This window comes from Oncorhynchus nerka, linkage group LG6, assembly GCF_034236695.1.
Source record: "Oncorhynchus nerka isolate Pitt River linkage group LG6, Oner_Uvic_2.0, whole genome shotgun sequence".
Classification (NCBI taxonomy): Eukaryota; Metazoa; Chordata; class Actinopteri; order Salmoniformes; family Salmonidae; genus Oncorhynchus; species Oncorhynchus nerka.
In genome coordinates, this window is record NC_088401.1 from 84,599,735 (window position 1) to 84,743,913 (window position 144,179).

General features: G+C 43.8%; 1 protein-coding gene across 1 annotated transcript; it reads left to right on the forward strand.

The window, feature by feature from the left end:
- The first annotated feature begins 47,885 nt into the window (after positions 1-47,885).
- Positions 47,886-118,772, forward strand: LOC115122603 (uncharacterized). The gene is made up of 3 exons (XM_029651821.2): positions 47,886-48,627; positions 115,743-115,794; positions 116,877-118,772. Exons 1-3 carry the CDS (start codon positions 48,290-48,292, stop codon positions 117,171-117,173), a joined length of 687 nt encoding a protein of 228 aa, XP_029507681.1. The 5' UTR covers positions 47,886-48,289; the 3' UTR covers positions 117,174-118,772.
- Positions 118,773-144,179: the final 25,407 nt, after the last annotated feature.

The window sequence follows — 144,179 nt, forward strand, 5'->3', positions numbered from 1 at the left end:
TAAATTATGACAGACCAGCTAGATCTACTGTCTCTATTATATTATGACAGACTAGCTAGATCTACTACCTCGTTTCTATTATGACAGACCAGCTAGAACTACTGTCTCAATTATTTTATGACAGACCTACTAGATCTACTGTCTCTATTAAATTATGACAGACCAGCTAGATCTACTGTATCAGTTATATTATGACAGACCAGCTAGAACTACTGTCTCTATTATATTATGACAGACCAGCTAGTTCTACTGTCTCGATTATATTATTGCCGACCAGCTAGATCTACATTCTCAATTATATTACGAAAGACCAGCTAGATTTACTGTCTCTAGTATATTTTGACAGACCAGCTAGATTTAATGTCTGTACTATATTATGACAGACCATCTACATCTACAGTCTCTAATATGTTATGATAGACCTGCTAGGTCTACTTTCTCTGTAATATTATGACAAACCATTTAGAACTACTGTCTCAAATATATTATGACAGACCAGCTAGAATTACTGTCTCAATAATATCATGGCAGACCAGCTAGATCTACTGTCTCTATTAAATTATGACAGACCAGCTAGATCTACTCTCTCAATTATATTATGACAGACCAGCTAGATCTACTGTCTCTATTAAATTATGACAGACCAGCTAGATCTACTCTCTCAATTATATTATGACAGACCAGCTAGATCTACTGTCTCTATTAAATTATGACAGACCAGCTAGATCTACTGTCTCTGTTATATTGTGACAGACCAGCTAGATCTATTGTCTCAATTATATTATGAAAGACCAGATAGATCTACTGTCTCAATTACATTATGGCAGACCAGATATATCTACTCTCTCAATTATATTACGAAAGACCAGCTAAATTTACATTCTCTTGTATATTGTGACAGACCAGCTACATCTACAGTCTCTAAAATGTTATGATAGACCTGCTAGGTCTACTTTCTCATTAATATTATGACAGACCAGCTAGATCTACTGCCTCTTATATTATGACAGACCAGCTAGTTCTACTGTCTCTATTATATAATGACAGACCAGCTAGATCTACTGCCTCTTCTATATTAGGACAGACCAGCTTGAACAACTGTCTCAATTATATTATGGCAGACCAGCTAGATCTACTGACTATATTATATTATGACAGACCAGCTAGATCTACTGTCTCTATTATATTATTACAGAACAGCTAGATCTACTGCCTCTTATATTATGACAAACCAGCTATAACTACTGTCTCAATTATATTATGGCAGATTAGCTAGATCTACTGTCTCTATTATAATATGACAGACCAGCTAGATCTACTGTATCAGTTATATTATGACAGACCAGCTAGAACTACTGTCTCTATTATATTATGACAGACCAGCTAGTGCTACTGCCCCTTTAATATTATGACAGACCAGATAGATCTACTGTCTCGATTATATTATGGCAGACCAGCTAGATCTACTTTCTCAATTATATTATGAAAGACCAGCTAGATTTACTGTCTCTAGTATATTTTGACAGACCAGCTATATTTACTGTCTATACTATATTATGACAGACCAGCTAGATCTACTGTCTCTATTATATTATGACAGACCAGCTAGATCTACTGTCTCTATTAGATTATGACAGACCAGCTAGATCTGCTGCCTCAATTATATTATGACAGACCGGCTAGATCTACTGCCTGTTTTATATTATGACAGACCGGCTAGATCTACTGCCTGTTTTATATTATGACAGACCAGATCGATCTACAGTCTCAATTATATTATGGCAGACCAGCTAGATCTATTGTCTCAATTATATTATGAAAGACCAGATAGATCTACTGTCTCTATTATATTATGACAGACTAGCTAGATCTACTACCTCGTTTCTATTATGACAGACCAGCTAGAACTACTGTCTCAATTATTTTATGACAGACCTACTAGATCTACTGTCTCTATTAAATTATGACAGACCAGCTAGATCTACTGTATCAGTTATATTATGACAGACCAGCTAGAACTACTGTCTCTATTATATTATGACAGACCAGCTAGTTCTACTGTCTCGATTATATTATTGCCGACCAGCTAGATCTACATTCTCAATTATATTACGAAAGACCAGCTAGATTTACTGTCTCTAGTATATTTTGACAGACCAGCTAGATTTAATGTCTGTACTATATCATGACAGACCATCTACATCTACAGTCTCTAATATGTTATGATAGACCTGCTAGGTCTACTTTCTCTGTAATATTATGACAGACCAGCTAGATCTACTGCCTCTTATATTATGACAAACCATTTAGAACTACTGTCTCAATTATATTATGGCAGACCAGCTAGATCTACTGTATCAGTTATATTATCACAGATCAGCAAGAACTACTCTATCTATTAAATTAAGACAGACCAGCTAGATCTACTGTCTCTATTAAATTATGACAGACCAGCTAGATCTACTGTCTCTATTAAATTATGACAGACCAGCTAGATCTACTGTCTCTATTATATTATGACAGACTAGCTAGATCTACTACCTCGTTTCTATTATGACAGACCAGCTAGAACTACTGTCTCAATTATTTTATGACAGACCTACTAGATCTACTGTCTCTTCTATATTGTGACAGACCAGCTAGATCTACTCTCTCAATTATATTATGGCAGACCAGCTAGATCTACTGTTTCAATTATATTATGACAGACCAGCTAGATCTACTGCCTCTTTTATATTATGGCAGACCAGCTAGATCTATTGTCTCAATTATATTATGAAAGACCAGATAGATCTACTGTCTCAATTATATTATCACAGACCAGCTAGATCTATTGTCTCTATTAAATTATGACAGACCAGCTAGATCTACTGTCTCTTCTATATTGTGACAGACCAGCTAGATCTACTCTCTCAATTATATTATGGCAGACCAGCTAGATCTACTGTTTCAATTATATTATGACAGACCAGCTAGATCTACTGCCTCTTTTATATTATGGCAGACCAGCTAGATCTATTGTCTCAATTATATTATGAAAGACCAGATAGATCTACTGTCTCAATTATATTACGAAAGACCAGCTAAATTGACATTTTCTTGTATATTGTGACAGACCAGCTACATCTACAGTCTCTAAAATGTTATGATAGACCTGCTAGGTCTACTTTCTCATTAATATCATGACAGACCAGCTAGATCTACTGCCTCTTATATTATGACAGACCAGCTAGTTCTACTGTCTCTATTAAATGATGACAGACCAGCTAGGTCTACTGTCTCAATTATATTATGGCAGACCAGCTAGATCTACTATCTCTATTATATAATGACAGACCAGCTAGATCTACTGCCTCTTTTATATTAGGACAGACCAGCTTGAACAACTGTCTCAATTAAATTATGGCAGACCAGGTAGATCTACTGACTATATTATATTATGACAGACCAGCTAGATCTACTGTCTCTATTATATTATTACAGAACAGCTAGATCTACTGCCTCTTATATTATGACAAACCAGCTATAACTACTGTCTCAATTATATTATGTCAGATTAGCTAGATCTACTGTCTCTATTAAAATATGACAGACCAGCTAGATCTACTGTATCAGTTATATTATGACAGACCAGCTAGAACTACTGTCTCTATTATATTATGAAAGACCAGATAGATCTACTGTCTCGATTATATTATGGCAGACCAGCTAGATCTACTTTCTCAATTATATTATGAAAGACCAGCTAGATTTACTGTCTCTAGTATATTTTTACAGACCAGCTATATTTACTGTCTATACTATATTATGACAGACCAGCTAGATCTACTGTCTCTATTATATTATGACAGACCAGCTAGATCTACTGTCTGTACTATATTATGACAGACCATCTACATCTACAGTCTCTAATATGTTATGATAGACCTGCTAGGTCTACTTTCTCGGTAATATTATGATAGACCAGCTAGATCTACTGCCTCGTATATTATGACAAACCAGCTAGAACTACTGTCTCTATTATATTATGACAGACCAGCTAGAACTACTGTCTCTATTATATTATGACAGACCAGCTAGAACTACTGTCTCTATTATATTATGACAGACCAGCTAGAACTACTGTCTCTATTATATTATGACAGACCAGCTAGATCTACTGTCTGTATTATATTATGGCAGATTAGCTAGATCTACTGCCCCTTTTATATTATGAAAGACCAGATAGATCTACTGTCTCGAATATATTATGGCAGACTAGCTAGATCTACTTTCTCAATTATATTATGAAAGACCAGCTAGATTTACTGTCTCTAGTATATTTTGACAGACCAGCTATATTTACTGTCTCTATTGTATTATGACAGACCAGCTATATCTACTGTCTCTATTGTATTATGACAGACCAGCTATATCTACTGCCTCAATTATATTATGACAGACCGGCTAGATCTACTGCCTCTTTTATATTATGACAGACCAGATCGATCTACTGTCTCTATTATATTATGACAGACTAGCTAGATCTACTACCTCGTTTCTATTATGACAGACCAGCTAGAACTACTGTCTCAATTATTTTATGACAGACCTACTAGATCTACTGTCTCTATTAAATTATGACAGACCAGCTAGATCTACTGTATCAGTTATATTATGACAGACCAGCTAGAACTACTGTCTCTATTATATTATGACAGACCAGCTAGTTCTACTGTCTCGATTATATTATTGCCGACCAGCTAGATCTACGTTCTCAATTATATTACGAAAGACCAGCTAGATTTACTGTCTCTAGTATATTTTGACAGACCAGCTAGATTTAATGTCTCTAAAATGTTATGATAGACCTGCTAGGTCTACTTTCTCATTAATATTATGACAGACCAGCTAGATCTACTATCTCTATTATATAATGACAGACCAGCTAGATCTACTGCCTCTTATATTAGGACAGACCAGCTAGTTCTACTGTCTCTATTAAATGATGACAGACCAGCTAGGTCTACTGTCTCAATTATATTATGGCAGACCAGCTAGATCTACTATCTCTATTATATAATGACAGACCAGCTAGATCTACTGCCTCTTTTATATTAGGACAGACCAGCTTGAACAACTGTCTCAATTAAATTATGGCAGACCAGCTAGATCTACTGACTATATTATATTATGACAGACAAGCTAGATCTACTGTCTCTATTATATTATTACAGAACAGCTAGATCTACTGCCTCTTATATTATGACAAACCAGCTATAACTACTGTCTCAATTATATTATGGCAGATTAGCTAGATCTACTGTCTCTATTAAAATATGACAGACCAGCTAGATCTACTGTATCAGTTATATTATGACAGACCAGCTAGAACTACTGTCTCTATTATATTATGACAGACCAGCTAGATTTACTGTCTCTAGTATATTTTTACAGACCAGCTATATTTACTGTCTATACTATATTATGACAGACCAGGTAGATCTACTGTCTCGATTATATTATGGCAGACCAGCTAGTTCTACTGTCTCGATTATATTATGGCCGACCAGCTAGATCTACGTTCTCAATTATATTACGAAAGACCAGCTAGATTTACTGTCTCTAGTATATTTTGACAGACCAGCTAGATTTACTGTCTGTACTATATTATGACAGACCATCTACATCTACAGTCTCTAATATGTTATGATAGACCTGCTAGGTCTACTTTCTCGGTAATATTATGATAGACCAGCTAGATCTACTGCCTCTTATATTATGACAAACCATTTAGAACTACTGTCTCAATTATATTATGACAGACCAGCTAGAGCTAATGTCTCAATTATATCATGGCAGACCAGCTAGATCTACTGTATCAGTTATATTATCACAGACCAGCTAGAACTACTGTCTCTATTATATTATGACAGACCAGCTAGAACTACTGTCTCTATTATATTATGACAGACCAGCTAGAACTACTGTCTCAATTATATTATGGCAGATTAGCTAGATCTACTGTCTCTATTAAAATATGACAGACCAGCTAGATCTACTGTATCAGTTATATTATGACAGACCAGCTAGAACTACTGTCTCTATTATATTATGACAGACCAGCTAGATTTACTGTCTCTAGTATATTTTTACAGACCAGCTATATTTACTGTCTATACTATATTATGACAGACCAGGTAGATCTACTGTCTCGATTATATTATGGCAGACCAGCTAGATCTACTTTCTCTATTATATTATGAAAGACCAGCTAGATTTACTGTCTCTAGTATATTTTTACAGACCAGCTATATTTACTGTCTATACTATATTATGACAGACCAGCTAGATCTACTGTCTCTATTATATTATGACAGACCAGGTAGATCTACTGTCTCTATTATATTATGACAGACCAGCTAGTTCTACTGTCTCTATTAAATTATGACAGACCAGCTAGATCTACTGCCCCTTTTATATTATGAAAGACCAGATAGATCTACTGTCTCGATTATATTATGGCCGACCAGCTAGATCTACGTTCTCAATTATATTACGAAAGACCAGCTAGATTTACTGTCTCTAGTATATTTTGACAGACCAGCTAGATTTACTGGCTGTACTATATTATGACAGACCATCTACATCTACAGTCTCTAATATGTTATGATAGACCTGCTAGGTCTACTTTCTCGGTAATATTATGATAGACCAGCTAGATCTACTGCCTCTTATATTATGACAAACCATTTAGAACTACTGTCTCAATTATATTATGACAGACCAGCTAGAGCTAATGTCTCAATTATATCATGGCAGACCAGCTAGATCTACTGTATCAGTTATATTATCACAGACCAGCTAGAACTACTGTCTCTATTATATTATGACAGACCAGCTAGAACTACTGTCTCTATTATATTATGACAGACCAGCTAGAACTACTGTCTCTATTATATTATGACAGACCAGCTAGAACTACTGTCTCTATTATATTATGACAGACCAGCTAGTTCTACTGCCCCTTTTATATTATGAAAGACCAGATAGATCTACTGTCTCGAATATATTATGGCAGACCAGCTAGATCTACTTTCTCAATTATATTATGAAAGACCAGCTAGATTTACTGTCTCTAGTATATTTTGACAGACCAGCTATATTTACTGTCTCTATTGTATTATGACAGACCAGCTATATCTACTGTCTCTATTGTATTATGACAGACCAGCTATATCTACTGCCTCAATTATATTATGACAGACCGGCTAGATCTACTGCCTCTTTTATATTATGACAGACCAGATCGATCTACTGTCTCTATTATATTATGACAGACTAGCTAGATCTACTACCTCGTTTCTATTATGACAGACCAGCTAGAACTACTGTCTCATTATTTTATGACAGACCTAGCTAGATCTACTGTCTCCATTATATTATGACAGACCAGCTAGAAAAACTGTTTCAATTATATTATGACAGACCAGCTACATCTACTGTCTCATTTATATTATGACAGACAACCTATATCCACTGCCTCAATTATATTATGATAGAAAATCTAGAACTACTGTCTCTATTATATTATGGCAGAACAGCTACATCTACAGTCTCTAATATGTTATGATACACCAGCTAGATCTACTGTATCAGTTATATTATGACAGACCAGCTAGAACTACTGTCTCTATAAATAATATGACAGACCAGCTAGTTCTACTGTCTCTATTAAATTATGACAGACCAGCTAGATCTACTTTCTCAATTATATTATGACAGACCAGCTAGATCTACTGCCTCTTATATTATGACAGACCAGCTATAACTACTGTCTCAATTATATTATGGCAGACCAGCTAGATTTACTGTCTCTACTATATTATGACAGACCAGCTACATCTACTGTCTCTATTATATTATGGCAGAACAGCTACATCTACAGTCTCAAATATGTTATGATACACCAGCTAGATCTACTATATCAGTTATATTATGACAGACCAGCTAGTCCTACTGTCTCTATTAAATTATGACAGACCAGCTAGATCTACTGTCTCAATTATATTATGGCAGACCAGCTAGGTCTACTGTCTCAATTATATTATGACAGACCAGATCGATCTACTGTCTCTATTATATAATGACAGACCAGCTAGATCTACTGCCTCTTTTATATTATGGCAGATTAGCTAGTTCTACTGTCTCTATTAAATTATGACAGACCAGCTAGATCTACTGTCTCTATTATATTATTACAGACCAGCTAGAACTACTGTCTCAATTATATCATGGCAGACCAGCTAGAACTACTGTCTCTATTATATTATGACAGACCAGCTAGTTCTACTGTCTCTATTAAATTATGACAGACCAGCTAGATCTACTGTCTCTATTATATTATGACAGACCAGCTAGATCTACTGTCTCAATTATATTATGAGAGACCAGCTAGATCTACTGCCTCTTTTATATTATGACAGACCAGCTAGATCTATTGTCTCAATTATATTATGAAAGACCAGATAGATCTACTGTCTCAATTACATTATGGCAGACCAGCTAGATCTACTCTCTCAATTATATTACGAAAGACCAGCTAAATTTACATTCTCTTGTATATTGTGACAGACCAGCTATATTTACTGTCTCTACTATATTATGGCAGACCAGCTACATCTACAGTCTCTAATATGTAATGATAGACCTGCTAGGTCTACTTTCTCATTAATATTATGACAGACCAGCTAGATCTACTGCCTCTTATATTATGACAGACCAGCTAGTTCTACTGTCTCGATTATATTATTGCCGACCAGCTAGATCTACGTTCTCAATTATATTACGAAAGACCAGCTAGATTTACTGTCTCTAGTTTATTTTGACAGACCAGCTAGATTTAATGTCTCTAAAATGTTATGATAGACCAGCTAGGTCTACTTCTCTATTAATATTATGACAGACCAGCTAGATCTACTATCTCTATTATATAATGACAGACCAGCTAGATCTACTGCCTCTTATATTAGGACAGACCAGCTAGTTCTACTGTCTCTATTAAATGATGACAGACCAGCTAGGTCTACTGTCTCAATTATATTATGGCAGACCAGCTAGATCTACTATCTCTATTATATAATGACAGACCAGCTAGATCTACTGCCTCTTTTATATTAGGACAGACCAGCTTGAACAACTGTCTCAATTAAATTATGGCAGACCAGCTAGATCTACTGACTATATTATATTATGACAGACAAGCTAGATCTACTGTCTCTATTATATTATTACAGAACAGCTAGATCTACTGTCTCTTATATTATGACAAACCAGCTATATTTACTGTCTCTATTATATTATGGCAGATTAGCTAGATCTACTGTCTCTATTAAAATATGACAGACCAGCTAGATCTACTGTATCAGTTATATTATGACAGACCAGCTAGAACTACTGTCTCTATTATATTATGACAGACCAGCTAGATTTACTGTCTCTAGTATATTTTTACAGACCAGCTATATTTACTGTCTATACTATATTATGACAGACCAGGTAGATCTACTGTCTCGATTATATTATGGCAGACCAGCTAGATCTACTTTCTCTATTATATTATGAAAGACCAGCTAGATTTACTGTCTCTAGTATATTTTTACAGACCAGCTATATTTACTGTCTATACTATATTATGACAGACCAGCTAGATCTACTGTCTCTATTATATTATGACAGACCAGGTAGATCTACTGTCTCTATTATATTATGACAGACCAGCTAGTTCTACTGTCTCTATTATATTATGACAGACCAGGTAGATCTACTGTCTCTATTATATTATGACAGACCAGCTAGTTCTACTGTCTCTATTAAATTATGACAGACCAGCTAAATCTACTGCCCCTTTTATATTATGACAGACCAGATAGATCTACTGTCTCTATTATATTATGGCCGACCAGCTAGATCTACGTTCTCAATTATATTACGAAAGACCAGCTAGATTTACTGTCTCTAGTATATTTTGACAGACCAGCTAGATTTACTGTCTGTACTATATTATGACAGACCATCTACATCTACAGTCTCTAATATGTTATGATAGACCTGCTAGGTCTACTTTCTCGGTAATATTATGATAGACCAGCTAGATCTACTGCCTCTTATATTATGACAAACCATTTAGAACTACTGTCTCAATTATATCATGGCAGACCAGCTAGATCTACTGTATCAGTTATATTATCACAGACCAGCTAGAACTACTGTCTCTATTATATTATGACAGACCAGCTAGAACTACTGTCTCTATTATATTATGACAGACCAGCTAGAACTACTGTCTCTATTATATTATGACAGACCAGCTAGAACTACTGTCTCAATTATATTATGGCAGATTAGCTAGATCTACTGTCTCTATTAAAATATGACAGACCAGCTAGATCTACTGTATCAGTTATATTATGACAGACCAGCTAGAACTACTGTCTCTATTATATTATGACAGACCAGCTAGATTTACTGTCTCTAGTATATTTTTACAGACCAGCTATATTTACTGTCTATACTATATTATGACAGACCAGGTAGATCTACTGTCTCGATTATATTATGGCAGACCAGCTAGATCTACTTTCTCTATTATATTATGAAAGACCAGCTAGATTTACTGTCTCTAGTATATTTTTACAGACCAGCTATATTTACTGTCTATACTATATTATGACAGACCAGCTAGATCTACTGTCTCTATTATATTATGACAGACCAGGTAGATCTACTGTCTCTATTATATTATGACAGACCAGCAAGTTCTACTGTCTCTATTAAATTATGACAGACCAGCTAGATCTACTGCCCCTTTTATATTATGAAAGACCAGATAGATCTACTGTCTCGATTATATTATGGCCGACCAGCTAGATCTACGTTCTCAATTATATTACGAAAGACCAGCTAGATTTACTGTCTCTAGTATATTTTGACAGACCAGCTAGATTTACTGTCTGTACTATATTATGACAGACCATCTACATCTACAGTCTCTAATATGTTATGATAGACCTGCTAGGTCTACTTTCTCGGTAATATTATGATAGACCAGCTAGATCTACTGCCTCTTATATTATGACAAACCATTTAGAACTACTGTCTCAATTATATTATGACAGACCAGCTAGAGCTAATGTCTCAATTATATCATGGCAGACCAGCTAGATCTACTGTATCAGTTATATTATCACAGACCAGCTAGAACTACTGTCTCTATTATATTATGACAGACCAGCTAGAACTACTGTCTCTATTATATTATGACAGACCAGCTAGAACTACTGTCTCTATTATATTATGACAGACCAGCTAGAACTACTGTCTCTATTATATTATGACAGACCAGCTAGTTCTACTGCCCCTTTTATATTATGAAAGACCAGATAGATCTACTGTCTCGAATATATTATGGCAGACCAGCTAGATCTACTTTCTCAATTATATTATGAAAGACCAGCTAGATTTACTGTCTCTAGTATATTTTGACAGACCAGCTATATTTACTGTCTCTATTGTATTATGACAGACCAGCTATATCTACTGTCTCTATTGTATTATGACAGACCAGCTATATCTACTGCCTCAATTATATTATGACAGACCGGCTAGATCTACTGCCTCTTTTATATTATGACAGACCAGATCGATCTACTGTCTCTATTATATTATGACAGACTAGCTAGATCTACTACCTCGTTTCTATTATGACAGACCAGCTAGAACTACTGTCTCAATTATTTTATGACAGACCTACTAGATCTACTGTCTCCATTATATTATGACAGACCAGCTAGAAAAACTGTTTCAATTATATTATGACAGACCAGCTACATCTACTGTCTCATTTATATTATGACAGACAACCTATATCCACTGCCTCAATTATATTATGATAGAAAATCTAGAACTACTGTCTCTATTATATTATGGCAGAACAGCTACATCTACAGTCTCTAATATGTTATGATACACCAGCTAGATCTACTGTATCAGTTATATTATGACAGACCAGCTAGAACTACTGTCTCTATAAATAATATGACAGACCAGCTAGTTCTACTGTCTCTATTAAATTATGACAGACCAGCTAGATCTACTTTCTCAATTATATTATGACAGACCAGCTAGATCTACTGCCTCTTATATTATGACAGACCAGCTATAACTACTGTCTCAATTATATTATGGCAGACCAGCTAGATTTACTGTCTCTACTATATTATGACAGACCAGCTACATCTACTGTCTCTATTATATCATGGCAGACCAGCTAGATCTACTGTATCAGTTATATTATCACAGACCAGCTAGAACTACTGTCTCTATTATATTATGACAGACCAGCTAGAACTACTGTCTCTATTATATTATGACAGACCAGCTAGAACTACTGTCTCTATTATATTATGACAGACCAGCTAGAACTACTGTCTCTATTATATTATGACAGACCAGCTAGAACTACTGTCTCTATTATATTATGACAGACCAGCTACATCTACTGTCTCTATTATATTATGGCAGAACAGCTACATCTACAGTCTCTAATATGTTATGATACACCAGCTAGATCTACTATATCAGTTATATTATGACAGACCAGCTAGATCTACTGTCTCAATTATATTATGGCAGACCAGCTAGGTCTACTGTCTCTATTATATAATGACAGACCAGCTAGATCTACTGCCTCTTTTATATTATGGCAGATTAGCTAGTTCTACTGTCTCTATTAAATTATGACAGACCAGCTAGATCTACTGTCTCTATTATATTATTACAGACCAGCTAGAACTACTGTCTCAATTATATCATGGCAGACCAGCTAGAACTACTGTCTCTATTATATTATGACAGACCAGCTAGTTCTACTGTCTCTATTAAATTATGACAGACCAGCTAGATCTACTATCTCTATTATATTATGACAGACCAGCTAGATCTACTGTCTCAATTATATTATGAGAGACCAGCTAGATCTACTGCCTCTTTTATATTATGACAGACCAGCTAGATCTAGTGTCTCAATTATATTATGAAAGACCAGATAGATCTACTGTCTCAATTACATTATGGCAGACCAGCTAGATCTACTCTCTCAATTATATTACGAAAGACCAGCTAAATTTACATTCTCTTGTATATTGTGACAGACCAGCTATATTTACTGTCTCTACTATATTATGGCAGACCAGCTACATCTACAGTCTCTAATATGTAATGATAGACCTGCTAGGTCTACTTTCTCATTAATATTATGACAGACCAGCTAGATCTACTGCCTCTTATATTATGACAGACCAGCTATAACTACTGTCTCAATTATATTATGACAGACCAGTTATATTTACTGTCTCTACTATATTATGGCAGAACAGCTACATCTGCAGTCTCTAATATGTTATGATACACCAGCTAGATCTACTTTATCAGTTATATTATGACAGACCATCTAGATCTACTGTCTCTATTATATTATGACAGACCAGCTAGATCTACTGACTCTTTTAAATTATGACAGACCAGCTAGATCTACTGCCCCTTTTATATTATGAAAGACCAGATAGATCTACTGCCTCGATTATATTATGGCCGACCAGCTAGATCTACTTTCTCAATTATATTACGAAAGAACAGCTAGATTTACTGTCTCTAGTATATTTTGACAGACCAGCTAGATTTACTGTCTGTACTATATTATGACAGACCATCTACATCTACAGTCTCTAATATGTTATGATAGACGTGGTAGGTCTACTTTCTCGTTAATATTATGACAGACCAGCTAGATCTACTGCCTCTTATATTATGGCAAACCATTTAGAACTACTGTCTCAATTATATTATGACAGACCAGCTAGATCTACTGTATCAGTTATATTATCACAGACCAGCTAGAACTACTGTCTCTATAATATTATGACAGACCAGCTAGTTCTACTGTCTCTATTAAATTATGACAGACCAGCTAGATCTACTGTCTCTATTATATTATTACAGACCAGCTAGAACTACTGTCTCAATTATATCATGGCAGACCAGCTAGATCTACTGTATCAGTTATATTATCACAGACCAGCTAGAACTACTGTCTCAATTATATTTTGACAGACCAGCAAGATCTACTGTATCAGTTATATTATGACAGACCAGCTAGATCTACTGCCTCTTTTATATTAGGACAGACCAGCTAGAACAACTGTCTCAATTATATTATGGCAGACCGGCTGGATCTACTGACTATATTACATTATGACAGACCAGCTAGATCTACTCTCTCAATTATATTATGGCAGACCAGGAAGATCTACTGTCTCTATTATATTATGACAGACCAGCTAGATCTACTGTCTCTTTTATATTATGACAGACCAGCTAGTTCTACTGTCTCTATTAAATTATGACAGTCCAGCTAGAACTACTGTCTCTATTAAATTATGACAGTCCAGCTAGATCTACTGACTCTTTTATATTATGAAAGACCAGATAGATCTACTGTCTCAATTATATTTTGACAGACCAGCAAGATCTACTGTATCAGTTATATTATGACAGACCAGCTAGAACTACTGTCTCTGTTATATTATGACAGACCAGCTAATTCCACTGTCTCTACTAAATTATGACAGACCAGCTAGATCTGCTATTATATTATGACAGACCAGCTAGATCTACTATTATATTATGACAGACCAGCTAGATCTTCTGCCCCTTTAATATTATGGCAGACCAGCTACATCTACAGTCTCTAATATGTTATGATAAACCTGCTAGGTCTACTTTCTCATTAATATTATAGCAGACCAGCTAGATCTACTGTCTCAACTATATTATGGCAGACCAGCTAGATGTACTGTATCAATTATATTATGGCAGACCAGCTAGATCTACTGTCTCAATTATATTATGACAGACCAGCTAGATCTACTGCCTCTTTTATATTATGGCAGACCAGCTAGATCTACTTTCTCAATTATATTATGAAAGACCAGCTAGATTTACTGTCTCTAGTATATTTTGACAGACCAGCTATATTTACTGTCTATACTATATTATGGCAGACCAGCTACATCTACAGTCTCTAATATGTTATGATACACCAGCTAGATCTACTGTATCAGTTATATTATGACAGACCAGCTAGTTCTACTGTCTCTATTAAATTATGACAGACAAGCTAGATCTACTGTCTCAATTATATTATGGCAGACCAGCTAAATCTACTATCTCTATTATATAATGACAGACCAGCTAGATTTATTTTAATTTTTTTATTTCACCTTTATTTAACCAGGTAAGCAAGTTGAGAACAAGTTCTCATTTACAATTGCGACCTGGCCAAGATAAAGCAAAGCAGTTCGACACATACAACGACACAGAGTTACACATGGAGTAAAACAAACATACAGTCAATAATACAGTAAAAAAAAACAAGTCTATATACAATGTGAGCAAATTAGGTGAGAAGGGAGGTAAAGGTAAAAAAGGCCATGGTGGCAAAGTAAATACAATATAGCAAGTAAAACACTGGAATGGTAGTTTTGCAATGGAAGAATGTGCAAAGTAGAAATAAAAATAATGGGGTGCAAAGGAGCAAAATAAATAAATAAATTAAATACAGTTGGGAAAGAGGTAGTTGTTTGGGCTAAATTATAGGTGGGCTATGTACAGGTGCAGTAATCTGTAAGATGCTCTGACAGTTGGTGCTTAAAGCTAGTGAGGGAGATAAGTGTTTCCAATTTAAGAGATTTTTGTAGTTCGTTCCAGTCATTGGCAGCAGAGAACTGGAAGGAGAGGCGGCCAAAGAAAGAATTGGTTTTGGGGGTGACTAGAGAGATATACCTGCTGGAGCGTGTGCTACAGGTGGGAGATGCTATGGTGACCAGCGAGCTGAGATAAGGGGGACTTTACCTAGCAGGGTCTTGTAGATGACATGGAGCCAGTGGGTTTGGCGACGAGTATGAAGCGAGGGCCAGCCAACGAGAGCGTACAGGTCGCAATGGTGGGTAGTATATGGGGCTTTGGTGACAAAACGGATTGCACTGTGATAGACTGCATCCAATTTGTTGAGTAGGGTATTGGAGGCTATTTTGTAAATGACATCGCCAAAGTCGAGGATTGGTAGGATGGTCAATTTTACAAGGGTATGTTTGGCAGCATGAGTGAAGGATGCTTTGTTGCGAAATAGGAAGCCAATTCTAGATTTAACTTTGGATTGGAGATGTTTGATATGGGTCTGGAAGGAGAGTTTACAGTCTAACCAGACACCTAAGTATTTGTAGTTGTCCACGTATTCTAGGTCAGAGCCGTCCAGAGTAGTGATGTTGGACAGGCGGGTAGGTGCAGGTAGCGATCGGTTGAAGAGCATGCATTTAGTTTTACTTGTATTTAAGAGCAATTGGAGGCCACGGAAGGAGAGTTGTATGGCATTGAAGCTTGCCTGGAGGGTTGTTAACACAGTGTCCAAAGAAGGGCCGGAAGTATACAGAATGGTGTCGTCTGCGTAGAGGTGGATCAGAGACTCACCAGCAGCAAGAGCGACCTCATTGATGTATACAGAGAAGAGAGTCGGTCCAAGAATTGAACCCTGTGGCACCCCCATAGAGACTGCCAGAGGTCCGGACAGCAGACCCTCCGATTTGACACACTGAACTCTATCAGAGAAGTAGTTGGTGAACCAGGCGAGGCAATCATTTGAGAAACCAAGGCTGTCGAGTCTGCCGATGAGGATGCGGTGGTTGACAGAGTCGAAAGCCTTGGCCAGATCAATGAATACGGCTGCACAGTAATGTTTCTTATCGATGGCGGTTAAGATATCGTTTAGGACCTTGAGCGTGGCTGAGGTGCACCCATGACCAGCTCTGAAACCAGATTGCATAGCAGAGAAGGTATGGTGAGATTCGAAATGGTCGGTAATCTGTTTGTTGACTTGGCTTTCGAAGACCTTAGAAAGGCATGGTAGGATAGATATAGGTCTGTAACAGTTTGGGTCAAGAGTGTCCCCCCTTGAAGAGGGGGATGACCGCAGCTGCTTTCCAATCTTTGGGAATCTCAGATGACACGAAAGAGAGGTTGAACAGGCTAGTAATAGGGGTGGCAACAATTTCGCAGATAATTTTAGAAAGAAAGGGTCCAGATTGTCTAGCCCGGCTGATTTGTAGGGGTCCAGATTTTTCAGCTCTTTCAGAACTTCAGCTGAATGGATTTGGGAGAAGGAGAAATGGGGAAGGCTTGGGCGAGTTGCTGTTGGGGGTGCAGTGCTGTTGACCGGGGTAGGAGTTGCCAGGTGGAAAGCATGGCCAGCCGTAGAAAAATGCTTATTGAAATTCTCAATTATGGTGGATTTATCAGTGGTGACAGTGTTTCCTATCTTCAGTGCAGTGGGCAGCTGGGAGGAGGTGTTCTTATTCTCCATGGACTTTACAGTGTCCCAGAACTTTTTAGAGTTAGTGTTGCAGGAAGCAAATTTCTGCTTGAAAAAGCTAGCCTTGGCTTTTCTAACTGCCTGTGTATAACGGTTTCTAGCTTCCTGAACAGCTGCATATCACGGGGCTGTTCGATGCTAATGCAGAACGCCATAGGATGTTTTTGTGTTGGTTAAGGGCAGTCAGGTCTGGGGAGAACCAAGGGCTATATCTGTTCCTGGTTCTAATTTTCTTGAATGGGGCATGTTTATTTAAGATTGTTAGGAAGGCATTTTTAAAAATATCCAGGCATCCTCTACTGACGGGATGAGATCAATATCCTTCCAGGACACCCCGGCCAGGTCGATTAGAAAGGCCTGCTCGCTGAAGTGTTTCAGGGAGCGTTTTACAGTGATGAGTGGAGGTCGTTTGACCGCTGACCCATTACGGATGCAGGCAATGAGGCAGTGATCGCTGAGATCTTGGTTGAAGACAGCAGAGGTGTATTTAGAGGGGAAGTTGGTTAGGATGATATCTATGAGGGTGCCCGTGTTTAAGGCTTTGGGGGTACCTGGTAGGTTCATTGATAATTTGTGTGAGATTGAGGGCATCAAGTTTAGATTGTAGGATGGCTGGGGTGTTAAGCATGTTCCAGTTTAGGTCGCCTAGCAGCACGAGCTCTGAAGATAGATGGGGGCAATCAGTTCACATATGGTGTCCAGAGCACAGCTGGGGGCAGAGGGTGGTCTATAGCAGGCGGCAACGGTGAGAGACTTGTTTTTAGAGAGGTGGATTTTTAAAAGTAGAAGTTCAAATTGTTTGGGTACAGACCTGGATAGTAGGACAGAACTCTGCAGGCTATCTTTGCAGTAGATTGCAACACCGCCCCTTTGGCAGTTCTATCTTGTCTGAAAATGTTGTAGTTTGGAATTAAAATTTCTGAATTTTTGGTGGTCTTCCTAAGCCAGGATTCAGACACAGCTAGAACATCCGGGTTGGCAGAGTGTGCTAAAGCAGTGAAAAGAACAAACTTAGGGAGGAGGCTTCTAATGTTAACATGCATGAAACCAAGGCTATTACGGTTACAGAAGTCATCAAAAGAGAGCGCCTGGGGAATAGGAGTGGAGCTAGGCACTGCAGGGCCTGGATTCACCTCTACATCGCCAGAGGAACATAGGAGGAGAAGAATAAGGGTACGGCTAAAAGCAATAAGAATTGGTCGTCTAGAACGTCTGGAACAGAGAGTAAAAGGAGGTTTCTGGGGGCGATAAAATAGCATCAAGGTATAATGTACAGACAAAGGTATGGTAGGATGTGAATACAGTGGAGGTAAACCTAGGTATTGAGTGATGAAGAGAGAGATATTGTCTCTAGAAACATCATTGAAACCAGGAGATGTCATTGCATGTGTGGGTGGTGGAACTAATAAGTTGGATAAGGTATAGTGAGCAGGACTAGAGGCTCTACAGTGAAATAAGCCAATAAACACTAACCAGAACAGCAATGGACAAGACATATTGACATTAAGGAGAGGCATCCTTAGTCGAGTGATCAAAAGGGTCCAGGGAGTGGAGAGGTTGGTTTGAGGGTCACGGCGATTTAGACAGCTAGCCAGGACATCGGTAGCAAGCTAGCATAGGATGGAGGTCTGTTGTTAGCCACCTCTTGCGTTCCGTCAGTAGATTAGTGGAGTTCCGTGTTGTAGAGGGGATTAGTCCAAATCACACAACAACAAAAAAAAAAAACAATAGATATAGTTATAGAGGCCCAAGAAGAAACATAATAATAATAAAAATAAATAAATTGTCCGATTGTCTATTCTGAGAGCAGCCGGTAAGACAGCTAACGGTTAGCAGGCCGCAGATGGGCGTTCAGGTAACGTCGCGACGGAGGAGCCAGCCGGATCTCCTTCGGGTAGATAACGTCGGCAGTCCAGTTGTGAAGGCCCGGTGGGGCTCCGCGTAGGCAGTAAAACGGGTCCGGATAGGTGACTGCAGCCCAGGAGTGATTGACGGAGCTCAGGAGTGATTGACGGAGCTGGCTAGCTCCGGAGTAATTGATGTTTGCTCCGGAATCGACGAAAGCAGATAGACACACGGATAGCAGCCAGCTAGCTGTGAGATCCGGGAGTGAATGTCCAGAGAGCAGTTGAAATCCAAGGACATGGAGAGAAAAATCGGTCCGGTATGTTCCGTTCCGAGCCGCGCTGCGCCGTACAAAACTGGCGATAGATTTTCGAGTTAAAGGATAGCTGATGACCACAAACCGTGGTCTACTAGATCTACTGCCTCTTTTATATTCGGACAGACCAGCTAGAACAACTGTCTCAATTATATTATGGCAGACAAGCTAGATCTAATGTCTCTATTATATAATGACAGACCAGCTAGAACTACTGCCTCTTTTATATTAGGACAGACCAGCTAGAACAACTGTCTCAATTACATTATGACAGACCAGCTAGATCTATTGTCTCAATTATATTATGAAAGACCAGATAGATCTACTGCCTCTTTTATATTATGGCAGACCAGCTAGATCTATTGTCTCAATTATATTATGAAAGACCAGATAGATTGGTACTTTCTCAATTACATTAGTGGAACAGACCAGCTAGATCTACTCTCTTTTATAGGAGGGGGTACAAAGACCAGCTAGATTTACATGTCTCTTGTATATTGTGAGACCAGCTATATTTACTGTCTCTACTATATTATGGCAGACCAGCTACATCTACAGTCTCTAATATGTTATGATAGACCTGCTAGGTCTACTTTCTCATTAATATTATGACAGACCAGCTAGATCTACTGCCTCTTATATTATGACAGACCAGCTAGAACTACTGTCTCAATTATATTATGGCAGACCAGCTAGATTTACTGTCTATACTATATTATGGCAGACCAGCTACATCTACAGTCTCTAATATGTTATGATACACCAGCTAGATCTACTGTATCAGTTATATTATGACAGACCAGCTAGAACTACTGTCTCTATAAATAATTTGACAGACCAGCTAGTTCTACTGTCTCAATTATAGTATGGCAGACCAGCTAGGTCTACTGTCTCAATTATATTAGGACAGACCAGCTAGATCTACTGTCTCTATTGTATTATGACAGACCAGCTAGATCTACTGTCTCAATTATATTAGGACAGACCAGCTAGAACAACTGTCTCAATTATATTATGGCAGACCAGCTAGATCTACTGACTATATTATATTATGGCAGAACAGCTACATCTACTGTCTCAATTATATTAGGACAGACCAGATAGATCTACTGCCTCTTTTATATTATGGCAGACCAGCTAGATCTATTGTCTCAATTATATTATGAAAGACCAGATAGATCTACTGTCTCAATTACATTATGGCAGACCAGCTAGATCTACTCTCTCAATTATATTACGAAAGACCAGCTAGATTTACATTCTCTTGTATATTGTGGCAGACCAGCTACATCTACAGTCTCTAATATGTTATGATAGACATGCTAGATCTACTGTCTCAATTATATTATGACAGACCAGCTAGATGTACTGTATCAGTTATATTATGACAGACCAGCTAGATCTACTGTCTCTATAAATATTATGACAGAACAGCTAGTTCTACTGTCTCTATTCAATTATGACAGACCAGCTAGATCTACTGTCTCAATTATATTATGGCAGACCAGTTAGATCTACTATCTCTATTATATAATGACAGACCAGCTAGAACAACTGTCCCAATTATATTATGGCAGAACAGCTACATCTACTGTCTATATTATATTATGACAGACCAGCTAGATCTACTGTCTCTTTATATTTTGACAGACCAGCTAGATCTATTGTCTCTATTATATTATGAAAGACCAGATAGAACTACTGTCTCAAATATCTTATGGCAGACCAGCTAGATCTACTGTCCTATTATATTATGGCAGACCAGTTAGATCTATTGTCTCAATTATATTAGGACAGACCAGCTAGAACAACTGTCCCTATTATATTATGACAGACCAGCTAGATCTACTGTCTCTATTATATTATGACAGACCAGCTAGATCTACTGTCTCTTTATATTTTGACAGACCAGCTAGATCTAATGTCTCTATTATATTATGGCAGACCAGCTAGATCTACTGTCTCAATTATATTATGAAAGACCAGCTAGATTTGCTGTCTCTATTATATTATGACAGACCAGCTAGATCTACTATCTCTATTATATTATGATAGACCAGCTAGACTACTGCCTCATTATATTATGACAGACCAGCTAGATCTACTGCCTCTATTATATTATGACAGACCAGCTAGAACTACTGTCTCTATTATATTATGACAGACCAGCTAGATCTACTGCCTCTTTATATTATGACAGACCAGCTAGATCTATTATCTCTATTATATTATGACAGACCAGCTAGATCTACTGTCTCTATTATTATTATGACAGACCAGCTAGATCTACTGCCTCTATTATATTATGACAGACCAGCTAGAACAACTGTCTCAATTATATTATGATAGACCAGCTAGATCTACTGTCTCTATTATATTATGACAGACCAGCTAGATCTAATATCTACTTTATATTATGACAGACCAGCTAGATCTACTGTCTAAACTATATTATGACAGACCAGCTAGATCTACTGCTCTATTATATTATGACAGACCAGCTAGATCTACTGTCTCATGTTTTATATTATGACAGACCAGCTAGATCTACTGTCTCTTTATATTATGACAGACCAGCTAGATCTACTGTCTCAATTATATTATGACAGACCAGCTAGATCTACTGTCTCTATTATATTATGACAGACCAGCTAGATCTACTGTCTCCATTATATTATGACAGACCAGCTAGATCTACTTCTCTTGTATATTGTGACAGACCAGCTAGATCTACAGTCTCTATTATATTATGATAGACCAGCTAGATCTACTGTCTCTATTAATATTATGACAGACCAGCTAGATCTACTGTCCTCTTTATATTATGACAGACCAGCTAGAACAACTGTCTCTATTATATTATGACAGACCAGCTAGATCTACTGTCTCTATTATATTATGACAGACCAGCTAGATCTACTGTCTCTATTAAATTATGACAGACCAGCTAGATCTCACTGCCTCATTATATTATGACAGACCAGCTAGATCTACTGTCTCTATTTATATTATGACAGACCAGCTGACTCACTGTCTCTATTATATTATGACAGACCAGCTGGATCTACTGTCTCTATTATATTATGACAGACCAGCTAGATCTACTGTCTCATTTATATTAGACAGACCAGCTAGATCTACTGTCTCATTATATTATGACAGACCAGCTGGATCTACTGTCTCTATTATATTAGGACAGACCAGCTAGAACAACTGTCTCTATTATATTATGACAGACCAGCTAGATCTACTATCTCTATTATATAATGACAGACCTGCTAGATCTTTTGCCTCTTTAATATTATGACAGACCAGCTAGATCTACCGTCTCATTTATATTATGGCAGACCAGCTAGATCTTTTGCCTCTTTAATATTATGACAGACCAGCTAGATCTACCGTCTCATTTATATTATGACAGACCAGCTAGATCTTTTGCCTCTTTAATATTATGACAGACCAGCTAGATCTACTGTCTCAATTACATTATGACAGACCAGCTAGATTTAATATATCCTTTATATTATCACAGACCAGCCAGATCTCCTGTCTCAATTATTTTATGACAGGCCAGCTAGATCTACTGTCTAAACTATATTATTACAGACCAACTACATCTACTGCCTCTTTTATATTATGACAGACCGGCTAGATCAACTGTCTCAATTATATATTGGCAGACAAGCTGGATCTACTGCCTCTTTTATATTATGACAGACCAGCTAGAACTACTGTCTCTATTATATTATGGCAGAACAGCTAGATCTACTGTCTCTATTATATTATTACCGACAAGCTGGATCTACTACCTCTTTTATTTTAATTTTATTTTACCTTTATTTTACTAGGCAAGTCAGTTAAGAACAAATTCTTATTTTCAATGACAGCCTAGGAACAGTGGGTTAACTGCCTGTTCAGGGGCAGAACGACAGATTTTGTACCTTGTCAGCTCGGGGATTTGAACTTGCAACCTTTCGGTTACTAGTCCAATGCTCTAACCACATATTATGACAGACAAGCTAGAACAACTGTCTCAATTATATTTTGGCAGACCAGCTAGATCTACTGTCTCTATTATATTATGACAGAGCAGGTAGATCTGCTTTCTCAATTCTATTATGGCAGACCAGCTAGATCTACTGCCACAATTATATTATGGCAGACCAGCTATATCCACTGAATCGATTATATTATTACAGACCAGCTAGAACAACTGTCTCAATTATATTATGACAGACGAGCTACATCTACTGTCTCTATTATACTATGATAGACTAGCTAGATCTACTGTCTCTATTATATTATGACAGACCAGCTAGATCTACTGCCTCTTTAATATTATGACAGACCAGCTAGATCTACCGTCTCATTTATATTATGACAGACCAGCTAGATCTTTTGCCTCTTTAATATTATGACAGACCAGCTAGATCTACTGTCTCAATTACATTATGACAGACCAGCTAGATTTAATATATCCTTTATATTATCACAGACCAGCCAGATCTACTGTCTCAATTATTTTATGACAGGCCAGCTGGGATGACTGTCTCTATTATATTACGACAGACCAGCTAGATCTACTGCCTCTTTTATATTATGGCAGACCAACTAGAACAACTCTCTCATTTCAATTATGACAGACCAGCTAGATCTACTGTCTCAACTATATTATAACAGACCAGCTAGATCTACTGTCTCCATTATATTATGACAGACCAGCTAGATCTACTGTTTCTATTAAATTATGACAGACCAGCTAGATCTACTGTCTCTATTAAATTATGACAGACCAGATAGATCTAATGGCTCAATTATATTATGATAGACCAGCTAGATCTACTGCCTCTTTTATATTATGGCAGACAAGCTAGAACAACTGTGTCAATTATATTATGGCAGACCAGCTAGAACAACTGCCTCTTCTATATTATGACAGACCAGCTAGATCTATTGTCTCATTTATTTTATGAGAGACCAGCTAGATCTACTGCCTCTTCTATATTATGACAGACCAGCTAGATCTATGGTCTCATTTATATTATGATAGACCAGCTATATCTACTGCCTCAATTATATTATGACAGACCAGCTAGATCTACTGTCTCTATTATATTATGACAGACGAGCTAGATCTACTGCCTCTTTTATATCATGACAGACCAGCTATAACAACCTTCTCATTTATATTATGACAGACCAGTTAGATCTACTATCTCTATTATATAATGACAGACCAGCTAGAACAACTGCCTCTTCTATATTATGACAGACCAGCTAGATCTATTGTCTCATTTATTTTATGAGAGACCAGCTAGATCTACTGCCTCTTCTATATTATGACAGACCAGCTAGATCTACGGTCTCATTTATATTATGATAGACCAGCTATATCACTGTCTCAATTATATTATGGCAGACCAGCTAGATCTACTGTACCAGTTATATTATGGCAGACCAGTTAGATCTACTATTTCTATTATATAATGACAGACCAGCTAGATCTACTGCCTCTTTTATATTAGGACAGACCAGCTAGAACAACTGTCCCAATTATATTATGGCAGACCAGCTAGATCTACTGTCTATATTATATTATGACAGACCAGCTAGATCTACTGCTTCTTTCATATTTTGGCAGATCAGCTAGATCTATTGTCTCAATTATATTATGAAAGACCAGATAGACCTAATGTCTCAATTACATTATGGCAGACCAGCTAGATCTACTCTCTCAATTATATTACGAAAGACCAGCTAGATTTGCATTCTCTTGTATATTGTGACAGACCAGCTACATCTACAGTCTCTAATATGTTATGATAGACCTGCTAGGTCTACTTTCTCATTAATATTATGACAGACCAGCTAGATCTACTGCCTCTTATATTATGACAGACCAGCTAGAACTACTGTCTCTACTATATTATGGCAGACCAGCTAGATCTACTGCCTCTTTCATATTTTGGCAGACCAGCTAGATCTATTATCTCAATTATATTATGAAAGACCAGATAGACCTAATGTCTCAATTACATTATGGCAGACCAGCTAGATCTACTGCCTCTTATATTAGGACAGACCAGCTAGAACAACTGTCTCAAATGTATTATGGCAGACCACCTAGATCTACTGTCTATATTATATTGTGACAGACCAGCTAGATTTAATATCTACTTTATATTATGACAGACCAGCTAGATCTACTGTCTAAACTATATTATTACAGACCAGCTACATCTAATGCATCTTTTATATTATGAAAGACCGGCTAGATCAACTGTCTCAATTTTATATTGGCAGACCAGCTAGATCTACTGTCTCTTTTATATTATGACAGACCAGCTAGATCTACTGTCTCAATTATATTATGACATACCAGCTAGAACTACTGTCTCTATTATATTATGACAGACCAGCTAGATCTACTGTCTCTATTATATTATTACAGACCAGCTAGATTTAATATCTCCTTTATATTATGACAGACCAGCTAGATCTACTGTCTCCATTATATTATGACAGACCAGCTAGATTTACATTCTCTTGTATATTGTGACAGACCAGCTACATCTACAGTCTCTAATATGTTATGATAGACCTGCTAGGTCTACTTTCTCATTAATATTATGACAGACCAGCTAGATCTACTGCCTCTTATATTAGGACAGTCCAGCTAGAACAACTGTCTCTATTATATTATGACAGACCAGCTAGATCTACTGTCTCTATTATATTATGACAGACCAGCTAGATCTACTGTCTCTATAAAATTATGACAGACTAGCTAGATCTACCGTCTCATTTATATTATGACAGACCTGCTAGATCTACTGTCTCATTTATATTATGACAGACCAGCTGGATCTACTGTCTCTATTATATTATGACAGACCAGCTGGATCTACTGTCTCTATTATATTAGGACAGACCAGCTAGAACAACTGTCTCTATTATATTAGGACAGACCAGCTAGATCTACTGTCTCATTTATATTATGACAGACCAGCTGGATCTACTGTCTCTATTATATTATGACAGACCAGCTGGATCTACTGTCTCTATTATATTAGGACAGACCAGCTAGAACAACTGTCTCTATTATATTATGACAGACCAGCTAGATCTACTATCTCTATTATATAATGACAGACCAGCTAGAACAACTGTCTCTATTATATTAGGACAGACCAGCTAGATCTACTGTCTCATTTATATTATGACAGACCAGCTGGATCTACTGTCTCTATTATATTAGGACAGACCAGCTAGAACAACTGTCTCTATTATATTATGACAGACCAGCTAGATCTACTATCTCTATTATATAATGACAGACCTGCTAGATCTTTTGCCTCTTTAATATTATGACAGACCAGCTAGATCTACCGTCTCATTTATATTATGGCAGACCAGCTAGATCTTTTGCCTCTTTAATATTATGACAGACCAGCTAGATCTACCGTCTCATTTATATTATGACAGACCAGCTAGATCTTTTGCCTCTTTAATATTATGACAGACCAGCTAGATCTACTGTCTCTATTATATTATGACAGACCAGCTAGATCTACTGTCTCTATTATATTATGGCAGAACAGCTAGATCTACTGTCTCTATTATATTATTACAGACCAGCTAGATCTACTACCTCTTTATTTTTATTTTATTTTACCTTTATTTTACTAGGCAAGTCAGTTAAGAACAAATTCTTATTTTCAATGACAGCCTAGGAACAGTGGGTTAACTGCCTGTTCAGGGGCAGAACGACAGATTTTGTACCTTGTCAGCTCGGGATTTGAACTTGCAACCTTCGGACCACTAGTCCAATGCTCTAACCACATATTATGACAGACAAGCTAGAACAACTGTCTCAATTATATTTTGGCAGACCAGCTAGATCTACTGCCTCTATTATATTATGACAGAGCAGGTAGATCTGCTTTCTCAATTATATTATGGCAGACCAGCTAGATCTACTGCCACAATTATATTATGGCAGACCAGCTAGATCCACTGAATCGATTATATTATTACAGACCAGCTAGAACAACTTTCTCAATTATATTATGACAGACCAGCTAGATTTAATATATCCTTTATATTATCACAGACCAGCCAGATCTACTGTCTCAATTATTTTATGACAGGCCAGCTAGATCTACTGTCTAAACTATATTATTACAGACCAACTACATCTACTGCCTCTTTTATATTATGACAGACCGGCTAGATCAACTGTCTCAATTATATATTGGCAGACAAGCTGGATCTACTGCCTCTTTTATATTATGACAGACCAGCTAGAACTACTGTCTCTATTATATTATGGCAGAACAGCTAGATCTACTGTCTCTATTATATTATGACAGACAAGCTGGATCTACTACCTCTTTATTTTAATTTTATTTTACCTTTATTTTACTAGGCAAGTCAGTTAAGAACAAATTCTTATTTTCAATGACAGCCTAGGAACAGTGGGTTAACTGCCTGTTCAGGGGCAGAACGACAGATTTTGTACCTTGTCAGCTCGGGGATTTGAACTTGCAACCTTTGGTTACTAGTCCAATGCTCTAACCACATATTATGACAGACAAGCTAGAACAACTGTCTCAATTATATTATGACAGACCAGCTAGATCTACTGTCTCTATTATATTATGATAGACTAGCTAGATCTACTGTCTCTATTATACTATGATAGACTAGCTAGATCTACTGTCTCTATTATATTATGACAGACCAGCTAGATCTACTGTCTCCATTATATTATGACAGACCAGCTAGATCTAATGGCTCAATTATATTATGACAGACCAGCTAGATTTAATATATCCTTTATATTATCACAGACCAGCCAGATCTACTGTCTCAATTATTTTATGACAGGCCAGCTGGATGACTGTCTCTATTATATTATGACAGACCAGCTAGATCTACTGCCTCTTTTATATTATGGCAGACCAACTAGAACAACTCTCTCATTTCATTATGACAGACCAGCTAGATCTACTGTCTCAACTATATTATAACAGACCAGCTAGATCTACTGTCTCCATTATATTATGACAGACCAGCTAGATCTACTGTTTCTATTAAATTATGACAGACCAGCTAGATCTACTGTCTCTATTAAATTATGACAGACCAGATAGATCTAATGGCTCAATTATATTATGATAGACCAGCTAGATCTACTGCCTCTTTTATATTATGGCAGACAAGCTAGAACAACTGTGTCAATTATATTATGGCAGACCAGCTAGAACAACTGCCTCTTCTATATTATGACAGACCAGCTAGATCTATTGTCTCATTTATTTTATGAGAGACCAGCTAGATCTACTGCCTCTTCTATATTATGACAGACCAGCTAGATCTACGGTCTCATTTATATTATGATAGACCAGCTATATCTACTGCCTCAATTATATTATGACAGACCAGCTAGATCTACTGTCTCTATTATATTATGACAGACGAGCTAGATCTCCTGCCTCTTTTATATCATGACAGACCAGCTATAACAACCTTCTCATTTATATTATGACAGACCAGCTAGATCTACTGCCACTTCTATATTATGACAGACCGGCTCGAACTACTGTCTTAATTAAATTATGGCAGAGCAGCTAGGTCTACAGTCTCAATTATATTATGATATACCTGTTAGGTCTACCTTCTCATTAATATTATGACAGACCAGCTAGATCTACTGTCTCTATTATATTATGACAGACCAGCTAGATCTACTGTCTCTATTATATTATGACAGACAAGCTGGATCTACTGTCTCTATTATATTATGACAGACCAGCTAGATCTACTGTCTCTATTATATTATGACAGACAAGCTGGATCTACTGCCTCTTTTATATTATGACAGACCAGCTAGATCTACTGTCTCTATTATATTATGACAGACCAGCTAGATCTACTGTCTTAATTAAATTATGGCAGAGCAGCTAGGTCTACTGTCTCAATTATATTATGGCAGACCAGCTAGATCTACTGTCTATATTATATTATGACAGACCAGCTAGATCTACTGTCTCTATTATATTAGGACAGACCAGCTAGAACAACTCTCAATTATATTATGGCAGACCAGCTAGATCTACTGTCTCTACTAAATTATGACAGACCAGCTAGATTTACTGTCTCTAGTATATTTTGGCAGACCAGCTAGATTTACTGTCTCTACTATATAATGACAGACGAGCTACATCTTCTGCCTCAATTAAATTATGACTGACCAGCTAGATCTACTGCCTCTTTTATATTATGACAGACCAGCTAGATCTATTGTCTCAATTATATTATGAAAGACCAGATAGATCTACTGTCTCAATTACATTATGGCAGACCAGCTAGATCTACTCTCTCAATTATATTACGAAAGACCAGCTAGATTTACATTCTCTTGTATATTGTGGCAGACCAGCTACATCTACAGTCTCTAATATGTTATGATAGACATGCTAGATCTACTGTCTCAATTATATTATGACAGACCAGCTAGATGTACTGTATCAGTTATATTATGACAGACCAGCTAGATCTACTGTCTCTATAAATATTATGACAGAACAGCTAGTTCTACTGTCTCTATTCAATTATGACAGACCAGCTAGATCTACTGTCTCAATTATATTATGGCAGACCAGTTAGATCTACTATCTCTATTATATAATGACAGACCAGCTAGAACAACTGTCCCAATTATATTATGGCAGAACAGCTACATCTACTGTCTATATTATATTATGACAGACCAGCTAGATCTACTGCTTCTTTCATATTTTGGCAGACCAGCTAGATCTATTGTCTCAATTATATTATGAAAGACCAGATAGAACTACTGTCTCAAATATCTTATGGCAGACCAGCTAGATCTACTGTACCAGTTATATTATGGCAGACCAGTTAGATCTATTGTCTCAATTATATTAGGACAGACCAGCTAGAACAACTGTCCCAATTATATTATGGCAGACCAGCTAGATCTACTGTCTATATTATATTATGACAGACCAGCTAGATCTACTGCTTCTTTCATATTTTGGCAGATCAGCTAGATCTAATGTCTCAATTACATTATGGCAGACCAGCTAGATCTACTCTCTCAATTATATTACGAAAGACCAGCTAGATTTGCATTATCTTGTATATTGTGACAGACCAGCTACATCTACAGTCTCTAATATGTTATGATAGACCTGCTAGGTCTACTTTCTCATTAATATTATGACAGACCAGCTAGATCTACTGCCTCTTATATTATGACAGACCAGCTAGAACTACTGTCTCTACTATATTATGGCAGACCAGCTAGATCTACTGCCTCTTTCATATTTTGGCAGACCAGCTAGATCTATTATCTCAATTATATTATGAAAGACCAGATAGACCTAATGTCTCAATTACATTATGGCAGACCAGCTAGATCTACTGCCTCTTATATTAGGACAGACCAGCTAGAACAACTGTCTCAAATGTATTATGGCAGACCACCTAGATCTACTGTCTATATTATATTGTGACAGACCAGCTAGATTTAATATCTACTTTATATTATGACAGACCAGCTAGATCTACTGTCTAAACTATATTATTACAGACCAGCTACATCTAATGCATCTTTTATATTATGACAGACCGGCTAGATCAACTGTCTCAATTTTATATTGGCAGACCAGCTAGATCTACTGTCTCTTTTATATTATGACAGACCAGCTAGATCTACTGTCTCAATTATATTATGACATACCAGCTAGATTTAATATCTCCTTTATATTATGACAGACCAGCTAGATCTACTGTCTCCATTATATTATGACAGACCAGCTAGATTTACATTCTCTTGTATATTGTGACAGACCAGCTACATCTACAGTCTCTAATATGTTATGATAGACCAGCTAGGTCTACTGTCTCTATTAATATTATGACAGACCAGCTAGATCTACTGCCTCTTATATTAGGACAGTCCAGCTAGAACAACTGTCTCTATTATATTATGACAGACCAGCTAGATCTACTGTCTCTATTATATTATGACAGACCAGCTAGATCTACTGTCTCTATAAAATTATGACAGACTAGCTAGATCTACCGTCTCATTTATATTATGACAGACCTGCTAGATCTACTGTCTCATTTATATTATGACAGACCAGCTGGATCTACTGTCTCTATTATATTATGACAGACCAGCTGGATCTACTGTCTCTATTATATTAGGACAGACCAGCTAGATCTACTGTCTCATTTATATTAGGACAGACCAGCTAGATCTACTGTCTCATTTATATTATGACAGACCAGCTGGATCTACTGTCTCTATTATATTAGGACAGACCAGCTAGAACAACTGTCTCTATTATATTATGACAGACCAGCTAGATCTACTATCTCTATTATATAATGACAGACCTGCTAGATCTTTTGCCTCTTTAATATTATGACAGACCAGCTAGATCTACCGTCTCATTTATATTATGGCAGACCAGCTAGATCTTTTGCCTCTTTAATATTATGACAGACCAGCTAGATCTACCGTCTCATTTATATTATGACAGACCAGCTAGATCTTTTGCCTCTTTAATATTATGACAGACCAGCTAGATCTACTGTCTCAATTACATTATGACAGACCAGCTAGATTTAATATATCCTTTATATTATCACAGACCAGCCAGATCTCCTGTCTCAATTATTTTATGACAGGCCAGCTAGATCTACTGTCTAAACTATATTATTACAGACCAACTACATCTACTGCCTCTTTTATATTATGACAGACCGGCTAGATCAACTGTCTCAATTATATATTGGCAGACAAGCTGGATCTACTGCCTCTTTTATATTATGACAGACCAGCTAGAACTACTGTCTCTATTATATTATGGCAGAACAGCTAGATCTACTGTCTCTATTATATTATGACAGACCAGCTGGATCTACTACCTCTTTTATTTTAATTTTTATTTTACCTTATTTTACTAGGCAAGTCAGTTAAGAACAAATTCTTATTTTCAATGACAGCCTAGAACAGTGGGTTAACTGCCTGTTCAGGGGCAGAACGAGCAGATTTTGTACCTTGTCTCTCGGGATTTGAACTTGCAACCTTTTCGCTTACTAGTCCAATGCTCTAACCACATATTATGACAGACAAGCTAGAACAACTGTCTCAATTATATTTTGACAGACCAGCTAGATCTACTGTCTCTATTATATTATGACAGACCAGCTAGATCTACTGTCTCAATTATATTATGGCAGACCAGCTAGATCTACTGTCTCAATTATATTATGGCAGACCAGCTAGATCTACTGAATCGATTATATTATTACAGACCAGCTAGAACAACTGTCTCAATTATATTATGACAGACCAGCTAGATCTACTGTCTCTATTATATTATGATAGACTAGCTAGATCTACTGTCTCTATTATATTATGACAGACCAGCTAGATCTACTGCTCAATTAATATTATGACAGACCAGCTAGATCTACCGTCTCATTTATATTATGACAGACCAGCTAGATCTTTTGCTCAATTATATTATGACAGACCAGCTAGATCTACTGTCTCACTATATTATGACAGACCAGCTACATTTAATATATCCTTTATATTATCACAGACCAGCCAGATCTACTGTCTCAATTATTTTATGACAGACCAGCTGGGATGACTGTCTCTATTAATATTACGACAGACCAGCTAGATCTACTGCCTCTTTTATATTATGGCAGACCAACTAGAACAACTGTCTCATTTATATTATGACAGACCAGCTAGATCTACTGTCTCAACTATATTATAACAGACCAGCTAGATCTACTGTCTCCATTATATTATGACAGACCAGCTAGATCTACTGTTTCTATTAAATTATGACAGACCAGCTAGATCTACTGTCTCTATTAAATTATGACAGACCAGATAGATCTAATGGCTCAATTATATTATGATAGACCAGCTAGATCTACTGCCTCTTTTATATTATGGCAGACCAGCTAGAACAACTGTCTCAATTATATTATGGCAGACCAGCTAGATCTACTGTCTCTTTATATTATGACAGACCAGCTAGATCTATTGTCTCATTTATTTTATGAGAGACCAGCTAGATCTACTGCCTCTTCTATATTATGACAGACCAGCTAGATCTACTGTCTCATTTATATTATGATAGACCAGCTAGATCTACTGTCCTATTATATTATGACAGACCAGCTAGATCTACTGTCTCTATTATATTATGACAGACCAGCTAGATCTACTGTCTCTTTATATTATGACAGACCAGCTAGATCTACTGTCTCATTTATATTATGACAGACCAGTTAGATCTACTGTCTCTATTATATTATGACAGACCAGCTAGAACTACTGCCTCTTCTATATTATGACAGACCAGCTAGATCTACTGTCTCATTTATATTATGACAGACCAGCTAGATCTACTGCCTCTTTATATTATGACAGACCAGCTAGATCTACTGTCTCTATTTATATTATGACAGACCAGCTAGATCACTGTCTCAATTATATTATGGCAGACCAGCTAGATCTACTGTACCAGTTATATTATGGCAGACCAGTTAGATCTACTATCTCTATTATATAATGACAGACCAGCTAGATCTACTGTCTCTTTTATATTATGGACAGACCAGCTAGAACAACTGTCCCAATTATATTATGGCAGACCAGCTAGATCTACTGTCTATATTATATTATGACAGACCAGCTAGATCTACTGCTTCTTTTATATTTTGACAGACCAGCTAGATCTATTGTCTCAATTATATTATGAAAGACCAGATAGACCTAATGTCTCAATTACATTATGGCAGACCAGCTAGATCTACTTTCTCAATTATATTATGAAAGACCAGCTAGATTTACAGTCTCTAGTATATTTTGACAGACCAGCTACATCTACAGTCTCTAATATGTTATGATAGACCTGCTAGGTCTACTTTCTCATTAATATTATGACAGACCAGCTAGATCTACTGCCTCTTATATTATGACAGACCAGCTAGAACTACTGTCTCTATTATATTATGGCAGACCAGCTAGATCTACTGCCTCTTTCATATTTTGGCAGACCAGCTAGATCTATTATCTCAATTATATTATGAAAGACCAGATAGACCTAATGTCTCAATTACATTATGGCAGACCAGCTAGATCTACTGCCTCTTATATTAGGACAGACCAGCTAGAACAACTGTCTCAAATGTATTATGGCAGACCACCTAGATCTACTGTCTATATTATATTGTGACAGACCAGCTAGATTTAATATCTACTTTATATTATGACAGACCAGCTAGATCTACTGTCTAAACTATATTATTACAGACCAGCTACATCTAATGCATCTTTTATATTATGACAGACCGGCTAGATCAACTGTCTCAATTTTATATTGGCAGACCAGCTAGATCTACTGTCTCTTTTATATTATGACAGACCAGCTAGATCTACTGTCTCAATTATATTATGACATACCAGCTAGAACTACTGTCTCTATTATATTATGACAGACCAGCTAGATCTACTGTCTCTATTATATTATTACAGACCAGCTAGATTTAATATCTCCTTTATATTATGACAGACCAGCTAGATCTACTGTCTCCATTATATTATGACAGACCAGCTAGATTTACATTCTCTTGTATATTGTGACAGACCAGCTACATCTACAGTCTCTAATATGTTATGATAGACCTGCTAGGTCTACTTTCTCATTAATATTATGACAGACCAGCTAGATCTACTGCCTCTTATATTAGGACAGTCCAGCTAGAACAACTGTCTCTATTATATTATGACAGACCAGCTAGATCTACTGTCTCTATTATATTATGACAGACCAGCTAGATCTACTGTCTCTATAAAATTATGACAGACTAGCTAGATCTACCGTCTCATTTATATTATGACAGACCTGCTAGATCTACTGTCTCATTTATATTATGACAGACCAGCTGGATCTACTGTCTCTATTATATTATGACAGACCAGCTGGATCTACTGTCTCTATTATATTAGGACAGACCAGCTAGAACAACTGTCTCTATTATATTAGGACAGACCAGCTAGATCTACTGTCTCATTTATATTATGACAGACCAGCTGGATCTACTGTCTCTATTATATTATGACAGACCAGCTGGATCTACTGTCTCTATTATATTATACAGACCAGCTGGAACAACTGTCTCTATTATATTATGACAGACCAGCTAGATCTACTGTCTCTATTATATAATGACAGACCAGCTAGAACAACTGTCTCTATTATATTAGGACAGACCAGCTAGATCTACTGTCTCATTTATATTATGACAGACCAGCTGGATCTACTGTCTCTATTATATTAGGACAGACCAGCTAGAACAACTGTCTCTATTATATTATGACAGACCAGCTAGATCTACTATCTCTATTATATAATGACAGACCTGCTAGATCTTTTGCCTCTTTAATATTATGACAGACCAGCTAGATCTACCGTCTCATTTATATTATGGCAGACCAGCTAGATCTTTTGCCTCTTTAATATTATGACAGACCAGCTAGATCTACCGTCTCATTTATATTATGACAGACCAGCTAGATCTTTTGCCTCTTTAATATTATGACAGACCAGCTAGATCTACTGTCTCTATTATATTATGACAGACCAGCTAGATCTACTGTCTCTATTATATTATGGCAGAACAGCTAGATCTACTGTCTCTATTATATTATTACCGACAAGCTGGATCTACTACCTCTTTTATTTTTATTTTATTTTACCTTTATTTTACTAGGCAAGTCAGTTAAGAACAAATTCTTATTTTCAATGACAGCCTAGGAACAGTGGGTTAACTGCCTGTTCAGGGGCAGAACGACAGATTTTGTACCTTGTCAGCTCGGGGATTTGAACTTGCAACCTTTCGGTTACTAGTCCAATGCTCTAACCACATATTATGACAGACAAGCTAGAACAACTGTCTCAATTATATTTTGGCAGACCAGCTAGATCTACTGCCTCTATTATATTATGACAGAGCAGGTAGATCTGCTTTCTCAATTCTATTATGGCAGACCAGCTAGATCTACTGCCACAATTATATTATGGCAGACCAGCTATATCCACTGAATCGATTATATTATTACAGACCAGCTAGAACAACTTTCTCAATTATATTATGACAGACCAGCTAGATTTAATATATCCTTTATATTATCACAGACCAGCCAGATCTACTGTCTCAATTATTTTATGACAGGCCAGCTAGATCTACTGTCTAAACTATATTATTACAGACCAACTACATCTACTGCCTCTTTTATATTATGACAGACCGGCTAGATCAACTGTCTCAATTATATATTGGCAGACAAGCTGGATCTACTGCCTCTTTTATATTATGACAGACCAGCTAGAACTACTGTCTCTATTATATTATGGCAGAACAGCTAGATCTACTGTCTCTATTATATTATTACCGACAAGCTGGATCTACTACCTCTTTTATTTTAATTTTATTTTACCTTTATTTTACTAGGCAAGTCAGTTAAGAACAAATTCTTATTTTCAATGACAGCCTAGGAACAGTGGGTTAACTGCCTGTTCAGGGGCAGAACGACAGATTTTGTACCTTGTCAGCTCGGGGATTTGAACTTGCAACCTTTCGGTTACTAGTCCAATGCTCTAACCACATATTATGACAGACAAGCTAGAACAACTGTCTCAATTATATTATGACAGACGAGCTACATCTACTGTCTCTATTATATTATGATAGACTAGCTAGATCTACTGTCTCTATTATACTATGATAGACTAGCTAGATCTACTGTCTCTATTATATTATGACAGACCAGCTAGATCTACTGTCTCCATTATATTATGACAGACCAGCTAGATCTAATGGCTCAATTATATTATGACAGACCAGCTAGATTTAATATATCCTTTATATTATCACAGACCAGCCAGATCTACTGTCTCAATTATTTTATGACAGGCCAGCTGGGATGACTGTCTCTATTATATTACGACAGACCAGCTAGATCTACTGCCTCTTTTATATTATGGCAGACCAACTAGAACAACTCTCTCATTTCAATTATGACAGACCAGCTAGATCTACTGTCTCAACTATATTATAACAGACCAGCTAGATCTACTGTCTCCATTATATTATGACAGACCAGCTAGATCTACTGTTTCTATTAAATTATGACAGACCAGCTAGATCTACTGTCTCTATTAAATTATGACAGACCAGATAGATCTAATGGCTCAATTATATTATGATAGACCAGCTAGATCTACTGCCTCTTTTATATTATGGCAGACAAGCTAGAACAACTGTGTCAATTATATTATGGCAGACCAGCTAGAACAACTGCCTCTTCTATATTATGACAGACCAGCTAGATCTATTGTCTCATTTATTTTATGAGAGACCAGCTAGATCTACTGCCTCTTCTATATTATGACAGACCAGCTAGATCTACGGTCTCATTTATATTATGATAGACCAGCTATATCTACTGCCTCAATTATATTATGACAGACCAGCTAGATCTACTGTCTCTATTATATTATGACAGACCAGCTAGATCTACTGTCTCCATTATATTATGACAGACCAGCTAGATCTAATGGCTCAATTATATTATGACAGACCAGCTAGATTTAATATATCCTTTATATTATCACAGACCAGCCAGATCTACTGTCTCAATTATTTTATGACAGGCCAGCTGGGATGACTGTCTCTATTATATTACACAGACCAGCTAGATCTACTGCCTCTTTTATATTATGGCAGACCAACTAGAACAACTTCTCATTTCATATTATGACAGACCAGCTAGATCTACTGTCTCAACTATATTATAACAGACCAGCTAGATCTACTGTCTCCATTATATTATGACAGACCAGCTAGATCTACTGTTTCTATTAAATTATGACAGACCAGCTAGATCTACTGTCTCTATTAAATTATGACAGACCAGATAGATCTAATGGCTCAATTATATTATGATAGACCAGCTAGATCTACTGCCTCTTTTATATTATGGCAGACAAGCTAGAACAACTGTGTCAATTATATTATGGTCCAGCTAGAACAACTCTCTTCTATATTATGATAGACCAGCTAGATCTGTTGTCTCATTTATTTTATGAGAGACCAGCTAGATCTACTGCCTTTCTATATTATGACAGACCAGCTAGATCTACGGTCTCATTTATATTATGATAGACCAGCTATATCTACTGCCTCAATTATATTATGACAGACCAGCTAGATCTACTGTCTCTATTATATTATGACAGACGAGCTAGATCTCCTGCCTCTTTTATATCATGACAGACCAGCTATAACAACCTTCTCATTTATATTATGACAGACCAGCTAGATCTACTGCCACTTCTATATTATGACAGACCGGCTCGAACTACTGTCTTAATTAAATTATGGCAGAGCAGCTAGGTCTACAGTCTCAATTATATTATGACAGACCAGCTAGATCTACTGTCTCTATTATATTATGACAGACAAGCTGGATCTACTGTCTCTATTATATTATGACAGACCAGCTAGATCTACTGTCTCTATTATATTATGACAGACAAGCTGGATCTACTGCCTCTTTTATATTATGACAGACCAGCTAGATCTACTGTCTCTATTATATTATGACAGACCAGCTAGATCTACTGTCTCTATTATATTATGACAGACCAGCTAGATCTACTGTCTTAATTAAATTATGGCAGAGAGCCTAGTCTCAATTATATTATGGCAGACCAGCTAGATCTACTGTCTATATTATATTATGACAGACCAGCTAGATCTACTGTCTCTATTATATTAGGACAGACCAGCTAGAACAACTCTCAATTATATTATGGCAGACCAGCTAGATCTACTGTCTCTACTAAATTATGACAGACCAGCTAGATTTACTGTCTCTAGTATATTTTGGCAGACCAGCTAGATTTACTGTCTCTACTATATAATGACAGACGAGCTACATCTTCTGCCTCAATTAAATTATGACTGACCAGCTAGATCTACTGCCTCTTTTATATTATGACAGACCAGCTAGAACTACTGTCTATTAAATTCGTGTTGATGTTTGCTTAGTCCACACTCTAGTGTGTTGATGTTTGCTTAGTCCACACTCTAGTGTGTTGATGTGTCCTTAGTCCACACTCTAGTGTGTTGATGTTTGCTTAGTCCACACTCTAGTGTGTTGATGTTTGCTTAGTCCACACTCTAGTGTGTTGATGTTTGCTTAGTCCACACTCTAGTGTGTTGATGTGTCCTTAGTCCACACTCTAGTGTGTTGATGTTTGCTTAGTCCACACTCTAGTGTGTTGATGTTTGCTTAGTCCACACTCTAGTGTGTTGATGTTTGCTTAGTCCACACTCTAGTGTGTTGATGTGTCCTTAGTCCACACTCTAGTGTGTTGATGTTTGCTTAGTCCACACTCTAGTGTGTTGATGTTTGCTTAGTCCACACTCTAGTGTGTTTTCAACTTCAGAATCCTTCAATTGGTGTGCCAATGCCTCAACACCAGCAGTACCCCTTTCTTTCCAAAGGGGGGCAGTCAAAACTCAAGTAGCAGAGAGTCACCTATGTTCCACGCTGGTTGGGGATTTAAGACCATAACAAAAACATCCACACGATCCACTCCTACAAATTGTACTGGGAAACCCCTAGTGCTACGTCCCACATGTTAATGGTAGTAGTGCACTATATAGGGCATAGGGAGCGATTTGGGAGAGATCCCCGATCAGAAGACAGGTTTTTTATAATGGGATTGTGGTGTTATTATAACAACTTGGTGGCAGAACGTTTGAATGTAATTAACATTTATAATTTTACCTTTTCAAATGTCATTTAAACATCACATGTAGTTGATCAACAGGCTGGTTTAGCTGTAGCTTTCTGACACAGAGTCTGATTGTAGTTGATCAACAGAGTGGGAAGAGGTGGGAAGAGGTGAGACAAGAGTCCTTCTACAGATCATGGGTTGCGTTCCACGTGTCACCAATAGGGCTCAAAAGTAGGGCCCTAAATAGGGAATATGATGCCTGAGCCAACTCAGTAGCTGGTGACATGTTTTGGAATGACAAACCCGAACCTCAAAACCGAGTCTCAGATCCCAGAACCATGTCTCATGTGCACTAGCCATATATATAGTCTGTCAGGAGAAACTATCACACAGACAGACAGGGTAGTCTATCTGTGATGATGTGAGGTGAGAGAGACTACCACACAGACAGACAGGGTAGTCTATCTGTGGTGATGTGAGGTGAGAGAGACTACCACACAGACAGACAGGGTAGTCTATCTGTGATGATGTGAGGTGAGAGAGACTACCACACAGACAGACAGGGTAGTCTATCTGTGATGATGTGAGGTCAGAGAGACTACCACACAGACAGACAGGGTAGTCTATCTGTGATGAGGAAACTGTTGGGCGTGAAAAACCCAGCAGCATTGCAGTTCTTGACAAACTCAAACCGGTTCACCTTGCACCTACCACCGTACCCTGTTCAAAGGCTTGTCTTGCCCATTCACCCTCTGAATGGCACACATTTACAATCCATGTCTCTGCTGTCTCAAGGCTTAAAATCCTTCTTTAACTTGTCTCCTCCCCTTCATCTACACTGATTAAAGTGGATTTAACAAGTGGCATCAATAAGGGATAATAGGTTTCACCTGGATTACCCTTGTCAGCCTATGTCATGGAAAGGCGTTTTGTACACTCAGTGTGTAGCTAGAAGGACTTTGGCTGAGCCTTCATAACTGGGTCAAAGCATTAACCAGTTCTGTTATGGTCCTGTCACCTCAGTATGAGGGGTAATGTTATGGTCCTGTCACCTCAGTATGAGGGGGAATGTTATGGTCCTGTCACCTCAGTATGAGGGGTAATGTCATGGTCCTGTCACCTCAGTATGAGGGGTAATGTTATGGTCCTGTCACCTCAGTATGAGGGGTAATGTTATGGTCCTGTCACCTCAGTATGAGGGGTAATGTTATGGTCCTGTCACCTCAGTATGAGGGGTAATGTTATGGTCCCAGTCACCTCAGTATGAGGGGTAATGTTATGGTCCTGTCACCTCAGTATGAGGGGTAATGTTATGGTCCCAGTCACCTCAGTATGAGGGGTAATGTTATGGTCCTGTCACCTCAGTATGAGGGGTAATGTTATGGTCCTGTCACCTCAGTATGAGGGGTAATGTTATGTTCCTGTCACCTCAGTCCTAGTCACCTCAGTATGAGGGGTAATGTTATGGTCCTAGTCACCTCAGTATGAGGGGTAATGTTATGGTCCTGTCACCTCAGTATGAGTGGTAATGAGGGGTGTTATGGTCCTGTCACCTCAGTCCTGTCACCTGTCACCTCAGTATGAGGGGTAATGTTATGGTCCTAGTCACCTCAGTATGAGGGGTAATGTTATGGTCCTGTCACCTCAGGATGAGGGGTAATGTTGAGGGGTAATGGTCCTGTCACCTCAGTATGAGGGGTAATGTTATGGTCCTTAGTATGAGGGGTAATGTTATGGTCCTGTCACCTCAGTATGAGGGGTAATGTTATGGTCCTGTCACCTCAGTATGAGTAATGAGGGGTAATAATGTTATAGTCCTAGTCACCTCAGTATGAGGGTAATGTTATGGTCCTGTCACCTCAGTATGAGGGGTAATGTTATGTCCTGTCACCTCAGTATGAGGGTAATGTTATGGTCCTGTCACCTCAGTATGAGGGGTAATGTTATGGTCCTGTCACCTCAGTATGAGGGGTAATGTTATGGTCCTGTCACCTCAGTGATGAGGTCCTGTCACCTCAGTATGAGGGGTAATGTTATGGTCCTGTCACCTCAGTATGAGGGGTAATGTTATAGTCCTAGTCACCTCAGTATGAGGGGTAATGTTATGGTCCTGTCACCTCAGTATGATGGGTAATGTTATGGTCCTGTCACCTCAGTATGAGGGGTAATGTTATGGTCCTGTCACCTCAGTATGAGGGGTAATGTTATGGTCCTGTCACCTCAGTATGAGGGGTAATGTTATGTTCCTGTCACCTCAGTATGAGTGGTAATGTGATGGTCCTGTCACCTCAGTATGATGGGTAATGTTATGGTCCTGTCACCTCAGTATGAGGGGTAATGTTATGGTCCTGTCACCTCAGTATGAGGGGTAATGTTATGGTCCTGTCACCTCAGTATGAGGGGTAATGTTATGGTCCTGTCACCTCAGTATGAGGGGTAATGTTAGCAGCTTCTCTCTGTTGTTGGATGGTGACCCTAGAGATCAGCAGGAACTGTGTGGAACAAAGGCAGCCCTTATTACAGCAGGCAGTATGAACACACACACACACACACACACACACACACACACACACACACACACACACACACACACACACACACACACACACACACACACACGCAGTCTGGCTCCAGTGCACCAGAGGGTCTAAGACAATAATGTGTGGTTGTGGATACTTCACACTGTTCCATTAGAGGGCCATGCCAGAGTATCTCCTCTAAATACACATTAGATAACCCACAGCAGCAGACAACCTTCTCTAGGTGTGGACTGCTAACGTTGGCAGAAACACAGACAAGATATGTTTTGAGTATCTGTTGTCATCTCAGTAACTGAGATAGGATCGTTTTTTTGTTGTTGTAAATATTCTGAAAAATATATATTTGTGATATCTGTTCTGCAACATATGCTTAAACAATGAAATTATTTTCTGTTTTAATAACGTTGTTTTATGTTGAAGATCTAGAAAAATGTACCAAAATGCTAACGGAATTAGCCCTGGAACATGCTAACGGAATTAGCCCTGGAACATGCTAACGGAATTAGCCCTGGAACATGCTAACGGAATTAGCCCTGGAACATGCTAACGGAATTAGCCCTGGAACATGCTAACGGAATTAGCCCTGGAACATGCTAACGGAATTAGCCCTGGAACATGCTAACGGAATTAGCCCTGGAACATTCAATAGCGCTACAAAACAAAACAAAAATATTGTTTGGAGATTTGTACTACATATTTAAATAATCTAATGTTAGATTTAAACAATCAAAGCCTTTAAACACTTGTTGGACAATAACTATAAAAATAAAATGCCTTTTATGGTCTCTGACAGACTTGAAATGAATCCAGTTAGTTGCATTTTCTGAAGAAAACAATATATATAGGAGGTTGTTCCTTTTTGTTGTGAAATGTTATACTTTATCAAAATATATATTTGTTAATATGTATATTAATTAAGACAAATATTTGACATTGTCCCTTTCTTTCAAGAATCCCTGAGCTCTGAAACAGCAAAATCTTCTCTCAGCCTCGGGGCAAAATGTAAAGTACCGTAAAATTTGCTTTAAAACTGCACATTTGTCTCTCTGGCCCATGCTCGGACGTCGCGGGGGGGCCCTGCGAAACTACGCTACGCCACTGTACGCCATGGCAACAGACATTAGTTTATCCTCCTCAATGAGTTTGAATCTGTGTCCCTGCCCAAACCGTCACCAAATACAAACACATTTGGGGCTGTCTGATTGGTCCAGAAACCGATGGGTTTTTCCAGAGCCAGAACACAGCTGGATAAAGCGGTGGTTTTAAAATGAGTAAATGGCTTTGATTGTTTAGAGATGATGATTTTGTTTTGGACAACGCCCCTCACCGCCACAAACGACTTCCATGATGGTCGTCTCAGACTGAAGTACGCAGCGAACGACAGAGCAACGGACGACAGAGCAGCGAACGACAGAGCAACGGACGACAGAGCAGCGAACGACAGAGCAACGGACGACAGAGCAGCGAACGACAGAGCAACGGACGACAGAGCAACGGACGACAGAGCAACGGACGACAGAGCAGCGAACGACAGAGCAACGGACGACAGAGCAACGGACGACAGAGCAACGGACGACAGAGCAGCGAACGACAGAGCAGCGAACGACAGAGCAACGGACGACAGAGCAACGGACGACAGAGCAGCGGACGACAGAGCAGCGAACGACAGAGCAACGGACGACAGAGCAACGGACGACAGAGCAGCGGACGACAGAGCAACGGACGACAGAGCAACGGACGACAGAGCAACGGACGACAGAGCAGCGAACGACAGAGCAACGGACGACAGAGCAACGGACGACAGAGCAGCGGACGACAGAGCAACGGACGACAGAGCAACGGACGACAGAGCAACGGACGACAGAGCAGCGAACGACAGAGCAACGGACGACAGAGCAATGGACGACAGAGCAGCGGACGACAGAGCAACGGACGACAGAGCAGCGAACGACAGAGCAGCGAACGACAGAGCAACGGACGACAGAGCAACGAACGACAGAGCAGCGAACGACAGAGCAACGGACGAATTTGGTGTCAGGCTAAGTCACTTTATCATCATTTGTTCTTAACTTAAATATAAAGGTTAAATAAATAAAAACATGTAAAACACATCCTCACAGAAGTGCTGTATTTTATCAGCACAAATAGAGGGCAGTGTTTCTTTCATTTCACTTCATCCACAGCTTCTACCTGATTTCCCCATACCAGAAAGTGTAAGTCCCCAAATGGCATGCTATTGGGCTCTGGTCGAAAGTAGTGCACTATAAAGGGAATAGGGTGCCATTTGGGAGGCATGCCAGGCCTCCACTGCCAGAGGACATCCTCAGACACTCAGTAAAACAAGAGACAGTCATTTTCTCTGCTTAACTGATTCCACTGAGCAATGAAACATTTGTATTGACGCCTGCCTTCAATAAGCCATGATGTCTTCTTAGCGTTCTATTCTGTCTGCACTGCAAAGTTGTCTTAATCGGGCCCAGGATAGATAAGTTCCCCCAATTTAATCACACTTGCGATCGATAGGTTCATATAGCTTAATCGGGCCCAGGATAGATAAGTTCCCCCAATTTAATCACACTTGCGATCGATAGGTTCATATATCTTAATCGGGCCCAGGATAGATAAGTTCCCCCAATTTAATCACACTTGCGATCGATAGGTTCATATATCTTAATCGGGCCCAGGATAGATAAATTCACCTAACTTAGTTCAATTAAAATTCAAATTAGATTTTACAGTGTTGTTAAAATTCACATTAGATTTTACAGTGTTGCAGGCTCACAGCCATGGCCTGCATGAAACCAGTTTCAGTTCAATTCAAATTGTGCAAATGTAATGAAATAATGTTTTCTAGCTTGAGAAACTCTTATTTGAGAACAGAACCACCCTGACTCTGTCAGTGTTCTTTCTCACTTAACAAGGGTTCTGAGCCAGATCTTAAAATGCACTTAGAACAATTAACAAACTGGGGACAAACTGATAGCAAATATTGACGTTTACCATCTTGACGTGTACACACTTGAATTGGATAGAATTTAAACATTTTCAAGCATGCATCTCTGTTTGTGTCCACTGACTGTGAAAATCAACAATATGCCACATTCATGTACATTGGCCCGAGCCTCCATATAGATCTGTGTGCCTTTACTGTTGTCCAACTCATTAATCCACAAGGAACATCGCTGCTCTTCCTAGTTAAAGATGTGTTTAAATAATGACATCCATTTTGACAACAATGCTGTAAATGCAGCCCAAAGAGAGCTAGCCTACAGTATGCTTCAGACAGAGCACTCAGCCTAAAGAGAGCTAGCCTACAGTATGCTTCAGACAGAGCACTCAGCCCACAGAGAGGGAGCCTACAGTATGCTTCAGACAGAGCACTCAGCCCAAAGAGAGGTAGCCTACAGTATGCTTCAGACAGAGCACTCAGCCCACAGAGATGGAGCCTACAGTATGCTTCAGACAGAGCACTCAGCCCAAAGAGAGGGAGCCTACAGTATGCTTCAGACAGAGCACTCAGCCTAAAGAGAGGTAGCCTACAGTATGCTTCAGACAGAGCACTCAGCCCACAGAGAGCTAGCCTACAGTATGCTTCAGACAGAGCACTCAGCCCACAGAGAGGGAGCCTACAGTATGCTTCAGACAGAGCACTCAGCCCAAAGAGAGGGAGCCTACAGTATGCTTCAGACAGAGCACTCAGCCCAAAGAGAGGGAGCCTACAGTATGCTTCAGACAGAGCACTCAGCCCAAAGAGAGGGAGCCTACAGTATGCTTCAGACAGAGCACTCAGCCTAAAGAGAGGTAGCCTACAGTATGCTTCAGACAGAGCACTCAGCCCACAGAGAGCTAGCCTACAGTATGCTTCAGACAGAGCACTCAGCCCACAGAGAGGGAGCCTACAGTATGCTTCAGACAGAGCACTCAGCCCAAAGAGAGGGAGCCTACAGTATGCTTCAGACAGAGCACTCAGCCTAAAGAGAGGTAGCCTACAGTATGCTTCAGACAGAGCACTCAGCCCACAGAGAGCTAGCCTACAGTATGCTTCAGACAGAGCACTCAGCCCACAGAGAGGGAGCCTACAGTATGCTTCAGACAGAGCACTCAGCCCAAAGAGAGGGAGCCTACAGTATGCTTCAGACAGAGCACTCAGCCCACAGAGAGCTAGCCTACAGTATGCTTCAGACAGAGCACTCAGCCCACAGAGAGGTAGCCTACAGTATGCTTCAGACAGAGCACTCAGCCCACAGAGAGCTAGCCTACAGTATGCTTCAGACAGAGCACTCAGCCCACAGAGAGGTAGCCTACAGTATGCTTCAGACAGAGCACGAGGTATAATCGTGTCATTAGGCATGAAGTTAAAATCATTCCCTTTAACAGGGAGCAGCAGCTCCATATGTGCTCATGCTCTCCCTGTCTCTCTCTCTGCGTCTCCCTCTCCCTTTTTCTTTCTTTCTTTCTTTCTTTCTTTCTTTCTCTTTCTTTCTTTCTTTCTTTCTTTCTTTCTTTCTTTCTTTCTCTCTCTCTCTCTCTCTGTCTCTCTCTCTGCATCTCTCTCTGCATCTTTCCATCCCCTAATTGTGCTGTCTGCGTCTGTGTCGAACACACACATCCTGATTCAGCGGGAATGTGAGAGAGGAGAAGGAGGAGGGCCAGTCGTTTACCAATCACAAGGGTTTCCCCCACCTCCCTCCCGGCTAACCTCCCTCCCTCTCTCCCTCTCACCCTCCCCCCTCCCGACCTCCCTCCCTCAGTCTCTAAGCACGTTGGGGGAGGAAAAAGTGCTGGGCAGTGAAAAAAAGTGATAAGCAGCTTTGAAACACAATCCCGCTGAATCAGGATGTGTGTGTTCGACACAGACGCAGACAGCACAGCATTGGCTAGCTCTCTCTCCCCCACAGCCAGCGAGTGTCTCACAACCAAAGCAAACATAGCCTTATTAACGTGACGAGAGGGAGACTCAGGGAGACACGACTGACTGTCTACTCTCAGGGAGAGGAGGAAGCAGGGGACACTTGACTTCCCAACACCCTGATCCAGAACACCTGGAGGGAGAAAATCCGTCCCTCTGCATACACTGAGGAACACACAACAACAACTACAAGCCTGAGAAGAAGAAGAGATACCAGCACCAAGGTCTTTCTCTTTCCCTTTCTCTCTTTCTAACTCTCTCTCTCCTGCTGTGGAGCTCATCTCTCCAGTCGCTCAAGGTGCTCTGCTGACTGGGTTTGACTGATCTGCTGTCATCATGTCAGATGGAGAGGAGTGTCTCTCTCCCATCGGTCTGGACTGCTGCTCCTGCTGCCTGGACCTGGCCAACTGTGACGACCCAGCTAGAAGTGGGGGCCAAGGCAGAGGCCAAAGCACCCCTCTGATGGGCAGCCCCACGTCGCTCAGCCACTTCCGCCAGTTCCGTGAGCAGCTGACGTTCCAGAACCAGAACGTGAACACAGACAAGCTGAACAGCATGATGAGGCTGGACTCTCTGGAGTCTGTGGTCAGAGACCCCTGTTACCTGCTCAACGAGGGCATCTGCAACAGCAACATCGACCAGACCACGCTGTCCATCCTGCTGTTCTTCCACAGGTACTGTACTTCAACTCTCTACCTCTCATCCTCATTTACACCTCCACTTTTATTTCATCCTGTTTCTGATACATTAAAACACCTCAAAAATATCTCTATATTTCACATTATCTCACTAAACATTACAGTGTAATTATTTTTTGTAAGCACTGCACAATGTAATAATTAGTGTGATTACTCATTGTTATATTGTGCTTAGAGCAGTAATCTTACCTGGGTTATGGAAAGGCACAATGACTAACTTCAATAATGTCACTGTGTACAGGACAGGTAACAAATAAATACATTGTCAGTACTGAAGGGATATCAAATCCAGTTGTATTGGTCACATACACATATTTATCAGATGTGATGTAGCAAACTGCTTGTGTTCCTAGCACCAACAGTGCAGAGAGAGAGAGAGAGAGAGAGAGAGAGAGAGAGAGAGAGAGAGAGAGAGAGAGAGAGAGAGAGAACTTAAGTTCACACAGGATGACAGATAAGACAGGAGAATTACACCAGGTATCTATCAAAACAAAAACCGATATTACTGCACTGTTGGAGCTAAGAACATAAGCATTTCGTTACACCCTCCTACTCAACTTGTACTGAAAGTTGTGACGTCATCGTTTACCCTCCATGCCATCTTTCTGCTCCACTTTCTGATGATGTCATTTTCCAACGTTTATTTACTATAGGAATGTATCGGTGATATCCCTGTCATAACCACAAAATGACCACAATAATATCATCAACCTAATGAAAACTAAATAACGTGACTATTCTACCCTGAATCAAACATCACAAATTGACCAATTAGGTTGTTTTAAAAACTGACTCGCTAAGAATGTTGATGATTTGAGAGCTGAACGACAAGTCAACTAGTTTTCATTAGCCCTCATTTCGACACGTAAAGATACAGTTATACATTTCCCTCTCCAATGCATAATAATAACTTTTCAAAGGACTCAGGCAAAAGACAGAAGACACACAATTATGAATTAATTATTATTATTCATTATTAGTGTATTTATGAAGTCCTTTTTTTCATCAGCAGTTGTCACAAAGAGCTGATACAGAAACCCAGACTAAAACACCAGAGAGCAACGCACATGTAGAAGCACGGTGGCTAGGAACAACTCCCTAGAAAGAGGAGGAACCTTGAAAGGAACCTAGAGAGGAACCAGACTCTGAGGGGTGGCCAGTCCTCTTCTGGCTGTGCCGGGTGGAGATTATAACAGAACCAGGTCAAGATGTTCAAATGTTAATGGATGACCAGCAGGGTCAAATAATAATAATCACAGTAGTTGTCGAGAGTGCAACATGTCAGCACCTCAGGAATAAATGTCAGTTGGCTTTTCATAGCCGAGGGTTCAGAGGTCGAGACAACAGGTGCGGTAGAGAAGGAGAGAGAGAGAGAGAGGGAGGGAGAGAAAGTGAGTTAGAGACTGAGACAGCAGGTCCGGTACAAGGTAGCACGTCAGGTGTACAGGTCAGGGTTCCATAGCCACAGGCAAAACAGCAGAAACTGGATCAGCAGCACGACCAGGTGGACTGGGGACATGAAAAGCCAAGAGTCATCAGGCCAGGTATGGTTGAGGCATGGTCCTAGGGCTCAGGTCCTCCGGGATGGGAGAGAGAGAGAGAGAGAGAGAGAGAGAGAGAGAGAGAGAGAGAGAGAGAGAGAGAGAGAGAGAACTTAAGTTCACACAGGATGACAGATAAGACAGGAGAATTACACCAGATATAACAGACAGACCCTAGCCTTCCGGCACCTAGACTATTGCAGCATAGATACTGGAGTCTGAGACCGGAGGGGTTGGGGGACACCGTGGCCCTGTCTGACGATACCCCTGGACCGGGCCAACCAGGCAGGATATAAGCCCACTCACTTTGTCAAAGCACAGCCCCCACACAACTAAATGTATATCAACAGACCACCAACTTACTACCCTGAGACAAGGCTAAGTATAGCCCATAAAATGGGCTTCCTGTCCGGCAAAACTGAACAGGAAGTTCACGTCAGTGACTCAACCCACTCAAGTTGAGTATAGTGGGGGAAAAAGCCTGGCACTGCGTGACGCACCCCTCTTCTAGGGACGGCATGGTAGAGCACCATTAAGCCCTTCAGAAAAACAGGGAAAAAACAACACAAACCTCTAGAGTTCACTGTAAACACAACGCATCACAAACCTCTAGAGTTCACTGTAAACACAACGCATCACAAACCTCTAGAGTTCACTGTAAACACAACGCATCACAAACCCTCTAGAGGTCACAGTAAACACAACGCATCACAAACCTCTAGAGTTCACTGTAAACACAACGCATCACAAACCCTCTAGAGGTCACAGTAAACACAACGCATCACAAACCTCTAGAGTTCACTGTAAACACAACGCATCACAAACCTCTAGAGTTCACTGTAAACACAACGCATCACAAACCCTCTAGAGGTCACAGTAAACACAACGCATCACAAACCCTCTAGAGGTCACAGTAAACACAACGCATCACAAACCCTCTAGAGGTCACAGTAAACACAACGCATCACAAACCCTCTAGAGTTCACTGTAAACACAACGCATCACAAACCCTCTAGAGGTCACAGTAAACACAACGCATCACAAACCCTCTAGAGGTCACAGTAAACACAACGCATCACAAACCCTCTAGAGGTCACAGTAAACACAACGCATCACAAACCCTCTAGAGGTCACAGTAAACACAACGCATCACAAACCTCTAGAGTTCACAGTAAACACAACGCATCACAAACCCTCTAGAGGTCACAGTAAACACAACGCATCACAAACCTCTAGAGTTCACAGTAAACACAACGCATCACAAACCCTCACAGTAAACACAACGAGAGTTCACTGTAAACACAACGCATCACAAACCCTCTAGAGGTCACAGTAAACACAACGCATCACAAACCCTCTAGAGGTCACAGTAAACACAACGCATCACAAACCTCTAGAGTTCACTGTAAACACAACGCATCACAAACCCTCTAGAGGTCACAGTAAACACAACGCATCACAAACCCTCTAGAGGTCACAGTAAACACAACGCATCACAAACCCTCTAGAGGTCACAGTAAACACAACGCATCACAAACCCTCTAGAGGTCACAGTAAACACAACGCATCACAAACCCTCTAGAGGTCACAGTAAACACAACGCATCCCAAACCCTCTAGAGGTCACAGTAAACACAACGCATCACAAACCCTCTAGAGGTCACAGTAAACACAACGCATCACAAACCCTCTAGAGGTCACAGTAAACACAACGCATCACAAACCCTCTAGAGGTCACAGTAAACACAACGCATCACAAACCCTCTAGAGGTCACAGTAAACACAACGCATCACAAACCCTCTAGAGGTCACAGTAAACACAACGCATCCCAAACCCTCTAGAGGTCACAGTAAACACAACGCATCACAAACCCTCTAGAGTTCACTGTAAACACAACGCATCACAAACCCTCTAGAGTTCACTGTAAACACAACGCATCACAAACCTCTAGAGTTCACTGTAAACACAACACATCACAAACCCTCTAGAGGTCACAGTAAACACAACGCATCCCAAACCTCTAGAGTTCACTGTAAACACAACACATCACAAACCCTCTAGAGGTCACAGTAAACACAACGCATCACAAACCCTCTAGAGGTCACAGTAAACACAAACCCTCTAGAGGTCACAGTAAACACAACGCATCACAAACCCTCTAGAGGTCACAGTAAACACAACGCATCCCAAACCTCTAGAGGTCACAGTAAACACAACGCATCCCAAACCCTCTAGAGGTCACAGTAAACACAACGCATCCCAAACCCTCTAGAGGTCACAGTAAACACAACGCATCACAAACCCTCTAGAGTTCACTGTAAACACAACGCATCACAAACCCTCTAGAGTTCACTGTAAACACAACGCATCACAAACCCTCTAGAGGTCACAGTAAACACAACGCATCACAAACCCTCTAGAGGTCACAGTAAACACAACGCATCACAAACCCTCTAGAGTTCACTGTAAACACAACGCATCACAAACCCTCTAGAGTTCACTGTAAACACAACGCATCCCAAACCCTCTAGAGGTCACAGTAAACACAACGCATCACAAACCCTCTAGAGTTCACTGTAAACACAACGCATCCCAAACCCTCTAGAGTTCACTGTAAACACAACGCATCACAAATCTCACTAGGCAGCTTGTGATATTGGACGAGTTTTGAATTGGTTTGGGTGGATTGCAGAAGGCTTATTAAAATCTAAATATACTCCTCTCTCATCATTGCCAAATTGTAAACGTAAACCACAGGTTTGTTTGGAAACATGCTGACGTGTTAGTTGGGATTATAGTTGGCATGCAACTGATTACTGCCAGTTCGCATCTCCCTTTGGCAGCACGAACCAACCCTTGGGATGACTTAAACTCGGTTCAAATTAGAGTTAACAGTTTTCCATTAAAACTCTTCCATAGCTTCAGCAGCCATCATTGCTGTACTTCTGATTTACGAAAGGTTTAACAGTACTGTCTGTACACACTTTGTTAGGACTAACAGTACTGTCTATACACACTTTATTAGGACTAACAGTACTGTCTGTACACACTTTATTAGGACTAACAGTACTGTCTATACACACTTTGTTAGGACTAACAGTACTGTCTGTACACACTTTGTTAGGACTAACAGTACTGTCTGTACACACTTTATTAGGACTAACAGTACTGTCTGTACACACTTTGTTAGGACTAACAGTACTGTCTGTACACACTTTGTTAGGACTAACCGTACTGTCTATACACACTTTGTTAGGACTAACAGTACTGTCTGTACACACTTTGTTAGGACTAACAGTACTGTCTATACACACTTTGTTAGGACTAACAGTACTGTCTGTACACACTTTGTTAGGACTAACAGTACTGTCTATACACACTTTGTTAGGACTAACAGTACTGTCTGTACACACTTTGTTAGGACTAACAGTACTGTCTATACACACTTTGTTAGGACTAACAGTACTGTCTATACACACTTTATTAGGACTAACAGTACTGTCTGTACACACTTTGTTAGGACTAACAGTACTGTCTATACACACTTTGTTAGGACTAACAGTACTGTCTGTACACACTTTGTTAGGACTAACAGTACTGTCTATACACACTTTGTTAGGACTAACAGTACTGTCTGTACACACTTTGTTAGGACTAACAGTACTGTCTGTACACACTTTGTTAGGACTAACAGTACTGTCTATACACACTTTGTTAGGACTAACAGTACTGTCTGTACACACTTTGTTAGGACTAACAGTACTGTCTATACACACTTTGTTAGGACTAACAGTACTGTCTGTACACATTTTGTTAGGACTAACTGTACTGTCTATACACACTTTGTTAAGACTAACAGTACTGTCTATACACACTTTGTTAGGACTAACAGTACTGTCTATACACACTTTGTTAGGACTAACAGTACTGTCTATACACACTTTGTTAGGACTAACAGTACTGTCTATACACACTTTGTTAAGACTAACAGTACTGTCTATACACACTTTGTTAGGACTAACAGTACTGTCTGTACACACTTTGTTAGGACTAACAGTACTGTCTATACACACTTTGTTAGGACTAACAGTACTGTCTATACACACTTTGTTAGGACTAACAGTACTGTCTGTACACACTTTGTTAGGACTAACAGTACTGTCTATACACACTTTGTTAGGACTAACAGTACTGTCTGTACACACTTTGTTAGGACTAACAGTACTGTCTGTACACACTTTGTTAGGACTAACAGTACTGTCTGTACACACTTTGTTAGGACTAACAGTACTGTCTGTACACACTTTGTTAGGACTAACAGTACTGTCTATACACACTTTGTTAGGACTAACAGTACTGTCTATACACACTTTGTTAGGACTAACAGTACTGTCTGTACACACTTTGTTAGGACTAACAGTACTGTCTATACACACTTTGTTAGGACTAACAGTACTGTCTGTACACACTTTGTTAGGACTAACAGTACTGTCTGTACACACTTTGTTAGGACTAACAGTACTGTCTGTACACACTTTGTTAGGACTAACAGTACTGTCTATACACACTTTGTTAGGACTAACAGTACCGTCTATACACACTTTGTGAGGTACAGATTACAAGTGGCGTGTGTTGTTTCTGAGCAGTACAATGTGAAGGCCTACTGAGACATATCTGAGCTAGGACCGGGAGGAAGACTTTATGTCGACAACGAGTGTCGTTATCAGCGGAGACGCCACCTTTGACTTCCATATTCAGTTGCATTCGGAAACTTTTCAGACCCATTGACTTAGTCCACATTGTGTTACGTTACAGCCTTATTTTAGAATTTATTAAATTATTGTTTTTCTCTCACCCATTTACACATAATAGCCCATAATGACAAAGTGAAAACATGTTTTTAGAAATGTTTGCAAATGTAGTGAAAATGAAATACAGATATATCTCATTTACATAAATATTCATACCCCTGAGTCAATACTTTGTAGAAGCACCTGCGGCAGCGATTACAGCTGTGTGTCTTCCTGGGTCTCTAAGAGCTTTCCACACCTGGGTCTCTAAGAGCTTTCCACACCTGGGTCTCTAAGAGCTTTCCACACCTGGGTCTCTAAGAGCTTTCCACACCTGGGTCTCTAAGAGCTTTCCACACCTGGGTCTCAGAGAGCTTTCCACACCTGGGTCTCAGAGAGCTTTCCACACCTGGGTCTCAGAGAGCTTTCCACACCTGGGTCTCTAAGAGCTTTCCACACCTGGGTCTCAGAGAGCTTTCCACACCTGGGTCTCAGAGAGCTTTCCACACCTGGGTCTCAGAGAGCTTTCCACACCTGGGTCTCAGAGAGCTTTCAACACCTGGACTGTACAATATTTGCCCATTAGTATTTTCTAAATTCTTCTAGCTCTGTCAAATTGGTTGTTTACCACTGCTAGACAACCACTGCTAGACAACCACTGCTAGACAACCACTGCTAGACAACCACTGCTAGACAACCACTGCTAGACAACCACTGCTAGACAACCAATTTGTAGGTGTAGATTTATGTAGATTTATGCATTATGTGACTTGTTCATTTAAAGATTTACTCCTGAACTTATTTAGCCATAACAAAGGGGTTAAATACTTTATTGACTCAAGACATTTCAACTTTAGATGTTTTATTAACATTTGTTAACATTTAGAAATACATAATTCCACTTTGACAATATGGGCTATTTTGCATAGACCAGTGACAACAACTAAATGTAATCCATTTTAAATTCAGGCTGTAGCACGACAAAATGTGGAAAAAGTCAAGGGGTGTGAATAGTTTCTGAAGGCTCTGGATGTTAATCTCTTGTGATGATATGTAAGTGTGTGTGTGTGTGTGTGTGTGTGTGTGTGTGTGTGTGTGTGTGTGTGTGTGTGTGTGTGTGTGTGTGTGTGTGTGTGTGTGTGTGTGTGTGTGTGTGTGTTGTTTGCCAATGGAACACTCTGTTGTCGCTGTATTTATGATAGGGTGGGTGTGTCGGGCTGATAGGACTATTGCAGAACAGGGGGCAAAACCTTCTGTCCAAAGCCACTGTGGTCAACTGGACCTTCCTCCCTCTGTAGAGTTGACCACATTTCCTGCAGAAACGATGATACTTGTGTATGCCAGCCAGTGCTTTAATCATTAATTGGATGAATGCTAAAACACATGATTTGTAGTTGGATATGATGAAGGGGTCGTTAAATGCTGCAGGACGGCCATATGCAGCGGTCTGGATTGCAATGGGATGGTGAGAGACGGAGGCAGGGGGTAGTCATGACGAGGACACCAGTCTGCAGACAGAATACTCAGCCTGCTACCTGGCACCTCCCTATACCTACAGGCCAATCACAGATGGCTAGATAAAAACGTGGCATTTGGAACAAGAACTGGCTTGGGGAACGTGTACACCCTGCACTCTGGAACAGGAACTGGCATGGGTAGTTTGTGCACCCTGGCATTTGTCCACAATGACTGGGTCTCCTCTTCCTGCCAACTCAAATGTTGGATTTGTGTGTATTGTGGGCATTACTGCACTGTTGGAGCTAGAAACATAAGCATTTTGCTGTACCTGCGATAACATCTGCAAAAATATATGTATTCTACGATACCAATAGAAGGATATGAGACTCAAATAGAGCCGCTTTTTCTCAACCTTCCTTCCAACCAACCAATCACATCATATTGATATAACCAACCAACCAATCACATCATATTGATATAACCAACCAACCAATCCTCCCTCTCTTTCTTACTTTTCTTTCTATTTATTTGATCTTTCTTTCAGATTTTCTTTTTTTGTCTTTCAATTTTTCAAAAATATATTTTTTTAATATTTCCTTTCTTTCTTATATATATTTTGCATATATTTTTTGAGGGGGTAGTTCAGTTTAATTGCAGATAGATTGTTGCTTCCATCAATTTAATTGTCTGCATCATTTACAATCCCCCATATATATGTTTTATAAATGTACAGCGCATATAAATTATGTATATATATTTTTATATATTTCCCTTTATTTTCCCCTAAAAAATGACAAAATAAAACACTTACAAATGGTAACAAAAGAGGAATAAAATACACACACATACACGTTGTTGGACCATTTAGCAAACAATTGATGGCAAAATAAAAGATAGTGCCGCTCAGAATAGACTCAGGATTCAGACAGATGATGTCCCAAATTACACCCTATTCACTATACTGCTGTTGGATTCAGACATAGAAAGCTCCTCAATATGAACACTTTAGGAAGTCCATTATGAGTTAAGAGAGATAGAGATAGAGAGGGGCTTGGTGAGACCGACTCAGAAAAGTGCAGAGATCAAATCAAATCAAAGTTTATTTGTCACGTGCGCCGAATACAACAGGTGTAGTAGACCTTACAGTGAAATGCTTACTTACAGGCTCTAACCAACAGTGCGGAGAAAAAAAGTATGTGTGTGTGTGTGTGTGTGTGTGTGTGTGTGTGTGTGTGTGTGTGTGTGTGTGGTGTGTGTGTGTGTGTGTGTGTGTGTGTGTGTGTGTGTGTGTGTGTGTGTAGGTAAGTAAACAAATAAAACAACAGTAAAAAGACATTTGAAAATAAGAGTAGCAAGGCTCTATACAGACACCTGTCAGTCAGGCTTATTGAGGTAGTATGTACATGTAGGTATGGTTAAAGTGATTATGCATATATGATGAACAGAGAGTAGCAGTAGCGTAAAAGAGGGGTTGGCGGGTGGTGGGACACAATGCAGATAGCCCGGTTAGCCAATGTGCAGGAGCACTGGTTGGTCGCGCAAATTGAGGTAGTATGTACATGAATGTATAGTTAAAGTGACTATGCATATATGATAAACAGAGAGTAGCAGCAGCGTAAGAGAGGGGCTGGGGGGCACACAATGCAAATTGTCCGGGTAACCATTTGGTTACCTGTTCAGGAGTCTTATGGCTTGGGGGTAAAAACTGTTGAGAAACCTTTTTGTCCTAGACTTGGCACTCCGGTGCCGCTTGCCATGCGGTAGCAGAGAGAACAGTCTATGACTGGGGTGGCTGGGGTCTTTGACAATTTTCAGGGCCTTCCTCTGACACCGCCTGGTGTAGAGGTCCTGGATGGCAGGCAGCTTAGCCCCCAGTGATGTACTGGGCAGTACGCACTACCCTCTGTAATGCCTTGCGGTTGGAGGCCGAGCAATTGCTGTACCAGGCAGTGATGCAACCGGTCCGAATGCTCTAGATGTTGCAGCTGTAGAACCTTTTGAGGATCTCAGGACCCATGCCAAATCTTTTTAGTTTCCTGAGGGGGAATAGGTTTTGTTGTGCCCTCTTCACAACTCTCTTGGTGTGTTTGGACCATTCTAGTTTGTTGTTGATGTGGACACCAAGGAATTTGAAGCTCTCAACCTGCTCCACTACAGCCCCGTCGATGAGAATGGGGACGTGCTCGGTGCTCCTTTTCCTGTAGTCCACAATCACCTCCTTAGTCTTGGTTACGTTGACGGATAGGTTGTTACTCTGGCACCACCCGGCCAGGTCTCTGACCTCCTCCATATAGGCTGTCTCGTCGTTGATCAGGCCTACCACTGTTGTGTCGTCTGCAAACTTAATGATGGTGTTGGAGTCGTGCCTGTCCATGCAGTCGTGGGTGAACAGGGAGTACAGGAGGGGACTGAGCACGCACCCCTGGGGAGCTCCAGTGTTGAGGATCAGCGTGGCAGATGTGTTGCTACCTACCCTCACCACCTGGGGGCACCCCGTCAGGAAGTCCAGGATCCAGTTGCAGGGGGAGGTGTTTAGTCCCAGGTTCCTTAGCTTAGTGATGAGCTTTAAGGGTACTATGGTGTTGAACGCTGAGCTGTAGTCAAGATACAGTAATGGTGTTTTAATGAACTTGTTGAGTTACAGCATTGTTGTGACTGTGTTAATGGATTTTGGTGCTCCGCCAGGAGATGTCTGGCAACAGTGTAGTGTCCTTGTTATATGGTGGTGGTGGTGTGTGTGTGTGTGTGTGTGTGTGTGTGTGTGTGTGTGTGTGTGTGTGTGTGTGTGTGTGTGTGTGTGTGAGAGGTGTTCCCCTGTTCTCTCTCTGTATGTCTGGTTCAGTATACCATCAGGAGCCATCTGTACATGCTCTCTCAACGACCCAAACGGAGTCACTCTCAGTGGGGGACAGCTGTCGCTGTGGACCTCTTCACCACATCACCAGCCAGGCTCTGTCAGTGGGGCCACATCACCAGCCAGGCTCTGCCAGTGGGGCCACATCACCAGCCAGGCTCTGCCAGTGGGGCCACATCACCAGCCAGGCTCTGTCAGTGGGGCCACATCACCAGCCAGGCTCTGTCAGTGGGGCCACATCACCAGCCAGGCTCTGTCAGTGGGGCCACATCACCAGCCAGGTTCTGTCAGTGGGGCCACATCACCAGCCAGGCTCTGCCAGTGGGGCCACATCACCAGCCAGGCTCTGTCAGTGGGGCCACATCACCAGCCAGGCTCTGTCAGTGGGGCCACATCACCAGCCAGGCTCTGTCAGTGGGGCCACATCACCAGCCAGGCTCTGCCAGTGGGGCCACATCACCAGCCAGGTTCATACAGAGGTCCTCTCATACATATATCTACTCATGCAGATATCTACTCATGAAGAGATCTACTCATACAGATATCTTCTCATACAAAGATCTACTCATACAGATATCTTCTCATACAAAGATCTACCCATGAAGAGATCTACTCTTAGAGATCTACTCTTACAGAGATCTACTCTTACAGAGATCTTCTCATACAGAGATCTTCTTATATAGAGATCTACTCTTACAGAGATCTTCTCATACAGAGATCTTCTTATATAGAGATCCAGCTAAGACTCACGGGCAAACAGTCAGACAGAGATGCAGCTTCACACAGGCAACTGCCTGAAACTGATTCAACAAGTCCAGTATGTTCCTACACTAACTGTCCATGTTGTGTAGCAGCCACTCTGGACTTGTTAGGCCATGAAGGATGTCAATGGTAATGTCATGAGTAGATACTGTCAATAGTAGTAGAGTAGTACTGAGTAGATACTGTCTATAGTAGTAGAGTAGTACTGAGTAGATACTGTCTATAGTAGTAGAGTAGTACTGAGTAGATACTGTCTATAGTAGTAGAGTAGTACTGAGTAGATACTGTCAATAGTAGTAGAGTAGTACTGAGTAGATACTGTCTATAGCAGTAGAGTAGTACTGAGTAGATACTGTCAATAGTAGTAGAGTAGTACTGAGTAGATACGGTCTATAGTAGTAGAGTAGTACTGAGTAGATACTGTCTATAGCAGTAGAGTAGTACTGAGCAGGCAGTTACTGTCAATAGTAGTAGAGTAGTACTGAGTAGATACTGTCTATAGCAGTAGAGTAGTCCTGAGTAGATACTGTCAATAGTAGTAGAGTAGTACTGAGTAGATACTGTCAATAGTGGTACAGTAGTACTGAGCAGATACTGTCAATAGTGGTACAGTAGTACTGAGCAGATACTGTCAATAGTGGTACAGTAGTACTGAGCAGATACTGTCGGAAGGCAGTGCATCTCAGTGCAAGCGGCATCACTACAGTCCCTGGTTCAAATCCAGGCTTCATCACATCCGGCCGTGATCGGGAGTCCCATAGGGCGGAGCACAATTGGTCCAGCGTGGTTAGGGTTTGGCCGGGGGGTAGGCCGTCATTGTAAATAAGGAATTTGTTCTTTAACTGACTTACCTAGTTAAATAAAGGTTAAATAAAATACTGAGTAGATTCTGTAAATAGAAAAAGGGAGATTACTGACATGCTGACCTCACCATTCTTTTGTCCTTGAAGAGATAAGCCTAATAATCGGAGACAGTTTAAGCTCCAAGGGTCATTGTATGAATCAGCTGCTGTTCCTACTGTCCACTGGAATTGTTGCAGAGCCTTCACTGCCTCGTGACCCAGTCTCTGGGTCTCAGCTCTGTGTTGACCTCTCACCATGGGCCAGTTCACTTGTTGAATAAACTTCTGTTTACATCTAAGAATGACAAACTCGCCGTGTCTTGCTCTGTTGATATAAAAAAAAGATTGATTGATTCTTGGAATTGACTGGTAGAGCAGGAGGGAGGTAAATAGAGAGAGAGAGAGTACATTACTGAGGTCATAACCCGACAGAAAGAGTTGAACTCATTATCTCTGTGAAGAAAGTGTTATCTCCCTAAGTGGTCCAGAGGCTTCCATCTTTTTGAGGACACAGATGACTTTTATTTTATTTTTATTTTTTAGCAGGACTCAACTCTGTCATACTGATATGACTTCAATCTTGGGCAGAATTCCACAAAAGGATTAAACGAAAACAGTCCCACCTATTGGTACAGTCATTTACCTAACAAGAGTAGTACAAAGCCAACACCCTCAGAGGTGATATTAATCAGCATTGCATGCCAGCGACAGGTCAATTAACCAAACAGATACAACAAAAAAAGAAAATATAAATTGGCCAACTTCAAAAGAGACAAGGGAGTGTCACCACCACCCATTAATTTATTATTTTATTGGGTCTACCTGTTGGTGCAACTCCTGACATCTAGCTAGGGGTGTTCTAGTTGGCATGGAAGGGAGTGTGTTATTTAAATCCAGTGGTAGAGGTTAAGTGGTGATAGCTGGCTGTAGTGTGTGTCTTGTGTGTGTGTGTGTGTGTGTGTGTGTGTGTGTGTGTGTGTGTGTGTGTGTGTGTGTGTGTGTGTGTGTGTGTGTGTGTGTGTGTGTGTGTGCGTGTGCGTGTGTAGTGGTAGAGTGGTGATAGCTGGCTGTAGTGTGTGGTTGTGTGTGTGTGTGTGCGTGTGTGTTGTGTGTGTAGTGGTAGAGTGGTGATAGCTGGCTGTAGTGTGTGTGTGTGTGTGTGTGTGTGTGTGTGTGTGTGTGTGTGTGTGTGTGTGTGTGTGTGTGTGTGTGTGTGTTGTGGTAGAGTGGTGATAGCCGGCTGTATGTAGTACTGGCCCACACACCTGTCTTATCTGCTTGTACTCTGGCTCAGTCTGGATCGCATTAAAGATAATGAAACAGTCTGTAAACACAACACTCCTGTTAACATACACAACACCAGCCATCCAGGCTGTAAACACAACACACCCCTGTCAACATACACAACACCAGCCATCCAGGCTGTAAACACAACACACTCCTGTCAACATACACAACATCAGCCATCCTGTAGTACCTGGGTATTTAGGGCTAATATTATTTGCATTTTGTATTTGTATTAATTAGGGATCCCCATTAGTTCCTGCCAAGGCATCAGCTACTCTTCCTTGGGTTTATTATGGATCCCCATTAGTTCCTGCCAAGGCAGCAGCTACTCTTCCTGGGGTCTATTATGGATCCCCATTAGTTCCTGCCAAGGCAGCAGCTACTCTTCCTGGGGTTTATTATGGATCCCCATTAGTTCCTGCCAAGGCAGCAGCTACTCTTCCTGGGGTTTATTAAGGATCCCCATTAGTTCCTGCCAAGGCAGCAGCTACTCTTCCTGGGGTTTATTAAGGATCGGATTTTTTTTAAAATTTATTTTATTTTATTGAATATCCAAAACATACAATATACTTGCAGTAAAACTGCTCAACAACTACACCACACCAGTCATGCAACAGACTCCCATTCAGAGCGACACACAGAAGCAACCAGTGATATACGCCCTGCTCAAGGGCACGTCGACAGATATCCCACAAGGCAAAAAACAGGGACCCGAATCCTCCAAGATCCCCCCCACAGTTCCCCAAGAGCTGTCCCTCAACCATCCAAGACCCCTCCCACAGTCCACCCGCAAGAAAAATAGTCATTATAATAATAAATACAAATACAAATAATTCCATTGCCCACCCCCCCCACCCCCAATAACCCCCACCCCCAATAACCCCCCCCACCCCCACCCCCAATAACCCCCCCACCCCCAATAACCCCCCCCCCAATGCAACAACAACCAAGAAAATGAACTAAAGAGAAAAAAAGACAAAGACAAAGGAAAACAGAAAACAACAAAATGCCAATAAAAGGACATCAAGGACAACTAATCTAGTCGAATGGAATCCACAGATTGAGAGTTGAAGATACATATTTTTACTAAGAGTATTGGTATATTAGTAATTGACTCTCTAGATCTAACAACAGTAATATTTCTAGGGTCAATTTTAAATCAATGTTATGCATTTTCAGCCATTCCTGAACCTGAGACCAGAAACAGGTTACCTGAGGGCAATACCAAAATAAATGGTCTATCGATTCTGTACCCTCACAACAAAATTTGCAGAGCTTCGATGATTTTATGCCCCAAATATTCAACATTTTGTTGGTGGCAAGAATTCTATATAATAATTTGAATCGTGTGTAATTGTATATATCAACTCATACATACATTGATGTACCATGGAATCGGTACATCAAAATCTCTTCCCTTTAATTTTTCAATCTGTATGGCACAGTTGCCAACATCCTGGTCCTCAAATGAAACTGGTATACTTTCCTATTTATGCTATTTGTATTCCTCTGCCAGTTTTGATCCTTTATATTGGGCAGAAAGACCAGTTCCCTACCTCCTCCTGCTGCCACCTGCCTCCTCCAGTTGTGATCCTTTATATTGGGCAGACAGACCAGTTCCCTACCTCCTCCCTCTGCCACCTGCCTCCTCCATTTTTGATCCTTAATATTGGGCAGAAAGACCAGTTCCCTACCTCCACCAGTTGTGATCCTTAATATTGGGCAGACAGACCAGTTCCCTACCTCCACCAGTTGTGATCCTTTATATTGGGCAGACAGACCAGTTCCCTACCTCCTCCTGCTGCCACCTGCCTCCTCCAGTTTTGATCCTTTATATTGAGCAGATAACTCTACCACTCAAATTTACAATATCATTTAAGAACAAAATACCCTGGATTTGTACCTTGGCTGTGAGTGCCTTGTTCTCTCCATGGACCCTGAGAATGTCACTCTGGCTAAACTCTAAACTCCCCCTCAGCTCTGCTACCTCCTCACACAACCTTTCCAGTGTTTCATGGATTCCAGGCAGAGCACTAGCCTCTACTTCATCGGTAAGTATATTGTCCGTGTCTGTAGACTAATCTGTCTTTCTTTTTTTTGCCGGGTTAGAGTTCATTTTTGAGGTAGCCGGATCTTTCCTTGATGGAGTATGTTATTCCTCCATAGCATAAAACTGTTGGTACTTGGCGATTTCCCTCCTTAGTATCTCCTTAGTATCCACAATGACGACCGGTGTGTCTGTAGTACAGCCACCTAGCACTGTTGTTTGGTTAGCAGTGTGTCTGTAGTACAGCCACCTAGCACTGTTGTTTGGTTAGCAGTGTTTCTGTAGTACAGCCACCTAGCACTGTTGTTTGGTTAGCAGTGTTTCTGTAGTACAGGCACCTAGCACTGTTGTTTGGTTAGCAGTGTTTCTGTAGTACAGGCACCTAGCACTGTTGTTTGGTTAGCAGTGTGTCTGTAGTACAGGCACCTAGCACTGTTGTTTGGTTAGCAGTGTTTCTGTAGTACAGGCACCTAGCACTGTTGTTTGGTTAGCAGTGTTTCTGTAGTACAGGCACCTAGCACTGTTGTTTGGTTAGCAGTGTTTCTGTAGTACAGGCACCTAGCACTGTTGTTTGGTTAGCAGTGTGTCTGTAGTACAGGCACCTAGCACTGTTGTTTGGTTAGCAGTGTTTCTGTAGTACAGCCACCTAGCACTGTTGTTTGGTTACTGGTGTTTCTGTAGTACAGCCACCTAGTACTGTTGTTTGGTTAGCAGTGTGTCTGTAGTACAGGCACCTAGCACTGTTGTTTGGTTAGCAGTGTTTTTGGTTAGCTGTGTTTCTGTAGTACAGCCACCTAGCACTGTTGTTTGGTTACTGGTGTTTCTGTAGTACAGCCACCTAGTACTGTTGTTTGGTTAGCAGTGTGTCTGTAGTACAGGCACCTAGTACTGTTGTTTGGTTAGCAGTGTGTCTGTAGTACAGGCACCTAGCACTGTTGTTTGGTTAGCAGTGTGTCTATAGTACAGGCACCTAGCACTGTTGTTTGGTTACTGGTGTTTCTGTAGCACAGCCTCCTAGCACTGTTGTTTGGTTAGCAGTGTTTCTGTAGTACAGGCACCTAGCACTGTTGTTTGGTTAGCAGTGTTTCTGTAGTACAGGCACCTAGCACTGTTGTTTGGTTAGCAGTGTGTCTGTAGTACACGCACCTAGCACTGTTGTTTGGTTAGCAGTGTTTCTGTAGTACAGGCACCTAGCACTGTTGTTTGGTTAGCAGTGTTTCTGTAGTACAGGCACCTAGCACTGTTGTTTGGTTACTGGTGTTTCTGTAGCACAGCCACCTAGCACTGTTGTTTGGTTACTGGTGTTTCTGTAGCACAGCCACCTAGCACTGTTGTTTGGTTACTGGTGTTTCTGTAGCACAGCCACCTAGTACTGTTGTTTGGTTACTGGTGTTTCTGTAGCACAGCCACCTAGCACTGTTGTTTGGTTAGCAGTGTGTCTGTAGTACAGGCACCTAGCACTGTTGTTTGGTTAGCAGTGTTTCTGTAGCACAGCCACCTAGCACTGTTGTTTGGTTACTGGTGTTTCTGTAGCACAGCCACCTAGTACTGTTGTTTGGTTACTGGTGTTTCTGTAGCACAGCCACCTAGCACTGTTGTTTGGTTAGCAATGTTTCTGTAGCACAGCCACTTAGCACAGTTGATGTTACCAGCCAAACTAAAAAGTTAGCTAGCTACTGAGAAACATTCCATTCCACACTTTTAAAACAACCACATTTCCAAAACAACAAACCCGAGCTCTCCTTCGTTCAACGGCAAGTGACATTGTTACCTCAGAAAAACTTAAGTCTTATTACATAGAGCCGGGAAGAACTATTTGATATAAGAGCGACGTCAACTTACCAACATTTACGACCAGCAATACTAATTTCCCGAAGCGGATCCTCTGTTTGGCCCTCCACTCAGGACAATGGACCTAATCCCAGAAGCCAACCCAAAACAACGGTGCCTCAGAAGGCCTCCTGGTTAGGCTCCGTAGACGTGCACATTGTCCACCGCTCCCGAGTATACAATGTCCAGTCTCTTGACAACAAGGTAGGTGAAATTCGAGCAAGGGTTGCCTTCCAGAGAGACATCAGAGATTGTAACATTCTCTGTTTCACGGAAACATAGCTCTCTCGTGATATGTTGTCGGAATCTGTTCAGCCACCCGGCTTCTCCATGCATTGTGCCGATAGAGATAAACTCCTCTCTGGGAAGAGGAAGGGCGGGGGTGTATGCTTCATGATTAACGACTCATGCTGTAATCATAACAACATACAGGAACTCAAATCCTTCTGCTCACCTGATCCAGAATTCCTTACAATCAAATGCCGTCCATATTATCACCCAAGAGAATTCTCGTCAGTTATCGTCACAGCTATATACATTCCCCCTAAAGCCGACACCAAGACGGCCCTCGCGGAACTTCACTGAACTCTATGTAAACTAGAAACCATATATCTTGAGGCTGTGTTTATTGTAGCTGGGGATTTTAACAAAGCACATTTGAGAACAAGGCTACCTAAATTCTATCAGCATATTGATTGCACTACGCGCCGGGGGTAATACACTGGATCACTGCTACTCTAACTTCCACGATGCATACAAAGCCCTCCCCCGCCATCCTTTTGGCAAATCCAACCACGACGCCATCCTGTTCCTACCGTCTTATAGGCAGAAACTCAAGCAGGATGTACCAGTGACTAGACCCATTCAACGCTGGTTTGACCAATTGGAATCCACGCTTCAAGATTGTTTGATCATGCGGACCGGGATATGTTCCGGTCAGCCTTGTCATGACCTTGCCCTCTTTGGGTACAGCGAGTACCTTCCCCCTCTCTCTGTATCCTACAACTATGCTGGTGTGGTCAGAGAGGTCGTACATTCCTGAAGGAGATTATCTCCCCATGGCCACACAGTATAGAGACAGACTGAATTTTCATAGAGAACAAAGGAATTTCTTCCACCTCACAGAACTTGAGGTCCAAAGAACATTTATGTTCTGGAGAAGGTATAAAAATCGGCGAAGAATCCAGCTACGAACTGGTCTGTTTGGTACCATTTTGTGACACTCATGGGAGTGTGGCTTTTTTCAGGTCGAATCAGTATTTTGTTATTAATTATTTATTTATTTTACTTAAGGGCCCTAGACAGCTGCCCTGGAGAAATACTGATTCAACCTGATTATGTTTGAGAGGCTTCCATTAAAAAACACCCTCTAGATTCCGTTAGACAGGTAACTCTTTATGTACAATATAGCAGGGGGTGTAAAGCCATAACACATATGTTTTTCCAGCAGTTAACTATGATGGATAATGTCAAAAGCCACACTGAAGTCAAACAAAACAAACCCCCCACCACAATATTTTCATCATCAATTCCTAATGATGATATAAGACTTTTGAAACGGTTTTGACATATCGTTTTCGTTTTGACATATCAAGGTTAGCTCGTGAGGAGATATTCCACGACCAGAACATGAGAAGGTCACATGAAACTCTGTGATATGAAGATGCATAGTGCTGTCACGTAGACAACTAGAACAGTGCAGTATGTATGGAATACGACTGTCACATAGACAACTAGAACAGTGCAGTATGTGTGGAATACGACTGTCACGTAGACAACTAGAACAGTGCAGTATGTGTGGAATACGACTGTCACGTAGACAACTAGAACAGTGCAGTATGTGTGGAATACGACTGTCACATAGACAACTAGAACAGTGCAGTATGTGTGGAATACGACTGTCACATAGACAACTAGAACAGTGCAGTATGTGTGGAATACGACTGTCACATAGACAACTAGAACAGTGCAGTATGTGTGGAATACGACTGTCACATAGACAACTAGAACAGTGCAGTATGTGTGGAATACGACTGTCACATAGACAACTAGAACAGTGCAGTATGTGTGGAATACGACTGTCACATAAACAACTAGAACAGTGCAGTATGTGTGGAATACGACTGTCACATAGACAACTAGAACAGTGCAGTATGTGTGGAATACGACTGTCACATAGACAACTAGAACAGTGCAGTATGTGTGGAATACGACTGTCACATAAACAACTAGAACAGTGCAGTATGTGTGGAATACGACTGTCACATAGACAACTAGAACAGTGCAGTATGTGTGGAATACGACTGTCACATAGACAACTAGAACAGTGCAGTATGTGTGGAATACGACTGTCACATAAACAACTAGAACAGTGCAGTATGTGTGGAATACGACTGTCACATAGACAACTAGAACAGTGCAGTATGTGTGGAATACGACTGTCACATAGACAACTAGAACAGTGCAGTATGTGTGGAATACGACTGTCACATAGACAACTAGAACAGTGCAGTATGTGTGGAATACGACTGTCACATAGACAACTAGAACAGTGCAGTATGTATGGAATACGACTGTCACATAGACAACTAGAACAGTGCAGTATGTGTGGAATACGACTGTCACATAGACAACTAGAACAGTGCAGTATGTGTGGAATACTACTGTCACGTAGACAACTAGAACAGTGCAGTATGTGTGGAATACGACTGTCACGTAGACAACTAGAACAGTGCAGTATGTGTGGAATACGACTGTCACGTAGACAACTAGAACAGTGCAGTATGTGTGGAATACGACTGTCACATAGACAACTAGAACAGTGCAGTATGTGTGGAATACGACTGTCACATAGACAACTAGAACAGTGCAGTATGTATGGAATACGACTGTCACATAGACAACTAGAACAGTGCAGTATGTGTGGAATACGACTGTCACATAGACAACTAGAACAGTGCAGTATGTGTGGAATACGACTGTCACATAGACAACTAGAACAGTGCAGTATGTGTGGAATACGACTGTCACATAGACAACTAGAATAGTGCAGTATGTGTGGAATACGACTGTCACGTAGACAACTAGAACAGTGCAGTATGTGTGGAATACGACTGTCACGTAGACAACTAGAACAGTGCAGTATGTGTGGAATACGACTGTCACGTAGACAACTAGAACAGTGCAGTATGTGTGGAATACGACTGTCACATAGACAACTAGAACAGTGCAGTATGTGTGGAATACGACTGTCACATAGACAACTAGAACAGTGCAGTATGTGTGGAATACGACTGTCACGTAGACAACTAGAACAGTGCAGTATGTGTGGAATACGACTGTCACGTAGACAACTAGAACAGTGCAGTATGTGTGGAATACGACTGTCACGTAGACAACTAGAACAGTGCAGTATGTGTGGAATACGACTGTCACATAGACTGCACTGTATGCATGGAATAGGATGCAATTTTGGAAGCATTCAGTACACTCAGACGATCCCTGTCCTGTGCAGAGCAGGGTAACAGGTTTTGCCTTTTACATCAAAATGAATAAGATGGTATGGATCTGATCCTAGATCAGTACTGAAGTTCTTCATTCTGCCTAGCAACAGGACAACATGTTCACAGGCGGTTGTTCTTCCACAGTTCCGTAGCCTCCTACTTTCCTGTTGTTCTTCCACAGTTCCGTAGCTTCCCACTTTCCTGTTGTTCTTCCACAGTTCCGTAGCTTCCCACTTTCCTGTTGTTCTTCCACAGTTCCGTAGCTTCCCACTTTCCTGTTGTCCTTCCACGGTTCCGTAGCTTCCCACTTTCCTGTTGTTCTTCCACAGTTCCGTAGCTTCCCACTTTCCTGTTGTTCTTCCATGGTTCCGTAGCTTCCCACTTTCCTGTTGTTCTTCCACGGTTCCGTAGCTTCTCACTTTCCTGTTGTCCTTCCACAGTTCCGTAGCTTCCCACTTTCCTGTTGCTCTTCCACGGTTCCGTAGCTTCCCACTTTCCTGTTGTTCTTCCACGGTTCCGTAGCTTCTCACTTTCCTGTTGTCCTCCTGGACTACATTAGCCAGCTGTCACTCATCATAGCGAACAGGACACCACCCAACCCAAATAAAACCCACCAAGTTCTTGGTCAACCCCCTATTAAACCCCCACCAAGTCTAGTGTTGATCTGGACCAGGACCAGAGAGTCTCCTCTTTATGACAATGTCCTGGTTCAATCTGTCATTCATCATAGGAGGTGATTGTTGACTACAGGAAAAGGAGGACCGAGCACCCCCCGCCCCATCAGTGGGGCTGTAGTGGGACAGGTTGAGAGCTTCATGTTCCTTGGCGTTCACGTCACCAACAAACTAACATGGTCCAAGCACACCAAGACAGTTGTGAAGAGGGCATGATAAAACCTATTCCCCCTCACTGAAAAGATTTGCCATGAGTCCTCAGATCCTCAAAAGGTTTTACAGCTGCACCATTGAGAGCATCCTGACAGGTTGCATCACTGCCTGGTATGGCAACTGCTCGGCCTCCGACCACAAGGCACTACAGAGGGTAGTGCATACGGCCCAGTACATCACTGGGGCCAAGCTTCCTGCCATCCAGGACCTCTATACCAGGTGGTGTCAGAGGAAGGCCCTAAAAATTGTGAAAAACTCCAGCTACCCAGGTCATAGAATGTTTTCTCTGCTAAAACATGGCAAGCAGTACCAGAGCGCCAAGCCTAGGACCAAAAGGCATCTCAACAGCTTCTACCCCTAAGCCATAAGACTCCTGAACAGCTAATCAAATGGCTACACAGACTATTTGCAATGATACCCAACCCCCCCCCCCCCCCCCACGCTGCTGCTATTTTCTTAAAACTGCACTGTTGGTTAAGGTAAGGTCTACCTGTTGCATTCGGCGCATGTAACTAATAAAATGTGATTTGATGATAGTATACCACCCAACCCATCCAACCTCCACCATGAACAAGTCCAGTTTTAATTTCCCCAGTAACAGTACGGTCGAGGCAGATTAGGCAGGGCTCCAACTTCAGCCATTTGACTCTCTCTGAGATCGAAGCAAGTTATTTGTCCTGTCAAGCTCCTCTTGTGCTTATTCTAGGCCATTCCGTACAGACAACAGTGTCTGGAGAAGTGCTGGAGAACAGGCATTCGGATTGGTTGCCAATTTCTTTCTTTTTTTTAAGCCTGTGATTGTTTCTGTCGATTTAATATAAAAACTCGACAGGGCTGGATGAGAGAAAATAACAAGATGCATCCTGTCTGAGCCTTTACTTCTGGGTATTGTTTACAAGAGCAAGTCGTGCCATGGGAACAGGGCGGGTACTGGGTGGGTACAGAGTGGGTACATGATGGGTACTGGGTGGGTATAGGGTGGGTACAGTGCTGGAACAGGGTGGGTACAGGGCAGGAACAGGGCGGGTACAGGGTGGGTACAGGGTGGGTACCGGGCGGGTACAGAGTGGGTACAGGGCGGGTACAGAGTGGGTACAGGGCGGGTACATGGTGGGTACAGGGCGGGTACAGGGTGGGTACAGAGTGGGTACAGGGCGGGTACAGGGAGGGTACAGGTTGCATGGGGGCAGCATTAGGCATGTGGGAGTGTTGGTGTGTACACTATGCTCCTATGCGTGTGTCTCTGTTGCCATGTCTGTGTTCTATTCTCTAAATAGTGAAGCCCTGTGGGCCCCGATCAGAAGTAGTGCACTATATAGGGAATAGAGTGTCAATTGAGACAAATCCAATCTTTTTAGAACAACTATGTACCCTAATTGGTGATGCCATTTAGCCTGTACTGGCTGGCTGACTGGTGGGCTGGCTGACTGGTGTGCTGGCTGACTGGTGGGCTGGCTGGTGGGCTGGCTGACTGGCGGGTGGGCTGACTGGTGGGCTGGCTGGCTGGCTGACTGGTGGGCTGGCTGGCTGACTGGTGGGCTGGCTGACTGGTGGGATGACTGGTGGGCTGGCTGACTGGTGGGCTGGCTGGCTGACTGGTGGGCTGGCTGACTGGTGGGCTGGCTGGTGGCCTGGCTGACTGGTGGGCAGGCTGGTGGGCTGGCTGACTGGTGGGCTGGCTGGTGGGCTGGCTGACTGGTGGGCTGGCTGGCTGACTGGTGGGCTGGCTGACTGGTGGGCTGGCTGGCTGACTGGTGGGCTGGCTGACTGGTGGGCTGGCTGGCTGGCGGGCTGGGCTGGCTGACCGGTGGGCTGGCTGGCTGACCGGTGGGCTGGCTGGCTGACCGGTGGGCTGGGCTGGCTGACCGGTGGGCTGGCTGACTGGTGGGATGACTGGTGGGCTGGCTGACTGGTGGGCTGGCTGGCTGACTGGTGGGCTGGCTGACTGGTGGGCTGACTGGTGGGCTGACTGGTGGGCTGGCTGACTGGTGGGCTGGCTGGCTGGCGGGCTGGGCTGGCTGACCGGTGGGCTGGCTGGCTGACCGGTGGGCTGGCTGGCTGGTGGGCTGGGCTGGCTGACCGGTGGGCTGGCTGGCTGACTGGTGGGCTGGCTGGCTGACCGGTGGGCTGGCTGGCTGACCGGTGGGCTGGCGGGCTGGCTGACTGGTGGGCTGGCTGGCTGGCTGACTGGTGGGCTGGCTGGCTGACTGGTGGGCTGGATGACTGGTGGGCTGGCTGGCTGGTGGGCTGGCTGGCTGGCTGACTGGTGGGCTGGCTGGCTGACTGGTGGGCTGGCTGACTGGTGGGATGACTGGTGGGCTGGCTGACTGGTGGGCTGGCTGGCTGACTGGTGGGCTGGCTGACTGGTGGGCTGGCTGGTGGCCTGGCTGACTGGTGGGCAGGCTGGTGGGCTGGCTGACTGGTGGGCTGGCTGGTGGGCTGGCTGACTGGTGGGCTGGCTGGCTGACTGGTGGGCTGGCTGACTGGTGGGCTGGCTGGCTGACTGGTGGGCTGGCTGACTGGTGGGCTGGATGGCTGGCGGGCTGGGCTGGCTGACCGGTGGGCTGGCTGGCTGACCGGTGGGCTGGGCTGGCTGACCGGTGGGCTGGCTGACTGGTGGGATGACTGGTGGGCTGGCTGACTGGTGGGCTGGCTGGCTGACTGGTGGGCTGGCTGACTGGTGGGCTGACTGGTGGGCTGACTGGTGGGCTGGCTGACCGGTGGGCTGGCTGGCTGACCGGTGGGCTGGGCTGGCTGACCGGTGGGCTGGCTGACTGGTGGGCTGGCTGACTGGTGGGCTGGCTGGCTGGCGGGCTGGGCTGGCTGACCGGTGGGCTGGCTGGCTGACTGGTGGGCTGGCTGACTGGTGGGCTGGCTGACTGGTGGGCAGGCTGGTGGGATGGCTGACTGGTGGGCTGGCTGGTGGGCTGGCTGACTGGTGGGCTGGCTGGCTGACTGGTGGGCTGGCTGACTGGTGGGCTGACTGGTGGGCTGACTGGTGGGCTGGCTGACTGGTGGGCTGGCTGGCCGGCGGGCTGGGCTGGCTGACCGGTGGGCTGGCTGGCTGACCGGTGGGCTGGCTGGCTGGTGGGCTGGGCTGGCTGACCGGTGGGCTGGCTGGCTGACTGGTGGGCTGGCTGGCTGACTGGTGGGCTGGCTGGCTGACCGGTGGGCTGGCTGGCTGACCGGTGGGCTGGCGGGCTGGCTGACTGGTGGGCTGGCTGACTGGTGGGCTGACTGGTGGGCTGGCTGACTGGTGGGCTGGCTGACTGGTGGGCTGGCTGGTGGGCTGGCTGACTGGCGGGCTGGCTGGCTGACTGGTGGGCTGGCTGGCTGGCTGACTGGTGGGCTGGCTGGCTGGCTGACTGGTGGGCTGACTGGTGGGCTGACTGGTGGGCTGGCTGACTGGTGGGCTGGCTGGCTGACTGGTGGGCTGGCTGACTGGTGGGCTGGCTGACTGGTGGGCTGGCTGACTGGTGGGCAGGCTGGTGGGATGGCTGACTGGTGGGCTGGCTGGTGGGCTGGCTGACTGGTGGGCTGGCTGGCTGACTGGTGGGCTTGCTGACTGGTGGGCTGGCTGACTGGTGGGCTGGCTGGCTGGTGGGCTGGCTGACTGGTGGGCTGGCTGGCTGACTGGTGGGCTGGCTGACTGGTGGGCTGACTGGTGGGCTGGCTGACTGGTGGGCTGGCTGGCTGGTGGGCTGGCTGACCGGTGGGCTGGCTGGCTGACCGGTGGGCTGGCTGGCTGACTGGTGGGCTGGCTGGCTGACTGGTGGGCTGGCTGACTGGTGGGCTGGCTGGCTGACCGGTGGGCTGGCTGGCTGACCGGTGGGCTGGCTGGCTGACCGGTGGGCTTGCTGGCTGACTGGTGGACTGGATGGCTGACTGGTGGGCTGGCTGGCTGACTGGTGGGCTGGCTGCTTTCTTTCCACTGAGATGTCATGGCAGTGACTCACCATTACAGCGATGCATGGGGATGGTCACTTAGTTTGTTTACGTGCTACAGAGGTTAAACAGACTGAATGAGGAGTAAACAGGACAGAGAGCAGAGCTCTGGAAGGAACACAGATACACAGAGACACAGCGTGTAGATGTCTGGAAGGAGCACAGAGACACAGAGAGTAGAGGTCTGGAAGGAGCACAGAGACACAGAGACACAGAGTGTAGAGGTCTGGAAGGAGCACAGAGACACAGAGACACAGAGACACAAAGACACAGAGTGTAGAGGTCTGGAAGGAGCACAGAGACACAGAGACACAGAGACACAGAGACACAGAGACACAAAGACACATAGTGTAGAGGTCTGGAAGGAACACAGAGACACAGAGAGTAGAGGTCTGGAAAGAACACAGAGACACAGAGAGTAGAGGTCTGGAAGGAGCACAGAGACACAGAGAGTAGAGGTCTGGAAGGAGCACAGAGACACAGAGACACAGAGTGTAGAGGTCTGGAAGGAGCACAGAGGCACAGAGGCACAGAGGCACAGAGGCACAGAGGCACAGAGACACAGAGACACAGAGTGTAGAGGTCTGGAAGGAGCACAGAGGCACAGAGGCACAGAGGCACAGAGGCACAGAGGCACAGAGACACAGAGAGTAGAGGTCTGGAAGGAACACAGAGGCACAGAGACACAGAGACACAGAGAGACTGGCTAATAGTACACGCTTAGTTAGGAGGTAGAGAGGGATTACTCTGCAAAGAAGGCCAACTGCAAGACACTGATGCAGGAATGTAAAATATGTCTCTCTCTCTCATCCACATAGCTCTATAATGACTTGCATTGCTACAGCTGGGGTGATCCAGGGAGAGAGTTTCTCAGGCCAGGCTGCAGTGCATACAAAGACCTTTCTATCACTGGATAAAAGGTGTCATACAGGGGCAGTAGTTACATGGGGAGGGATGTTGTAGCATTTCAGTTGACTGAGGAGAATATATATTATTATCTAACATTAAGTTGATGGGGCAGTAGTTACATGGGGAGGGATGTTGTAGCATTTCAGTTGACTGAGAAGAATATATATTATTATATAACATTAAGTTGATGGGGCAGTAGTTACATGGGGAGGGATGTTGTAGCATTTCAGTTGACTGAGGAGAATATATATTATTATATAACATTAAGTTGATGGGGCAGTAGTTACATGGGGAGGGAAGTTGTAGCATTTCAGATGACTGAGGAGAATATATATTATTATATAACATTAAGTTGATGGGGCAGTAGTTACATGGGGAGGGATGTTGTAGCATTTCAGTTGACTGAGGAGAATATATATTATTATATAACATTAAGTTGATGGGGCAGTAGTTACATGGGGAGGGAAGTTGTGTAACATTTCACTTGATAGAGGAGAATGATGTGACTATTCTCAATCTGATGGTGAAAGACTGTTTAGGATGAGGTGAGATCATGAATGTTTCTACGGTAGAGAATTGGAGGAAAACAGTACTACTCTGAATCTGTCACTTTCAGCCCTGGGTCGTTGCCTTTGATCCAGTCTGACTCTTTCATTAGTAAATATTTATTTTACTAGCTCATTGTATGTGTTGCGGGTGTAGGGTGTTAGCCCTACACAGAACCTCCAACCTGCAAGAGCAGGGTTGCTTGATCTCCCTCCTACCCTCCGACCTGTCCCGTTTGGTTGCACCTGCCAGGGGTATATCCCCCTCTGGCCTAACTCTAAGGGTTATTGGCTTCTTGCTCTGGATGCCTAATCTGTTTTGACAAGGTAACAGATGACCCCTAACTTCACCTGTGAAGTGGAGCCTTAGAGGGGTCAACTAAGGTCTCCAGTCCCACTACACTCTTAGAAAAACAGTGCTATCTAGAATGTAAAAGTAATTCTCTGGTGTCCCCATAGGAGAATCCTTTGAAGAACCCTTTATGGTTCCAGGTAGAACCCTTTATGGTTCCAAGTAGAACTCTTTTGGGTTCCATCTTGAACACATTCTACAGAGTTTCCATACCAAGCGGTGATGCAGCCAGCAGAGATACTTTCAATGGTGCAGCTGCAGAACTTTGAGGATCTGAGGGTCCATGCCAAATCTTTTCAGAGTGGGAAGAGGCATTCTGGTGCCCTCTTCACAACTGTGTTGGTGTTGTTTGGATCATGATAGATCTTCAGTGATGTGGACACAGAGGAACTTGAAGCTCTCGACCTGCTCCACTACAGCCCCGTCGATGTGAATGGGGGCTTGCTCGGGCCACCTTTTCCTGTAGTCCACGATTCGCTCCTTCGTCTTGCTGACGTTGAGGTATAAGTTGTTGTCCTGGAACCACACTGCCAGGTCTCTGACCCCCTCCCTTTAGGCTGTCTGCAAATGTAATGATGGTGTTGGAGTCGTGCGCAGCCACTCAGTCGTGGTTGAGAAGGGAGTACAGGACAGGACTAAGAACAAACACCTGAGGGGCCCCCGTGTTGAGGGTCAGTGTGGCAGATGTGTTGTTACCTACCCTCACCATCTGGGGGCGGCCCGTCAGCAAGTCCAGGATCCAGTTGCAGAGGGAGGTGTTTAGTCCCAGGGTCCTTAGCTTAGTGATGAGCTGTGGGCACTATGTTGTTGAACGCTGAGCTGTAGTGAATGAACAGCATTCTAACATAGGTGTTCCTTTTGTCCAGGTGGGAAAGGGCAGTGTGGAGATTGCTTCATCTGTGTATCTGTTGGGGACGGTATGTGAATTTGAGTAGGTCCAGAGTCTCTGGGATGACGGTGTCGATGTGAGCCATGACCAGCCTTTCAAAGCACTTCATGGCTACAGATGTGAGGGCTACGAGACAATAGTCATTTAGACAGGTTACCTTGGCATTTGTGAGCACAGGGTCTATGGTGGTCTGCTTGAAACATGTTGGTATTACAGTTGTGATTGAAAATGCAAACGCAGTGCTTCATAAAAATCGGTATTAAAACAGACGTTGTAAACAGTTACTAAGTAGCACACAGAAGAGTATCTTGTCCTCACGAATGAGGAAATTATAATAACCTGTAATTTGTTTTTAACATTAACGATGCCTTCGTTCCTCCGTCTGCTAGATTTCAACACCAAGCTAAAGGAGACCAGTATTTTGGTCTGTTGTCAACGCGTTTTACTTACACTTTATTCAATGTTTTTATGATGTGACAGTTATTATATAAGAGGAAACTGTGATTGTTTCCCAAATGGCAACCTGTTCCCTAAATAGTACATTGCTGCTTTTGACTTGTACTTTTTTTTTTTTGCTCTATGAGCCCTGGGCGCTGGTCAAACATAGTGCACTATGTAGAGAATAGGGTGCAATTTGGGACGAACACCAGCTGAAACTGTGTGAAAATCCTCACAGAGTAAAATGTTGACGTTAATGATGATCGATGTAGTCAAAGTGCATGGCCCATTTAAACAGCGTGAAGATCACTGTTGTTTTTTCCCCCATTTCATATTTTCTTTTACTCTTTGAAAAAGACAGCTTTCAACACAGTTTGCATTGGATACGTTGCAACACATCAACTGCAATGTCCTTTGTACGTCACGTCAGCAGGAGTTGGACTCAATTCAGGTTTCAAAAAGTAGGTGAGGACTTTAATAGACCCGTCAGTATAGTTGTAACTTACACTAATTACCATGTGTGCACCCGACCTTATAGTATGTAAGACATGTACACTACAGTAGAGCACACCCTAAGAAACCCTGCATATAAGGCCGTGCTGCCAAATGGCACCCTATTCCCTATGTAGTAAACATATTTTGACCAGTTTCCTTAGGGAATTAGGGCGCCATTTGGGACTCAGTCTAAGGGTAAAGCACCTGAGGGTGTATGTCATTCACATATGCGAGTGGGCTGTGACTCCTCAACCGTGAGTGAAAGTGTTTTAGTTGACTGGTGAAGCAGAGTCCCAGACAGTCTTGTTCTCTCTGTTAGGTAACAATCAAGGTGATAATGGACTGGAAACATACAACCAACAAAGCAATCACACCATACTTTAGGCTTATTACCTGAATCATCAGTATAATTTGAATTATATACCATTCAGATACTGTAGCGGAATTTGATTAACAATATTTAATGCAACATAACAAATAGATATAGTAATACAGGACATCCTTGTCTTAGACTTCTAGAAAATCTAATGAATGCCAAAAGTGATAGGAATACTGTAGAAGAGCATGTCCCCCTGGTAACTTTTGGCCAATTAACAGATAATGGGGCCTGGTTTCAGGCTTTAGACTCAGAGAGCTCTCATAGTTCCCTGCCTTTTATACTCATAATACCCATCAAGACAAGATATCTATTACTGTACCAACAAGTAGGAGCCTGTCTGTCCTGTCCACAATGTTAGGAGAAATAACCATAATAATCTGGGTCACAGAGGGAGAGCACAAAGCTTGTCGATGTCAAGACAAACATCTTCTTCTTGCTAATTCATGAACAAATCATGTGTAGTTCAAGCAGACAGGATCTAATTCAGGTGATAATTCATTGTGTGATATGTCACATAGACCCAATGGGTGATACTCAGTTAAACAATAGACTACAATAAGTAAAGTACTTCCTTCAGAAGTTACACACCTAAAAAAATAACTATACAGATGTAGTATCTTAATTTGAGCCAGTTTGCTACAGCAGGAAAATAATCCTGCAGCAACAAAAGTGAATTGTGATGTGACAAATCAGATCTAACATTTTAAAGTGGAAATTACACATATCAGAAGCCTTTGTAGACCTCGATTACAATACAAGTTTGCATATCCTTCCGGGCAGGAAAATTCTCAACAACAAGAGAACCTACATCTGTACATTTTGTATTAATTTATAATCATGAATCTACAATTATTCCAACAATCACAAAGGTGGTGATGCAGATAACAAAGCAAATGTGAACGTTCCATACTTCCATCAAATTCACTTCTGAAGGTTTAACGATAAAACCATTAGCTAAAAAGGCCGTTTTCAGCCAAACACATGCAAGAAAACAATACCAGCTTAGACAAGACTCTCAGATGGAAATGAAAAGCAGTTGTACAGGCTTTCTGCTTCATGTCCAGGCATCATTGTATAGGCCTAGGATGAGTCCCAAATAGCACCGTATTCCCTATATCCAAAAGTGGTGCAGTAAAGAGGGAATAGGGTGCATTTTGCATGCATACCCTAGTCTACACACTGGTACCTTTCTCTTGGTAGAGAGGCCATCACATCACATGGCAATTGTGTTTTGTGGCGTCAGTCAATGAGTAAGTCAGTTCACCTTAAGAACTGGGAGTACAGCCAAGACCACTACTATCAGAGGAAGGACTGCAGAATAACAGCTGTGTGTGGTGATCCCTCCCTCCCTCCTTCCTCCCTCGTCTTTCTATTCCTCTTTTTTCATTTCTCTATTTCGGTGTTCATTTTGCTGCCCTTGTCAGGCAACTCAAAATACAGGGGGGGGGCTCTCCTCGCTTCTCTAGCAGACACTGCTGCTACTCCTCGCTTCTCTAGCAGACACTGCTGCTACTCCTCGCTTCTCTAGCAGACACTGCTGCTACTCCTCGCTTCTCTAGCAAACACTGCTGCTACTCCTCGCTTCTCTAGCAGACACTGCTGCTACTCCTCGCTTCTCTAGCAGACACTGCTGCTACTCCTCGCTTCTCTAGCAGACACTGCTGCTACTCCTCGCTTCTCTAGCAGACACTGCTGCTACTCCTCGCTTCTCTAGCAGACACTGCTGCTACTCCTCGCTTCTCTAGCAGACACTGCTGCTACTCCTCGCTTCTCTAGCAGACACTGCTGCTACTCCTCGCTTCTCTAGCAGACACTGCTGCTACTCCTCGCTTCTCTAGCAGACACTGCTGCTACTCCTCGCTTCTCTAGCAGACACTGCTGCTACTCCTCGCTTCTCTAGCAGACACTGCTGCTACTCCTCGCTTCTCTAGCAGACACTGCTGCTACTCCTCGCTTCTAAAACAGACACTGCTGCTACTCCTCGCTTCTCTAGCAGACACTGCTGCTACTCCTCGCTTCTCTAGCAGACACTGCTGCTACTCCTCGCTTCTCTAGCAGAGACTGCTGCTACTCCTCGCTTCTCTAGCAGACACTGCTGCTACTCCTCGCTTCTCTAGCAGACACTGCTGCTACTCCTCGCTTCTCTAGCAGACACTGCTGCTACTCCTCGCTTCTCTAGCAGACACTGCTGCTACTCCTCGCTTCTCTAGCAGACACTGCTGCTACTCCTCTCTTCTCTAGCAGACACTGCTGCTACTTCTCTAGCAGACACTGCTGCTACTCCTCTAGCAGACACTGCTGCTACTCCTCGCTTCTCTAGCAGACACTGCTGCTACTTCTCTAGCAGACACTGCTGCTACTTCTCTAGCAGACACTGCTGCTACTTCTCTAGCAGACACTGCTGCTACTTCTCTAGCAGACACTGCTGCTACTTCTCTAGCAGACACTGCTGCTACTTCTCTAGCAGACACTGCTGCTACTTCTCTAGCAGACACTGCTGCTACTCCTCGCTTCTCTAGCAGACACTGCTGCTACTTCTCTAGCAGACACTGCTGCTACTTCTCTAGCAGACACTGCTGCTACTTCTCTAGCAGACACTGCTGCTACTTCTCTAGCAGACACTGCTGCTACTTCTCTAGCAGACACTGCTGCTACTTCTCTAGCAGACACTGCTGCTACTTCTCTAGCAGACACTGCTGCTACTTCTCTAGCAGACACTGCTGCTACTCCTCTAGCAGACACTGCTGCTACTCCTCTAGCAGACACTGCTGCTACTCCTCTAGCAGACACTGCTGCTACTTCTCTAGCAGACACTGCTGCTACTCCTCTAGCAGACACTGCTGCTACTCCTCTAGCAGACACTGCTGCTACTTCTCTAGCAGACACTGCTGCTACTTCTCTAGCAGACACTGCTGCTACTCCTCTAGCAGACACTGCTGCTACTCCTCTAGCAGACACTGCTGCTACTCCTCTAGCAGACACTGCTGCTACTCCTCTAGCAGACACTGCTGCTACTGGGTTTATCAGATGATCTACGTCTCTGTGTAATAGGATTGTATCAGTATAATACTAGAGTTTGGTGCATGTCTGTATAAAGGAGAGGCCTAATCTATCTGTTTGAATCAAAAAACCATCTTGTAAAAGTGTTGCATTCGGTTTTCACCAGTTCCACAAGTAACAAACACAATATCCTGAACATGTACTGATAATAACCAAAATAATTTCCCCTAAATTATGTAACATAAACAGGAACTTCAGTGACAGAATGTGGTCAGTAATATCTTGAAAATATAATACCATGCCACTTCTATGACTGTGTGTTTATCCAAGGTCTGTCTAATAATAGTGGCCTTTCTCTCTGTCCCTATGACATGGTCACACTAAGTTCCATCTTGTGTTAAACTAGCCAACCACCATTCATCTACAGAGAGAAAGAGAAAATTGTGTTTGGTGGCTTTTGGTTGTGTTTGGTGGCTGTTGAGTTGTGTTTGGTGGCTGTTGAGTTGTGTTGGGTGGCTGTTGAGTTGTGTTGGGTGGCTGTTGAGTTGTGTTGGGTGGCTGTTGAGTTGTGTTGGGTGGCTGTTGAGTTGTGTTGGCTGTTCCGGTGGCTGTTGGCTGTTCCGGTGGCTGTTGGCTGTTCTGGTGGCTGCTGGTTGTTCCGGTGGCTGTCTGGCTGTTCCGGTGGCTGTTGGCTGTTCCGGTGGCTGTTGGCTGTTCCGGTGGCTGCTGGTTGTCCAGGTGGCTGCACAGGCACCTTTATCTTTCCAACAGTGTGTGACTAAGCAGGTGGTTTGAGGACAGGGTGATTTAGTGGTGCATGTCTGTTAAAACGAAGGGCAGATGAGAACCAGGGCAGTTCAGCAAAATTCTTTGGGAGGTAGGGCTAGAGAGCAGACAGGGAAGATAAGGTCGGCTGCAGAGTAAAGAATGGTATCAAGGAACAAGCCAACATTCTACATTCTACAGGCCAACTGACTTACTCACCTTGTTTCACCCTGCCGTAGGCATTCTGACTGTCAACATTATTAGATAACATAATACTCTTCACCTGAGCCTGAAATAGACCTTAACCAAACGCCACAGAGTATGTGATGCAGACAAACGACAGACATGCTAATTATCAAGCGCAGGCAAGGCAGGGGTACACTGACCGACTGCTTAACTTGTGCCAGATGAGATTTAGCTGGTGCTCAGAGGCTGTTAAAAGAAAAAGCATGTGTAAAGATATGGAACAGAAAAGAATGGGATGGTAGAGGAGTGACAATATGGCTTTGCAATGCTTTCCATTGATACAATACAGATTCTGTAAATGTTATTACTGCATTTATAAAATTAAGCAGGTAGCTAAATGTCCACGGAGGTCCTGGTGTTTTTCCTGCCTGTTCTCTGGTCCTGGTGTTGTCCCTGTAGATTAAACCTGGTCCTGGTGTTGTCCCTGTAGATTAAACCTGGTCCTGGTGGTGTCCCTGTAGATTAAACCTGTCTCTCTGTTCTCTGCTCCTGGTCTTGTCCCTGTAGATTAAACCTGTCTCTCTGTTATCTGGTCCTGGTGTTGTCCCTGTAGATTAAACCTGGTCCTGGTGTTGTCCCTGTAGATTAAACCTGGTCCTGGTGGTGTCCCTGTAGATTAAACCTGTCTCTCTGTTCTCTGGTACTGGTCTTGTCCCTGTAGATTAAACCTGTCTCTCTGTTCTCTGGTCCTGGTGTTGTCCCTGTAGATTAAACCTGTCTCTCTGTTCTCTGGTCCTGGTGTTGTCCCTGTAGATTAAACCTGTCTGTCTCTGGTCTCAGGTGTTTTTCCTGACTGTTCTCTGGTCCTGGTGTTGTCCCTGTAGATTAAACCTGTCTCTCTGTTCTCTGGTCCTGGTGGTCCCTGTAGATTAAACCTGTCTCTCTGTTCTCTAGTCCTGGTCTTGTCCCTGTAGATTAAACCTGTCTCTCTGTTATCTGGTCCTGGTGGTGTCCCTGTAGATTAAACCTGTCTCTCTGTTATCTGGTCCTGGTGTTGTCCCTGTAGATTAAACCTGGTCCTGGTGTTGTCCCTGTAAATTAAACCTGGTCCTGGTGGTGTCCCTGTAGATTAAACCTGTCTCTCTGTTATCTGGTCCTGGTGGTGTCCCTGTAGATTGAACCTGTCTGTATGTTCTCTGGTCCTGGTGTTGTCCATGTAGATTAAACCTGTCTCTCTGTTCTCTAGTCCTGGTGTTGTCCCTGTAGATTAAACCTGGTCCTGGTGTTGTCCCTGTAGATTAAACCTGGTCCTGGTGGTGTCCCTGTAGACTAAACCTGGTCCTGGTGTTGTCCCTGTAGATTAAACCTGTCTGCCTGTTCTCTGGTCCTGGTCTTGTCCCTGTAGATTAAACCTGTCTGGCTGTTCTCTGGTCCTGGTGTTGTCCCTGTAGATTAAACCTGGTCCTGGTGTTGTCCCTGTAGATTAAACCTGGTCCTGGTGTTGTCCCTGTAGATTAAACCTGGTCCTGGTGTTGTCCCTGTAGATTAAACCTGTCTCTCTGTTATCTGGTCCTGGTGTTGTCCCTGTAGATTAAACCTGTCTCTCTGTTCTCTAGTCCTGGTGTTGTCCCTGTAGATTAAACCTGGTCCTGGTGTTGTCCCTGTAGATTAAACCTGGTCCTGGTGTTGTCCCTGTAGATTAAACCTGGTCCTGGTGTTGTCCCTGTAGATTAAACCTGTCTCTCTGTTCTCTGGTCCTGGTGTTGTCCCTGTAGATTAAACCTGTCTCTCTGTTCTCTGGTCCTGGTGTTGTCCCTGTAGAATAAACCTGTCTCTCTGTTCTCTGGTCCTGGTGGTGTCCCTGTAGATTAAACCTGTCTCTCTGTTCTCTGGTCCTGGTGTTGTCCCTGTAGATTAAACCTGTCTCTCTGTTCTCTGGTCCTGGTGTTGTCCCTGTAGATTAAACCTGGTCCTGGTGTTGTCCCTGTAGATTAAACCTGTCTGTATGTTCTCTGGTCCTGGTGTTGTCCCTGTAGATTAAACCTGGTCCTGGTGTTGTCCCTGTAGATTAAACCTGGTCCTGGTGTTGTCCCTGTAGATTAAACCTGTCTCTCTGTTATCTGGTCCTGGTGTTGTCCCTGTAGATTAAACCTGTCTCTCTGTTCTCTAGTCCTGGTGTTGTCCCTGTAGATTAAACCTGGTCCTGGTGTTGTCCCTGTAGATTAAACCTGTCTCTCTGTTCTCTGGTCCTGGTGTTGTCCCTGTAGATTAAACCTGTCTGTATGTTCTCTGGTCCTGGTGTTGTCCCTGTAGATTAAACCTGTCTCTCTGTTCTCTGGTCCTGGTGTTGTCCCTGTAGATTAAACCTGTCTCTCTGTTCTCTGGTCCTGGTGTTGTCCCTGTAGATTAAACCTGGTCCTGGTGTTGTCCCTGTAGATTAAACCTGTCTGTATGTTCTCTGGTCCTGGTGTTGTCCCTGTAGATTAAACCTGGTCCTGGTGTTGTCCCTGTAGATTAAACCTGTCTCTCTGTTCTCTGGTCCTGGTGTTGTCCCTGTAGATTAAACCTGTCTCTCTGTTCTCTGGTCCTGGTGTTGTCCCTGTAGATTAAACCTGGTCCTGGTGTTGTCCCTGTAGATTAAACCTGGTCCTGGTGTTGTCCCTGTAGATTAAACCTGGTCCTGGTGTTGTCCCTGTAGATTAAACCTGTCTCTCTGTTATCTGGTCCTGGTGTTGTCCCTGTAGATTAAACCTGTCTCTCTGTTCTCTGGTCCTGGTGTTGTCCCGGTAGATTAAACCTGTCTCTCTGTTCTCTGGTCCTGGTGTTGTCCCTGTAGATTAAACCTGGTCCTGGTGTTGTCCCTGTAGATTAAACCTGTCTGTATGTTCTCTGGTCCTGGTGTTGTCCCTGTAGATTAAACCTGGTCCTGGTGTTGTCCCTGTAGATTAAACCTGTCTCTCTGTTCTCTGGTCCTGGTGTTGTCCCTGTAGATTAAACCTGTCTCTCTGTTCTCTGGTCCTGGTGTTGTCCCTGTAGATTAAACCTGGTCCTGGTGTTGTCCCTGTAGATTAAACCTGGTCCTGGTGTTGTCCCTGTAGATTAAACCTGTCTGTATGTTCTCTGGTCCTGGTGTTGTCCCTGTAGATTAAACCTGTCTGTATGTTCTCTGGTCCTGGTGTTGTCCCTGTAGATTAAACCTGGTCCTGGTGTTGTCCCTGTAGATTAAACCTGGTCCTGGTGTTGTCCCTGTAGATTAAACCTGTCTGTATGTTCTCTGGTCCTGGTGTTGTCCCTGTAGATTAAACCTGTCTCTCTGTTCTCTAGTCCTGGTGTTGTCCCTGTAGATTAAACCTGTCTGTATGTTCTCTGGTCCTGGTGTTGTCCCTGTAGATTAAACCTGGTCCTGGTGCTGTCCCTGTAGATTAAACCTGTCTGTATGTTCTCTGGTCCTGGTCTTGTCCCTGTAGATTAAACCTGTCTGTATGTTCTCTAGTCCTGGTGTTGTCCCTGTAGATTAAACCTGGTCCTGGTGTTGTCCCTGTAGATTAAACCTGGTCCTGGTGTTGTCCCTGTAGATTAAACCTGTCTCTCTGTTATCTGGTCCTGGTGTTGTCCCTGTAGATTAAACCTGTCTCTCTGTTCTCTAGTCCTGGTGTTGTCCCTGTAGATTAAACCTGGTCCTGGTGTTGTCCCTGTAGATTAAACCTGTCTCTCTGTTCTCTGGTCCTGGTGTTGTCCCTGTAGATTAAACCTGTCTGTATGTTCTCTGGTCCTGGTGTTGTCCCTGTAGATTAAACCTGGTCCTGGTGTTGTCCCTGTAGATTAAACCTGGTCCTGGTGGTGTCCCTGTAGATTAAACCTGTCTCTCTGTTCTCTGGTCCTGGTGTTGTCCCTGTAGATTAAACCTGGTCCTGGTGTTGTCCCTGTAGATTAAACCTGTCTCTCTGTTCTCTGGTCCTGGTCTTGTCCCTGTAGATTAAACCTGTCTCTCTGTTCTCTGGTCCTGGTGTTGTCCCTGTAGATTAAACCTGTCTCTCTGTTCTCTGGTCCTGGTGTTGTCCCTGTAGATTAAACCTGGTCCTGGTGTTGTCCCTGTAGATTAAACCTGTCTGTATGTTCTCTGGTCCTGGTGTTGTCCCTGTAGATTAAACCTGGTCCTGGTGTTGTCCCTGTAGATTAAACCTGTCTCTCTGTTCTCTGGTCCTGGTGTTGTCCCTGTAGATTAAACCTGTCTCTCTGTTCTCTGGTCCTGGTGTTGTCCCTGTAGATTAAACCTGGTCCTGGTGTTGTCCCTGTAGATTAAACCTGGTCCTGGTGTTGTCCCTGTAGATTAAACCTGTCTGTATGTTCTCTGGTCCTGGTGTTGTCCCTGTAGATTAAACCTGTCTGTATGTTCTCTGGTCCTGGTGTTGTCCCTGTAGATTAAACCTGGTCCTGGTGTTGTCCCTGTAGATTAAACCTGGTCCTGGTGTTGTCCCTGTAGATTAAACCTGTCTGTATGTTCTCTGGTCCTGGTGTTGTCCCTGTAGATTAAACCTGTCTCTCTGTTCTCTAGTCGTGGTGTTGTCCCTGTAGATTAAACCTGTCTGTATGTTCTCTGGTCCTGGTGTTGTCCCTGTAGATTAAACCTGGTCCTGGTGTTGTCCCTGTAGATTAAACCTGGTCCTGGTGTTGTCCCTGTAGATTAAACCTGTCTCTCTGTTATCTGGTCCTGGTGTTGTCCCTGTAGATTAAACCTGTCTCTCTGTTCTCTAGTCCTGGTGTTGTCCCTGTAGATTAAACCTGGTCCTGGTGTTGTCCCTGTAGATTAAACCTGTCTCTCTGTTCTCTGGTCCTGGTGTTGTCCCTGTAGATTAAACCTGGTCCTGGTGTTGTCCCTGTAGATTAAACCTGGTCCTGGTGTTGTCCCTGTAGATTAAACCTGGTCCTGGTGGTGTCCCTGTAGATTAAACCTGTCTCTCTGTTCTCTGGTCCTGGTGTTGTCCCTGTAGATTAAACCTGGTCCTGGTGTTGTCCCTGTAGATTAAACCTGTCTCTCTGTTCTCTGGTCCTGGTCTTGTCCCTGTAGATTAAACCTGTCTCTCTGTTCTCTGGTCCTGGTGTTGTCCCTGTAGATTAAACCTGGTCCTGGTGTTGTCCCTGTAGATTAAACCTGTCTCTCTGTTATCTGGTCCTGGTGGTGTCCCTGTAGATTAAACCTGTCTGGCTGTTCTCTGGTCCTGGTGTTGTCCCTGTAGATTAAACCTGGTCCTGGTGTTGTCCCTGTAGATTAAACCTGGTCCTGGTGTTGTCCCTGTAGATTAAACCTGTCTCTCTGTTCTCTGGTCCTGGTGTTGTCCCTGTAGATTAAACCTGGTCCTGGTGTTGTCCCTGTAGATTAAACCTGTCTCTCTGTTCTCTGGTCCTGGTCTTGTCCCTGTAGATTAAACCTGTCTCTCTGTTCTCTGGTCCTGGTGTTGTCCCTGTAGATTAAACCTGTCTCTCTGTTATCTGGTCCTGGTGGTGTCCCTGTAGATTAAACCTGTCTGGCTGTTCTCTGGTCCTGGTGTTGTCCCTGTAGATTAAACCTGGTCCTGGTGTTGTCCCTGTAGATTAAACCTGGTCCTGGTGTTGTCCCTGTAGATTAAACCTGTCTGTATGTTCTCTGGTCCTGGTGGTGTCCCTGTAGATTAAACCTGTCTCTCTGTTCTCTGGTCCTGGTGGTGTCCCTGTAGATTAAACCTGGTCCTGGTGTTGTCCCTGTAGATTAAACCTGTCTCTCTGTTATCTGGTCCTGGTGGTGTCCCTGTAGATTAAACCTGGTCCTGGTGTTGTCCCTGTAGATTAAACCTGGTCCTGGTGTTGTCCCTGTAGATTAAACCTGTCTCTCTGTTCTCTGGTCCTGGTGTTGTCCCTGTAGATTGAACCTGTCTGTATGTTCTCTGGTCCTGGTGTTGTCCCTGTAGATTAAACCTGGTCCTGGTGTTGTCCCTGTAGATTAAACCTGGTCCTGGTGTTGTCCCTGTAGATTAAACCTGTCTCTCTGTTCTCTGGTCCTGGTGTTGTCCCTGTAGATTAAACCTGTCTCTCTGTTCTCTGGTCCTGGTGTTGTCCCTGTAGAATAAGCCTGTCATAAGCCTGTCTGTCTCTGGGCTCTGTTGGCCCAGCTGTGTAATTTTCCTGTGTGGTAGAACCATCATTACAGTCTTGTCAGAAAGATTACCACCAGACTCACCAAACCACACGCTGCCTGGCTGCTGACTGTCTGGCTGTATGGCTGTGTGGCTGTCTGGCTGCCTGGCTGCTGACTGTGTGGCTGTCTGCCTGTATGGCTGTGTGGCTGTGTGGCTGCCTGTTTGCCTGGCTGTGTGGCTGTGTGGCTGTCTGGCTGTGTGGCTGCTGACTGTCTGGCTGCTGACTCTGGCTGCGTGGCTGTGTGGCTGTCTGGCTGCCTGTTTGCCTGGCTGTGTGGCTGCCTGGCTGTGTGGCTGTCTGGCTGCCTGTTTGCCTGGCAGTCTGGCTGCCGACTGTCTCTGGATACCATTGATGTTCAGACAATCAGTTACATAACAGGAATGACTGACAGGCTGCATGCTGTGTGGCTGTCTGGCTGCCTGTTTGTCTGGCTGTGTGGCTGCCTGTGTGTGGCTGTCTGGCTGCCTGTTTGTCTGGCTGTGTGGCTGCCTGGCTGCCTGTTTGTCTGGCTGTGTGGCTGCCTGGCTGTGTGGCTGCCGACTGTCTCTGGATACCATTGATATTCAGACAATCAGTTACATTACAGGAATGACTGACAGGCTGCATGCTGTGTGGCTGTGTGGCTGCCTGTTTGTCTGGCTGCCTGTTTGTCTGGCTGCCTGGCTGCCTGTTTGTCTGGCTGTGTGGCTGCCGCCTGTCTCTGGATACCATTGATATTCAGACAATCAGTTACATTACAGGAATGACTGACAGACTGCATGCTGTGATACCCTCCTGTGTTGACAAACATAGGTCGAATGTAGGGAACTAAATTAGCCAGAGGGTGTCATTTGGGACTGAAATCATACATCTCTTTGAGATTTGACATGAGGTTTTTGGGTGAGCGGGGTCACTGAGTAGAAAATGGGTTTGGCTTAAAAATCTCCCCACCTGGTTCTCAGTTGTGCAAAAATAAATAGTTAATACATGAAGTGCTCATAAACCAAGTGGTTTTGTTATGTTTTCATGTATCACCTCCTCTTTAAGGCAGGTTGTGTTATGTTTTCATGTATCACCTCCCCTTTAAGGCAGGTTGTGTTAAGTTTTCATGTATCACCTCCCCTTTAAGGCAGGTTGTGTTATGTTTTCATGTATCACCTCCCCTTTAAGGCGGGTTGTGTTATGTTTTCATGTATCACCTCCCCTTTAAGGCGGGTTGTGTTATGTTTTCATGTATCACCTCCCCTTTAAGGCAGGTTGTGTTATGTTTTCATGTATCACCTCCCCTTTAAGGCGGGTTGTCATGACGTGTAAGGTTGATTGGAATAGAGGCAAGTCACTTCAGATTACGCAATGTTGTGCGTGTCTGTGCAATGGTGCTCAGAAAGTTCATCCAAGCAGCTAGTCTCCCTGGCACTCAACCCATATTTAGTTACATATTAGATTAACTTTAATTTGTATACATGTATCAATTCATTTAGTATTTATCAATTCATTTATCAAGTCATTCAAACTTGGTCATCAGAACTTGGTGCTCTAATAAATTACTTAAGCCCACATTCTACAATTGCATTGGCAGTAAAATACGCTTATGCAATGTTAAAAACCTGCAGCATGATCACATCTATGACCCCGGTTCTGATCAAATGTCAACATGATAAGAGGTTCTGGCCCTCTGTTTGGTGTTTTAATCGCTCAACAAAATCTGCACAGCCGCATACTATTTTGCCAGAATTCGTCTGGACAACTTGATAGCATGTCGGCAATTCTCTCCTTCTTTAAAAAGTTCAATATGCGCAAATAACGCTGCGGGTGTGAAAAGGTGATGACGCAAAATCTCTATATCGAAGTCAGCCAACCAGGAGAGGACGTGCGCAGGACAAGTAGCGATGAATTGTTAAGAGATATTTCAGAGATAATTGGCCACGTAGGCAGAACTGAAAGCCAGCTAGCTGTCACCATGTTTGAGTCCCAAAGGACAACTTATTCCCTATATCTTGCAATACTTTTGACCAGCTCTGGTCAAAAGTAGTTCACTACATAGGGAGTATAAAGCCATTTGGGACACGGTTCCTTATCTTCCCACAGCATCGGAGAGCTCTGTCGGTGGTTCACACAAACATGTCAGGAGATTGGCAGGATTCCAGAGCACGACAGGCATGCTAGCTACACTCTACAAAGAGGGTCAGGAGAGGTAAAGGAACTAGCTACAGAGTCTGTGAATATGCACACTGAAGCACTGTTCTGGCACAACCAGAGTATGGAATCATTCAAATGAAATGTGTAAAAGGTACAGATGAAGTGAAATGTAATTAAAGCAAAGCGGAGGAGCAGGTTAGGGAGACAGGTACTGTAAATATACACTGTCTGGAGGAGCAGGTGAGAGAGCCAGGTACTGTAAATATACACTGTCTGGAGGAGCAGGTGAGAGAGCCAGGTACTGTAAATATACACTGTCTGGAGGAGCAGGTGAGAGAGCCAGGTACTGTAAATATACACTGTCTGAAGCCCCATACAATTTAAACCTTATTGTTTACCTGAAGCCCCGTACAATTTAAATCTTATTGTTTACCTGAAGCCCCGTACAATTTAAATCTTATTGTTTACCTGAAGCCCCGTACAATTTAAACCTGATTGTTTACCTGAAGCCCCGTACAATTTAGACCTTATTGTTTACCTGAAGCCCCATACAATTTAAACCTGATTGTTTACCTGAAGCCCCGTACAATTTAGACCTTATTGTTTACCTGAAGCCCCATACAATTTAAACCTTATTGTTTACCTGAAGCCCCATACAATTTAAACCTTATTGTTTACCTGAAGCCCCGTACAATTGAAACCTTATTGTTGACTTGCAGCCCCATACAGGAGTAGTACAGGGGCTTGATGTTGACTTACTTTGCTCTGATACTTTTAAAACCCGGAGAAAGAAGTCCCAAAGGACCATATGTTTTTATGGTCTCAGGTTTAAAGAGAATTGGGTGAGGACGCATTTCCTGCACTTATCTCTGAATATAGGTATTTCCCTTTCCTGTCCTTTTGTTGTGAGAAGTCCCACAATTAAGCAGAGCCTTGATGCCAAACATCGGTAATGTCGTTGAATCTACGTCTTAAAGCCTGAAAGAGGTCAACATCAATTTATAACGCAAAGTAAACTCCTTGACAAGGCAGGCTGTCAATGTCAGCTGTGTTCCTTTAGAGCCAGAGATGGAGAAACTCCTCCAGCTGTGTTCCTTTAGAGCCAGAGATGGACAAACTCCTCCAGCTGTGTTCCTTTAGAGCCAGAGATGGAGAAACTCCTCCAGCTGTGTTCCTTTTATAGCCAGAGATGGAGAAACTCCTCCAGCTGTGTTCCTTTAGAGCCAGAGATGGAGAAACTCCTCCAAGCGTACATTGTTGTTTTTCATTATTTTTTTGACAATTATGATTATCGTATTCTGAAAGTGAAGGTAATTTATTTATTAAAGAAAAGATTGTCAAGGAAAACTACATGGGGGAAATATAATATATAAAATGTGGATACATTTACATTAATTTCAAAACTCGATTTGATTTTAAGCCAGTAAGAAGTCCTGGTCCCAATTGAGTCCAGGTCAAATGTAGTGTACTTTAAATGAAATAGTAGCCAAGAGGATCTGATTAATGCTCAAATCTGTTTTACCTTCAAAACAACAGAGTCTCCAAGTGATATCTTGTCATCCTGTTGAAACGCTGTGTCGAGAGAAATGTATTGTATGAATTTATCATCAGTATTGTTTTGTTTGTAATTGTATTCTGTTCAATGGTCGTTAGTGTACTTTTCTACGTCAGAACTAAAGCAGTTGCCTCTCCCACCACGACCCCCAACAATTCTGCTCGTCCACCAATCGGCGGAGACAGCACCTTTACTGTGTCCCTAATGGCACTAAATGCTCCACATAAATGCCCTACTTTGTATCAACGCCCTATGAGCTCTAGTCAAAAGTAATGCACTAAATTGGGAATAGGGTGCCATTTGGGATCCCCCTGTGTCTGAGGGCTGAGGGGTGCAGCAGAGGGGCTTTGAGCTCAGGAAGGTAAAGGTACGGTCCCTGTTCCTGTAAACGCCCAAACAAAGCTCCCTCCCCATCGAGCTACTACAGCTCCAGTGTGTGGGTGTGTGTGTGTTTACATGTGCGTGTGTGTGTATATGGCGTGAGCTATTGGTGGGCTCCAGAGGTGATACGCTGTTCTGTAGAACAATAGTTGGACTTTAGACCCATTCTCTTAGCAGTGGAGAGGAAACAGAGCAATTTAACATTTTTGTTTACCTGAAGCCCCGAACAATTTAGACCTTATTGTTTACCTGAAGCCCCGAACAATTTAAACCTTATTGTTTACCTGAAGCCCCATACAATTTAAACCTTATTGTTTACCTGAAGCCCCGTAAAATTTTGACATTATTGTTTACCTGAATCCCCATACAATTTTGACATTATTCTTTACCTGAAGCCCCATACAATTTTGACAATATGGTTTACCTGAAGCCCCATGCAATTTAGACCTTATTGTTTACCTGAAGCACCGTACAATTGAAACCTTATTGAGGAACGAGGAGTGCATCAGAGGGGCTCTGAACTCAGGAAAGGAGAGTCATGGTTCCTGTAAACTCCCAAACAGCCTAACTCCCCGTCAAGCTCTTACAGTAATGGCTTTACATGACGTGGCAGCAGTGTTTGAGGCCAATTTATTGTGAGACTGTAAAGTAAAGTAAAGGGGAATGTGAGACTGTACTGTAAAGGAGAATGTGAGACTGTAATGTAAAGGAGAATGTGAGACTGTACTGTAAAGGAGAATGTGAGACTGTACTGTAAAGGAGAATGTGAGACTGTACTGTAAAGGGGAATGTGAGACTGTACTGTAAAGTAAAGGAGAATGTGAGACTGTACTGTAAAGTAAAGGAGAATGTGAGACTGTACTGTAAAGTAAAGGAGATTGTGAGACTGTACAGTAAAGTAAAGGAGAATGTGAGACTGTAAAGTAAAGGAGAATGTGAGACTGTACTGTCAAGTAAAGGAGAATGTGAGACTGTAATGTAAAGGAGAATGTGAGACTGTACTGTAAAGTAAAGGGGAATGTGAGACTGTACAGTAAAGTAAAGGAGAATGTGAGACTGTACTGTAAAGGAGAATGTGAGACTGTACTGTAAAGGAGAATGTGAGACTGTACTGTCAAGTAAAGGGGAATGTGAGACCGTAAAGTAAAGGGGAATGTGAGACTGTACTGTAAAGCAAAGGAGAATGTGAGACTGTACTGTGAAGGAGAATGTGAGACTGCACAGTAAAGTAAAGGAGAATGTGAGACTGCACTGTAAAGTAAAGGAGAATGTGAGACTGTACTGTAAAGGAGAAAGTGAGACTGTACTGTAAAGTAAAGGAGAATGTGAGACTGTACAGTAAAGTAGAATGTGAGACTGTAAAGTAAAGGAGAATGTGAGACTGTACTGTAAAGTAAAGGAGAATGTGAGACTGTACAGTAAAGTAAAGGAGAATGTGAGACTGTACTGTAAAGGAGAATGTGAGACTGTACTGTAAAGTAAAGGAGAATGTGACACTGTACAGTAAAGGAGAATGTGAGACTGTACAGTAAAGGAGAATGTGAGACTGTACAGTAAAGGAGAATGTGAGACTGTACTGTAAAGGAGAATGTGAGACTGTACTGTAAAGGAGAATGTGAGACTGTACAGTAAAGGAGAATGTGAGACTGTACAGTAAAGTAAAGGAGAATGTGAGACTGTACTGTAAAGGAGAATGTGAGACTGTACTGTAAAGGAGAATGTGAGACTGTACTGTAAAGGAGAATGTGAGACTGTACAGTAAAGTAAAGGAGAATGTGAGACTGTACAGTAAAGTAAAGGAGAATGTGAGACTGTACTGTAAAGTAGAATGTGAGACTGTAAAGTAAAGTAAAGGAGAATGAGAGACTGTACTGTAAAGTAAAGGAGAATGAGAGACTGTACTGTAAAGTAAAGGAGAATGTGAGACTGTACAGTAAAGTAGAATGTGAGACTGTAAAGTAAAGGAGAATGTGAGACTGTACTGTAAAGTAAAGGAGAATGTGAGACTGTACAGTAAAGTAAAGGATAATGTGAGACTGTACTGTAAAGTAAATGAGAATGAGAGACTGTACTGTAAAGTAAAGGAGAATGTGAGACTGTACAGTAAAGTAGAATGTGAGACTGTAAAGTAAAGGAGAATGTGAGACTGTACTGTAAAGTAAAGGAGAATGTGAGACTGTACAGTAAAGTAAAGGAGAGTGTGAGACTGTACAGTAAAGGAGAATGTGAGACTACAGTAAAGGAGAATGTGAGACTTTAAAGTAAAGGAGAATGTGAGACTGTACAGTAAAGTAAAGGAGAATGTGAGACTGTACAGTAAAGGAGAATGTGAGACTGTACTGTAAAGGAGAATGTGAGACTGTACTGTAAAGGAGAATGTGAGACTGTACAGTAAAGGAGAATGTGAGACTGTACAGTAAAGTAAAGGAGAATGTGAGACTGTACTGTAAAGGAGAATGTGAGACTGTACTGTAAAGGAGAATGTGAGACTGTACTGTAAAGGAGAATGTGAGACTGTACAGTAAAGTAAAGGAGAATGTGAGACTGTACAGTAAAGTAAAGGAGAATGTGAGACTGTACTGTAAAGTAGAATGTGAGACTGTAAAGTAAAGTAAAGGAGAATGAGAGACTGTACTGTAAAGTAAAGGAGAATGAGAGACTGTACTGTAAAGTAAAGGAGAATGTGAGACTGTACAGTAAAGTAGAATGTGAGACTGTAAAGTAAAGGAGAATGTGAGACTGTACTGTAAAGTAAAGGAGAATGTGAGACTGTACAGTAAAGTAAAGGATAATGTGAGACTGTACTGTAAAGTAAATGAGAATGTGAGACTGTACAGTAAAGTAGAATGTGAGACTGTAAAGTAAAGGAGAATGTGAGACTGTACTGTAAAGTAAAGGAGAATGTGAGACTGTACAGTAAAGTAAAGGAGAGTGTGAGACTGTACAGTAAAGGAGAATGTGAGACTACAGTAAAGGAGAATGTGAGACTTTAAAGTAAAGGAGAATGTGAGACTGTACAGTAAAGTAAAGGAGAATGTGAGACTGTACAGTAAAGGAGAATGTGAGACTGTACTGTAAAGGAGAATGTGAGACTGTACTGTAAAGTAAAGGAGAATGTGACACTGTACAGTAAAGGAGAATGTGAGACTGTACAGTAAAGGAGAATGTGAGACTGTACTGTAAAGGTGAATGTGAGACTGTACTGTAAAGTAGAATGTGAGACTGTACAGTAAAGTAAAGGAGAATGTGAGACTGTACAGTAAAGTAAAGGAGAATGTGAGACTGTACAGTAAAGGAGAATGTGAGACTGTACTGTAAAGTAAAGGAGAATGAGAGACTGTACTGTAAAGTAAATGAGAATGTGAGACTGTACAGTAAAGGAGAATGTAGGACTGTACAGTAAAGGAGAATGTGAGACTGTACAGTAAAGGAGAATGTGAGACTGTACAGTAAAGTAAAGGAGAATGTGAGACTGTACAGTAAAGGAGAATGTGAGACTGTACTGTAAAGGAGAATGTGAGACTGTACAGTAAAGGAGAATGTGAGACTGTACTGTAAAGGAGAATGTGAGACTGTACAGTAAAGTAAAGGAGAATGTGAGACTGTACTGTAAAGGAGAATGTGAGACTGTACTGTAAAGTAAAGGAGAATGTGACACTGTACAGTAAAGGAGAATGTGAGACTGTACAGTAAAGGAGAATGTGAGACTGTACTGTAAAGGAGAATGTGAGACTTTACTTTAAAGGAGAATGTGAGACTGTACAGTAAAGTAAAGGAGAATGTGAGACTGTACAGTAAAGTAAAGGAGAATGTGAGACTGTACAGTAAAGGAGAATGTGAGACTGTACTGTAAAGTAAAGGAGAATGAGAGACTGTACTGTAAAGTAAAGGAGAATGTGAGACTGTACAGTAAAGGAGAATGTGAGACTGTACTGTAAAGGAGAATGTGAGACTGTACAGTAAAGGAGAATGTGAGACTGTACTGTAAAGGAGAATGTGAGACTGTACAGTAAAGGAGAATGTGAGACTGTACAGTAAAGTAAAGGAGAATGTGAGACTGTACAGTAAAGGAGAATGTGAGACTGTACTGTAAAGTAAAGGAGAATGAGAGACTGTACTGTAAAGTAAAGGAGAATGAGAGACTGTACTGTAAAGTAAAGGAGAATGTGAGACTGTACAGTAAAGGAGAATGTCAGACTGTAATGTAAAGGAGAATGTGAGACTGTACTGTGAAGGAGAATGTGAGACTGCACAGTAAAGTAAAGGAGAATGTGAGACTGTACTGTAAAGGAGAATGTGAGACTGTAATGTAAAGGAGAATGTGAGACTGTACTGTAAAGTAAATGGGAATGTGAGACTGTACTGTAAAGGAGAATGTGAGACTGTAATGTAAAGGAGAATGTGAGACTGTACTGTAAAGTAAAGGGGAATGTGAGACTGTACAGTAAAGTAAATGGGAATGTGAGACTGTACTGTAAAGGAGAATGTGAGACTGTAATGTAAAGGAGAATGTGAGACTGTACTGTAAAGTAAAGGGGAATGTGAGACTGTACAGTAAAGTAAATGGGAATGTGAGACTGTACTGTAAAGGAGAATGTGAGACTACTGTAAAGGAGAATGTGAGACTGTAAAGTAAAGGAGAATGTGAGACTGTACTGTCAAGTAAAGGGGAATGTGAGACCGTAAAGTAAAGGGGAATGTGAGACTGTACTGTAAAGCAAATGAGAATGTGAGACTGTACTGTGAAGGAGAATGTGAGACTGCACTGTAAAGTAAATGAGAATGTGAGACTGTACTGTAAAGTAAAGGAGAATGTGAGACTGTACTGTAAAGTAAAGGAGAATGTGAGACTGTACAGTAAAGGAGAATGTGAGACTACAGTAAAGGAGAATGTGAGACTACAGTAAAGGAGAATGTGAGACTGTAAAGTAAAGGAGAATGTGAGACTGTACAGTAAAGTAGAATGTGAGACTGTACTGTAAAGGAGAATGTGAGACTGTACTGTAAAGTAAAGGAGAATGTGAGACTGTACTGTAAAGTAAAGGAGAATGTGAGACTGTACTGTAAAGGAGAATGTGAGACTGTACAGTAAAGGAGAATGTGAGACTGTACTGTAAAGGAGAATGTGAGACTGTACAGTAAAGGAGAATGTGAGACTGTACAGTAAAGGAGAATGTGAGACTGTACAGTAAAGTAAAGGAGAATGTGAGACTGTACAGTAAAGTAAAGGAGAATGTGAGACTGTACAGTAAAGGAGAATGTGAGACTGTACTGTAAAGTAAAGGAGAATGTGAGACTGTACAGTAAAGGAGAATGTGAGACTGTACTGTAAAGGAGAATGTGAGACTGTACAGTAAAGGAGAATGTGAGACTGTACAGTAAAGGAGAATGTGAGACTGTACAGTAAAGTAAAGGAGAATGTGAGACTGTACAGTAAAGGAGAATGTGAGACTGAACTGTAAAGTAAAGGAGAATGAGAGACTGTACTGTAAGGTAAAGGAGAATGTGAGGCTGTACAGTAAAGGAGAATGTGAGACTGTACTGTAAAGTAAAGGAGAATGTGAGACTGTACTGTAAAGTAAAGGAGAACTCTCCACTCTTGAACAGTTGTTAGTGGTGACTTGATGCCTCATGGCTACATTTAAATAGAGTGTTTCCCAGTCTGCCACAGTTGGTGAGGACAGATGCCTCTGCCACAGTTGGTGAGGACAGATGCCTCTGCCACAGTTGGTGAGGACAGATGCCTCTGCCACAGTTGGTGAGGACAGATGCCTCTGTCACAGTTGGTGAGGACGGAGGCCTCTTTCACAGTTGGTGAGGACAGAGGCCTCTTTCACAGTTGGTGAGGACAGAGGCCTCTTTCACAGTTGGTGAGGACAGAGGCCTCTGTCACAGTTGGTGAAGACAGAGGCCTCTTTCACAGCTGGTGAGGACAGATGCCTCTGCCACAGTTGGTGAGGACAGAGGCCTCTTTCACAGTTGGTGAGGACAGAGGCCTCTGTCACAGTTGGTGAATACAGAGGCCTCTTTCACAGCTGGTGAGGACAGATGCCTCTGCCACAGTTGGTGAGGACAGAGGCCTCTTTCACAGTTGGTGAGGACAGAGGCCTCTTTCACAGTTGGTGAGGACAGAGCCCTCTTTCACAGATGACATAGATATTAGCTGAAAAGAGAGAGTGGCAGAGCTGACACAGTCAGTCGTCAGTGAGACTTAAAGCACTGCAGAGCCTTATGTAAAGTCCATTTATATGTTTCATCAGCCTGTGCCGTGTTAGGAGGAAGTGGATCTGTGGCAGTCAGGCAGTAAATTGGGGCGAGGAAGTGAGTGTGCTTATGTGTGTGTGTGTGTAGTGCCTCTCTTTTTCGACACTGCCCTGCACCCCACTCCCCTCCCCACTGCAGATGGACTTGGAATATAAGCCTTCCGTGACAGAGTCCTCGCTTTGCTCTATTATTCCCCCATCACACACACACACACACACACACACACACACACACACACACACACACCCCCCATCGTTATGGGAGCCTGTTGTGTAATTGGAAGCATTGATCGTCTCCGGCCTAGCTGTGACCAGCCGGCCGTGAATAACACACACAGACAGATTTGGGGTTCTCTGTAGAAAACAATACATTATTAATGAGTTAGTATGGTTAACGGAACCACTTCCACAGCACATGGAGGAATCAGGCACATCTGGAACAGTTGTGACTGGATGCGTCTCAAATGATACCCTATTCCCTATACAGTGCACTACTTTTGACCAGTGCCTATGGGGCTTTGGTCCAAGGTAGTGCACTAAATAGGGAATAGTGGTAGAATCCAAGACGGCGCTGCAGTAGGACGTGTATATCTGTCTTTGTCTTATCCCATGTAAATAGGCGGTCTTTTTCGTATATATCTTAATCTCACTTTCTATCTACAAACGAAATATTCTTTCCTGCAACCCGCCTCACCCTAGACAACCAGTTCTTATAGCCATTAGAAGTACCCTTATCCTACTCCTCCTCTGTTCCTCTGGTGATGTACAGGTTAACCCAGGCCCCAAAGCCCCAGTTCCACTCCTATTCCCCAGGCGCTATCATTTGTTGACTTCTGTAACCGTAAAAGCCTTGGTTTCATGCTTGTTAACATCAGAAGCCTCCTCCCTAAGTTTGTTTTACTCACTGCTTTAGCACACTCCGCCAACCCTGATGTCCTAGCCATGTCTGAATCCTGGCGTAGGAAAGCCACCAAAAATTCTGAAATTTCCATCCCCTACTACAACAACTTCCACGAAGATAGAACTGCCGAAGGGGGTGGAGTTGCAATCTGCTACAGAGATAGACTGCAGAGTTCTGTCATCTCACTGTTTCCACTTGTTATAGACCCCCCTCAGCCCCCAGCTGTGCCCTGGACATCATATGTGAAATAATTGCCCCCAATTTATCTTCAAAGTTTGTACTGGGACCTAAACTGGGATCTGCTTAAAACCTCTTTGGGCTAGACGTCCCGCTAGCGGCACACCTCGACGACATCCGGTGAAATTGCAGAGCGCGAAATTCAAAATACAAAAATCGTAATATTAAACATTCATGAAAATACAAGTGTCTTACATTGTTTTAAAAGTTTAACTTCTTGTTAATCCAGCTGCTTTGTCATATTTCAGAAATACTGTACGGCGAAAGCATACCATGCGAAAAAACATTTACCAAACCAGCAGAGGAGTCACAAAAGTCAAAAATAGCGATAAAATAAATCACTTACCTTTGAAGATCTTCCTCTGTTTGCCCAATGGTCTCTGCTACATAACAAATGGTTGTTTTGTTCGATAAAATCCTTTTTTACATCCCAAAAAGGTCAGTTTAGTTGGCTTGATTCAGTAATCCACCTGTTCCCCTTGTTCAAAATGCATACAAAGGAATTGCCAAAAGTTACCAATAAACTTCGTCCAAACAAGTCAAACAACGTTTCTAATCGATACTCAGGTACCCTGATATGTAAATAAATTATCAAATTTAAGACGGAGAATAGTATGTTCATTACCGGAGATAAATAACGAAGTGTTCACCCTCATCCACGCCCTCATCCACGCCCTCATCCACGCCCTCATCCACGCCTTCATCCACGCCCTCATCCACGCGCGCCACAAGAATACATTTAAAATGAGAGCCACCTAAAAAAACTACAAATTCTAGGAAATGTGTCAAAAATCAAGCCTGAAACCCTTTCTAAAGACTGTTGACATCTAGTGGAAGCCATAGGAACTGCAATCTGGGAGGATTTCCTTTTGATTTTTCCATAGACAGCAATTTCAATGGATGGTGACCTCAACAACGAAAAAAAGTCGCTGCCCTTGACCAGCACAAAAACATCCTATGGCATACTGCATTAGCATTGAATAGCCGCCGCAATATGCAACTATTCAGGGAGTTAGGAAACAATATACACAGTCAGTTAGGAAAGCAAAGGCTTTTTCAAACAGAAATTTGAATCCTGCAGCACAAATTCCAAAAAGTTCTGGAACACTGTAAAGTCTATGGAGAATAAGAGCACTTCCTCCAAGCTACCCACTGCACTGAGGCTAGGAAACACTGTCACCACCGAGAATTTCATTTCATTAAGCAGTTCTCTATGGCTGGTCATGCTTTCCACCTGGCTACCCCGGTCAACAACTCTGCACCCCCCCCCCTCCCCCACAGCAACTGTCACGTTCGTCATAACGAGGAGAGCAAGGCGCAGAGTGATAAGAACACATACTTCTTTTAATGAAGAATAAACTGAACAAACTATACAAAACAACCGTGAAGCTATGATACAAGAGTACTGACAGGCAACTACACATTCGAATCCCACAGTACCTTCATAACCATCATAACTGTCATCAATGAAAGACAATACTGTGCAGCGATATTCATCGACCTGGCCAACGCTTTCGACTCTGTCAATCACTGCATTCTTATCGGCAGACTCAACAGCCTTGGTTTCTCAAATGACTGCCTCGCCTGGTTCACCATCTACTTCTCTGATAGAGTTTAGTGTGTCAAATCGGAGGGCCTGTTGTCCGGATCTCCGGCAGTCTCTATGGGGGGGTGCCACAGGGTTCAATTCTCGGGCCGAGTCTCTTCTCTGTATACGTCAATGATGTCGCTTTTGCATGTGGTGATTCTCTGATCCACCTCTACGCAGCCGACATCCTTCTGTATATTTCTGGCCATTCTTTGGAAACTGTGTTAACAAACCTCCAGACGAGCTTCAAATCCATACAACTCTCCTTCCTTGGCCTCCAACTGCTCTTAAGCATCTCACATTAAGCATCTCCAATCCAAAATTAAATCTAGAATCAGCTTCCTATTTCGCAACAAAGCATCCTTCACTCATGCTGCCAAACATACCCTTGTAAAACGGACTATCCTACCGATCCTTGACTTCGGTGATGTCATTTACAAAATAGCCTCCAACACTCTACTCAACAAATTGGATGCGGTCTATCACAGTGCCATCCATTCTGTCACCAAGGCCCCATACACTACCCACCACTGCGACCTGTATGCTCTCGCTGGCTGGCCCTCGCTTCATATTTGTCGCCAAACCCACTGGCTCCAGGTCATCTATAAGTCTTTGCTAGGTAAAGCCCCACCTTATCTCAGCTCACTGGCCACCGTAGCAGCACCCACCCGTAGCAGGCGCTCCAGCAGGTGTATTTCACTGGTCACCCCCAAAGCCAACTCCTGCTTTGGCCACTTTTCCTTCCAGTTCTCTGCTGCCAATGACTGGAACGAATTGAAAAATCACTGAAGCTGGAGATTTATATCTCTCTCACTAACTTTAAGCATCAGCTGCCAGGGCAGCTTACCGATCATTGCACATGTACATAGCCCATCCGTAAATAGCCCACCCAACTACCTCATCCCCATATTGTTATTTATTTCTTTGCTCCTTTGCACCCCAGTATCTTTACTTGCACATTCATTTTCTTGCACATCTATCACTCCAGTCTTTAATTGCTAAATTGTAATTACTTCACCACTACGGCCTATTTATTGCCTTACCTCCCTTATCTTACCTCCATTTGCACACACTGTATATAGACTTTTCTATTGTGCTATTGACTGTACGTTTGTTAATCCCATGTATAACTCTGTGTTGTTTGTGTCGCACTGCTTTGCTCTTGGCCAGGTTGCAGTTGTAAATGAGAACTTGTTCTAAACTGCCCTACCTGGCTACATAAAGGTGAAATAAAAAATGAATACATTTAAAAAAGGATACCATTTAGGACACGGCCAGACATCCTCTGTCTTCAGTGCTCCACTGGGTTGGTTTCCATGCAGGCTGTGGGTACTGCACATGCTGAACAATGCCTTTCTCTGAGACCCTTACGTTACTGTACTCACATGCAATGTGAACAACAATGTTCATAGTTATATCCGATTCCCCTATGGCCCAGAGCAGCCTCTGTCTGGAATGAAGAAGCGGTTCTATAGAACTAGAAAATATGGGCCTGTATTACTACAGGCTGGGGGTGTAGAGCTGTAATGGACAGTTACAACTGGGGGTGTAGAGCTGTAAAGGACAGTCACAGGTCACAGGTCACAGCTGTTAAGAGAGACACCCTACTAGAGGGTAGGATGGAAGGAGAGCGGGCACAACCTCACATCTGCAGGCTACTGGGGTCTGGTGGAGTAGGGTGTTCGTTTTTTCTCCAAATTAATGAAACAGAGGTGGCTCATTGATTGTTATAACGTTGCAGTGTACTTTACAAAATATACACCAACTCTGAAAACAAATGCAACAAAGAGCCAGTATAGAGTAGAGAGGGACCGGTATAGAGTAGAGAGGGACCAGTATAGAGTAGAGAGGGACCGGTATAGAGTAGAGAGGGACCGGTATAGAGTAGAGAGGGACCGGTATAGAGTAGAGAGGGACCGGTATAGAGTAGAGAGGGACCAGTATAGAGTAGAGAGGGACCGGTATAGAGTAGAGAGGGACCGGTATAGAGTAGAGAGGGACCAGTATAGAGTAGAGAGGGACCGGTATAGAGTAGAGAGGGACCGGTATAGAGTAGAGAGGGACCAGTATAGAGTAGAGAGGGACCGGTATAGAGTAGAGAGGGACCAGTATAGAGTAGAGAGGGACCGGTAGAGAGACAGGTCTTGATGGTCTTAGCACACTTTGTACCACTCACTATGATGTCAGCACTTGTGAAGCCTCGTGTTCAGAGAAGGCGTCCACATCTGAGGTAAATCTGTACTGTGTGTGAACAGACAAACACAAACGGGTGTCTTTGACCTCTGTAAACCTTGTTGTTCTGGTACATGACTCAACTCATTCAGAACACCACGAAGACGCATCCTGAGGAGGAAGGCTGAAGGCCATTACATTTCAGCTTTTCATGTTTTCAGATCCAGTTGTCATGCTTTGCACGACACTGCTGTCAATGTTTAGGAGAGTGACTCCACTGTCAATGTAGAGGAGAGTGACTCCACTGTCAATGTAGAGGAGAGTGACTCCATTGTCAATGTTTAGGAGAGTGACTCCACTGTCCATGTTTAGGAGAGTGACTCCACAGTCAATGTAGAGGAGAGTGACTCCACTGTCAATGTTTAGGAGAGTGACTCCACTGTCAATGTTTAGGAGAGTGACTCCACTGTCAATGTAGAGGAGAGTGACTCCACTGTCAATGTAGAGGAGAGTGACTCCACTGTCAATGTTTAGGAGAGTGACTCCACTGTAAATGTAGAGGAGAGTGACTCCACTGTCCATGTATAGGAGAGTGACTCCACTGTCAATGAATAGGAGAGTGACTCCACTGTCAATGTAGAGGAGAGTGACTCCACTGTCAATGTTTAGGAGAGTGACTCCACTGTCAATGTTTAGGAGAGTGACTCCACTGTCAATGTTTAGGAGAGTGACTCCACTGTCAATGTTTAGGAGAGTGACTCCACTGTCAATGTTTAGGAGAGTGACTCCACTGTCAATGTTTAGGAGAGTGACTCCGCTGTCAATGTAGAGGAGAGTGACTCCGCTGTCAATGTACAGGAGAGTGACTCCGCTGTCAATGTAGAGGAGAGTGACTCCACTGTCAATGTTTAGGAGAGTGACTCCACTGTCAATGTATAGGAGAGTGACTCCACTGTCAATGAATAGGAGAGTGACTCCACTGTCAATGTAGAGGAGAGTGACTCCACTGTCAATGTTTAGGAGAGTGACTCCACTGTCAATGTTTAGGAGAGTGACTCCACTGTCCATGTATAGGAGAGTGACTCCACTGTCAATGTAGAGGAGAGTGACTCCACTGTCAATGTAGAGGAGAGTGACTCCACTGTCAATGTAGAGGAGAGTGACTCCACTGTCCATGAATAGGAGAGTGACTCCACTGTCAATGTTTAGGAGAGTGACTCCACTGTCAATGTTTAGGAGAGTGACTCCACTGTCCATGTTTAGGAGAGTGACTCCACTGTCAATGTAGAGGAGAGTGACTCCACTGTCCATGTATAGGAGAGTGACTCCACTGTCAATGTAGAGGAGAGTGACTCCACTGTCCATGAATAGGAGAGTGACTCCACTGTACATGTAGAGGAGAGTGATTCCAATGTTTATCTTTTTTAATTTAGAAAACAAACTAGGAAGATAAAGTCGTAATTCATTCCCAGTGGTAGATGTTGTATTTAAAAGACAAGCAAAACAACTCAACCAAATGACTGAAATTTGCCATTTGAAAGACAACACATGTAAATACCTTATTATCTCATAGGGCACGAACTATGTTAGTTATCAATACAGTCTCATAGGGACCATGTTAGTTATCAATACAGTCTCATAGGGACCATGTTAGTTATCAATACTGTCTCATAGGGACCATGTTAGTTATCAATACTGTCTCATAGGGACCATGTTAGTTATCAATACTGTCTCATAGGGACCATGTTAGTTATCAATACTGTCTCATAGGGACCATGTTAGTTATCAATACTGTCTCATAGGGACCATGTTAGTTATCAATACTGTCTCATAGGGACCATGTTAGTTATCAATACTGTCTCATAGGGACCATGTTAGTTATCAATACTGTCTCATAGGGACCATGTTAGTTATCAATACTGTCTCACCATGTTAGTGTCTCATAGGGACCATGTTAGTTATCAATACTGTCTCATAGGGACCATGTTAGTTATCAATACTGTATAGGGACCATGTTAGTTATCAATACTGGGGGACCATGTTTGTAAATACTGTCTCATAGGGGTGTTTGTGTGTGTTTGCAGGGGGGTAGTGGGGTGGTTGTGTGTGTGTGTGTGTGTGTGTGTGTGTGTGTGTGTGTGTGTCTGAGCATACATGCTTGTGCGTGTCAACAAGGTGTCCCTTTCTGCTAGTGTTGAACTGATCATTGAATTCACAAATCAGCAGAATGGCAACATGACACACTACACTTGGCCTGTTGCATGTGTTTCCATGTGAACGGTGGAGGCTGTGGCAGGGCATCTATAATGTGGACTGGGTGGCTTGTTGAGGTTGCTGTGTAACCAGACACCACCTAGACTGTGTCTCTTGTAAAAGAGCGACTTGGGCGTTGTTAGCAAAGATGTTTCACTAACCAGAACGGCTCACTGTCTCGTCTAATGTTCTGGAACACTCACTCCTAACTCACTCAGGTACAGACCACGGGGGGTCCAACATAGCCCCATTCTGCTAGTGAAAACACTGCACGGTGCCTGTCTGTGTTGTAATTATTCAACTAGCCGACTTATATAAGCGTCTCTTCAATGGCACCAGATAACAGGTTAACACATGGATGGTGTGAGGAGACGAAAGCTGCAGAGGAGACCTGACTATATAATGACATGACAGTAAAAGAGTGGCGTGGGCGCAACAGAAACAGAATAATAGATGTGTTTTTTCTGTAAGGCTCATTGATCTCTGGGCCTCCAGCAGCACAATATACATGTTAGTTAGTCGCATATAGGTCATCAGACACGTGACCTGCAGGCCAAGTGGCACCCTATTCCCTACATAGTGCTCTATTTTTCACCAGAGACCTATAGGCCTTGGTCAAAAGTAGTGCACTATATAGGGAATAGGTTGCCACTTTGGCAAGCAGATGAAGAATCACCTTGTGTGGCCGCGTTGAGTAGGCTACACCTGGCCATCTGCCCAAGTGAACCATGGAATTTGAATGGCCTCGATGTTTCCCAGTTCTTAGAAAGGTTATCTATTAGATAATATCTACTAACGTCTACAGATATCAGGATGGGTCCACTCCCATGAAAGATGCTGTATGTCCTAGTTGGTAATCAGACTCCCTCTGGTGGTGACAGTCTCTTCGTGTTTAATGCCTCTCTCTCTTATCAACTAATACTCCTCATTATGGCCCAGTCTCTGAGAAGGGCTCTAGAACTCATCGTAGAAACGACTTCTCATTCTATTCTAATTCGGAATTGATTCTAATTCCATGAGTTCTACAAAGGGAACGAGATCAGCTGTCATTGAGCTGCCCAGACCTCCAGTGTTCTGCCCTGACGTCCTGGTAGAATTGACCAGGGAGTTGACAGTGGTTTATGCTTCCCAAATGGCTCCCTATTCTCTATATAGTGTCACTACTTTTGGACATCTTCCATAGGACTCTGGTCAAAAGAAGTGCACTATACAGTATAGAGAATAGGGTGCCATTTGGCATACATTCGTAGAGTTTAGAGGAGAAATGACAGGGACTGTTCCCAGCCGTATTGACGGACCAGCGACAGAGAGAAGGATTTAACAGGGAGATGAGATTGGCTGGTTTCAGGGTGTTACCATTGATCTGTCCCTGTGTTCCCACCATGTCAGGACATATCTGTATGTATGTCTGTTTAATTAGTCTGCATTGTGTCACAATGTGGGATCATCATCATTCAGAGTGATGTGTCAAATCTCTATCTAGCTCGGTGTCAGGTTCGTTAGAGCGATGAGACCAGGGCGCAGCGGGATGTGAATTCATCTTCTATTTTAATGAAACGAAGAAACACTTCAACAAACTTACAAAAACGTGACGCTATACAGAATAAGTGCAGACACAGACAACTAATACATAGACAATCACCCACAAATTATCCAAGGAATATGGCTGCCTAAATATGGTTCCCAATCAGAGACAACGATAAACAGCTGCCTCTAATTGAGAACCTATCTAGGCAACCATAGACATATAAAACACCTAGACTAGTGAACGACCTCATAAACATACAAAAACCCTAGACAGGGGGAAAACACAACAAACCACCCCTTGTCACACCCTGACCTAACCAACATAATAAAGAAAACAAAGAGAACTATAAAGGTCAGGGCGTGACACTAGGTATGAAATGAAAGTCTTGTTGACTTGCAACAGCTCAGTCAGCGGTTTCTACAGCTACTCTATGGACTAATACTGACACGTTTCATCTTCAAACCTTATGTAATGTGATGCCTTTTGTTTTCAACATGATATCCTGCTTCAACTTGTTTTAAATGTGAACAACGACTGTAACAGGTCTACAGTAAACTATGTATCTCTCAATATTTATGTTAGCATTTTGCCCAGGTACAAAAGACTGCCAAATTAACTGGATTGACTCATTTGTTTTGACACAAGAACGTACCGTAGGTAAGACGATAAGAGGTTGGCTTCGTGTTCCATGTTACAGAACAATGGAAGACTGGTGTCTTATTATGGACGAGATTCCGGAATGATTCCATCAGTAATCAATTGAGAAATGTTTCAATTTAAAGAATTTCCCCCCTCGTTTGTGAATGAGGTTCATATTCTGTGCATGGACAGCTGTTGAGTGACAATGGTTGCCGATGGAATGGGCCTAATACGGCCTTGGAAAATCACATGATGAATGCCACTATGTGCTGCGTTGTGCGTAGGCCTTGGCCCACCTCCAAAGGTATCCTCGTCAGTTTTTCTCTTTGTGTTTTGAGAGAGAGAGAGAGAGATCGCTGAAGAAACAGAAACAACAGTGAATAACAGAACAGTGAAAGCATCTCTCCACTATCCTCTCATTCGTTTGTTGGTCGTTGGAATGGGAGCCTGTTGGTCGCGTCCCTGCGTTGTCCCACTCCCTAGCCAGGCCAGAAGCAGACCACCTCTCCCATCCCCTGGGCCAGCCCAGCAAACCCTCCAGCGACTAGCCGAGCCGCCTGCTGCCGTCCCAGCCCCACTGCAGACACAGAGACGTCTGAGCAGCGTTGCGAGAGCCATGAACTACCACTACCAACCCCCCTACTCACCTAGTCTGTCCCAGAGGGGGTATCGGCGGTAAGTGGTGGTCGGAGCACGTTATGCGTGTGTTCGGAGCGTTTTCAGAACGTGGTCGGAGGGTGTTCGGGAACATGTGTGTGGATGGTTGAATGTTGTCATTACGTTGTCAAGAGAAAGGTGATTGGTTGGTTTGTTGAGGAGGTACAGGGACAGGCAGGAATAGTAGGGCAGGTTGACATTTGGTTGATTTGTAACAGGTTAATAAACACTGGGGAAGTTATACTCTGTAACATTTAATCAAATTGGTCTGGAAGTCTGGATGTATATTGTAGTAAAATACTTACGTCTGTATATAAAATACTGAATCGTTCTGTTTGATAAGGGAACAACTGTCATTATCATTCTTTCTTAGACCCTTGTTTTGCTGCCAGTAGCACAGTGGGTCCATTGTCTATGGGTGAAGACCACGCATTGTGTTTACAGAGAAGAAGAGTCTGTCAGAGACATCTCCCCTCTTCTCTGAGTGACAAACTGATGGCTTGTGATTTGGTTTTCATTGTATGTCTCACTCCCACTTGTCAGTCCATGCATTTATGCTATTCTCTGCATCGTAGAGGCTTAGCGTCAGCAGCATACCACCCTGCATCCCACTGCTATTCTCTGCATCGTAGAGGCTTAGCGTTAGCAGCATACCACCCTGCATCCCACTGCTATTCTCTGCATCGTAGAGGCTTAGCGTCAGCAGCATACCACCCTGCATCCCACTGCTATTCTCTGCATCGTAGAGGCTTAGCGTCAGCAGCATACCACCCTGCATCCCACTGCTATTCTCTGCATCGTAGAGGCTTAGCGTCAGCAGCATACCACCCTGCATCCCACTGCTATTCTCTGCATCGTAGAGGCTTAGCGTCAGCAGCATACCACCCTGCATCCCACTGCTATTCTCTGCATCGTAGAGGCTTAGCGTCAGCAGCATACCACCCTGCATCCCACTGCTATTCTCTGCATCGTAGAGGCTTAGCGTCAGCAGCATACCACCCTGCATCCCACTGCTATTCTCTGCATCGTAGAGGCTTAGCGTCAGCAGCATACCACCCTGCATCCCACTGCTATTCTCTGCATCGTAGAGGCTTAGCGTCAGCAGCATACCACCCTGCATCCCACTGCTATTCTCTGCATCGTAGAGGCTTAGCGTCAGCAGCATGCCACCCTGCATCCCACTGCTATTCTCTGCATCGTAGAGGCTTAGCGTCAGCAGCATGCCACCCTGCATCCCACTGCTATTCTCTGCATCGTGCTTAGCGTCAGCAGCATGCCACCCTGCATCCCACTGCTATTCTCTGCATCGTAGAGGCTTAGCGTCAGCAGCATGCCACCCTGCATCCCACTGCTATTCTCTGCATCGTAGAGGCTTAGCGTCAGCAGCATGCCACCCTGCATCCCACTGCTATTCTCTGCATCGTAGAGGCTTAGCGTCAGCAGCATACCACCCTGCATCCCACTGCTATTCTCTGTCAGCAGCAGCATACCACCCTGCATCCCACTGCTATTCTCTGCATCGTAGAGGCTTAGCGTCAGCAGCATACCACCCTGCATCCCACTGCTATTCTCTGCATCGTAGAGGCTTAGCGTCAGCAGCATACCACCCTGCATCCCACTGCTATTCTCTGCATCGTAGAGGCTTAGCGTCAGCAGCATACCACCCTGCATCCCACTGCTATTCTCTGCATCGTAGAGGCTTAGCGTCAGCAGCATACCACCCTGCATCCCACTGCTATTCTCTGCATCCCCACTGCTAGAGGCTTAGCGTCAGCAGCATACCACCCTGCATCCCACTGCTATTCTCTGCATCGTAGAGGCTTAGCGTCAGCAGCATACCACCCTGCATCCCACTGCTATTCTCTGCATCGTAGAGGCTTAGCGTCAGCAGCATACCACCCTGCATCCCACTGCTATTCTCTGCATCGTAGCATCCCACTGGCATTAGCGTCAGCAGCATACCACCCTGCATCCCACTGCTATTCTCTGCATCGTAGAGGCTTAGCGTCAGCAGCATACCACCCTGCATCCCACTGCTATTCTGCATCGTAGAGGCTTCTCTGCATCCCACTGCTATTCTCTGCATCGTAGAGGCTTAGCGTCAGCAACATACCACCCTGCATCCCACTGCTATTCTCTGCATCGTAGAGGCTTAGCGTCAGCAGCATACCACCCTGTATCCCACTAATGGCTGGCCCCTGAAGCTAAGCAGGGTTGGTTCTGGTCGGCCCCTGGATGGGAGACAAGGTGCTGCTGGAAGTGGTGTTGGAGGACCAGTAGGAGGCACTCTTTCCTCTGGCCTAAAATAAAGTATAATATCCCAATGCCCCAGGGCAGTGATTGGGGACATTGCCCGGTGTAGGGTGCCATCTTTCGGACGGAATGTTAAACGGGTGTCCTGACTCTGTGGTCACTAAAGATCTCATGGCACTTATGGTAAGAGTAGGGGTGTTAACCCCGGTGTCCTGGCTAAATTCCCAATCTGGCCCTCATACCATCATGGCCACCTAATCATCCCCAGCTTCCAATTGGCTCATTCATCCCCCCTCCTCTCCCCTGTAACTATTCCCAAGAACGCTGTTGTAAATAAGGATGTGTTGTCAGTCAATTGACCTGGGAATAGGTCTGTCTGTCTATTGAATGGTCTGTCTGTCTATTGAATGGTCTGTCTGTCTATTGAATGGTCTGTCTGTCTATTGAATGGTCTGTCTGTCTATTGAATGGTCTGTCTGTCTATTGAATGGTCTGTCTGTCTATTGAATGGTCTGTCTGTCTATTGAATGGTCTGTCTGTCTATTGAATGGTCTGTCTGTCTATTATGCACATAATGTAAAACTCCTAATTCCCTCTGGGCTACAGAGGTGAATACATACTGTAGACTACATCCTAAATATAACAGTGCACTACTTTTGAACAAAGCCCTGTGCTGGGAAAAAGTAGTGTAGTAATTAGGGAAGTACAATGTCAAAGCCTTGGGCCTCTGGAGGTCACCATGGGGATCCAAAGCCTTGGGCCTCTGGAGGTCACCATGGGGATCCAAAGACTTGGGCCTCTGGGGGTCACCATGGGGATCCAAAGCCTTGGGCCTCTGGAGGTCACCATGGGTGTCGCAAAGCCTTGGGCCTCTGGAGGTCACCATGGGGGTCGCAAAGCCTTGTGCCTCTGGAGGTCACCATGGGGATCCAAAGCCTTGGGCCTCTGGAGGTCACAATGGGGATCCAAAGCCTTGGGCCTCTGGAGGTCACCATGGGGATCCAAAGCCATGTGCCTAAGGAGGTCACCATGTGGATCCAAAGCCTTGGGCCTCTGGAGGTCACCATGGGGATCCAAAGCCTTGGGCCTCTGGAGTTCACCATGTGGATCCAAAGCCTTGGGCCTCTGGAGGTCACCATGGAGATCCAAAGCCTTGGGCCTCTGGAGTTCACCATGTGGATCCAAAGCCTTGGGCCTCTGGAGGTCACCATGGAGATCCAAAGCCTTGGGCCTCTGTAGTTCACCATGTGGATCCAAAGCCTTGGGCCTCTGGAGGTCACCATGGAGATCCAAAGCCATGTGCCTCAGGAGGTCACCATGGGGATCCAGATGAGAGATACAGAGAGAGTAAATCTGTTAGAATGTGTTTTGTTTGGCTCTCAGACCAGGACATCTGATGGAAAGTCTGGTTCAACGCCTAATTGGTTGTATCATGACTCATAGATCCAGGGTGTGTACCAAATGGCACCCTTTTCCCTGTAAAGTTCTCTATTTATGACCAGAGTGCTTTGTGCCCTGGTCATAAATAGTGCATTATGGGGGGAATATGGTTCCATTTGCGGGACTGTAATGAGTCATATATCCTGCTGGACCCTTTAGGCTGGAGAACACTTAGCTCAATGGACACTGGCTGACAGTTTCCCTTGTAGCATATAAACGATAAGAGGACTGAGGGTAGTATGGCTGAGGAGAAAATAAACAGTAGGAGGACTCGGGTTAATATAACATGGCCAAACATTGTTGTTCAAATACCAGTACTTTGTTTACATTGTAATGGTTAGTGGTACTTCTGTCTCTCTCTCTCTCTATCTTTCTCCCTCTCTCTCTCTCTCTCTCTCCCCTGTCTCTCTCTCTCTCTCTCTGTCTGTCTGTCTCTGTCTGTCTCTCTCTCTCTCTGTCTGTCTCTGTCTGTCTCTCTCTCTCTGTCCCTGTCTCTCTCTCTCACTCTCTGTCTGTCTCTCTCTGTCTCTCTCTCTCTGTCTCTCTCTCTCTCTCTCTCTCTCTCTCTCTCTCTCTCTCTCTCTCTCTCTCTTTCTCCATGTCCCCTCTCTCTCTCTCTCTCTCCCCCCCAGTATTTAGATAGGAAACAGTACAATACACTTTTTTTGAAAAGTACTAAGCCATGACCACTGTGACTAACACCCAGAGATTTTCCAACCAGAGACAATAGGTGTAATACTCTTCCCAACTGGCACTTTACTCCCTATGCACTACTCTATGGGCCCCAGGTCCAAAGTAGTGCACTACCCTATGGGCCCCAGGTCCAAAGTAGTGCACTACCCTATGGGCCCCAGGTCCAAAGTAGTGCACTACCCTATGGGCCCCAGGTCCAAAGTAGTGCACTAAATGGGGAATAGGGTGCCATCTGGGTCGCAGTCTAGCCACTTGCTACAGCCCTGCCTGGCAGCTCCACAGCACAGTGTAAAATCACCAGTGACAAGTACTATTGATACTAATACATTCAACAAGGCTCTGTGAGATCTGGTTCATGTCCAGACCAAACTGGAGTCTCACCTTGCTAATTGGATCCGATGGGTTAAAGAATAATGAATTTTTTCCTCACAAAATGGAGTACGGTACAACTTACTAAAATAGCGACACGAAAGGGGTGTCGGAGGTGTTCAAGTTATAACTGTGTTGCTATACAGTGACTGCACATAGCAACAAGGCAGCTGTGATGGTGCTTGTAACTAGGTAGGGTTATCTATGGATGACAGTATTGACCCCTATAAGATGTCCTTATGCTGAAACTCTTGCCTGATAGTGAGAGTCTATTATAGGACAACAAAACCACATTACATATTAGAAATTAATTATAATATTTTTTAAATTACGTGCATCAAAATCCTAAATGCTCACCAAGTAGACTAGTTATGAGTTCTCCAAAGATACGACGCCTGTAAAATGTTATTTCTTAAGAAGTGAAATTTCAACTCTCGCCAGCAGGTGGCAGCAGAGCTCTAGAGGAGAGGAAGGAAAATGACCAGAGCCTTGCAGTGGGTGGAAAAGTACCCTTATTAAGGAGAAAGGGCTTCCCCAAAATGTCTGTTTGCAACATACTGCAATGTCTTCTACTATTGCACCTGCAGATAACACCGACTCAAAACTATAAACATTATGTAGACATCCTGTTATAAACCAATAATGCATGCATTATTAATGCATTCAATACATCCAGATCTGTTTCATAATCTCGCTTCACTGTTGCACGTGGTCCCTGACAAATTAATAATTTAATGAAAAAGAGCAATATAATAGATGAACTAGGCCGATAATAATTCTACACAATTCCGTTGTAGCATTTCCTTAAAAAATATTATCAGCTGATGCAAAACAACAACGAAAACAACCAAACCAACAGTAATTCCTAGTCTGCATATGACATGTCATGCAACCAAAACCCGTTCACTCAAAAGAAATGCGCGGGGAAAAACCCACAAGCACACACTTTTTTTATGCCGTTTTTTGTTGTTGTTGCCTGTTTGCTTCAGGGTGTAAACGGTTTGGGTCTCCGCTCCGTGTCAACTGGGCGCTTATTGTGTTTGTATGAGTTCAATAAGGGGGCAGAGGGGAAATCATGCCATAAGGCGTATTTGCATAAATTATCCCCCGCGTCAGATGACGTCAGGACACAGTTCGGTTATAAGCGCCGCCGGTTGCAGAAATAGACACATTCGCTGAAACATAACGTGGCTCACATCACTGGCATTAACCTACTGCACTATACTCAACTCAATTCACCACAGAAGCAACCGAATCGAGTCAGTCGAGTGATTTAAGCTGAATACAGTAACCTAGAATTGTATCTAGATAGGTAGATTTATCTACTCAACCAATCGCAAACGTGGCGAGAAGTATTATCCAAACGAGTCTGCTGCTAAATTTGAGTACGGAGATCTTCAAAACACCAATGGAGGTTGCTGTCTATCAGTTGCATAACTTCAGCATCTCCTTCTTCTCCTCGTTAGTAGGAGGAGATGTGGTGTCTGTAAAACTTGACAACAGGTAAATAGAAAAACCCGCTCTGGATTTTGTGTGTTATTGATGTGTCATTTGTGCGTTATATATTTCATTCAAATATTTCATCTAAATTGTTATAATTCGACATAGTCATGTTTCTTCCTTTACAAATAGATTAAGCAAAGTATGGTTATGCTGGTATCTGTTATGATACAATTGTAAATACCGTATTATAAATCTCTTCTGCTGTGCAGACTTTGAGTAATGCAATTTGACTCCAACCCGCCGCGTGTCTCCTTCGGGTGCATTTTCAAACGCATAAAAGTGGAGTATCTTGAAACAATATCGATACAATGTAATCAATTTAATGTCATAGTTTGCAGCGCGCAACAATGTATCTAGCTTGGTTGCAACAACAAAAAAGAAGCCTGAATTGTAGGACAGTGGTAGGCGGGCATGCTGGTTTTTCATACACATGCCCAATCTCAAATAGGTTTAGCCTAAACACAAATTAAGTAAACATTTGTGATGATGGCATTACGTGGCAATTGAATCTCAAAAGACTCAAAAGAAGTTATCCTGGTGCCAGCATCTGTAGGAGAACATCATAACCTGCCGGTACTTACTAGGACCCCAGTTTGTTCCTTCTGATCCAATGCTCTGATTCGATATGTTGACTTATGGCTTCTCTTCTTCTCTCCTCCACAGTGCCTCGGGTGCTAGCGTTGTTGCCATTGACAACAAGATAGAACAGGCAATGGTATGTATATCAGCGACAGGATTATACACTTTATCGTTCATATCATCACTCATAGTAGCCCAGTAACGCTATTCCATATCCCACCACATTCATGCACTTTGCCCATAGTCATCATTTTCTGTATGTTGATAATCATAGTAGACTAGGCTTCAGTCTAGTACTAGTATACTTGTAGTACCGCAGAAGCATGGTAGTCTGTATGTGCGTGCCTGCAGCTTTGAGTGGCTACAGTACTGCATGTTCAATACGTGTGATGTGGCATGGGACTATGTTCTGTCTGTTACATTCTGAGTCAGACAGGGAGGAAACTATAGATGTGCACAACAGCAGTCAAGACTATATTATCTATTTAGTTTACATCTCAGCTTTTAAACCTTAATCCTGGTCATATGGGTACAAGTCTCTGTAACCACATGGCCTGTTACTACATGTTACTTCAAGTTACTACATGTTACTACAAGTTACTACGTGTTACTTCAAGTTACTACATGTTACTACATGTTACTACCTGTTACTACATGTTAATACATGTTACTACCTGTTACTACATGTTACTACATGTTACTACAAGTTACTACATGTTACTTCAAGTTACTACATGTTAGTACATGTTAGTACATGTTACTACATGTTACTACATGTTACTACAAGTTACTACATGTTACTACAAGTTACTACATGTTACTACAACTTACTACATGTTACTACAACTTACTACATGTTAATACAATTTACTTCAAGTTACTACATGTTACTTCAAGTTACTACATGTTACTACGACTTACTACATGTTACTACCTGTTACTACATGTTACTACCTGATACTACATGTTACTACATGTTTTCTACAACTTACTACATGTTACTACATGTTACTACCTGTTACTACATGTTTTCTACAACTTACTACAAGTTTTCTACATGTTACTACAAGTGTTTGTAAGGCACGGTAGGTTAAGCTTAATCTATGAGTCACCTTACATGGATAGATTAGTGGTCGGTTTGTATGAGTTGCACGGACTCTCTCTCTCTCTAAACAGGCGTCTCTAACTGTAGATCTCATTCCTTCTCTCCTATCTTAGGATCTGGTGAAGAACCACCTGATGTATGCAGTCAGGGAGGAAGTGGAGATCCTCAAGGAGCAGATCAGAGAGCTGGCTGAGAAGAACAACCAGCTAGAACGCGAGAACAGCCTTCTGAAGAACCTGGCCAGTCCAGAACAGATGGAGAGCTTCCGCGAACGGGTTCCGTCCGACTCAGACGCTCTGGTCCCCCTGCGGCTGGACAACCAGTACCAGCAGCAGGCCCAGCAGCAGGCCCAGATGGGACTCCATAACCCTGACCAGTCCTGCCACATCAGCGCTGGCTCTGCTGTATAGGTGGCTCTGCCTTGGACCTCCAATTGTAAACTGATCGTCGCCGCCAACTTCAGTGAAGCTGTCTGTAACAGATGATGAAACACACAATTGATGAAAAGCACACGAAAAGACGCTCTAACTAGCGGCTATAGGCTGAAGCTATACGCTAAGATAAGCCCGTCCTACGACATCTAGACTCTTTCTCTTTAGACAAAAGCGCTAAACGAGAGGGCTCACATGTAGCCAGCCGGAGAACGCTTGCATTGGGACAGAGGTGAGGATCCTGCCTTCTGGGGCCAGGAGGGCCAACCCTTCAGCCATTCTCTATCCCCCCTGCTACAGAGGGGGGAGAGGGCTAAGAGACGGGGCTGGCCCGGGGATCTGATCCTGGGGATGCCTCTCCATACCTCTCCTGGTCCAGCCAAGGAAAAAGGAAATCTTTTCTCAAGACAGATGGCCCTCCAGTCTCCACTAGATCCCCCCCACCCCCATTTAACTAGGCAAGTCAGTTAAGAACAAATTCTTATTTACAATGACAGCCTATCGGGGAACAGTGGGTTAGCTCCCTTGTTCAGGAGCAGAACGACAGATTTTTTACCTTGTCAGCTCGGGGATTTGATCCAGCAACCTCCCAGTTACTGGCCTAACGCTCTAACCACTAGGCTACCTGCTACCTGAAATCCATGTGGAGTTCTTCTAACTGCTGATAGTACAAGCTCTGAGTAGTTAGAAAATATCTCAACCATCTTGTGACTGTTTCCACCTGACACCATCTACTGATATTCTCTGTCAATATTCTTTAAGAAGAAGCAACGTGTCTTTAGGAAACCAAACCGGAGCTCCAGTTGAACGAGTAGAGGAGAAGGAGGATCTAGGAGATCCTGGACTGTTGCTGAGAGATAGAGTCTTGTTGCTTCTCTTTCTCAACCTCTCTGGTGATAGGAGATGCTGGACTGTTGCTGGGACAGAGAGGCCTGTTGCTTCTCTATCTCAACCTCGCTGGTGATAACTGATTACCATAATCATGATTCAGAACATCATTACTTGTATTCTTTGCAGTTGGGGTGTGCTGCTTTTTGGGGAAAATCCTGCTATTTCACGTTTGTTTTGTGATTCTGAACAAAATGGAATACTTGTTAATAAGAGCATTGTAACTGTTCAGTTAAATGATTTATTATGGGGATGGAAGTATCTACTACCCAGTATGCCTAGCTCTGTACATTTTACTAACATGTTCAGAGTAGTGGGCTGGAGATGAATTTGAGCAGCTGATTTTTTCTCTAAAGGCTGTGAATGCGATCCTGACCTAGCAGACATGTTCTGTGTGTTCAGATGCCAACCTCAACTTGAATCAATGGCATGACTATAGTGCCTATTTCCAGAAGAGGAATACCACAGTTCCACAATGGACATTTGTGTTTTCTAACTACCAAAGACTTTGTCTCATTCCTACTCCAAACGAAACCAAGCAACCTGGACCATGTGTACATCGTTCACAGAGAGAACTCTTGTTAGCGTGTGTTTTTGTTTTGATAAACGTTGGTTATTGTTGCTGTATTGTGTCCATGAAACAGGTAAAATGTCCATTTGCAATAAACCTTCTGTTTACACTAAACGCCATGTTGACTCCCTGTCCGTTGTTCTTACTCAAAGGTATTGCAATCTACATGGAGAGTAACAAGAATATATAATTAACTATTTAGCACACATTGACCACTCGCAACAACAGCTCATGTTGTTAAGAGCTTCAAGACCCACTGCTATTGGGTTTAAGTTATCTAAGATTTGAGACGTAATTATGCAAAAGTAAAGGATTTATACATCGGCCTACATGTTGAAGCTTAATGATGTTTTTGCAAGAAAACATTGAACATCTAACCAATGATAATTTAACAGAGGAACTAACTGTAGCTTACTTGTGTAGGTCAAATGAAAATCTACAACATATTCTTAAATCTTTGTCCAAAGCAGCACATCTGAACTTTTCAAACAACTAGGTACAACTAGGGGCAGCTAGCTTGGAAGACGAAAAAAATACTTTGTCCTAAAAAAACCAAATCCTTCCGCCATATTGGCAGCTAGTGTGTTGCTGTCTCGTGTCTGTGTTGGTTTGTGGGTTCTCTACTGCCCTGGTCTGGGAGCTGAGGGCTACACCCATGAAATGAGAAAAGGAGTGAGTATATTAGGTTAGGTTAGGACAGCATAACCAGCTATGACAGCATGATGGGTAAACCAACAAGTCTCAGTCCAGCAACAGTATCTGGTAGTATGGATACACCAACAGGTCTCAGTCCGGCAACCGTATCTGGTAGTATGGATACACCGACAGGTCTCAGTCCAGCAACAGTATCTGGTAGTATGGATACACCAACAGGTCTCAGTCCGGCAACCGTATCTGGTAGTATGGATACACCGACAGGTCTCAGTCCAGCAACAGTATCTGGTAGTATGGATACACCGACAGGTCTCAGTCCAGCAACAGTATCTGGTAGTATGGATACACCGATAGGTCTCAGTCCAGCAACAGTATCTGGTAGAATGGATACACCGACAGGCCTCAGTCCAGCAACAGTATCTGGTAGTATGGATACACCGATAGGTCTCAGTCCAGCAACAGTATCTGGTAGTATGGATACATCGACAGGTCTCAGTCTGGCAACAGTATCTGGTAGAATGGATACACCGACAGGTCTCAGTCCAGCAACAGTATCTGGTAGTATGGAGACACCGACAGGTCTCAGTCCAGCAACAGTATCTGGTAGTATGGATACACCGACTGGGCTCAGTCCAGCAACAGTATCTGGTAATATGGATACACCGACAGGTCTCAGTCCAGCAACAGTATCTGGTAGTATGGTCCCTAGTCTTACTTAGAGGCTGAGGTTACATCAGGTCCTTAGTATTACTTAGAGGCTGAGGTTACATCAGGTGCCTAGTATTACTTAGAGGCTGAGGTTACATCAGGTCCTTAGTATTACTTAGAGGCTGAGGTTACATCAGGTGCCTAGTCTTACTTAGAGGCTGAGGTTACATCAGGTCCCTAGCCTTACTTAGAGGCTGAGGTTACATCAGGTGCCTAGTATTACTTAGAGGCTGAGACTACATCAGGTCCCTAGTATTACTTAGAGGCTGAGATTACATCAGGTCCCTAGTATTACTTAGAGGCTGAGATTACATCAGGTCCCTAGTCTTACATAGAGGCTGAGATTATATCAGGTCCCTAGTATTACTTAGAGGCTGAGATTACATCAGGTCCCTAGTCTTACTTAGAGGCTGAGATTATATCAGGTCCCTAGTCTTACTTAGAGGCTGAGGTTACATCAGGTGCCTAGTATTACTTAGAGGCTGAGATTACATCAGGTCCCTATTCTTACTTAGAGGCTGAGATTATATCAGGTCCCTAGTATTACTTAGAGGCTGAGGTTACATCAGGTCCTTAGTATTACTTAGAGGCTGAGATTACATCAGGTCCTTAGTATTACTTAGAGGCTGAGATTACATCAGGTCCTTAGTATTACTTAGAGGCTGAGATTACATCAGGTCCCTAGTCTTACTTAGAGGCTGAGATTATATCAGGTCCCTAGTCTTACTTAGAGGCTGAGATTATATCAGGTCCCTAGTCTTACTTAGAGGCTGATATTACATCAGGTCCCTAGTCTTACAGTAAGAATAATGCATTGCTGTCATGTATTATTATTGCCATTACAGTACCTGTATGTTATTGGTTGGCCATTCTGATGAGGCTCGTCTCTATAAGCCTATAATATCACATTGTGGTACCAGTTCTCTCATTCTATTTTGGGGTTATTTATCATGGTTGGTTACAATGCTTGCATAAGGACCGTGTGCAAGAACGGTTGTTTTCTTTTTTACTAGAGCTATGGTCTCCATTAAAGTAATATAATTAGTGTAGCATACTGGTTGTTTGGCATGACAAGCTGTTAGCACGATAGCACAAACAGCATGGTACTCATGCTAGTAACACAGACAGCATGAAGATAATGATAGACTATGTCTTCTCCAGATCTATGGTGATAAAACTGGTCTAGACTGGTTCAACCAATTAAAGTGTCCCAGTAACAATTTGTTGTGTTAAACTATCATTGAGTCCTTCGTTAAGGAACACTAAGCAGGAACTACTGAGGTGAATCAATGTCCAGTTTTTAGAGGATCTGACGGTGTTCTCAAAACAGAATTTGTTGGGCCTAGTCTCTGGGTGACTGAAACACCAAAAGTGTCACAAGAACTGACAAGACCTGTGTCAAGGTTTATGAGACCACCTTTACATGGTGTTGGGCTGCTTGGTTTTATGAGACCACCTTTACATGGTGTTGGGCTGCTTGGTTTTATGAGACAAACTTTACATGGTGTTGGGCTGCTAGGTTTATAAGACCAACTTTACATGGTGTTGGGCTGCTTGGTTTTATGAGACCATATTTACATGGTGTTGGGCTGCTTGGTTTTATGAGACCACCTTTACATGGTGTTGGGCTGCTTGGTTTTATGAGACCACCTTTACATGGTGTTGGGCTGCTTGGTTTTATGAGACAAACTTTACATGGTGTCGGGCTGCTTGGTTTTATGAGACAAACTTTACATGGTGTTGGGCTGCTAGGTTTATAAGACCAACTTTACATGGTGTTGGGCTGCTTGGTATGAGACCATATTTACATGGTGTTGGGCTGCTTGGTTTTATGAGACCACCTTTACATGGTGTTGGGCTGCTTGGTTTTATGAGACCACCTTTACATGGTGTTGGGCTGCTTGGTTTTATGAGACCACCTTTACATGGTGTTGGGCTGCTTGGTTTTATGAGACCATATTTACATGGTGTTGGGCTGCTTGGTTTTATGAGACCACCTTTACATGGTGTTGGGCTGCTTGGTTTTATGAGACCACCTTTACATGGTGTTGGGCTGCTTGGTTTTATGAGACCACCTTTACATGGTGTTGGGCTGCTTGGTTTTATGAGACCACCTTTACATGGTGTTGGGCTGCTTGGTTTTATGAGACCATATTTACATGGTGTTGGGCTGCTTGGTTTTATGAGACCACCTTTACATGGTGTTGGGCTGCTTGGTTTTATGAGACCACCTTTACATGGTGTTGGGCTGCTTGGTTTTATGAGACCACCTTTACATGGTGTTGGGCTGCTTGGTTTTATGAGACCACCTTTACATGGTGTTGGGCTGCTTGGTTTATGAGACCACCTTTACATGGTGTTGGGCTGCTTGGTTTATAAGACCAACTTTACATGGTGTTGGGCTGCTTGGTTTTATGAGACCACCTTTACATGGTGTTGGGCTGCTTGGTATTATGAGACCAACTTTACATGGTGTTGGGCTGCTTGGTTTATGAGACCACCTTTACATGGTGTTGGGCTGCTTGGTATTATGAGACCACCTTTACATGGTGTTGGGCTGCTTGGTTTATAAGACCAACTTTACATGGTGTTGGGCTGCTTGGTTTTATGAGACAAACTTTACATGGTGTTGGGCTGCTTGGTTTATAAGACCAACTTTACATGGTGTTGGGCTGCTTGGTTTTATGAGACCACCTTTACATGGTGTTGGGCTGCTTGGTATTATGAGACCACCTTTACATGGTGTTGGGCTGCTTGGTTTTATGAGACCACCTTTACATGGTGTTGGGCTGCTTGGTTTTATGAGACCAACTTTACATGGTGTTGGGCTGCTTTGTTTATGAGACCACCTTTACATGGTGTTGGGCTGCTTGGTTTTATGAGACCACCTTTAGATGGTGTTGGGCTGCTTGGTTTATGAGACCACCTTTACATGGTGTTGGGCTGCTTGGTTTTATGAGACCACCTTTACATGGTGTTGGGCTGCTTGGTTTTATGAGACAAACGTTACATGGTGTTGGGCTGCTTGGTTGTTTGTATAGAGCTGTAAATCCAACTGACTTCATTCTCAATTTCACAAGTTGGTACTTGGGTCCTGTCCTTGACTGACCATCAGGTCCAGTATGAATGGTGTTGTCCAGGGTTAGTTTCCCTTAGTTGACATATTGGTCTTTGATATCGTGTGGAAAAGGCCTGGAATGCTTCAGGATCTGAATGACAGTTCGGAAAATATTTCAAATCAAATGTTTATTGTCACATGCTTCGTAAACAACAGGTGTATATTAACATTGAAATGCTTACTGATGGATCCTTCCAGACAATGCAGAATCCCCTTCAATATATATCTATATATATCTATCAGTGTGATGTTGTTCCCCTAGACCAGGGCTGCTCAACTCTCTTCCTGGAGATCTACCGTCCTGTGGGTTTTCAGTCCAACCCTCTTCCTGGAGATCTACCGCCCTGTGGGTTTTCAGTCCAACCCTCTTCCTGGAGATCTACCGTCCTGCGGGTTTTCAGTCCAACCCTCTTCCTGGAGATCTACCGTCCTGTGGGTTTTCAGTCCAACCCTCTTCCTGGAGATCTACCATCCTGTGGGTTTCAGTCCAACCCTCTTCCTGGATATCTACCATCCTGTGGGTTTGGTTTTCAGTCCAACCGTCTTCCTGGAGACCTACCATCCTGTGGGTTTTCAGTCCAACCCTCTTCCTGGAGATCTACTGTCCTGTGGGTTGGGTTTTCAGTCCAACCCTCTTCCTGGAGACCTACCGTCTTGTGGGTTTTCAGTCCAACCCTCTTCTTGGAGATCGACCGTCGTGTGGGTTGGGTTTTCAGTCCAACCGTCTTCCTGGAGACCTACCATCCTGTGGGTTTTCAGTCCAACCCTCTTCCTGGAGATCTACTGTCCTGTGGGTTGGGTTTTCAGTCCAACCCTCTTCCTGGAGATCTACCGTCTCGTGGGTTTTCAGTCCAACCCTCTTCTTGGAGATTGACCGTCCTGTGGGTTGGGTTTTCAGTCTAACCCGCTTCCTGGAGATCTACCGTCCTGCGGGTTTTCAGTCCAACCCTCTTCCTGGAGATCTACCGTCCTGTGGGTTTTTAGTCCAACCCTCTTCCTGGAGATCTACTGTCCCTGAGGTTTTCAGTCCAACCCTCTTCCTGGAGATCGACCGTCCTGTGGGTTTTTAGTCCAACCCTCTTCCTGGAGATCTACTGTCCCTGAGGTTTTCAGTCCAACCCTCTTCCTGGAGATCGACCGTCCTGTGGGTTTTTCGTCCAACCCTCTTCCTGGAGATCTACTGTCCCTGAGGTTTTCAGTCCAACCCTCTTCCTGGAGATCGACCGTCCTGTGGGTTTTTATTCCAACCCTCTTCCTGGAGATCTACCGTCCTGTGGGTTTTCAGTACAACCCTCTTCCTGGAGATCTACCGTCCTGTGTGTTTTCAGTCCATCCCTCTTCCTGGAGATCGACCGTCCTGTGTGTTTTCAGTCCATCCCTCTTCCTGGAGATCGACCGTCCTGTGGGTTTTCAGTCCAACCCTCTTCTTGGAGATCGACCGTCGTGTGGGTTGGGTTTTCAGTCCAACCGTCTTCCTGGAGACCTACCATCCTGTGGGTTTTCAGTCCAACCCTCTTCCTGGAGATCTACTGTCCTGTGGGTTGGGTTTTCAGTCCAACCCTCTTCCTGGAGATCTACCGTCTCGTGGGTTTTCAGTCCAACCCTCTTCTTGGAGATCGACCGTCCTGTGGGTTGGGTTTTCAGTCTAACCCGCTTCCTGGAGATCTACCGTCCTGCGGGTTTTCAGTCCAACCCTCTTCCTGGAGATCTACCGTCCTGTGGGTTTTTAGTCCAACCCTCTTCCTGGAGATCTACTGTCCCTGAGGTTTTCAGTCCAACCCTCTTCCTGGAGATCGACCGTCCTGTGGGTTTTTAGTCCAACCCTCTTCCTGGAGATCTACTGTCCCTGAGGTTTTCAGTCCAACCCTCTTCCTGGAGATCGACCGTCCTGTGGGTTTTTAGTCCAACCCTCTTCCTGGAGATCTACCGTCCTGTGGGTTTTCAGTCCAACCCTCTTCCTGGAGATCTACCGTCCTGTGGGTTTTCAGTCCAACCCTCTTCCTGGAGATCTACCGTCCTGTGGGTTTTCAGTCCAACCCTCTTCAAGGAGATCGACCGTCCTGTGGGTTGGGTTTTCAGTCTAACCCGCTTCCTGGAGATCTACGGTCCTGTGGGTTTTCAGTCCAATTTTCTTCCTGGAGATCTACCGTCCTGTGGGTTTTTCGTCCAACCCTCTTCCTGGAGATCTACTGTCCCTGAGGTTTTCAGTCCAACCCTCTTCCTGGAGATCGACCGTCCTGTGGGTTTTTATTCCAACCCTCTTCCTGGAGATCTACCGTCCTGTGGGTTTTCAGTACAACCCTCTTCCTGGAGATCTACCGTCCTGTGTGTTTTCAGTCCATCCCTCTTCCTGGAGATCTACCGTCCTGTGTGTTTTCAGTCCATCCCTCTTCCTGGAGATCGACCGTCCTGTGGGTTTTCAGTCCAACCCTCTTCCTGGAGATCTACCGTCCTGGGGGTTTTCAGTCCAACCCTCTTCCTGGAGATCTACCGTCCTGTGGGTTTTCAGTCCAACCCTCTTCCTGGAGATCTACCGTCCTGTGGGTTTTCTGTCCAACCCTCTTCCTGGAGATCGATCGTCCTTTGGGTTGGGGTTTCATTCCAACCCTCTTCCTGGAGATCGACCGTCCTGTGGGTTTTCAGTCGAACCCTCTTCCTGGAGATCTACCATCCTGTGGGTTGGGTTTTTAGTCCAACCCTCTTCCTGGAGATCTACCGTCCTGTGGGTTTTCAGTCCAACCCTCTTCCTGGAGATCTACTGTCCCTGAGGTTTTCAGTCCAACCCTCTTCCTGGAGTTCGACCGTCCTGTGGCTTTTTAGTCCAACCCTCTTCCTGGAGATCTACCGTCCTGTGGGTTTTTAGTCCAACCCTCTTCCTGGAGATCTACCGTCCTGCGGGTTTTCAGTCCTACCCTCTTCCTGGAGAACTACCATCCTGAGGGTTTTTAGTCCAACCCTCTTCCTGGAGATCGACCGTCCTGTGGGTTTTCAGTCCAACCCTCTTCCTGGAGATCTACCGTCCTGTGGGTTTTCAGTCCAACCCTCTTCCTGGAGATCTACCGTCCTGTGGGTTTTCAGTCCAACCCTCTTCCTGGAGATCTACCGTCCTGGGGGTTTTCAGTCCAACCCTCTTCCTGGAGATCTACCGTCCTGTGGGTTTTCAGTCCAACCCTCTTCCTGGAGATCTACCGTCCTGTGGGTTTTCTGTCCAACCCTCTTCCTGGAGATCGATCGTCCTTTGGGTTGGGGTTTCATTCCAACCCTCTTCCTGGAGATCGACCGTCCTGTGGGTTTTCAGTCCAACCCTCTTCCTGGAGATCTACCGTCCTGCGGGTTTTCAGTCCTACCCTCTTCCTGGAGAACTACCATCCTGAGGGTTTTTAGTCCAACCCTCTTCCTGGAGATCGACCGTCCTGTGGGTTTTCAGTCCAACCCTCTTCCTGGAGATCTACCGTCCTTTGGGTTTTCAGTCCAACCCTCTTCCTGGAGATCTAACATCCTGTGGGTTTTCAGTCCAACACTCTTCCTGGAGATCTACCATCCTGTGGGTTGGGTTTTCAGTCCAATTTTCTTCCTGGAGATATACCATCTTGTGGGTTTTCAGTCCAACCCTCTTCCTGGAGATCTACCGTCCTGTGGGTTTTTAGTCCAACCCTCTTCCTGGAGATCTACTGTCCCTGAGGTTTTCAGTCCAACCCTCTTCCTGGAGATCGACCGTCCTGTGGGTTTTTAGTCCAACCCACTTCCTGGAGATCTACCGTCCTGTGGGTTTTCAGTACAACCCTCTTCCTGGAGATCTACCGTCCTGTGGGTTTTCAGGCCAACCCTGTTCCTGGAGATCTACCGTCCTGTGGGTTTTCAGTCCAACCCTCTTCCTGGAGATCGACCGTCCTGTGGGTTGGGTTTTCAGTCTAACCCGCTTCCTGGAGATCTACCGTCCTGCGGGTTTTCAGTCCAACTCTCTTCCTGGAGATCTACCATCCTGTGGGTTTTTAGTCCAACCCTCTTCCTGGAGATATACCGTCCTGTGGGTTTTCAGTCCAACCCTCTTCCTGGAGATCTACCATCCTGTGGGTTTTCAGTCCAACACTCTTCCTGGAGATCTACCATCCTGTGGGTTGGGTTTTCAGTCCAATTTTCTTCCTGGAGATCTACCGTCCTGTGGGTTTTTCGTCCAACCCTCTTCCTGGAGATCTACTGTCCCTGAGTTTTTCAGTCCAACCCTCTTCCTGGAGATTGACCGTCCTGTGGGTTTTTAGTCCAAACCTCTTCCTGGAGATCTACCGTCCTGTGGGTTTTCAGTACAACCCTCTTCCTGGAGATCGACCGTCCTGTGGGTTTTCAGTCCAACCCTCTTCCTGAAGATCTACCGTCCTGTGTGTTTTCAGTCCATCCCTCTTCCTGGAGATCTACGGTCCTGTGGGTTTTCAGTCCAACCCTCTTCCTGGAGATCTACCGTCCTGTGGGTTTTTAGTCCAACCCTCTTCCTGGAGATCGACGGTCCTGTGAGTTTTCAGTCCAACCCTCTTCCTGGAGATATACCGTCCTGCGGGTTTTCAGTCCTACCCTCTTCCTGGAGAACTACCATCCTGAGGGTTTTTAGTCCAACCCTCTTCCTGGAGATCGACCGTCCTGTGGGTTTTCAGTCCAACCCTCTTCCTGGAGATCTACCGTCCTTTGGGTTTTCAGTCCAACCCTCTTCCTGGAGATCTAACATCCTGTGGGTTTTCAGTCCAACACTCTTCCTGGAGATCTACCATCCTGTGGGTTGGGTTTTCAGTCCAATTTTCTTCCTGGAGATATACCATCTTGTGGGTTTTCAGTCCAACCCTCTTCCTGGAGATCTACCGTCCTGTGGGTTTTTAGTCCAACCCTCTTCCTGGAGATCTACTGTCCCTGAGGTTTTCAGTCCAACCCTCTTCCTGGAGATCGACCGTCCTGTGGGTTTTTAGTCCAACCCACTTCCTGGAGATCTACCGTCCTGTGGGTTTTCAGTACAACCCTCTTCCTGGAGATCTACCATCCTGTGGGTTTTCAGGCCAACCCTGTTCCTGGAGATCTACCGTCCTGTGGGTTTTCAGTCCAACCCTCTTCCTGGAGATCGACCGTCCTGTGGGTTGGGTTTTCAGTCTAACCCGCTTCCTGGAGATCTACCGTCCTGCGGGTTTTCAGTCCAACTCTCTTCCTGGAGATCTACCATCCTGTGGGTTTTCAGTCCAACACTCTTCCTGGAGATCTACCATCCTGTGGGTTGGGTTTTCAGTCCAATTTTCTTCCTGGAGATCTACCGTCCTGTGGGTTTTTCGTCCAACCCTCTTCCTGGAGATCTACTGTCCCTGAGTTTTTCAGTCCAACCCTCTTCCTGGAGATTGACCGTCCTGTGGGTTTTTAGTCCAAACCTCTTCCTGGAGATCTACCGTCCTGTGGGTTTTCAGTACAACCCTCTTCCTGGAGATCGACCGTCCTGTGGGTTTTCAGTCCAACCCTCTTCCTGAAGATCTACCGTCCTGTGTGTTTTCAGTCCATCCCTCTTCCTGGAGATCTACGGTCCTGTGGGTTTTCAGTCCAACCCTCTTCCTGGAGATCTACCGCCCTGTGGGTTTTTAGTCCAACCCTCTTCCTGGAGATCGACGGTCCTGTGAGTTTTCAGTCCAACCCTCTTCCTGGAGATATACCGTCCTGTGGGTTTTCAGTCCAACCCTCTTCCTGGAGATCTACCATCCTGTGGGTTTTCAGTCCAACACTCTTCCTGGAGATCTACCATCCTGTGGGTTGGGTTTTCAGTCCAATTTTCTTCCTGGAGATCTACCGTCTTGTGGGTTTTCAGTCCAACCCTCTTCCTGGAGATCTACCGTCCTGTGGGTTTTCAGTCCAACACTCTTCCTGGAGATCTACCGTCCTGTGGGTTTTCAGTCCAACCCTCTTCCTGGAGATCTACCGTCTTGTAGGTTGGGTTTTCAGTCCAATTTTCTTCCTGGAGATCTACCATCCTGTGGGTTGGGTTTTCAGTCCAATTTTCTTCCTGGAGATCTACCGTCCTGTGGGTTTTTCGTCCAACCCTCTTCCTGGAGATCTACTGTCCCTGAGGTTTTCAGTCCAACCCTCTTCCTGGAGATCGACCGTCCTGTGGGTTTTCAGTCCAACCCTCTTCCTGAAGATCTACCGTCCTGTGTGTTTTCAGAACATCCCTCTTCCTGGAGATCTACCGTCCTGTGGGTTTTCAGTCCAACCCTCTTCCTGGAGATCTACCATCCTGTGGGTTTTCAGTCCAACACTCTTCCTGGAGATCTACCATCCTGTGGGTTGGGTTTTCAGTCCAATTTTCTTCCTGGAGATCTACCGTCCTGTGGGTTTTTCGTCCAACCCTCTTCCTGGAGATCTACTGTCCTGTGGGTTTTTAGTCCAACCCTCTTCCTGGAGATCTACCGTCCTGTGGGTTTTTAGTCCAACCCTCTTCCTGGAGATCTACCGTCCTGCGGGTTTTCAGTCCTACCCTCTTCCTGGAGAACTACCATCCTGAGGGTTTTTAGTCCAACCCTCTTCCTGGAGATCGACCGTCCTGTGGGTTTTCAGTCCAACCCTCTTCCTGGAGATCTACCGTCCTTTGGGTTTTCAGTCCAACCCTCTTCCTGGAGATCTAACATCCTGTGGGTTTTCAGTCCAACACTCTTCCTGGAGATCTACCATCCTGTGGGTTGGGTTTTCAGTCCAATTTTCTTCCTGGAGATATACCATCTTGTGGGTTTTCAGTCCAACCCTCTTCCTGGAGATCGATCGTCCTTTGGGTTGGGGTTTCATTCCAACCCTCTTCCTGGAGATCGACCGTCCTGTGGGTTTTTATTCCAACCCTCTTCCTGGAGATCTACCGTCCTGTGGGTTTTCAGTACAACCCTCTTCCTGGAGATCTACCGTCCTGTGTGTTTTCAGTCCATCCCTCTTCCTGGAGATCTACCGTCCTGTGTGTTTTCAGTCCATCCCTCTTCCTGGAGATCGACCGTCCTGTGGGTTTTCAGTCCAACCCTCTTCCTGGAGATCTACCGTCCTGGGGGTTTTCAGTCCAACCCTCTTCCTGGAGATCTACCGTCCTGTGGGTTTTTAGTCCAACCCTCTTCCTGGAGATCTACCGTCCTGTGGGTTTTCTGTCCAACCCTCTTCCTGGAGATCGATCGTCCTTTGGGTTGGGGTTTCATTCCAACCCTCTTCCTGGAGATCGACCGTCCTGTGGGTTTTCAGTCGAACCCTCTTCCTGGAGATCTACCATCCTGTGGGTTGGGTTTTTAGTCCAACCCTCTTCCTGGAGATCTACCGTCCTGTGGGTTTTCAGTCCAACCCTCTTCCTGGAGATCTACTGTCCCTGAGGTTTTCAGTCCAACCCTCTTCCTGGAGTTCGACCGTCCTGTGGGTTTTTAGTCCAACCCTCTTCCTGGAGATCTACCGTCCTGTGGGTTTTTAGTCCAACCCTCTTCCTGGAGATCTACCGTCCTGCGGGTTTTCAGTCCTACCCTCTTCCTGGAGAACTACCATCCTGAGGGTTTTTAGTCCAACCCTCTTCCTGGAGATCGACCGTCCTGTGGGTTTTCAGTCCAACTCTCTTCCTGGAGATCTACCATCCTGTGGGTTTTTAGTCCAACCCTCTTCCTGGAGATATACCGTCCTGTGGGTTTTCAGTCCAACCCTCTTCCTGGAGATCTACCATCCTGTGGGTTTTCAGTCCAACACTCTTCCTGGAGATCTACCATCCTGTGGGTTGGGTTTTCAGTCCAATTTTCTTCCTGGAGATCTACCGTCCTGTGTGTTTTCAGTCCATCCCTCTTCCTGGAGATCGACCGTCCTGTGGGTTTTCAGTCCAACCCTCTTCCTGGAGATCTACCGTCCTGGGGGTTTTCAGTCCAACCCTCTTCCTGGAGATCTACCGTCCTGTGGGTTTTCAGTCCAACCCTCTTCCTGGAGATCTACCGTCCTGTGGGTTTTCAGTCCAACCCTCTTCCTGGAGATCGACCGTCCTGTGGGTTGGGTTTTCAGTCTAACCCGCTTCCTGGAGATCTACCGTCCTGCGGGTTTTCAGTCCAACTCTCTTCCTGGAGATCTACCATCCTGTGGGTTTTCAGTCCAACACTCTTCCTGGAGATCTACCATCCTGTGGGTTGGGTTTTCAGTCCAATTTTCTTCCTGGAGATCTACCGTCCTGTGGGTTTTTCGTCCAACCCTCTTCCTGGAGATCTACTGTCCCTGAGTTTTTCAGTCCAACCCTCTTCCTGGAGATTGACCGTCCTGTGGGTTTTTAGTCCAAACCTCTTCCTGGAGATCTACCGTCCTGTGGGTTTTCAGTACAACCCTCTTCCTGGAGATCGACCGTCCTGTGGGTTTTCAGTCCAACCCTCTTCCTGAAGATCTACCGTCCTGTGTGTTTTCAGTCCATCCCTCTTCCTGGAGATCTACGGTCCTGTGGGTTTTCAGTCCAACCCTCTTCCTGGAGATCTACCGCCCTGTGGGTTTTTAGTCCAACCCTCTTCCTGGAGATCGACGGTCCTGTGAGTTTTCAGTCCAACCCTCTTCCTGGAGATATACCGTCCTGTGGGTTTTCAGTCCAACCCTCTTCCTGGAGATCTACCATCCTGTGGGTTTTCAGTCCAACACTCTTCCTGGAGATCTACCATCCTGTGGGTTGGGTTTTCAGTCCAATTTTCTTCCTGGAGATCTACCGTCTTGTGGGTTTTCAGTCCAACCCTCTTCCTGGAGATCTACCGTCCTGTGGGTTTTCAGTCCAACACTCTTCCTGGAGATCTACCGTCCTGTGGGTTTTCAGTCCAACCCTCTTCCTGGAGATCTACCGTCTTGTAGGTTGGGTTTTCAGTCCAATTTTCTTCCTGGAGATCTACCATCCTGTGGGTTGGGTTTTCAGTCCAATTTTCTTCCTGGAGATCTACCGTCCTGTGGGTTTTTCGTCCAACCCTCTTCCTGGAGATCTACTGTCCCTGAGGTTTTCAGTCCAACCCTCTTCCTGGAGATCGACCGTCCTGTGGGTTTTCAGTCCAACCCTCTTCCTGAAGATCTACCGTCCTGTGTGTTTTCAGAACATCCCTCTTCCTGGAGATCTACCGTCCTGTGGGTTTTCAGTCCAACCCTCTTCCTGGAGATCTACCATCCTGTGGGTTTTCAGTCCAACACTCTTCCTGGAGATCTACCATCCTGTGGGTTGGGTTTTCAGTCCAATTTTCTTCCTGGAGATCTACCGTCCTGTGGGTTTTTCGTCCAACCCTCTTCCTGGAGATCTACTGTCCTGTGGGTTTTTAGTCCAACCCTCTTCCTGGAGATCTACCGTCCTGTGGGTTTTTAGTCCAACCCTCTTCCTGGAGATCTACCGTCCTGCGGGTTTTCAGTCCTACCCTCTTCCTGGAGAACTACCATCCTGAGGGTTTTTAGTCCAACCCTCTTCCTGGAGATCGACCGTCCTGTGGGTTTTCAGTCCAACCCTCTTCCTGGAGATCTACCGTCCTTTGGGTTTTCAGTCCAACCCTCTTCCTGGAGATCTAACATCCTGTGGGTTTTCAGTCCAACACTCTTCCTGGAGATCTACCATCCTGTGGGTTGGGTTTTCAGTCCAATTTTCTTCCTGGAGATATACCATCTTGTGGGTTTTCAGTCCAACCCTCTTCCTGGAGATCGATCGTCCTTTGGGTTGGGGTTTCATTCCAACCCTCTTCCTGGAGATCGACCGTCCTGTGGGTTTTTATTCCAACCCTCTTCCTGGAGATCTACCGTCCTGTGGGTTTTCAGTACAACCCTCTTCCTGGAGATCTACCGTCCTGTGTGTTTTCAGTCCATCCCTCTTCCTGGAGATCTACCGTCCTGTGTGTTTTCAGTCCATCCCTCTTCCTGGAGATCGACCGTCCTGTGGGTTTTCAGTCCAACCCTCTTCCTGGAGATCTACCGTCCTGGGGTTTTCAGTCCAACCCTCTTCCTGGAGATCTACCGTCCTGTGGGTTTTTAGTCCAACCCTCTTCCTGGAGATCTACCGTCCTGTGGGTTTTCTGTCCAACCCTCTTCCTGGAGATCGTTCGTCCTTTGGGTTGGGGTTTCATTCCAACCCTCTTCCTGGAGATCGACCGTCCTGTGGGTTTTCAGTCGAACCCTCTTCCTGGAGATCTACCATCCTGTGGGTTGGGTTTTTAGTCCAACCCTCTTCCTGGAGATCTACCGTCCTGTGGGTTTTCAGTCCAACCCTCTTCCTGGAGATCTACTGTCCCTGAGGTTTTCAGTCCAACCCTCTTCCTGGAGTTCGACCGTCCTGTGGGTTTTTAGTCCAACCCTCTTCCTGGAGATCTACCGTCCTGTGGGTTTTTAGTCCAACCCTCTTCCTGGAGATCTACCGTCCTGCGGGTTTTCAGTCCTACCCTCTTCCTGGAGAACTACCATCCTGAGGGTTTTTAGTCCAACCCTCTTCCTGGAGATCGACCGTCCTGTGGGTTTTCAGTCCAACCCTCTTCCTGGAGATCTACCATCCTGTGGGTTTTTAGTCCAACCCTCTTCCTGGAGATCTACCGTCCTGTGGGTTTTCAGTCCAACCCTCTTCCTGGAGATCTACCATCCTGTGGGTTTTCAGTTTTCCAACACTCTTCCTGGAGATCTACCATCCTGTGGGTTGGGTTTTCAGTCCAATTTTCTTCCTGGAGATCTACCGTCCTGTGTGTTTTCAGTCCATCCCTCTTCCTGGAGATCGACCGTCCTGTGGGTTTTCAGTCCAACCCTCTTCCTGGAGATCTACCGTCCTGGGGGTTTTCAGTCCAACCCTCTTCCTGGAGATCTACCGTCCTGTGGGTTTTCAGTCCAACCCTCTTCCTGGAGATCTACCGTCCTGTGGGTTTTCAGTCCAACCCTCTTCCTGGAGATCTACCGTCCTGTGGGTTTTTCAGTCTAACCCGCTTCCTGGAGATCTACCGTCCTGGGTTGGGTTTTCAGTCCAACCCTCTTCCTGGAGATCTACCATCCTGTGGGTTTTCAGTCCAACACTCTTCCTGGAGATCTACCATCCTGTGGGTTTTTTCAGTCCAACCCTCTTCCTGGAGATCTACCGTCCTGTGGGTTTTTCAGTCCAACCCTCTTCCTGGAGATCTACTGTCCCTGAGTTTTTCAGTCCAACCTCTTCCTGGAGATTGACCATCCTGTGGGTTTTTTCAGTCCAAACCTCTTCCTGGAGATCTACCGTCCTGTGGGTTTTCAGTACAACCCTCTTCCTGGAGATCTACTGTCCTGTGGGTTTTCAGTCCAACCCTCTTCCTGAAGATCTACCGTCCTGTGTGTTTTCAGTCCATCCCTCTTCCTGGAGATCTACGGTCCTGTGGGTTTTCAGTCCAACCCTCTTCCTGGAGATCTACCGCCCTGTGGGTTTTTAGTCCAACCCTCTTCCTGGAGATCTACGGTCCTGTGAGTTTTCAGTCCAACCCTCTTCCTGGAGATATACCGTCCTGTGGGTTTTCAGTCCAACCCTCTTCCTGGAGATCTACCATCCTGTGGGTTTTCAGTCCAACACTCTTCCTGGAGATCTACCATCCTGTGGGTTGGGTTTTCAGTCCAATTTTCTTCCTGGAGATCTACCGTCTTGTGGGTTTTCAGTCCAACCCTCTTCCTGGAGATCTACCGTCCTGTGGGTTTTCAGTCCAACACTCTTCCTGGAGATCTACCGTCCTGTGGGTTTTCAGTCCAACCCTCTTCCTGGAGATCTACCGTCCTTGTAGGGTTTTCAGTCCAACCCTCTTCCTGGAGATCTACCATCCTGTGGGTTTTTTCAGTCCAACACTCTTCCTGGAGATCTACCATCCTGTGGGTTTTTTCAGTCCAACCCTTCTTCCTGGAGATCTACCATCCCTGTGGTTTTCAGTCCAACCCTCTTCCTGGAGATCTACCGTCCTGTGGGTTTTCAGTCCAACCCTCTTCCTGAAGATCTACCGTCCTGTGTGTTTTCAGTCCATCCCTCTTCCTGGAGATCTACCGTCCTGTGGGTTTTTAGTCCAACCCTCTTCCTGGAGATCTACCATCCTGTGGGTTTTCAGTCCAACCCTCTTCCTGGAGATCTACCATCCTGTGGGTTTTTTCAGTCCAATTTTCTTCCTGGAGATCTACCGTCCTGTGGGTTTTTCAGTCCAACCCTCTTCCTGGAGATCTACTGTCCTGTGGGTTTTTAGTCCAACCCTCTTCCTGGAGATCTACCATCCTGTGGGTTTTTAGTCCAACCCTCTTCCTGGAGATCTACCGTCCTGCGGGTTTTCAGTCCAACCCTCTTCCTGGAGATATACCATCCTGTGGGTTTTTAGTCCAACCCTCTTCCTGGAGATCTACCATCCTGTGGGTTTTCAGTCCAACCCTCTTCCTGGAGATCTACCGTCCTTTGGGTTTTCAGTCCAACCCTCTTCCTGGAGATCTAACATCCTGTGGGTTTTCAGTCCAACACTCTTCCTGGAGATCTACCATCCCTGGGTTGGGTTTCAGTCCAATTTTCTTCCTGGAGATATACCATCTTGTGGGTTTTCAGTCCAACCCTCTTCCTGGAGATCTACCGTCCTGTGGGTTTTTCAGTCCAACCCTCTTCCTGGAGATCTACCGTCCTGTGGGTTTTTAGTCCAACCCTCTTCCTGGAGATCTACCGTCCTGTGGGTTTTCAGTCCAACCCTCTTCCTGGAGATCTACCGTCCTGTGTGTTTTCAGTCCATCCTCTTCCTGGAGATCTACCGTCCTGTGTGTTTTCAGTCCATCCCTCTTCCTGGAGATCGACCGTCCTGTGGGTTTTCAGTCCAACCCTCTTCCTGGAGATCTACCATCCTGTGGGTTTTCAGTCCAACCCTCTTCCTGGAGATCTACCATCCTGTGGGTTTTTAGTCCAACCCTCTTCCTGGAGATCTACCGTCCTGTGGGTTTTCAGTCCAACCCTCTTCCTGGAGATCTACCGTCCTGGGTTGGGTTTTCAGTCCAACCCTCTTCCTGGAGATCTACCGTCCTGTGGGTTTTCAGTCCAACCCTCTTCCTGGAGATCTACCGTCCTGTGGGTTTTTTAGTCCAACCCTCTTCCTGGAGATCTACCGTCCTGTGGGTTTTCAGTCCAACCCTCTTCCTGAGATCTACCGTCCTGTGGGTTTTCAGTACAACCCTCTTCCTGGAGATCGATCGTCCTGTGGGTTTTTAGTCCAACCCTCTTCCTGGAGATCTACCGTCCTGTGGGTTTTTAGTCCAACCCTCTTCCTGGAGATCTACCGTCCTGTGGGTTTTCAGTCCAACCCTCTTCCTGGAGATCTACCGTCCTGTGGGTTTTTAGTCCAACCCTCTTCCTGGTGATCTACCATCCTGTGTGTTTTCAGTCCAACCCTCTTCCTGGAGATCGACCGTCCTTTGGGTTGGGGTTTCAGTCCAACCCTCTTCCTGGAGATCTAACATCCTGTGGGTTTTCAGTCCAAAACTCTTCCTGGTGATCTACCATCTTGTGGGTTTTTCAGTCCAACCCTCTTCCTGAAGAGCTACCGTCCTGTGTGTTTTCAGTCCAACCCTCTTCTTGGAGATCTACCGTCCTGTGGGTTGGGTTTTCAGTCCAACCGTCTTCCTGGAGACCTACCATCCTGTGGGTTTTCAGTCCAACCCTCTTCCTGGAGATCTACCATCCTGTGGGTTGGGTTTTCAGTCCAACCGTCTTCCTGGAGACCTACCATCCTGTGGGTTTTCAGTCCAACCCTCTTCCTGGAGATCTACTGTCCTGTGGGTTGGGTTTTCAGTCCAACCCTCTTCCTGGAGATCTACCGTCCTGTGGGTTTTCAGTCCAACCCTCTTCTTGGAGATCGACCGTCCTGTGGGTTGGGTTTTCAGTCTAACCCGCTTCCTGGAGATCTACCGTCCTGCGGGTTTTCAGTCCAACCCTCTTCCTGGAGATCTACCGTCCTGTGGGTTTTTAGTCCAACCCTCTTCCTGGAGATCTACTGTCCCTGTGGGTTTTCAGTCCAACCCTCTTCCTGGAGATCAACCATCCTGTGGGTTTTTTCAGTCCAACACTCTTCCTGGAGATCTACCGTCCTGTGGGTTTTTTCAGTCCAACCCTCTTCCTGGAGATCTACTGTCCCTGGGTTTTTCAGTCCAACCCTCTTCCTGGAGATCTACTGTCCTGTGGGTTTTCAGTCCATCCCTCTTCCTGGAGATCTGACCGTCCTGTGGGTTTTCAGTCCAACCCTCTTCCTGGAGATCTACCGTCCTGTGGGTTTTCAGTCCAACACTCTTCCTGGAGATCTACCGTCCTGTGGGTTTTCAGTCCAACCCTCTTCCTGAAGATCTACCGTCCTGTGTGTTTTCAGTCCAACCCTCTTCCTGGAGATCTACGGTCCTGTGGGTTTTCAGTCCAACCCTCTTCCTGAAGATCTACCGTCCTGTGGGTTTTCAGTCCAACCCTCTTCCTGGAGATCGACCGTCCTGTGAGTTTTCAGTCCAACCCTCTTCCTGAAGATCTACCGTCCTGTGTGTTTTCAGTCCATCCCTCTTCCTGGAGATCTACCGTCCTGTGGGTTTTCAGTCCAACCCTCTTCCTGGAGATCTACCGTCCTGTGGGTTTTCAGTCCAACCCTCTTCCTGGTGATCTACCATCCTGTGTGTTTTCAGTCCAACCCTCTTCCTGGAGATCTAACATCCTTTGGGTTTTTCAGTCCAACCCTCTTCCTGGAGATCGACCGTCCTGTTGGGTTTTCAGTCCAACCCTCTTCCTGGAGATCTACCATCTTGTGGGTTTTCAGTCCAACCCTCTTCCTGAAGATCTACCGTCCTGTGGGTTTTCAGTCCAACCCTCTTCCTGGAGATCTACCGTCCCTGTGGGTTGGGTTTTCAGTCCAACCGTCTTCCTGGAGACCTACCATCCTGTGGGTTTTCAGTCCAACCCTCTTCCTGGAGATCTACCATCCTGTGGGTTGGGTTTTCAGTCCAACCCTCTTCCTGGAGATCTACCATCCTGTGGGTTTTCAGTCCAACCCTCTTCCTGGAGATCTACTGTCCTGTGGGTTGGGTTTTCAGTCCAACCCTCTTCCTGGAGATCTACCGTCTCGTGGGTTTTCAGTCCAACCCTCTTCTTGGAGATCGACCGTCCTGTGGGTTGGGTTTTCAGTCTAACCCGCTTCCTGGAGATCTACCGTCCTGCGGGTTTTCAGTCCAACCCTCTTCCTGGAGATCTACCGTCCTGTGGGTTTTTAGTCCAACCCTCTTCCTGGAGATCTACTGTCCCTGAGGTTTTCAGTCCAACCCTCTTCCTGGAGATCAACCGTCCTGTGGGTTGGGTTTTCAGTCCAATTTTCTTCCTGGAGATCTACCGTCCTGTGGGTTTTTCGTCCAACCCTCTTCCTGGAGATCTACTGTCCCTGAGTTTTTCAGTCCAACCCTCTTCCTGGAGATCGACCGTCCTGTGGGTTTTCAGTCCATCCCTCTTCCTGGAGATCTACCGTCCTGTGGGTTTTCAGTCCAACCCTCTTCCTGGAGATCTACCGTCCTGTGGGTTTTCAGTCCAACACTCTTCCTGGAGATCTACCGTCCTGTGGGTTTTCAGTCCAACCCTCTTCCTGGAGATCTACCGTCCTGTGGGTTTTCAGTACAACCCTCTTCCTGGAGATCGACCGTCCTGTGGGTTTTCAGTCCAACCCTCTTCCTGAAGATCTACCGTCCTGTGGGTTTTCAGTACAACCCTCTTCCTGGAGATCGACCGTCCTGTGGGTTTTCAGTCCAACCCTCTTCCTGAAGATCTACCGTCCTGTGTGTTTTCAGTCCATCCCTCTTCCTGGAGATCTACCGTCCTGTGGGTTTTCAGTCCAACCCTCTTCCTGGAGATCTACCGTCCTGTGGGTTTTCAGTCCAACCCTCTTCCTGGTGATCTACCATCCTGTGTGTTTTCAGTCCAACCCTCTTCCTGGAGATCGATCGTCCTTTGGGTTGGGGTTTCATTCCAACCCTCTTCCTGGAGATCGACCGTCCTGTGGGTTTTCAGTCCAACCCTCTTCCTGGTGATCTACCATCTTGTGGGTTTTCAGTCCAACCCTCTTCCTGAAGATCTACCGTCCTGTGTGTTTTCAGTCCAACCCTCTTCTTGGAGATCGACCGTCGTGTGGGTTGGGTTTTCAGTCCAACCGTCTTCCTGGAGACCTACCATCCTGTGGGTTTTCAGTCCAACCCTCTTCCTGGAGATCTACCATCCTGTGGGTTGGGTTTTCAGTCCAACCGTCTTCCTGGAGACCTACCATCCTGTGGGTTTTCAGTCCAACCCTCTTCCTGGAGATCTACTGTCCTGTGGGTTGGGTTTTCAGTCCAACCCTCTTCCTGGAGATCTACCGTCTCGTGGGTTTTCAGTCCAACCCTCTTCTTGGAGATCGACCGTCCTGTGGGTTGGGTTTTCAGTCTAACCCGCTTCCTGGAGATCTACCGTCCTGCGGGTTTTCAGTCCAACCCTCTTCCTGGAGATCTACCGTCCTGTGGGTTTTTAGTCCAACCCTCTTCCTGGAGATCTACTGTCCCTGAGGTTTTCAGTCCAACCCTCTTCCTGGAGATCAACCGTCCTGTGGGTTGGGTTTTCAGTCCAATTTTCTTCCTGGAGATCTACCGTCCTGTGGGTTTTTCGTCCAACCCTCTTCCTGGAGATCTACTGTCCCTGAGTTTTTCAGTCCAACCCTCTTCCTGGAGATCGACCGTCCTGTGGGTTTTCAGTCCAACCCTCTTCCTGGAGATCTACCGTCCTGTGGGTTTTCAGTCCAACCCTCTTCCTGAAGATCTACCGTCCTGTGTGTTTTCAGTCCATCCCTCTTCCTGGAGATCTACGGTCCTGTGGGTTTTCAGTCCAACCCTCTTCCTGGAGATCTACCGTCCTGTGGGTTTTTAGTCCAACCCTCTTCCTGGAGATCTACCGTCCTGTGGGTTTTCAGTCCAACACTCTTCCTGGAGATCTACCATCCTGTGGGTTGGGGTTTCAGTCCAATTTTCTTCCTGGAGATCTACCGTCTTGTGATTTTCAGTCCATCCTCTTCCTGGTTTTCAGTCCAACCCTCTTCCTGGAGATCTACCGTCCTGTGGGTTTTCAGTCCAACCCTCTTCCTGGAGATCTACCGTCCTGTAGGTTGGGTTTTCAGTCTAACCCGCTTCCTGGAGATCTACCGTCCTGCGGGTTTTCAGTCCAACTCTCTTCCTGGAGATCTACCATCCTGTGGGTTTTTCGTCCAACCCTCTTCCTGTAGATCTACTGTCCCTGAGTTTTTCAGTCCAACCCTCTACCTGGAGATCTACTGTCCTGTGGGTTGGGTTTTCAGTCCAACCCTCTTCCTGGAGATCTACCGTCTCGTGGGTTTTCAGTCCAACCCTCTTCTTGGAGATCGACCGTCCTGTGGGTTGGGTTTTCAGTCTAACCCGCTTCCTGGAGATCTACCGTCCTGCGGGTTTTCAGTCCAACCCTCTTCCTGGAGATCTACCGTCCTGTGGGTTTTTAGTCCAACCCTCTTCCTGGAGATCTACTGTCCCTGAGGTTTTCAGTCCAACCCTCTTCCTGGAGATCAACCGTCCTGTGGGTTGGGTTTTCAGTCCAATTTTCTTCCTGGAGATCTACCGTCCTGTGGGTTTTTCGTCCAACCCTCTTCCTGGAGATCTACTGTCCCTGAGTTTTTCAGTCCAACCCTCTTCCTGGAGATCGACCGTCCTGTGGGTTTTCAGTCCAACCCTCTTCCTGGAGATCTACCGTCCTGTGGGTTTTCAGTCCAACCCTCTTCCTGAAGATCTACCGTCCTGTGTGTTTTCAGTCCATCCCTCTTCCTGGAGATCTACGGTCCTGTGGGTTTTCAGTCCAACCCTCTTCCTGGAGATCTACCGTCCTGTGGGTTTTTAGTCCAACCCTCTTCCTGGAGATCTACCGTCCTGTGGGTTTTCAGTCCAACACTCTTCCTGGAGATCTACCATCCTGTGGGTTGGGGTTTCAGTCCAATTTTCTTCCTGGAGATCTACCGTCTTGTGGGTTTTCAGTCCAACCCTCTTCCTGGAGATCTACCGTCCTGTGGGTTTTCAGTCCAACCCTCTTCCTGGAGATCTACCGTCCTGTAGGTTGGGTTTTCAGTCTAACCCGCTTCCTGGAGATCTACCGTCCTGCGGGTTTTCAGTCCAACTCTCTTCCTGGAGATCTACCATCCTGTGGGTTTTTAGTCCAACCCTCTTCCTGGAGATCGACGGTCCTGTGATTTTTCAGTCCAACCCTCTTCCTGGAGATCTACCGTCCTGCGGGTTTTCAGTCCAACACTCTTCCTGCAGATCTACCATCCTGTGGGTTGGGTTTTCAGTCCAATTTTCTTCCTGGAGATCTACCGTCTTGTGGGTTTTCAGTCCAACCCTCTTCCTGGAGATCTACCGTCCTGTGGGTTTTCAGTCCAACCCTCTTCCTGGAGATCTACCATCCTGTGGGTTTTCAGTCCAACACTCTTCCTGGAGATCTACCATCCTGTGGGTTGGGTTTTCAGTCCAATTTTCTTCCTGGAGATCTACCGTCCTGTGGGTTTTTCGTCCAACCCTCTTCCTGGAGATCTACTGTCCCTGAGGTTTTTAGTCCAACCCTCTTCCTGGAGATCGACCGTCCTGTGGGTTTTTAGTCCAACCCTCTTCCTGGAGACTACCGTCCTGTGGGTTTTTCAGTCCAACCCTCTTCCTGGAGATCTACTGTCCCTGAGGTTTTTAGTCCAACCCTCTTCCTGGAGATCGACCGTCCTGTGGGTTTTCAGTCCAACCCTCTTCCTGGAGATCTACCGTCCTGTGTGTTTTCAGTCCAACCCTCTTCCTGGAGATCTACCGTCCTGTGTGTTTTCAGTCCAACCCTCTTCCTGGAGATCTACCGTCCTGTGGGTTTTCAGTCCAACCCTCTTCCTGGAGATCTACCGTCCTGTGGGTTTTCAGTCCAACCCTCTTCCTGGAGATCTACTGTCCTGTTGTTTTCCTGTGAGGTTTCATTTTAGCTGCATAACTAATGCTATTGTTTTTTTATGTTCAAACACTTTTTCATATCTACATTGTAAATACACATGATTGTACAAAAAGGTGTATATTTTGGTTGGGTCCATTGTGGGGTATCTGTGTTACCTTACCCCCCTATTGTTCTCTCTTGCCTGACCTTCAGTTAGCCAGGTGCCTGAGAGCTGTGACTGCGCCAAGGGCTAACATCTTGTACGTTCTCTCTTCGTGCGCAGGACAAATAAAAATCCCACAAGCAGACCTCCAGTTGTGGCAGTGTCCTCATTAAATTACACAACTCAGAACGAACCACGCTACATATACATTTTGGAGTTATTGATCCTACGAAAAACACTCTTCTTACAAAAGCAAATACACATTGGGCAGGGAATATGTGCCAGAGGGAATGTTCTATGTTTAATGAGTACCGACACGCATCACAGTGGAATTCCACTGGACACTCCAGTCCAAACATAACACGATGTGCAACAAGTCGACTCACTAACAATTCCTGTATTTTCCACCAATACTGTTAAATTTTAATGACCAGGGCATGGCCAATGGAACGGAATGTTACTTTAATGTTACTTTTGATTGGAGCTACAGGATGATTTCCTGCCTGCATGGGAGCCTGTGATTGGTTGTCAAGAGTTCTGGGGTTATGCAACGGGAACACATCTGTTTAAGTTGGAAATATGGTTGGATGTGTGTGCAGTGTGAGTCGGGCCCAGCCTAAATGTGGTTAGGGTTTGCATGCAAAGAGATCATTTGCCCTTGTTCGCATGCCTTGGCTTTCTGCAGACATATACAACATGTTTGTCCGTCTCTGATAGCTGTGTATTCTTAATGTCAACCCTCTGCTCGGTCTACCAGGGTAGTAATGACAGATGGAAGTGGAAGTTGGAAGTTGGCTATTATGGGAACTCAATGCAAATTCACTATTATTTATTCTTTCCATGAAAAAAAGGCCTATCATTCAGATGAATGTTTTGTTGATGGAATCTCCATTGAAAATTTGAAAATGACATTTTTATCTCCTTTAGAAAGAGTTGTAGATTCAGTTAAGACAAAGACATGGTATTCCACGATAGCACCTTTATCAGCACCTTCATTCACATGTCTCTTGACACAGAACTATAAGGTGAAGTCTACTGTATAAACTGAGTGCAAATGCTAAAATCACTCATGGGTTGTGTCCCAAAATGCACCCTATCCTCTATATAGGGCAGAACTGTTGACCAGGACCCCACTATATAGGGAATAGGGGGTCATTTGGGACACTGCCAAGAAAGGGGATAGAACGCAGAATAATGCATGGTACCATGCTGAGACTGGTCACAATCTGTCAAGTTAATCAGTATTTACTGCCCCTCCAGCTTTGTTACCCATTTACCACTACCACTGTGTGTTGTTGCCATAGTAACACAGCTACCACTACCACTGTGTGTTGTTGCCAAAGTAACACAGCTAACACTACCACTGTGTGTTGGTGCCATAGTAACACGGCTAACACTACCACTGTGTGTTGTTGCCAAAGTAACACAGCTAACACTAACACTGTGTGTTGTTGCCATAGTAACACAGCTACCACTACCACTACCACTGTGTGTTGTTGCCATAGTAACACAGCTAACACTACCACTGTGTGTTGGTGCCATAGTAACACAGCTACCATTACCACTGTGTGTTCTTGCCATAGTAACACAGCTACCACTACCACTGTGTGTTGTTGCCATAGTAACACAGCTACCACTACCACTGTGTGTTTTTGCCATAGTAACACAGCTAACACTACCACTGTGTGTTGGTGCCATGGTAACACAGCTACCATTACCACTGTGTGTTGTTGCCTTAGTAACACAGCTACCACTACCACTGTGTGTTGGTGCCATCGTAACACAGCTACCATTACCACTGTGTGCTGTTGCCATAGTAAGACAGCTACCACTACCACTGTGTGTTGGTGCCATAGTAACACAGCTAACACTACCACTGAGTGTTGGTGCCATAGTAACACAACCACTACTACCACTGTGTGTTGGTGCCATAGTAACACAGCTAACACTAC

Excerpts from the sequence above, each read along its gene's own strand:
- LOC115122603 (XM_029651821.2), top strand. The coding sequence starts at position 48,290 with ATGTCAGATGGAGAGGAGTGTCTCTCTCCCATCGGTCTGGACTGCTGC. Across the intron at positions 48,628-115,742 it reads ATCCTGCTGTTCTTCCACAG|TGCCTCGGGTGCTAGCGTTG; the intron begins GTACTGTACTTC and ends TCTCCTCCACAG. Across the intron at positions 115,795-116,876 it reads ACAAGATAGAACAGGCAATG|GATCTGGTGAAGAACCACCT; the intron begins GTATGTATATCA and ends CTCCTATCTTAG.